The 107,372-nt window shown below is 38.2% G+C and overlaps 1 protein-coding gene across 5 annotated transcripts; it reads right to left on the reverse strand.

The window, feature by feature from the left end:
- Positions 1–27,422: 27,422 nt before the first annotated feature.
- Cemip2 (cell migration inducing hyaluronidase 2) lies at positions 27,423–106,524 on the reverse strand. 5 transcript variants are annotated; one of them, XM_074052035.1, is made up of 25 exons: positions 106,261–106,373; positions 102,592–102,700; positions 88,102–88,444; positions 83,165–83,305; positions 81,910–82,471; positions 77,885–78,054; positions 73,469–73,657; positions 70,651–70,820; positions 68,338–68,547; positions 67,804–68,009; positions 67,595–67,664; positions 64,745–64,873; positions 61,268–61,356; positions 57,547–57,678; positions 56,400–56,435; positions 55,166–55,321; positions 51,723–51,900; positions 48,915–49,130; positions 44,359–44,567; positions 43,221–43,403; positions 39,644–39,863; positions 36,076–36,174; positions 32,930–33,084; positions 29,742–29,845; positions 27,423–29,394 (listed from the first exon to the last, which is right to left on the reverse strand). In XM_074052035.1, exons 3-25 carry the CDS (start codon positions 88,430–88,432, stop codon positions 29,198–29,200), a joined length of 4,152 nt encoding a protein of 1,383 aa, XP_073908136.1. In that variant the 5' UTR covers positions 88,433–88,444; positions 102,592–102,700; positions 106,261–106,373; the 3' UTR covers positions 27,423–29,197. The 5 variants fall into 5 exon arrangements, with proteins under 5 accessions (XP_073908136.1, XP_073908137.1, XP_020036263.1 ...); XM_074052036.1 differs by lacking the exons at positions 102,592–102,700; positions 106,261–106,373 and adding an exon at positions 106,501–106,524; XM_020180674.2 differs by lacking the exon at positions 102,592–102,700 and having other exon boundaries at positions 106,261–106,369.
- Positions 106,525–107,372: the final 848 nt, after the last annotated feature.

Genomic DNA, 107,372 nt, shown 5'->3' on the forward strand with positions numbered 1-107,372 from the left:
AAAACTACACTAAGATTCCACCTCACCCCTGTTAGAATAGCCATCATCAGCAACACCACCAACAACAGGTGTTGGCGAGGATGCGGGGAAAAAGGAACCCTCTTACACTGTTGGTGGGAATGTAAACTAGTACAACAACTCTGGAAAAAAATTTGGAGGCTACTTAAAAAGCTAAACATCGATCTACCATTTGATCCAGCAATACCACTCTTGGGGATATATCCAAAAGACTGTGACACAGGTTACTCCAGAAGCACCTGCACACCCATGTTTATTGTGGCACTATTCACAATAGCCAAGTTATGGAAACAGCAAGATGCCCCACCACTGACGAATGGATTAAGAAAATGTAGTATCTATACACAATGGAATTCTATGCAGCCATGAAGAAGAACGAAATGTTATCATTTGCCGGTAAATGGATGGAATTGGAGAACATCATTCTGAGTGAGGTTAGCCTGGCCCAAAAGACCAAAAATCGTATGTTCTCCCTCATATGCGGACATTTAGATCAAGGGCAAACACAACAATGGGATTGGACTTTGAGCACATGATAAAAGCGAGAGCACACAAGGGAGGGGTGAGGATAGGTAAGACACCTAAAAAATTAGCTAGCATTTGTTGCTCTTAATGCAGAGAAACTAAAGCAGATACCTTAAAAGCAACTGAGGCCAATAGGAGAAAGGGACCAGGAACTAGAGAAAAGATTAGCTCAAAAAGAATTAACTTAGAAGGTAACACACATGCACAGGAAATTAATGTGAGTCAACTCCCTGTTTGGCTATCCTTATCTCAACCAGCAAAAACCCTTGTTCCTTCCTATTATTGTTTATATTCTCTCTTCAACAAAATTAAAGATAAGGGCAAAATAGTTTCTGCTGGGTATTGAGGGGGTGGAGGGGGAGTGGGTGGTAAGGGAGGGGGTGGGGGCAGTGGGGAGAAATGACCCAAGCCTTGTATGCACATATGAATAATAAAACAATTAAAAAAAAAAGAAAGAAGTGAAAGCTACAGTTGAGGAGCAATTAAAAAAAAAGATGAAAGATTATTCAATATAAGTATATGCCAAGGGAAATAAAAACATAAAAGCGAATGAAGACACAGAAGTCAGAGGTATCATTGATGAAATGATTTCCTGAGAAAATGTAAGAAAGGAGGTCAGGAACACAGATGGCTGGATTAAGGGGGAGTGAAGGTCCTTATTTTAATAGAAACTGAGGGGACTACAGATACGGATCAGTGAGTCAGGAAACAGAGTGTGTGATGACTAAATTTGTGAGTCAACTTGGCAATGCTGTGGTGCTCAGTTACTTGACAAATACCAGTATAGATGTTTGCATGAAGGTATTTTTCTTACATGTTATAAACACTTGAAGATGACTTTGAGTAAAGCAGATTACCCTCTATCTGTGGGTGGGCTTCGTCTAATTCATTGAAGACTTCAAGAGATAAAAACTGAGATGCTTGACAAGGAAAGAATTCTGCCTCCAGACTTCCTATAGACTCAAGCCTACAGTACCAATTCCTACAGAAAGCTCCACACTGCCAGCCTGCCCTGCAAAGTTTCGACTTGCCAGCCCCACACTGTATAATTCAATTCCTTAAAATAAAGCACTTGTTAGATAGATAAGCATTATATTACACACACGTACACACACACACACACTATTGGTTCTGTTTCTCTGGAGAACTTGAAGAAGATGCAGAGAAGAATGTTTCTTATGCTGTCATCCCCTGATGACATCCAGGATGGCATCCCCTGCAGAGAGTCGGGGTGCTGCTGAGAGGAGACTGGCGGAGATTTGTGTGATCATGGACAAGCAAGAGTTGCTAACTAGAAATGTGCAGAAAACCCCCGACCAATATAAGATGCTGCCAGTTCCCTGCTGCTGTCATAGCAGAAGTTTACCATGACCTGGAGTTTTGTATAGTTGCACAACATCTGGCTGAGTACATAAGACCTGATATTTGGTGGAAAATGAGGAAGAATTGGTTAATAAAAATTATATGTATATATATATATATATATATATATATATATATATGAGAATAAAGAATATATTATTCACATACTCATTCATTTTCTATAGCCCAAATAAGAATGCTTATCCTTTCTAAAGTGATGGCTTATCCTTTTAAAATCCAAAATACCCCAAAGTCAAAGTACCCACATATATATTTAACAAATATATATGTCAAAGAAAGTCAATTACACATTCCTAATTTATTATTTTAATTTTTATTAGCATATTATTATTGTACTGAGGACACATTGTGACATTTACAAAAGTGCTTACAGTATATCCAAGTTAGATTCACCCCCTCCATCATTCTCCTTTATCCCCACTCCCCACTTTCTTAGAACAGTTTCAACAGGTCTCATTGTTCTATTTTCATACACAAGTATGTAATATTCCCACTATATTCACCCTCCTGCACCCTTTCCTTATGTCCTCCTCATTCGCACAGGTACCAACGCTGAGACAGGACCCGTTTTATCTTCATGTCTTTCATTTAAAAAAAAAAAACATTTTGCTTAAGATGTCTACACAGGGAGTTTCATTATGACATTTCCATGTATATGCGTATTATATCTCAAATTGGTTCATCCCCATGAACAGTTTTAAAACAAATAAAGTAACCAATACCATTTATTTCTTTAGATGAAAGACACACATAATTATTACAAATATTTTAACAAATGTAGTTTCCTAAAACAAATATACATTGTCATAAGTTTTATGGTCAACAGTCTTGAGACAATAACCACTAAGACAGTTTTCTGCATATGATAGGAACGTTCTTTGTACTTTTAAGTAAACAGAGAGATACTTCTATGATAACAAAATACAAAAGAAGCATAGATTAATTTCTAAATAATAGTAATTGGAATGTAAATACTCTAATCTTCTGCATTATCTTTATAAACAAAGAATAACAGTTATCTCAGTGCTTTTGAGAATCTCTTACGTTTTGAGAATCAAAAGCACTTATGCCAATAATTTCATTAAAATTTCTTATTGAGTATCGTTGAAACATGTAGCTTACAGTTTCAACTGAGGTTGATTCAAAGTATTTGGAGTAAATAATCTTGCATGGTATAGAACCTATAAGTAGAATCTATAGTCACATAATACCAATTCATTTTACTTCTTTGTGGTATTCCATTGTAAGAAAAATCCCATGATTTCATCCCCTTCCTGGTGACAGTGTCAGTTTATTTCAAGTTTTCATTATCACAAGCAATGGTGCAAGAACAGTAATTGTTCATGTGCCTCTACATTGGCTTCTCTGGGTTCTGCAAAAGTTTCTGTTGGGACACTGAACATAGCCAGTGTGCATCTTTACCTACATGTGATAGTAAGGTCACATCTCTATTAGAGATTGCTAAATCGATCTCAAGGGAAATATATCAGTATATTCTCCGAGCATTTGTGTGCGGAACTTCTCCTTTGTTTCTTCACATCTCCACTCACACTTGGAATCATCAGACTTACAAATTTTTACCAACTTCTTAGGTATTAATCCATGTTAATTTATATTTCCCTGCTTAACTCATTGGACTAAACACTTTCATATGCTTTTAGGCCATACTGTCTTTTCTATGTGAGTTGCTTGATTGTATATCCTTTGCAAATTTTCTCAAGGATGTGTCTTTTCTTTAAAGGTTTCTAGGAATTCTTGATCTATTCTGAATACAAATTCTTTTTCAGTTTTGTGTGTTGCAAAGTCCCCTTTCCAGTCTGCAGATTTAGTTCTACCATCTGTCGTTCTCCTTCTCCTCCTCGCTCTCTTATGTTTTTTCTTTCTTGCCTCCTGTTATACTTAATAACATTCATGGACATGTGTATATATACCTATGTATAAATGTTTTTTATTTCCTCTCTGGGCTTCAAGTTATATATAGTTTCTATTTTTTAAATGGTCACCCTCAGTTTTTTTACCTAGGTACTTAGTTATAGCATTTTTCTAATAAAGGTTGAAGGCATAGACTCTAGGTCTACACCTATTTCCAGGTGGCAATAGTGTCACCTGGAAACTGTGCACAATGCAGCTTTTCAGGCCCCACCCCAAACCTAATGACTCAGACACCCCTGGAGTGGGGTCCACAGACTGTGCTAAATGATTCTGATGTATCCCAGTCTGAAAAGCATGCTAACTCTGGAATTACTTAACATCCCTATCTACCCAACCAAGCCTTCCTTTCCTACCCAATAAAAACTCTATAACCATCAACTTCTTTTATAGTCTTACCTACAAATTTTATTTGTGTATGTGTGTGGGTACATGTGTGTGTGAATAGTGTCAATGATTATTTAAATACGACAGCATTTAAAGAACACTAGCTTCTCTTGGTTGTTTTTTTCTGCATCTCAATACTTGGATATCTGGTAATGGTTATTTCATTAAAGATCCTAAGTGGTAAATATTCCTGGTGCACCTTTTTTATACGTTTTTGTTTTTATTGCAGTACTAGAGTTTGAATTCAGGACCTTGAGCTGGGTAGGGCAAGCACTTTCACCCTTGAGCCATGCCCCCTGGCCCTTTTTTCTTTAGTTTATTTTCAGGTAGGGTCTTGCTTTTGCAAGGCCTTCTGCCTAGCTGGGATTAAAAAGAAGGCACCACCTTGCCTTGCTTCTTTTGAGATGCGCTCTTGCTCACTTTTTTGCTTTAAGGATAGCCTTGAAACAAGATCTTTCCATCACCACCCCCCATGTAGCTGGGATTACAGGCATGCACTGCCATAACTGGCTGGTCTTTATTTTTGAGTCATACTTATTTGAGCTTGGGATTCATAGTTTGTTATTTTCTATCAGCACCTTAAAAATATGACTCTGTTGTGCTCTAGCACCTGTGGCAGATGAGGAGTCTGCTGTTCATCTAATGAGAACTTGTTAGCAGGAGTTCTGTCCTCTCTGGCTTTTCGCACTTCTCCCTCTGTGCCATTTGTATGTCCATATGCATTTCTGTTTCTCCTTATCATTTTGTTTGTGCTCTTTTAAATGTGAGGATTTATTAATTTATAAACTGAAAAGTTTCAGAACAATGGAAACTTTGTTCTCTCTTTGAATATTGCTTTAGCCATCTTTTTTCTTTTCTTCTGAGTTTCCTATTGAATGTGTGCTGCAGCCCCTTGTCTTTTGTGTCTATTTTCTGCTTTTCTGAATGCTTTCTTCTTCTCTCTATGCTCCTTTTAAGTGAATTCCAACACAATTATTCAGAACACTGTTTTCTTCTTTGACTGGGTCAAGAGTTGATCCAATCTTCTGTGGGTTTTATTTCTCTGTATGTCTCACGTACCAGATAACTACATAGTTCTATTTCATATGCATTACTTCCTTTCTGCCTATTTTTGGCTGGTTAATTCTCATTCTTTTTATGAAATTTATGTCTTATTCTCCACTCTGAGGATCCTAAACTCATGTGTTTAAAGCCTCTTCACCCTACTCTATAATTTTAATTATACCTAAAGTGAATTTGTCTTAAATTGTTGGCTGTCCCTCTTAAACTAGATTTCTTCATATTTTTTGGAATGAGTATTTCAAACTCAGACGAGGTGAAATGTATCTTCTCTTTTATCTTCTTTTCCAACCATTCTCTCAGGTTTGAGGTGCTTCTACCTGGCCTCCCTATGTCCTCAACTTTTGGTAATAACTTATAATTCTCTCTCCCTGGTCCCAAAACCCTTGGCAGCATTGTACATATTTGTGCTCTGCTATAGTATGAGTCTTGATTTAGTCTGTAGTTGGGAGTTTATTCAGTTGTTTTCCTTTCTTAGATACTGAACTTTCACAAGTCACAGCCCTAAAGGCTTCTTTCTTAAGTAGGTCAGAACTTAAGAAAGTTGAGTTCAGTTAATTACTTAATCCCCTGGTTTTGAGAAGCTCCTATCTGCTTTCAGACATATGGCCTAGCAGGGTCCAGAACCAACCCTCAGGTATTGGTTTGTGGTTTTGTTGTGTTCCTAATACATGGAGACATTATTCTTTTTATTAATATGCCTAGTTCTTTTAATTTTCTTTTTTAATACTGCGAAGTTTAGATCAAAAGTAGCACCTCAAAGAACAAAATTTTTTGGCCAGATATGGTGGTTCAATCTGTAATTCCAGCTACTCAGAGGTGGAGATTAGGAGGATTGTGATTCAAGCCTAACCCAGACAAAAATGCAAGACCCTATCTGAAAAATAACTAAGGCAAAAAGAGCTACCTCTTTTTGAGTGGCTCAAATTGTAGTGCAGGACTTCACTACATACTCCAGGCTGACCTCAAATTCACAATACTTTTACCTCAGTCACTGGAAGAGGGTCTGCCTGATAAATTCTTATGGCCAAGGAAGGTATAGAGAATGGTGAAGACTTTCAGTTTCCAGTCTCCACGTGAGGCATGGCAGTCATCACCCCATCCTAAAGTAAAAAGCTGAATGAAATGAAAATCAACCACTCTTCTTTTTTTATGATTTTATTAGTATGTAATAGTTGTACAAGGGGATACACTGTAATATTTACATATGTGATTAAAATACATCTTAGTTGGATTTACCCCTCCATCATTCTTTCTCCCTCTCCCACTTCTTAGAACAATTTCAACAGGTTTAATTCTTCTATTTTCATATATGGATGCAAAACACATCCACGATATATCCCTTTCCTTGGTCCCATCCCATCCCATGGGTATTCATCCTTGGAGAAGATTTATTTTTCCTTCCTGACCTTCATTTAAAAAAAAAATTAAGTGTATACTGATAATCCAAGGGGGTTTCAGCTTGGTACTTCCGGTCTATATATATCATGCTTTTATCAAATTAATCCCCTCCCCTCATTACTTACTCATTCTCTGTCACCACGTTCCCCTAATATTCAACAGCTTACCATACAGTGCATTATGTTATATTCGTAAACAATTCTTCCTAATTCAGCAAAATGATGCCTCAAAACTTGGAGAGACAGACAAGTAATTACAGAGAATAAAAACTTATCAGAGCAAAACTCCATGAGCAGAAACCTCTCAGGGAAAAGGGGTGGGAAAACCTAAAATGTAATTGATGAGTTTCTACAGTCTGTAGACAAGTCTGAGAGTTCAAAAGTCCACAAGGACCCATTCATAGGACAGAGCTCCTGCTTCTGTGAATTCTAACTCCAGGATCTCTACCATGTTCTCACAGTGAAGATTGGAGGAAAATCTGCAGAGACCTTTTGCAAGAAGAAGTTTCCTTGCAAAGAAGTCATTTTGACAAACACCAGGGCATTCTGTTCTTCTCAAGTTCTTCCTTCAAAAGAAACTATTTTATCACAGCCTAACTCAATGGCTTATTTAAAGCCTGGCCAACTAGGGGTAGGTAAAATACTTACATCCATACCCCTCTAGCCATCCCATAGCACCTAAGGTTGGGAGTTGGGGGAGACCTAAGAGATGCTTGTGTGGTTCACAGCCCAATAGCACAGGCTCACCAAAACACATAGACCTGCTCATAGGACTACAGAATGCTTTTCTTCCCTCATTCCTTACCACCCTGTCACTAAAGACCTGTTTACTGGAGTTCCTTTCACCCAGCACATCATATCAAGCTTTCAATAAAAAAATTATAAGACATACCAAAAGGCAAAGCCCACATTTGACAACACAGAGCGAGCATCAGAACCCAACCCAGATACAGGAGAGTGTTAGAATTAAGGGCTTAAAAGGAAAAAGTAGAAAACATTGCAAGGACTGATGGGTAATATAAGCATAAGCAGAGAGATCAAAATTCTAAGAAAGAATCAAAGGTAAGTGGTAGAAGTCAAGCTATAGCAGAAATAAAAAATGTGCTGGGTGCCTTTGGCTCAATTCTGCAATCCTAGCTACTTAGGTGGCAGAGATCAGGAGGATCATGGTTCAAAGCCAGTCCAAGCAAATAGTTCGTGAGACCCTATCTCAAAAATACCTAACACAAAAAGGGCTGATGGAGTGGCTCAAGGTGTAGGCACTGAGTTCAAGCCCAGTACCACAAAATAAAATAAAGAAATAAAAATAAAATAAAAATGCCTTTGATAGAAAGAACCTCAGAACTTCAGGATATGTCGAGAGAAATTTCCAAATCTGAAGAGCAAAGAGAAAAAAAGACTGGAAAAAAAAGTCTATTAGAATATTCAGGAACTATGGGAGAACTACAAAAGCTATAACATCTGTAATGGTAATATAAGAAGCAGAACGATACATAGTAATAATTTGTATAAGTTAGAAAAAATTAAATTTGATCTTTTAAGTAGATCTCTGGGAAGATAAGACAAAATGCCCTCTCTGTAATTCTTTGTGACATTTCCACACCAAACAGTGTCTAAGAAGTCACACTTTGTATGAGGCAATAAACATACCTTGTATACTAACTACCACTGTAAGGTACTTTGAATAAGGTTTAAACAAGTGTTAGCAAATTCTCAGCACATGGTTGATTGAGGTGACTAATGGCTGTCTTCTTTCCCAATGTACTTTGGCAAAGCCTCGTGACCTTTCTCAACATAGCGAACTTGCCAGTCTCTTTCAAATATCTGGAGATAGTATACAAAACAAATTCTTTTACCAATATTTCCTAAGGTGTTTCTGTGGCAAATTCCTTCCATACAACATGAATTGATGGGAAAATGAAAAAGGTCAAATAAATCTGAAACACTGGAGAATCAAAACTGATATTAGTTCTTTAACTGTCAGAGTTAATAATATCCATTATAAATTTATATTTTCTGTACTTCTTATCCCAGAAAGGAGCAGCTCATAGAAAAATACACTTTGAGAAATGTCCTAGAAATATTCATGGCTATATTGTTCACAGAAAGGTAAAGTAGTTTAGGGGTATCTGCCTCATGTTTTTAGGTTGCTGCTGTAAAGTAGGATCTGAAAATTTTCTCTATCAAAGCCAAATGGTAAATATTTGGGGCTTTGCAAGTATAAAGTCTCAGACAATTACTCATGTCTCCTGACACAGCACAAAAGCAACCGCAGTCAATTCCATATGTGGCTATGTTCCAATAAAACTTTATTTATAGCTGGGCATCAGTGGCTCACACCTGTAATCTTAGCTACTTGGAAAGATGAGATTGGGAGGATCAAAATTCCAAGTCAGACTGGAGAAAAGTTCTTGAGACCCCATCACAATGGAAAAAGCCAGATGTGGTTGTGTGTTTCTGCATTCTAGATGGACTGAGAAACATAAAATAGGAGAATCATGGTCCAAGCAGGCCAGAGCCTTAAGCAAGTGCTATCTCCAGAACGACCAGAGCAAAAAGAGCTGGGGGATGGCTTAAGCAGTAGAGCACCTGCCAAGCAAGTGTGAAGCCCTGAGTCAAAACTCCAATACCACCAAAAAATTGTTTTAATTATATTTACAGAAAAAAAAAAAAGAGGCCTGTCAGCTGTGGTTTGCCAACCCCTGCCATAAAGAATGATAATGATGCTTTGCCATAAAACATTTTCATTCAACAAACATTAATTGAATGACTACTATGCATTTTAGATTTCATCAACATTGTTGGATAAATGAATAGACAAATTACTATGTGCCATAGAGCTCAGGTGTTTACAAGGCACACTGTACAAAGTCCTAGAAATTTATAGCTTGCATTTACATATGATTTTTTGCATTAGCTTTTTATAAAATTAGTATTTTGACACCATTCCACAGAGGAGAAAAATGAGACTCAAACTTCTTTGGTGGTAGTGCCAAAGACGACATCTAGGATTGTAGGGTGTACAGCACAACTTCCCCCATACTGTAAGGCCCTTCTAAGTCACTGATGCTTTGTGTGTCAACTTGACATTAATGTATGGTGTGAGTCCTACAAATCTTAAACCCCAATGGAAACATCAGAAAAAGATTTAATTACCTTCAGCTAATGCAACTCTTCAGTGCTTACGTGTTCCATAATGGGATAGATTCTTGAGCTGTTTGAAGAGACTAATCACATCTTTTTCCACACCCAGCTCACCAGTCCTCTGGCTGAACTTAAAACCTGGCCAGTAGCAAGAAAAGAAAGAGATGCCCTCTGATATTTTTCAATGCTTTGTTTTGAAACCTCAATGGAAAAGCTTTATTTAGATCTGGCCAGCCTTTATCCTGCAAAACTTTCCAAACAAAGGCTTCATGGTTTGGGGTTTTTCCAGGTTCTGTTGATTCCTGTAAATTGAGTAACCCCAGGCATGTTTGGGCTTTGTTCAAATCACCACCAGCCTCCACTTCCATGGCTGTTCCCATGCCAGCTCTGGAGACTGCAGTAATCAGCTACCCACGGTTACTCAATGTCCTTCCCTAGGAAGAGGGAACCCCAAGAAGACAATCGTTTAGCATCTGACAGCAGCAGAAACAGGAAGGGGAAGTGATTCATCATGAAATAGGGATTGGTGGCTGTGTTTACTTTCTCAAGGTCCATTCCACCATCCTTTCTCACTGTCACCTTTTTTGAATAAGCACTAGGAGTTAGCTTTTTTGCTGACAAAAGAAGCCACTGAAGCCTCTACCACAATAAACCAAGCTGCTAATGTGAAACAATTAGCATTGTGGCCAGACATGGGGCTCCAACTCACAAAAGGGCTGTGTTCCTTGAAATTCCTTAAGCTCGGCTGCCCTGCTGGCCACAGACCCAGCCACTGTAATGTTTAATAGAACAAATGATGCTCTCTGCCTCAGCCATTTGTTTCTTTTCCTAGAATATCGATGGAATATTTCCTATAAAACAGACCTGAGAGTCAGGATGCACAAAGAGCTTCCTTTTGAGCAATTGTCATTCATTCCCTCCTCCCCAGCCAGGTCAGATGAAAGCAGAAAAAAAAAAATTGTTCTCAGACTGCACGAACAAAATTTGAGTCTCATAAGGGCTTTTCTTACAAGAGTTGGAAGAAGTGGGGGATGTTCTTCAGTTGGTTCAAATGTCTGATCTAAATGAAAGCAAATTCCTGAGATTCCCTTCAGCTAGCAACATGCAGTAAAGCCAGTCTTCAAACAAGCATATTTGCTACAGCATCAGCCAACAGGGATTGTCACACTCACAGACATCTGTAGATTTAACTCATCCCAGAGCTCTGGAGAGTGGGAAATCCAGGCACTTGTTATTTCCTCAGAACAAACCAACCTTGACCTGACAAGGGACAGAAAAAAAGCAAAGCATACTGAAATGACAAGAAATCGGTGTGACTGATGGAAGGCAGAATAGAGAGACAGGGAAAAGGGCTCATTCTTGGGAATGTGCAACACACAGTACAGAGCACCTGACTGGCACAATTTTGTACTCACTAAAAATTCCAGAGTGGGTGATTAATCTGGGTTTGTTTTTTCTCTTCACAACAAAGAATAACACTCTTGAGCATAGCTCATTTGGACACAAAATTTGCATTTAGTAGTTCTTCAATCTGTAAATATGATATCCTAGAGCTAGAGGTTTTCTGAGATCCTCCAGCACTCTATATAATTCTATGAATGATTTTGACCTTTAGACTTTCAGAAAGTCAGATCTTTTCCCTTCCTAAGATTTTAGGAGAACTCTTCAAAGTTACAACAGACCCAGATTTGCCTATGAGCAAAACTATACCTACCATCGTCCTATGAAACACAGCCAAGTATGCCTTATTTGGGGGCAAAATATACAAACCTTTTCTTTTCTACTTTCAAAAGAAGAGGCCTCTTTGGCATATCACACTCCCTTTGGGAGTAACAAGGAATAAAAGAATATAAGAGGAGTTAAGATTCAAATTCAAATATAGTATCTATTAGAAGCATTAAACAGAAGCTAGGTGGCTAGTGGCTAGGTACTTTGGGAGATCAGAAGGTGATGGTAATTAATATGATCAAAGTATGCTAGGTGCCAGTGGCTCACACCTATAATCCTAGCTACTCAGAAGGCAGAGATCAGAATAGCGGTTGGAAGCCAACACAGGCAAATACTGTCACAAGACCCTATCTCGAAAAACCCTTCACAAAAATAGGGGTGGTGGAGTGGCTCAAGTTGAAGGCCATGCATTCAAGCCTCAGTTCTGAAAAAAAAAATTAATACGATCAAAATATATCATACACATGTATGAAAATATGGTAAAACCCATTTAAGAGGTACAAAAATGGTAAGGTTTCTACTCTATATACATTTCTTTTTGGTTGTTGTCTTTGGGTTTTTTTTTTTCCGCTTGCTTTTAATTGATACATAATACTTGTACATATTTATAAGAAACAATATAACATTTTGATACATATAACCATTATGTGTTGATCAAATCATGATATGTAGCACATCCATCATATTTTCATCATTTCTTTGTGGTGAAAACATTCAGAATTTCTCTTCTAGTTATTTTGAAATATACAATATACAATTTGTAAGCTCTTTCTCTTGCCTAATCCCTCTAGCTAGAACTTACAGCTAGAATGAAAGAAGTAGAGGTGGGCATCCTTGTCTTGTTCCAGATCTTAGAGGAAAACTTTTCAGTTATATACTGTTCAATATATTAAGTGTGGGTTTGGTATACATAGTCTTGTGATGAGGGTATATTCTTTCTATACCTAATTTGTGGAGATTTTAACATGAAGGAATATTAAATTTTGTTAAATGCTTTTCTGCTTCTATTGAAATGATTATTTTTTCTTGATTGTGTTGATAAGCTATACCGCATTTATTGATTTGTATATGTTGAACATCCTAGCTTACTACTCCACAAGTTTTGTTTTTCGGTATTGTTTGTTTTGCATTACTTGAGACTGAACCCAGGACCTTGCACATGCTAGGCAAAGCAAGCCTCTATCACTTGACTTATGCTCCCAGCCCACATCCTTGCATCCCAAGAATTAATCTCCATATGGTCATGGTGAATGATCTTTAATGTGCTGTTAAATTCAGTTTGCTAGTATTTGGTTAAGGATTTTTGCATCCATGTTCAACTGGGAATTCAGAATGTAGTTTTGTTTTTGCATTTCGTCTTTTGTCTGGCTTTCTTATCAGATTACTGCTGGCTTTGTAAATTGAGTTTGGAAAAATTTACTCCTCTTCAACTCTTGGGAACAGTTTGAGAAGGGTTAGTATTAGTTCTGTAAATATTTGGTAGGATATACTGTGAATCTATCAGATCCTATTGCTGACTTAATCTCCTTATTCATATTGGTCTATTAAGATCCTCTATTTCTTCTTGGTTAAGTTTTGGCAGGTTGTATGTCTCCGTGAATTTACTCATACCTTCCTGGTTTACCAATTTGTTGGCATAGAGTTATTATACTCGTGCCTAGTGATCATTTGTGTTTTTGTAATTTCAGTTGCAATGTCTCATTTTTGTTCTCTGATTTTATTTATTTAAGTGTTTCATTTTGGTTTTTTAGCTAGAAGCTTGTTGAATTTATCTTTTCAAAAAAAAAAAAACAACTCCATGAAGCTTTTGTATTTTTTAAAGTCTGTATTTCATTTATTCTGCTCTGATTCTTTTCCTTCCCTTTACTAACTTGGAGTTCAGTTTATTCTTGTTTCTTCTGTTCATTGAGGTATAACATTAGGTAGTTTACTTGACATTTTTCTAGCTTTTGAATGTGATGTTTATTGCCGCAAACTTCCCTCTTAGATCTGCTTTTTCCATATCTCACAGGCTTTGGTATGTCCTGTTTTAGTTTTTATTTGTTTCAAGAAATTTAATTTCTTTTTCAATTTCTTCTTTGATCCAGTCATGGTTTAGGAGTATCTTATTTAATGTCCATGTATTTGTATAGTTTTCAAAGTTCCTCTTGTGATTCATTTCCAGCCTGATTCCATGTGGTCAGGAAAGATATTTGATATGATTTTAAATTTTTGGATTAGTTGAGATCGTTATGTGACCTAACATAGAATCCATCCTGGATAATGGTCCATACGCTGATGGCAGGAATGTATATTCTTCAACAGTTGGGTAGTCTGTTCCATCCAGTCTATAGTATGATTTTATGCTGATGTTTCTTTATTGATTTTCTGTCTGAGTACTCTGTCTACTGCTAAAAGTGAGATGTTAAAGTTTCCTGCTATTATTGTATTAGCTCCCATCTCTACCTTTAGAGTTAATATTTGCTTTATGTATTTGGGTGCTTCAATGTTGGGTGCATATATATTTAAAATTCATATATATAGTCTTGCTGATTTGGCACCTTTATCATTGTATAATGCCTTTTCTTACAGTTTTGACTTGAAATCTATTCCATATACATTTCATATTATCTTATCTCCAATCTACACTTCCATCTTTAGTCTGATGATGAAACATTTCAAATGATCTCCTGAAAATCCTCATCTGATGACTTACAAGAACCCCATTCTCCCACATCCCAAGCTCAAATAAATTTTTCTCTATTGTGACTCTTCTTCCTCACCTACAATACATACTCAGTCATGAGAACATCATCTTATACCTCAGCATCAGCTTTCACTTTTCCCTCCTCTTCAACTCTAAACATAAGATCATTTCATCCAAGATTCTTAACTAAATTATATATACAAAGACAATTTCCAAACAAGACCATATTTATAGGTACCAGTGATTAAGACTTGAGCATATATTTTGGGGAACACTAAAATAGTTCACTACAATTTCTTTTGAGAACAAGAATTCTCCCCTTCCCTCTCTTTTATTCCAGGAACTATGCCAGGCACTGAAAATGGAGAAGTCAGTAAAGCCAATGCACTCCCTGTCTTCATGCTCACAAGCTAGTCACTTTCCCTACCCCCAGTGCTCTTTTAGAGTGCTCCTAATTTTTCCTCCGGCCTCAAGTCTAATTAGTGCAATATCAGAGTTAAGAAACCCCTAGATTAATCAGAATAGTCATGGTTATGTTGTAAAATGAATAGCTATGCCATCTCCTTGACTTAAAACAACAAAGGCTTGTGTCATGTTCAGTCTATGAAAGAACAGCTGAGGGTCTTTTCTTTCCATGGCATGCTCTCTCAAAGGACCATGGCTCATGTTTCCATAATAACTAAGGCAAGGAAAGGGTCAATGACAAGTGATAGTGTTCCTTAGACTTTCTACCCAAATGAAGCATATGTCACTTTCACTCACCAGCAGTGATCAAAGTAAGTCATATGGCCATGACTAACTGCAAAGGCAGAAAGAGATGTATAATCTTAAAATAGGCTTAGGTGTAGAAAGAACTGAAAATACGCAGTAAAGAGTTCTAATTCAGCTAATGTTTAAATAGCTTTAGTGAATATCGCTTTCCTATTAAGTTTACACTCAGTGTAGTATCGTAGGACCTATACAGTGACACCAAATCTCTATTTTCAGCTTCATTTCTCCCTTCTTTGTTGCTACATATGCTCAAGCTATACAAAATTTGATGACTTAAAACTCCCTGCCATGCTGTTCCTTCTCTAGCTTTCTGACATTTGCTCACAGTGTTCCCTCTACTTGGAGCAAGGCCACCTTTGCCCATGCTTTTTTTTTAAGGGTCACTTCCTCTTTAAAGACTTTTCCTTAGATAGCATTAACCCTTCTGTCTGTGAGTGCATATCATTTTTACATAACTCATTCCTTCATGGATTTCTTCCTTCCAAAAACAAGAAAGTGCCAGGTGTGCTACCATAACAGTTGTGGATCTAGACCTGGAAAGTATATTGTCCAGTGGGGGAGAATGGAATGTAACAGAGTCACACACACCCCTGGGAGGGATCATGAGATGCTATGGGAGCCCATGGCACAGGAACAACTTCCCTGAGGATATAATATATAATACGGACATGAGAGAGAAAAAAATATCAGGCAAGAGCCAAGAAAAATGTCTGGGGAAGAGAAATATTTCAGTAGAGAAGCATATAGGAAGGCTCATAGATGAAAGAACTGTGATGAGTTTGGAGAACTGAAAATGTGGTTGAGTGAAAGGGAAATATGTGACATACACTGCAAAGAGAATTGATGACTGGACCACAGATCTTGAATGGGAGAACACTACTATTTTCTACTTTCATGATTCATCAAGCAACTGGTTCCTTAATTTGGCCTCTTGATCTAGCAAGTTCAGAGAAGGGTATTCCTCTTTGTCTTTAATGCCTATTATGAGTTTGTACTTTTTCCTCATGTACTTTTTGTGCTTGCTATTCTATTGGTATTCTCTTAAGATCAGTATTATTTAATATTGTTGTATCAACTTTTGTGGTTAATGTACCATTTATTCTTTCATATTTAATCATTCCATACCATTTTGTTTAAGCATGTCTAAACAGAACATAACAATATTTTACTTTATAATTCAGAGATTTTTATATCCAAAGTTAGAAGTGAGTTTAATGTTTATTCATTTTCATAATTATTGATATATTTGCAGTGGTATCTACCATCTTATGGTATATTTATTTTCTGCTATTCTTTATTCTTTTTTTTTGCCATCTTGCATTAAGTACATCGATTTCTTTAACTTCTTTCTTTTCGCTTTCCAATTTAGAAGTTATGCATTTGTTTTTTTTAGCATGTATGTCTACATTTATAATAAACCAATGATGTCAAAATTAATCAGTATCTCTTTTCTCTGCTGAAAAGACAAGGACTTTAGCACATGCAGATTCCTCCAAACTTCTTCTCCCTCATGACTTCCAAGCTATTGTATTTTATTTCTAGCTTCTTTTGAAATACAAACACAAATACTATTCTGAAGTTGTGTTCTTTACTTTACTACTTCTTTTACTTCATCACTTCTCTCTCCAATCATTTTTCTCCTATAAAGGTGAAGTCCCCATAGCAATGTAGAGTATTACCCTCAGACCTGGGCCTGTGAAGTCACTGATTTGTGATTCAGCACTTCACTAGTAATTATTCTTCTTCTCTTCTCCTTCTTTCCAGTGCTGAGGATCAAACCAGAAACTTATACACCTATCACTGAGTTACATCCCCAACATGTTACAGGATCCATTCACAGTTCTCATCTCCAAGAACCAAAGAATCCAAGAACCCAAGAAAACACACACACCTAAAAGCATGGGCTTTTTTGTCTTCTCGAACCATGTTCCAGAAGTTCAGGACCCTGGGAATTTCTTGCCCACATGGCAAATGTTACGGACAGACTTTCAGTACAGCTTTCTGGTCCCCATGGAACTTCATTTCTTCCTCATTGACACTATTTCCTTCCTAGTTTCCAACACATACAAATTTCCCTTTATTCACTTTAGCTCAGCACTGTGAGTGTGTGGGTGTATGTGCTAATATAATAATTATGGCATCTAATAATTCTAAATTTTAGAACTAACAATAGAAGGGTTGTTGAGAAGAAGGAAAGGAGTTTTTGCATTGCTTAATCCACTGCCTTAATTCAGCATGTAAATTAAATATACAAATTTAAGTGAAACAAAAGTAATTGAGTCTCACTGACTAATTATAAATTTAAGTTTAAATTTATTCAATTATGCATTAAGTATCTCCTCTGTGGCCCAAACTATACCTTGGACTAGGTACAATTAACTCTGTGACCAGGGCAAATCATGTTTTTGAGCTACAATTTCTCCTTTTAAAAAGAAGATTGGTATAGGTTGCACAAAGTGACTTCCTCCTAAAGAATACAGCATGGAAAAGGGTGTAGGGTAGCCAAAAGAGCAGGCTTGCAGTTGGTTTTGTTGGAATTGTTTTAAGAAGGGGAAGGGGCAATGACAGGAAGCTATTCACTGTTCTTCTCTTCATTCTTTACTTCTAGTGTTGTTATTCATTAAATCTCTAACTGGCAAGCTTTGTACTTTATATTAATTATTTGTCTTGTGTAAGCAGCTAACATAAAGCTAAGAAGGGTACAACAATACTTGTACTAAATGAGTAGCATAGAAGATGACAATTACACTTGCAAGTATAACTTTTAGATATTGTATTTTAAAATTATAGTTGAAATCAAATTCACTTTAAGGAATTTGCAACAAGAACTAGAAATTATAGATCGGAATTATAATAAAAACACCATCTCCCAAATAATTTTGGGTTGGAACTGATGCCTTCCTCAGGGTAAAAGTGCACAGGAAGCTCCTAATCCTTATGATTCTCCATTCTTGTTTATGTATCATCTATTCGCTGGGTCCTTACTTAGCCTTGCTGACATATGTTTTCAATATGGAGCTTCAACAAAGCAAAGCTGTAGTTACCAAATCTCCTCCTTTCATCTATTGAAATAAGGTGATTGTAGAAATGCAAAATTCTCCAAACAAAGGGAATTTTCCAGTGTTCCCTGAGTACACCTTCCAGGAAGACACTGGGTAAATATGCTTTCTTGTGGCCAAGTCCCTGGACTCTAATTTGAATGTATTATATGTTTTGGAGCCAGATAGTGTCAGTTTTCTAGTCTCTTGTTTTGGGACTAGAAAATGTTTAAGTAATGTTTGGGAACATTACTTAAAGCAGGAGAAAAACCCACAATCTTCCTGAAGATGAACAGAAGGGACTCCATTCAAACACAAGTACTGATATCCTGTAGATGATATCGACTCCATTACTTAGTTACTGGTTCTCTCATTTGTGGAATTTTCTAGGTTTATAGCTTCCTCTACACATTAATGGCTTCAGTCTCAGATTTAGGTCAGTATGTGGGAGGACAAAATTGCTTTTAAAACCAACCAAATCAGAGAAGTCCAGGTACACACTACTTTCAGCATTTATAGGTACTGCAGACAGTTATTAAAATGACATTACAACTTAAGAGAGAATTTGTATGGGGCATGAAATTTTTTTTGAATTAGGTTAGCAAGGGCTGAAACTCATGAGTGCTGAACAGGGAACTTGTAAGTAGTGTAGGGGTGTGAGTTACAAAAGCAACCTCCCAAACACACACACTGCAGTGGAGCCCGGGCAGAGGATAGGAGGTAGCAATTATGTGACTAGGAAGAAATGGGATGCAGAAACATGGGGAAGTTTGTTACCCAAAGGTGTTCATTCTCCAAGTCCTCTAACTTTAGCTTGTTATATAAACCTTAGCTTTGAACCATTTCACAGCATGTTAGCAGCTTTCCTCCTTGGTAGGAAGGGTGAAAGAGTGGGTGGTTGAGAAGCTGAGGGATAATTAGAAATGGGTTCTTTTTATTCCTTGTAAAAAGGAAAAGAGACTGGAAGAGACGAACTATTTGTTGAACTGAAATTTCCCCTCACAAGAACAGAGAGCAGAAAAATACACACACCAGCTGTAGAACAGGGTGTAGCTACATTTTCATTTCAGAAGGGTTGGGTTTTTTCCCATATTTCATAGCTCTAGTCGGTAACAGCTGGTTTGCTGAGTTACGGTACTAGAACAACTAAGGACATAAATGTAAACCTTCTGGATGCTCAAACCAATTTACTAAACAAGTATTGCCTGGCTTATGTCCTGTTTTCTAGATACAAACAGCTAAGTGCCAGAAGTGTGTTAAAACTAGTACAGAAGCTTTGTGTAAGATAGTCCAGTAGTTCCCAACCCTGACATTATCTTGGAAAGTTATTTTAAAAAATAGATTCCCTAATTCTTGACTACTTGCAGGTATCTGCAATTCTGACTTTTAAAAAAATAATAACATATTTCTGATCACCAGCTCTATTTGTGAGCCATGGCTGTTCTCATTTACTGCCCCTTTCATTTCACAAAAGTAATGGAAGTCCCATTTTATACATGAAAAGGAGTAGGAAGCTGCTCCAAGGAACACCACTAAGAGAACACCTTAGCTGGGATCAAACCCAAGTCAGTCACCCAAATATCCAGCTTATCTAGAACAAATAACTCCCAGGCACTTCACTGTCTCCAATCTATTATTCACTAAGAGCTATCTTCCTTAAGAGAAGACTAATTTTATGTGCACTTTTTTTTATTGTTCTGCTGGGTAGCAGTACACTGTGGCATTTACAAAAGTTCTTATAGTATTATCAAATATATCATACTTGAATTCACCCCCTCCACCATTCTCCTTTAACCCCACCTCCCCCCATTCCTGAAAGTTTCAACAGGTATCATTTTTCCATTTACAAACATGTGTACACATTATTTGCACCATATTCACCCTTTCCCCACCTCCTCCCCCCCTCCCAATGTTACCAACCCCCTCCAGGTAGACCCTCTTTTGTCCTCCTATTCTCCAATTTTATAAACAAAAAAAAATTTTTGTTTGTTTACTATAGCTACACAGGAAGTTTCCTTGTGACATTTCCACGTATATATGTATTAAAACTCAAATTTAGTTCATCTCCTCTATTGAAGGAAGCAACTCATTTTATCATTGGCCTTCTTTCCCATCAGAATGCTCTCTTCTTTCCAGCCCATAATGGGAGTTAATGATACTCCTTATCTTCTAAGACCTGCAAATCCCACATTCTCCCACATCAGAAGGCTTCTGGAGCTAGGCTCCTCCCTCAGAAACTGGGTACTATGGATCAATGTGGCCTGATGGGAGAAGGCAAACCTGTCTTCCCCTCCCAGAGTCCCACCTGACAAGGATCAGTTTCCTCATCCCCCAAGTCCATCCACTCATTGACCCTCCATGAGGATCCTGCTCAAGTAAAGTCATTCCACCTGTAGAAAACACATCTTCAATTACCAATTAGAGCTTTGATAAAAATGAATTAACTAGGGTTAGTGTCACCTGAAACCAAAACCTATTTTTATTATTCTGTGCAGTCTAACTTAGAGTAAATGTGTATTTTCTTTTCAACACATTAAACTACTAAAAACAGAATGGCAGAAAACAAATGATGGCTGAGATTTCACTGTAGTCAAAGCAATAATTTAAACAGTGAGAAATCCATACACCATGGAGGAGCTAATCATGAGCTTTCAAACCTTTGCCTCTGCAGCAGTCACACACCTTGCTTTGCATCAAATCTTTCCTGCATTAGTTTAAAAAAAAAAATTCTGAGGAAAACAATGAAATGGAACCAACAGAGTTTTAACAAAACACAGCTCTCCAAATTTGTTCAATGCATTCTTTATTGTGGGACATGAGGAAAAGAAATGCCAGGCTCACTCTGTGCTAAGGGTTTTCAAACTTCAGTTTTCATAAGAAACACCTGGAGAACTGGTGCTGCAATTTCATTCCCAGCTGCAGCTCCTGGTGATGAAGATTCTATGGTTTGAGCTGAGCTAGGGGCTCTGCATTTTCATCAATCACCTATTGCCGATATTTTTCCCTTGCCATTTTTTTAAATTCTCAAAATGTAGGCAAATTCCAAGAACAGGACAATGAACACAAATGTATCCCTCACTGAGATCAAGGGTCAGCAAATTTTTCCAGTAAAGGGCCTAACAATGTATTTTTGGCTTTATGGGCCACAGTCTGCTGCAACCACTGGGACTTGCCATGGCTGCTCAAAAGGACTAGTAGTCAACATGGAAGTGAAACAGCTGGACTGTGTTCCTATGGATAGAACCTTCTTTGTGGACACTGAAATTTAAATCGCATAGATTTCTTCTTTTTTTGGTGGTACTGGGGTTTGAATTCAGGGCCTCACCCTTGCTAGTCAAGTGCTCTACCACTTGAGTCACTTAACCAGTCCCAAATTGCAAAGAATTTTCACAACATAAAATGTAATTCTTCTTTCGACATTTTCCTACATTATATTTTAAAATGTACAAACCATTCTTAACTCCCTGTGCTGTTACAGAACATGAAAACTCATTATCCTGTCAAACAACAATAATGCATTATATATCTCAAAATAATTAGAGGAGAGGAAATTCAATGTATTTAACATGAAATGATAAAAGCTTAAAGTGATATGTAGGCTAATTTTCCTTAGTTGACCATTATCCAATGTGTATATGAATCACAACATCAAAATATACCTCATTTATAAATATTATCTCAAACAAAATTTTTAAATATAACATTGAAGGTAGTTCTAAAAGGGAAGTTTATAGCTATGAATACCTACATTTAAAAAAAATAATCAGCAAACTCTTGCTGGGCACCAGTGGCTTGTGCCTGTAATCCTAGCTACTCAGGAGATAGAGATCAGGACGATCTCGGTTCAAAGCCAGCCCGGGCAAATCATGAGATCTTGTCTTGAAAAAAAAAAAAGTAACAAAAAAAGTGCTGGTGGAGTGGTTCAAGTCATAGTCCCTGAGTTCAACCTTCAGTATCACAAAAAAAAAATCATAGAAATCTCAAATAACCTAATGATGCAACCAAGATCTTAGAAATCCCCAAACAAGCCAAACCCAAAATAGGCAGACAAAAATAAATAACAAAGATCAGGGCTGAAACTAATGAAATTAGAATAAAAGAATACAAAGGATCAGTGAAACAGAGTTGGTTCTCTGAAAAGATAAACAAGAGTGACAAACCCTTAGCCAAACTAACCAAAAGAAAATGACCTAAATTAATACAATTAGAAATAGAAAGTGAGATATTGCAACATATACCACTGAAATCCAGTGGATTTCATTAGGGAATATTTAAAAAATGTATACTCCAATAAACTGGAAAATCTAGAAGAAATGGATGCATTTTTAGACACATATGACATATCAAAATGAACCAAAAGGATAGAAACAAATTAAATAGATCTATAATAAGCAATGACACTGAGCCGTAATAAAGAGCCTTCCACCAAAGAAAAGCTCAGGACTAGATGAATTCATTGCCAAATTCTACCACACCTTTAAAGAGCTGACACTAATGCTCCTCAAACTATCCTATGAGACAGAGTGAGAAGGCACATTATCAAAACTTATTCTATTAAAATCAGTATAACCCTAATGCCAAAACTGGATAAGGACAAAACAAAAACCTATAGATCAATTTCCTTGATGAACATAAATGCAAAAATCTCAGTAACATACTTGCAAACCAAATTGAACACATTAAAAAGATCATACACCATGATCAAGTTGGTTTCATTCCTGGAATGTAAAGATGGCTCACACAGTTACAATCATCTGACTTTTCCACTAAGGTGCCAAAAAATGTACATTGGAGAAAAAATATACTCTTCAACAAATGGTGTTGGAAAAACTGAATAGCCACATGTAGAAGACTGAAACTAGATCCCTGTCTCTCACCCTGTACAAAAATCAATTCAAAATTGATCAAAGACCTTGTATAAGATTTGAAACTACTAAAGAAAAGCATAGGGAAAATGCTTCAAGATACAGGCATAGACAAGGACTTTCTGAATAGGACTCTAATCGCTCAAGATGTAATAGTCAGAATTGCCAAGTGTAATTGCATCAATTTAGAAGGCTTCTGCACAACAAAGGAAACAATTACCAGAGTGGAGACAGGTTCCAGAAAGGGAGAATATCTTTGCCAGCTATTCATCTGACAAGGAATTAATATTAAAAATATAGAGTTCAAAAAAATTAAACACCAGAGAACCAATAACCCAATCAGTAAATGGGCAAACTGAAAAAATGCTTCTCAAAAGAAATGCAAATGGCCAGTACATGCATGAAAAATGTTCAACATCTTCAGCCTTCAGGGAAATGAAATCAAATCTACTTTGAGACTCCACCTCACCCCAGTCAGAATGCCAATCATCAAGAAACAAAAACCAGCTCACATCTATAATCCTAGCTATTTGGGAGGCTGAAATTAGTAGAATAGCTGTTCAAGGCCAGCCCAAGCAAAACCCCATCTCAACCAATAGCTAGGTATGGGAGCATCCCCATATTATCCCAGGTGGGAAGCTTAAAATAGGACAGTGGTCCAAGCTAGCCTGGGCAAAAAGCAAGACTGTATCTCTAAAATAATCAGAGCAAAGAGGGCTGTAGGTGTGGCTCAAGCAGTAACCCACCTGCCTTCCCAGAAGGAAGCCCTGCTTTCAAACCCCACTACTACCAAAAAAAGAAAAGAAAATCAAAAACAAAGGCTGGCAGGCAAGGATTAGGGAGGAAATGAACCCTTATACACTGTTCATGGTAATGTAAAAGTAAATTAGCCCGGCCACAATGGGAATCAGTATGGAAGTTCCTTCAAAACTTAAAAACAGAACTACCAAATGATCTAGTGTACCCTCAAGGAATCAAAGTCAGCATGCAAAAGAAATACCTGTATGCTCATGTTTATTGTGGGACTATTCACAATCGTCAAGTAACAGAAACAGCCCAGGTACCCATCACTGGATGAATGAATAAAGAAAACGTGGTTATGTATATACTCAAGGAGTATTACTCAGTTATAAAGAACAAGTTACATCATTTGCAGGAAAGTGAATAGAACTGGAGATCATGTTAAGTGAAATAAGGAAGCCTCACAATGACAAACATACATGTGTTTTCTCATATGCAGAATCTGGATTTAAAAAAGAAAGCATGGGAGTAGAATGGGACTATTAGGGAAGAAGTAGGAAAAGAGAGGAAAAAGGGTGTGTGAATAGGATCAAAGTACGTTATGCTCACGTATGAAAATGTCATAATCAAACCCACTATTTTGTACAATATATGCAAATAAAGATTCAAAATAAATACAATAAAACCCCATCATTCCTAGCACAAAATTGTAGGGAGGAGACCTACAAGTCAGAGTTTGCCAATCCTGGTCAACCAATTGTGATCAGGATGCATATTTAGACTAATTATTTTGTCTAACTAAAGAAAATTACACAACTGTAATTGTACAGTTACAGTTATCTGTAATTGTACAGATGGTTTCTGACCCATCCTTTGTTGTGTTTTAAGATATAACCTTTTCATAGCTCCATATGGTTGGTATATTTGGATGACCTGTGGGGCATAGTTCATTTATAAATCATAGGTCAGCCAGTTGCTTTCTACATCTAAGAATAAGAAGTGTGTATGTCTTTATCCACAATGCCAGAACCTAATTTAGCATCCTTTTAGTCATATCAATCATGGGCTTTTTAATCATATTAACAGCTAAACAAGAGAAAATAAAATACATTTATCTTCCAATTTGCTCAAATTGTCCAACATATTGAGAAAAACATTTTGACAGTTGTGAATGAGAAACTGGGAATGGTTTTCCATCATTTTTTCCTCCCTGATTTTTCATGGAAAATTAGTTCTAGGCTAGGTAGACTCAGGAGGCAAAGATCAGTTCAGGGGAAGCTCAGTCGAAGCCCCAGCAAAAGGTAGTAGGACCCCTTCCCAACAAATAAGTTAGGTATGGGGGTGCACATCTGTAATTCTAGCTATGCAGGAAGCACAGATAGGAGAATTAAGGTGAAGGCCAGTCCCAGGCAAAAACACAAGACCCTACTCAAAAAAATCAACTAAAAGCAAAAATAAGGGGGCTGGGAGTGGGGGCAGGTATGGCTCAAGTGATGCCTGCCTAGCAAGTGCAGGCCCTAAATTCAACACCCACTACTGCAAAATAAAGGAATGAATCAATGAATCAATAAAAAAAGAAAGAAAAAGGAAGGAAGGGAGGGACAGAAGGAGGGAAAGAAAGAAAACTAGCTCTAACCCAAACTGCTAATTTCTAGCAGACTGTCATTACCAAGTCAGACTAACAATAATAATACAAATCTGTTAACTCCTACTAAATTCACAGGTTATTAAACATAGTTTAATATGTACCTAAAAGCTAAACATCTGTAAGGCCCTGGATTCAATTCCTAGAACCACAGAAAAAGATTCTGGAGGAAACTGAGTGTGGTGGTGCACAACTGCAATCCCACCACTTCATTCCAGAGATGAAGAGGATCCCAAGTTCAAGGCCAGCCTGGGCTACAAAGGGGAACCTGCAAGGAAATGCAGTGGGGGGGGGGGGGGTTACATTGACTTAACCACAATGCATGTACAGGTGTAATACCAAGGCAAAAATCCCACTGAACAACGGACAGACACCAAAACAACACAGGTCATGCTAAGGGGAGAGTATTACGAGAGGGTAAAAGAAGGAAGTAAAGAAGGTGCATATGGTTAATGTGCTTTCTATACAAGAATGAACACAGAAGTTTTAAACCTGCTGAAATCACCGTAAGGAGGAGACTAAGGTAGAAAGAGAAAAATGGAAGGGATGAACCAATTTGGGTTATAATAGCTATACACATGAAAATGTCATAATGAAACTCCCTATATAGATATCGTAAATAAAAATATCTTTTTTTTTCAAAAATGGAGAACAGTAGGGTAAAACAGTTCCTGTCTGGGGGGTTAATGCCAGTGGGAGGGGAAGGATATTACAAAAGGGTGTAGGAGGGTGAATATGTACTCAAGTATGCAAATGAAAAAATGAGACCTGTTGAAACTTCTCCAAGAATGGAGAGAGGAGGGATAAAGGAGAATGTGGAGGAGGTGAATTTAACTAAGATATAAGTACTTTTGTAAATGTCAAAATGTACCCCCAGTAAAACAATAACACAATGAAAAACAAAGGGAGACCTTGTCTGAAAAAAAAAAAGTTCTAAAGGATAATCCTGCAACAGAAAATCAACAAGCATTCTCAGAGGGATCAATGTACTTACCTACCAGGAACAAAAGAATAAACTGTGGATTAACTGAGTGCATTCCTTCCTATTGAAATGCCTTTCCACTGGGCTCCTCCACACATTACTTCATCCATTAAGGAATGAAAACCTAGTTATCTGAAGCATTAAGAGTCTATGCCTCACCTCATTACCCACTCTTCCTCAAAACAAAGTATCCCTCTTAACTGCACGAGGCCAGGTGATGAGTGTGATGAAGTTCTCCCCACCCCTCTCAACATGAGTTGCTGCTGTGGAGTTATCTTCCAGGAGGCTGTGAGCTTGCCTTTCGTCTTCTCATATGCACTCTCTTCCAGCCTCTGAAGATAATCTATGGCACGCTGGCTCAGGTGGACCTTCACTGGCAGCAAAGAAGTAAAATACCAGTATGTCACCATCTGAGAGCCCCTGTGTTTCTCATCAGCTGTCTGATTTGTGAACCCGCCACATTTCTGGAGCTATGCCAAGTGCCTCACCTGATGGAAAACACTTATGAACTTATGAATCACTTTGGAATACAATTTCTCAATAGAAAGGTAACAGATTGCTAGCTCCAATTGCCTGAAATGTATATATCAGGTTGTGTGGCCAATTTAATGATTGGATGGAATTAAAGACTGCAAGGTCTATTAAAAAGAGACAACAGTGAAATACCTTGTTTAGAATCAGTTCTGTGAGTGCTAAAGGGATCTTGAAGTAATAGATAAGTGCAATATAGTGTTTTACTCATAGAAAAGAAAGTACAGATGGAAACTAAACGTGGACTTACTGCATTAGGGTAGTGGTTCTGAAACTTGCCTAAATGTCAGAATCACCCAGAGTTTTAAAAGATACCAATGCCCAGCTGTACCCCCAAACTAATTAAATTCAAATCTGGGGGTGAGAGGGTCCAGGCCTCTGTGGTTTTTTAAAGCTCCCCAGAAGATGCCAATGTGCAACTGAGATGGAGAGCCCCTGCATTGGAGAATATGGTCCCCAGCTTTGTAATGCTCAGTCTTACAAAATCTACTGGTGGATTTTTCCTTATTTCTACCAAAACTTCTTTATAACTGGGATCTAGGATTTAAAAACTTATAGAAATAGAGATTCACATACACAACAACATAAAATACATGCACACATTTTTATTTAACTTAGGCCCTGATTATTAGCATACAAACCAGAAAATCTGAGTGCCTTGGAACTTACATATCCTCTCCAAATCTTTAAAGAACTTACCTCTAAAAAACACACATCAAAGATATTTAAGTCATATACACACACAAACACACACACTTTAATCACCTTCAGAACCATGATCTAATAACATATTTAAAAGGTAAGATCTCACTCATTACTATACAAAAAAAACACCCACATCCAAAAACAAATCACCAAACTTTGATTAAGACACGTGCCCTGAGCACAGGCACTTACAGTTACAATGGTTTATTGGTAGCACTTTGAGGTAGCGTATTTTGTAAAGTAACAGAAGTCACACAGCTGCTCTATAGATCCCCTTAGACATAAAGGCACAGGCCATCAGCCTTGACAGAGGAAAGTGAATTTGTCTGTATTCATTGACAATGTCAGTCCAAACACACTTGGCCATCCCTCCACCACATTTGGTGTCTTGTGGGCTTATAAAAACATAAGGACATCCTGATGCATCTTTCCTCCTGGTGTGGCAAAATCCCAGGCTGTGGAGCCAATACCCTTTTGCCACACGCAATCCTCCCTGGCAGGAGACATATGATACCAGTGGAAAAGGAAACTGGGCATCCTGGTACCCTTTTTAATTGTCTTTAACAACTTAATTAAGAATGACGCACTCCGTTAAGGCTATAAAGAGGTTCGTTTCTCAGTATTTCCTCCATGATTCTGGCCCTTAAAAGGCTCTTCCTTTCCCCTCCCTGGGTACAATCATTTTGGGGTATCATTAAGCTCTGGGATTTTCCTGGCAAAGGGAGAGTAGAGATACTTTTTAAAAATCCACATACAAAAACAACAACCAAAACCCAGATGCAAGAGCAACACCAAGAACAGACTTCCTTTGTGCAAGTTAAAATGACAGTCTTCAGTTCAGGAAAACAGCCTGCTTCTTAAAAAATTAATAATAATAATAAAATAAAATAAAAAACCAAAAATGTAAATATTCAGCTCAGCTCTGCATTTTAAAAACAAATATACACTCAAGGCAGGCTAAGGATTAAAGCTGCAAAAATGGTCCCAACAACCTCAGACCTTGGTGCAGGTCAAATGTTTTGCCCAAAGATCACAGATTAAATACAAGCCCTTTTGTCCCAATATACTTCCTATTTGAAAGTTGAATCCTTAGAAGTTGTCAATTTACAAATGAATAAAAATAGCACATGTCCAGACAAAAAAGGGCATGAGCTGGGCCTGAGTTGACAAGTAAAACTGTCATTCAGCATCATACAAAACCCTCAAAGGCTGCCCAGAAATGGGACCCCAGGCTTTGCTGCATATACCAGCCACCCAAGCCAACTGGCACACAACATAATGAGGGTTAGATGTCAAGTATCCAAGGTACTACAGTAGCTGGTCCTCTGAAGAGCTCAGGCAGTCTCTTGGGAGCACCCCAGCACACCCCATTATACAAAAAGTGAAAAGCTGCTGGTGGTCACTATCAAAACTGGGGTGCAAAGTAAGGAATAAAAGAACTGCCCTTCGGATACACCAGCTTTACAAAGACAAACTCTTTAACATTTTGTACAACTAGAAGTTATGTGAGCTGGTATTTAAGCAATCCTTTTGAACTCTTTTCTCCTCTTTTTGTATCAAACAGGTTCTGTTGGGTTAACAGTGTCATTTAAAATGCCATAAATTAAATAAGTTAGTTCACATTTTTTTTCTTTCTCAGCACTTAAGTTACAGTCAGTCACTAAAGTGCTTTTGAAGCCTGCTTTAACAGTTCCAGGTCTCTTCGGGGGACACTGCCAGTTTTGGGACACCCATAATCATGCAGCTGCAAGGGGATGAATTGTTCAAGCACCCCGAGACCCTGCTCAGCAGGACTGGTAAATAGCTTAGTCCATGATGGTTCAAAGTTTCCGCTGAATCCCAAAAATATGGTACTCCCTAAAAAACAAAACAACAAAAAAACTAGTTTAATTTTATACAGCTACTCATTCCAGTAGGCAACGTGGGAGATGAGTCAGAGTTGAACAAAACAAAGACAGATATATGTCATATTTTTTTTTTAAGTTGGAACTTCCTTACATAAGCAAATTAACTCTTTACCACCCAAATGACAAACCATATCCCCAACACAATTCCTCTAACACTGGCCCTTACTTAGAAATTGTTTTAGTGACACCCACTCCAGGCAAACAAGCTCATGAAAATGTTCTAGCAGCTAAGTTTCCCCATAAAAATGTTTATGCTGTTGACCCCTAAGAACTTCATAGGACATTACAAATACAAACCTTTGTTATAAAGATGAGCTGGCTTGGCTAATCCCAGAGGTATTAATGAATCTGAAATATTCAACTGCTTTATTTCTCCTCTTGTGCTTAACAGAACAATTGATCTGCGGGTAAAAGTTAGAAAATCAGAGCCAATTTCTGTCATTCAGCATGTATTTACTGAGTAATTTTCTGGATTAAATATGGTATAGAAATACTATACTGCACTCAGTATATATATACAGTATAGTATATTCAGTATAGTGCATACAGTATTGTAGGCAAAAGCTGAACTTATAAAGGAATACAGCCCAGAGGTTTCTTCATTCCTGCCAATAAAATTTCCAGCTCCCCTACCTGAGAAGGAACTTCTTGAGCTGCAATTAGGAAGGGTAATAATGCAGGGAAACCCAAAAGTACAAAAAAACAGAAGTCACTTAGGCAAACTGACCTAGCAAATGGTTTGGGACTCAGCTTTTTTAGGGAATAATCTATTATCCACAAGAGGATGGTTTGTTTTTATCTCAGGTGCCTATTTATGTATACATTATTATCTATTTATGAAATGAATGGATAAACCTAATCCTAAAAAATTAAAATATGGGCTTAGGGTATAGCTTAATGGTAGCACAAGAGACAGGGCCCTAGGTTTGATCGTTAGCACTGCAATAAATAAACAAATAATAACATGAGCTGTTCTCCATGATTTGAAAAACAGTTTGATTTTTTTGGATAGTGACCTTTATCATATAGTAAATCAATACAATACTCAGCTTGGTTTGTGGATTCTGGTTTCTCTTCCTGGCTTAGTTACTATGGCTTCATGGTTTATTTTAGAATACAGTAAACAAGCCCCTTGCATTAGTATAATTTGTTTAAAAAGAGTTTTCTACTCTGTCACATATTCTTCCAGGTAGACTTCAGTATCAATTGCCAAATTCAAAAGGAAAGTTGTCTATTTACTTCTACTAATGCAAGTGTGTTCATTTTATATTTTAATTTAGGTAGTGACATCTTTACAATATTAGCTTTCCACTCAGAAAAAGTCTCCCCTTTATTTTAACTCTTACTGAATATCCTTTAGTAATATATTTATTTTCTTAATGTGCACCTTAATGTTTCTTAAGACTAAGACTCTTGGGTGTTAGTGTGGGATCTTTGTTGTAGTTTTTTAAAGCAGTGGATATTCACTTCATAATCAGTGCAAAAGACTGACTACAGCAACCCTGCAGACCTGACCTTCTTTAATAAGTCAGAATCACCCAGGCCAGTGTCATGAGATGGTTAACAAGTCACTCCCTACACATGCACATGTCATCAGTCTCCCAAAAGTCACTACCAGTTGCCCCACTTCTCAATACTTTGTTAAAAAGCAACATACACAAAACTATTCATTACTAAGCATACAACACATTTAAGGTTTTACAAACTAACATACTTGTATAACCAGCAGCCAGATTTAGAAACAGCATTTCAGGTCTGTCAAAAGCCTTCCCTAGGTCCCCTTTCTAGACACCACCTTTTTAATGAGTTGGTTTTAACTCTTAAATCAATTGGTTATGTTGCAGAACTACTATATTGTCTTAACTATTTGTGGGGAGATTATATGCTGGATTGTTTTAGGTGAAGTGAATGCTTATGTTTTTAACATGAGGAAAAAACCTTTTGATCCTCAAAGAATATTGAAATCCCAGACAGGAATCTCTATAGGAGAGCAGGGCTGGTCTTGTCTAGGGTGATTGGTATCAGTGGGTAGGGAAAGAATGTGGGGAAAGGGAGTCAGAGAGTGAATATGGTGTGTGTACTGTGTACAAATGTATGCAAATGGAAAAATGAGGCCTGCTGAAATTATTCCAAGAATGGGGGGAAGAAAGGAGAATGATGGAGGGGGTGAATTCAAGTATGATATATTTGATATATCATAAGAACTTTTGTAAATGCCACAATGTAACCCTATCTAGCACAACAAAAAAAATTTAAAAATAAAGAAAGGAATTTCCTGTAATTGTCTTGAACCAGAAAGACAGAACTACTGTCAGCCCTCCTTACCCCTGGGTCTCACCTAGCCAAATTCAACCCATCATGGATTGAAAATATTTGGGAAAAAAAATTTATCAGTAGTAAATTAAAAACAAACTTTTCTTTATCACTTTTCCCTAAACAATACAGTATAACAACTATTTACATATTATTTACTTGGTATTAGGTATTAGAAATAATCTAATAGATATGATTTAAAGTATATAGGAAGACACATGTAGAATATATGCAAACATTACACCATTTTACATAAGGGACTTTAGTTTCTGTTGATTTGGCCATCTGCAGAGGGTCCTGGAACAAATCACCTGTGGACACTGAGAAAGACTGCTTATACATAGAATATTGCATCAAAATAAACCAATGGTTTCATGGGACTTATCAGGATATGATTCTGTAATCTGTAAAAGATAGAAGTCATCAGATCAACCAAAAATAACTTGAAAGCTAGACAGGACTTATTCCCTGGGGAGTGTATATTGTTCTCTTAATGGCTGTATTTAACATTCACAGCAAAGCTAAAGGGCAGACAGGACCTTGTATTTATCTCCTTTCTTCTGGCAGGGTCTGACCAACCCAGAAAAAGAAAGGTTTCTCTCTCCAGCATCTTTCAACAAGGAAAAAACAGCCAGACTAGTGCTCTTAAAAGAGAGATTGAGCCACTTCAAAATCAATTTAGTCTTTTCTTATCATTTCCAAGTGACCTAAGTGATGACTTCCTATATCACAATCATACCACAGTGCTGAGGGTTCATCAGTGGGACAGATGGCTGCAGAGGTAAAACTGCCTGGAAAATTACTTGAAAGTGGTAATAAGACTTCTGAGGGACAGGAGTACATAGTAGATCAACTTAATACTAAAAAGTGTCATAGTAATGTTACAAATAATGTGCTTTTCTCTTTCTAAAAGCCCTGAGCCTTCCTGCCATTTGGAAAATATTCTAGCATCTAAGTTCTGTCAATAATAAGTGATAGCTTGTCCACAGTACCTTGGGCCACACAGGCATCAATCTGAGGTGAGAAAGGAATGCTTTTACAGAAGCTCAAAGTCCAAGGAGAAGAAGATTGGGAAGAAAAATCAGAGTTCACAGGTAAACAGGTGTTATCTGTGGGAAAGACTCCACATCTTTAAGGCAACTTGTCCCTGGTACAAAGCAAACTTGCCTTACCTTGGAGGGATGCTGGTTTTTAAGTACTCTTCCATGCGACCGACATCAGCAAGAGGGAAAACTTGTTTTTCTGTCAACCGGAAGGGAATGCTGCATGCATCTATAACAAGGATGAGGACGCCTGCGCTTCGGAAGGTAAAGTCAGTGCCATTGACCTGAGAACACAAAAACATCTTCTGCTGTCATCACCATTTCAGGAAATGATGACTTGTCTTCTAGCTCCTTCTAAACCCAGGATCAAACTGTGTTTCGCTTTACTCTTTCCCTCCAATGTCTGAAATGGTGCCTGTGTTCTTCTAGCCTCTGCCCATAGACCCTGCATTGGTTAATCTTTGGTGATCAGATCAGATGTTCTGATCAAGGCATGGCAACCCCACTCAGATGAGCTGGGTGAATGCAGTACTCAAGCCTTGCACACACACCCTGTCACTGGAGTCAGAGCTCCAGTGTCAGAGATCAGGTCAGCAATCAGGTGGTAGCCTCTGTGCCACACTCATGCCCATCATGATTTGACCCACAAAGACCTGCCATCACAGCCTAGGTGTGGAATATCACAGCAGCCTGATTGCTTTATCTACTTTGTTCCAAATATAGCTCTCCTCTGATATTAAAATGGCAAAGTAGTACTTTACTAAGATTTAAGCTACAAGGTACTATTACTACAGTTTGCTTTGCAATAATTGTAAGCTGAATTTCCATAATTACCCTCTTTAAATTATGGTTTGTGAGCTTTTCAAGAAAGAGATATTCCAGACATGTTCAAATATGACTAATTTTTTCAGGCAAAAAGGGAAAATAAAACAAAACTGACATACCACCAACCTACAACCACTGTTTCTGTTTATAAGGTATAAAATTCTAAACGATACTAAGCCAAATAAAGTAGAAATGTTCTCTCATTGTCCTTGCTTGGGAAAATTATATTTAAATGTTATTTCTAACACTATTAATCCCACTTTTTTTTTAAAGCTATGTTTAATTTGCTCTAATACAGTGAGTAGTACTGGAAGTGCCTGAGGTAAATTGTATAGTGAAAAGGCAAAAAGTGATTCCCCTATTTTTAAAAATCTCTATATATAAAATTACAGCACACTTAAGAAAAAATATATACTGATCCTCAATACACTCACATTGTCCACCCTCCCCCAACCTGTTGGTGAAAGGAAACAAAACTTTCCATAAAACTCAAACATACTAAATCCAAGAATGTTCAGGTCATGTTTGTGACGGTTCTGGAAATAAATATGACAATATGTGGTATCCCATGACTTCTCTAGAGTCCTACATACCCAGTGTGTAGCAATGGAGTCAAATAAAGTCTTCAGACCTTGCAGCATAACCAGCTTGAGACTGTGGGGTTTTGGCTTGTTCTTGTTACTGTTTCCAAAACAGTATCTTCTTTAATTATCAAGGGGACCTCAGCACCCACCCACTTCCTTTACATCACCCCCACTAGACACCACAGTAGCAGGATCAATCAGCTTCTTTGTTTTTTTTTTTTTTTGTGTGTGTGGTACTGGGGCTTGAACTCTGGGCCTACACCTTGAGCCACTCCACCAGCCCTTTCTGTGATGGGTTTTTTCAAGATTCGGTCTCGCAAACTATTTGCCCAGGCTGGCTTTGAACCACAATCCTCCTGATCTCTGCCTCCTGAGTAGCTAGGATTACAGGCGTAAGCCATGGGCGCCCAGTTCAATTAGCTTTTTCATGCAGCTGAATGCATTGACAGGCTGCACTAAAAACAAATTCCATGCCCATCAAAGGACATCTTGACTGTGTCACAAAGTGTAGGATTGCAAACAAAGGGAACTAGATGTAAATATAGTCCTGAAGAATCTTCGTGCTCCATTTAAATAGAGATTTGTGACTCAGAGTTGTTAAGTAAAATCAAAATTCTAAAACTAGGTGGTGGTGATGGCTGCACAATATGAATTTGCTTCATACCACTGAACTCTACACTTAAAAATGGTTAAGATGGTAAATTTCATGTTATGTGTATCTTAACACAATAAGGAAACTGGGAAAGAAGAGTAAAATTTAATTTTGTCCAGACATGTATGGATTTGTATTATGTTGCTCATTACTGAAAACAATGAGCTCTTAAAGAGATCAAATGAAATGGGGCACAGGCCCTGCCTGGCTATAAATTGGATGGTTGAACGCTTGTTACTTTTCACATGGTAAGACCCAGGTCAACCTTATTTTGGATAAGCCACATCCTAACTATTATCTGTAAACCCAAATTCTAGCACTGACACTGAAACTCTTATCTATATTTCATTAACTCACTTAGAAAAGACAAGTCTTTGTATCTTCACTTTTCTCACCTCTTTTCCCAAAATAAGATAGATGATCTTAAAATTAAAAGCCAAAAAGGTTTTAAAAACCTTCACTTACTATATCTTAAGCAATCCAAGATCATTCTAAGACCCCAAAGAAGTTTTCTACTTAACAGTTGAATATGGCAATTGTTTTCTAACCAAAGATGCCTTTTTTCTTACAGAAATTAGAGTCACCTGTAATACTTAGTGAGTGAAAATAAGAATAAATTTTAACATTAGCCTAAAAGTAATCAGTAAACAATCCATTCAGGAAAAATTTTAATAAAAGTAATTTATTTTAAAACACAAATCAGTAGGAGGTATTCATACCTCGATCATATTCTTGCCACCAATAATCAAAATGTATTTACAAACCAGTGTCTATTTCCAGAGATAATTTACATCGCCAGGATGAAAGGTAACAGCAAGAAGCCACAGCAGCATAAATACTTGCTATGGTTTGATTATTAGTATCCGTCAAATTCATAGGTTGAAATCTTAATTACCAAAGTGATGATATTAGGAGGTGAGGACTTTTTAGACAGGAGGGTGAAGCTCTCATGAGTGGGACTAGTGCCCTTCAGACAAAGCCCAAGAGACAATCCTTGGCCCTTCTACTACAAGAGAACAAAGAGAAGGTTCCATCCATGAATGAGAAAATGGGCCTTCTCTGGACACCACATCTGCCAGTGCCTTGATCCTGCCCTTCCCAGTCTCTAAAACTGCAACCAAGTAAAAAGTTTCTATTGCTTATAAGCCACCAAGTCTATGGAATTTTATTTAGAACAGCCTCAACAGGCTAGGACAACACCAGACAGTACTTACAGAAATGACAGACGGGTCTCCACGCTGAATTTCTGCTTTACTGGGTGACAGGAATTGCACAGGGAGGTAGCTCTTGTGAGGATCACTAGTAAACACCAGCTGGATAGGAAAGAGTTTCATATTTAATACAACTATGTCCCTCCTCCCAAAGTATCCCTCAGAATAACCTCGATTACATCAATGCCACAGGATGTTTTTCTTTTTTTGAACTTTCTGTACATGCAATGTAGTTAATATAGAAAGTATATTTTTTTCATTTTCTAGAATGATCTCAGTTTCAAATAAGTATGGGCTTTTTAATGAAATCAGTTCAGGGACTGGGGGTGTAGCTCAGTGATACAGCATGTGTGCCGCATGCATGAAGCCCTGGATTCAATTGCCAGCAAGCCCCCCACCCCGCCATCAATCGATTCAATAAATGACTAAATAAAGGTGCTTTAAAATTAAACCTTTGTAAACATTTCATGCAAAAAATAGGTACACATCTTTTTTAATGGTCCTTTTCAGATCAATTATTCTGAATTGGGGCTCAGTTACTCTAGGACTGAGACAGGAAGTATATATAACACTGTATAAAAACTTCCAGAGCTTGTTCAGGGCCAGGTCTCAACTCCTGTGGATGACTTGCAAAATGCTTCAAGTCAGACATTATGCACAGGCCCCCATCTCCTTCTGTTGTCACATTCAAGAGGCAAAGCCATGCCCTCACCTGTCCATAAGCACTTTACCTTCTTTCCTGCCTCTCTGCCTTAGCTGATGCTTCTCCCTGCTCAAAAATGCCCTTTATTCTTCCCTTCCACTCCTCCAAATTACTCCCAGTCCCTACAGCCCACCCTCCCCCACAAACAGTTCTCTTCTCAATCAAAAGCACTTCCAACTGTCACACAATTGAACAGGTAAAAGTTACTCCAGAGGTGCAGGTAGGATGATCACAGTCCAAGGCAAAAGCATGAGACCCTATCTGAAAAACAAACTAAAAGGACTGGGAATGTGACTCAAGTGGTAGAGTGCTTGCCTAGCAAGTGTGAGGCCCTGAGTTCAATCCCTTGTATCACCAAAAGAAAAAAAAGTATATTGTTGTTATAAATCACTGCCAACAACTCCACTGCAATGAGAAATAATAATCACTCTACTTAGCAGCATTCAGAAGCTGGACATTTCTTTGAAGTCTTAGATTTCAGGGCAAAAAGTCGTGTGAATTTTCCCATTTATTCTAATATACATGTTTGTTCCTGAGTTCAAAACAAAAATTCCTCTCAAATTTCCAAGTAAAAGTGATGCTTCCAAAAGCTTCAAATACTCTGCAAACCACACAAAGTAGGTCATCAGTACTTTCCTTTTTTTTTTTTCTTTTGGGACAGGGTCTCGCTCTGTAGCCCAAACTCATAATCCTCTGTCTGAGCCTCACAAGTGCTAGGAAGTGTGCACCACCATGCCTGGCATCAACACATTTTTAAATAACAAATTTTGAACAGTGAAAGAATGTTAAACATTAGTATATAGAACCCATTTAACAAGATTGGCCTATGATGTTCCCAGTGATGATTAAATTGTTTTTATAAATTATATAAAGTCTCTTCAGAAATGAAGGGCTTTCTGAACAAATCCAGCTTGAGAATGAGACTAAAGAATTTAATTCCCCACAAAGATTATCTCAAAATGTCACTAACGGTCAAAACATTATATGGGGGCTGGAGGGTATCAGTGGTAGAGTCTGTGCATAGCATGTGCAAGGCCCTGGGTTCCACACAAAAGGCCACAAAAAAAATTACATGGGCCAGTGAAGGGCCCATGCCCATGCCCATGTATGTACACCCATATAATATGTAACAGGCACTTAGAAACTGCTTTTGCTAAAAGCACTGACTCCTCACTTGGGCCTGCAAATGTTTGAAGGGTAACTAAAAATGATTAAAATCTCAGAACTGCTACTCCATTTTTGCATCTGTCTCCTCTGCTTTGAGCCCTTCTTTCCTGCCGTCACCTTGGGTTCCCAGAACAATGGGACTGATGGATAAATATCTTGTGACGAGAGTCCAATCTACCACCACCAGGGCAGCAAAGACTTTCTTATCATGACAAGGCCTCACGTGACTAATCCTGAGCTAATGACCAACCACACCACACCTTTGCAACTCTGACCAAAACTGCTTAATTATGCTTATCTTTCACTCCCTGCCCCAATTCTTCCTCTACTTAAACCTAAAGCTCGTGTCAGTACTCAGAAGATGGCCTAAAGTGCTTACTCTCCCTCTTCCCTTGGAATACTGGGGACAAGTGGCTGAAACTGACATGCTGGAACCCCAAAAGTTCGGCTTCTAGCCTAGGACTCTGATTACACATATACATACACATATATATGAGGTCTGAGTTTGTTGGCTAGTTTTTGGTTTTACTTATATGGGAGAACAGAGATGATTCAAGAATATAGGAGACTCATATCATGACAGTATGTTGCCATTAGAAAAAAAATGAAAACTTCACAATATATACTAATGGGAAGCATAAATTCATCTTTCTCTTCCTGCTTGTACTGCCATCAGTAGTCAGAAACAAATGGGAAAACAATGACAAATAAAGAATTTATGCAGTGGAAGAAGGAATTTTATTTCTTCAAATAAAAAAAATCAAAATCTTTTGATTTCGATTAGAAATGGAAAGACTCAGGATTTTTCTCCATATTAACAGTCAGTATGCATTTTTGTGGCAATTTTGTAAAACTCCTCAGTAGAATTCAAATGAGAAGAGCATCAGCATCAGCTGTAGTATTGTTACAGCAGATTGCTGCCCAGCTGAGCTGCTGACTTAGTAGGACTGGGGCAGGGCCCAAGAATTTCTATTTCTCACAAGTTCACAAGGGATGCTGCTCCAGGGCCACACTTTAAGAACCACTTTCCTTATCCCAGTATTTGTTTCTGTGAAGAGTAAATATGAATTAAGGCATTATTATCTCTATTTCTTTTTCAATTAGATATGATCCATCTTCCTTTGAAATTCCATCTGCTGGCCATATTTTTTGAAGATCCATTAGGATATATTTAAGATTGTATCAAGAGAGGCATTTTTACTTCTAGTCAAAGTCAGTCTGTACTTTTAATTATAAGTAAATAAAAATATCACATGCTTCAAAATACTGACTTTCCACTTTAAAAAAAAAAAGGAAGCAATTTTCACATGAGCTACATTTTTTAAAAGAAATTTCACAGTGCTAGCAAAAAAAAAAGCATTTTAAATGTCACTTTTTGACACTTTTTGACACAGAAACCTGGTAGCAATACTGTAACAGATCACAAATCAGGTAAAGAAAAAACTGATAAGATAGCAACTTCTAATTTCAAACCGTACAAAATCCAGAGCCTATCAGGGTAAGCCTATGTTTCACAGGAGAAAAGTTCTTTTGTTATAAATTTCAATTCTTAGGAGCATTACATTCTAGAATTGGCCAATTCAGGAGATGCCATCAAGTGTTTACAAATTGGCGATACAGATTTTCAAAGAAAAATGTTCCTATGGCAAAGAAATCCCTTGACTTCCCTCTCAGGCTGTGGTCCCCTCCTCTCCCGTTTACCTGGCGGGTGCCACAGCCTTGACAGAGTCCAGTGACCATGGATGGCATGCGCTTGACCGCTGATGGCTTTCTGTAATACTGCGGATATGCTCTGGCCATGCAGTTACTGATGTCTTTTGAGTCTGTTGCTGCCTGGATCTTGACTCTTTCACATCCCTGAGAGGAACAGTAACTGTGGCCATCCCTGGGGCTTTTGGCTTTGAGATACAAAAACAGTAACCTGCACAAAATAGAAACCAACCCATTTGCTGTTAGACTTCCTCTCAAAGACATAAAATTCCTTAAATAGATTCATAGCCAAAGGGATATTCCTCCACAAAATAACTTTCCCTTAAAGTAAAAATAAATCACAAAAAAAAATTACTTAAAAAGCTAAACATTGATCTACCATATGATCCAGCAATACCACTCTTGGGGATATACCCAAAAGACTGTGACACAGGTTACTCTAGAGGCACCTGCACACCATGTTTATTGTAGCGCTATTCACAATAGCCAAGTTATGGAAACAGCCAAGATGCCCCACTACTGACGAATGGATTAAGAAAATGTGGTATCTATACACAAAGGAATTTTATGCAGCCATGAAGAAGAACGAAATGTTATCATTTGCCGGTAAATGGATGGAATTGGAGAACATCATTCTGAGTGAGGTTAGCCTGGCCCAAAAGACCAAAAATCCTATGTTCTCCCTCATATGCAGACATTAGATCAAGGGCAAACACAACAATGGGATTGGACTTTGAGCACATGATAAAAGCGAGAGCACACAAGGGACGGGTGAGGATAGGTAAGACACCTAAAAAATTAGCTAGCATTTGTTGCCCTTAATGCAGAGAAACTAATGCAGATACCTTAAAAGCAACTGAGGCCAATAGGAGAAGGGGACCAGGAACTAGAGAAAAGGTTAGATCAAAAAGAATGAACCTAGAAGGTAACACCCACGCACAGGAAATCAATGTGAGTCAACTCCCTGTATAGCTATCCTTATCTCAACCAGCAAAAACCCTTGTTCCTTCCTATTATTGCTTATACTCTCTCTCCAACAAAATTAGAGATAAGGGCAAAATAGTTTCTGCTGGACATTGAGGGGGTGGGGGGAAGAGGGAGGGGGCGGAGTGGGTGGTAAGGGAGGGGGTGGGGGCAGGGGGGAGAAATGACCCAAGCATTGTATGGACATATGAATAATAAAACAATAAAAAAAAAAGAAATGTTTAAAGTAAATTGTAATTGTGTTCTAAAACAAGGAAGGAAGGAAGGAAGGAAGGAAGTGAGGGAGGGGGAAGGAGGGAAGGTGGGAGGGAGGAAGATATAGTGTAAGAACTTTTGTAAATGTCACAATATACCCCCAGTACAGCAATAATAAGATAATAAAAAATAAATAAAAAAAAAAACCAAACTAGTAAAACTTTCTCCTTCGTCCTTTATCCTACTAGGGTCTTAAGTCAAACTCAGTACTGCTTTAGAAAATATTTTGATACCTGGATTCAGTCATTCTGGAAGATATCAAAGTTGATTTCTGGTTTAAATTACTTCGGTAGGTAATTTGAGAGGATGGAATTTGGCTTGGCTCAAAAACTCCTTATAAAACTATATACTGGAGTTGAGTTCAGGATTTAATAAATTAATGTGTGTTGTTCTGGGTTTTTTGTTGTTGTTGTTATTGTTCATAAATCATTTTGGCTTAAGGCACAAAATTGGAATGATAAAAAGCAATTCTAACTTGTTTGACTAAGGCCAAGACAATCAAATCAATTCATGTGATATTTTCCAAAAGTACATATGGGCTTGGGGTCCACCCATCTATAACTGGGCCAAAATCAGACTAAAGGAACAGTCTGAATTATCTTCCTACTGCCAAGATAAATGGGAAAAATAACAATCTAATTTCCAGGCAATATTCCAACATCTACAAACTTAGGCTTTCTAAACCATAGGAAGTCAAGGTTCTAAAGGACTTCATTTTATGAAGTGATTGATGACCAGAAACCAAAAAGTCACATTTTATGTCATAATGAAAGCCACTACTTTGTTCAATTAATTTTTAAAGGAATTCACATTTTAATATGAGGCCAATGAGCAATGCAAAGTTGTAATTCCAAATGGTAAAAAAACATATATAGCCATTGTCCCAACATCCAGTAATTTTAGCATATACACTTAAGGAATAAAAGGGACCTGATTGGGCATGTACCTTTTGATACATAATTAAGATAATCAAAATAAATTGAATAGAATTTGAATATCAGAGGTGGAGGGAGTCTTGAAAGAGCCAGATCAGAAAGTATTTCCCATCTTCATACACAGTTAATCATTAATTCGTGGTCACCAAACTGTCTTCACAAATTTGGGTATTCCATTTATTTTTGTGAAAAGTCAACTGGTAATGTGGAAGTCCTATTATCTATCTACAGAATAAATGTCCAGGTAAATTGTTTAAGTCTAATGAGACATCGAAAATCAGAAATGATCAGTGGAAATTTTTAAACCTTTTATCCTGGCTGCTGTGGGACCCAGATGGCAGATGAGCTGCATGTTATTCAAAGGCTAACCAGGCACTTAATGAATGAACTCCAACTTCCTCCCTCTAATCAATCTTGTCCCCATTCTTCCCACTCTGAACTTTTCCCAAACATGCTATGCCATGTTCTCCCATGCCTCCATGCATTTGTACACACTTTCCTTCTGCCTCTGACCCCTTATTCATCTTTTTCCATCTCCCAATTTCCCCTTAAATGTTAGCTCCAGTGTCTCCTTCTCAAGACATTACTCTAGGCTGAGCTGAGTTACCTGCAAAGGCAGTTTAATTTCCCTCTACACATCTTACAGTAGTTACACCTTTCACTCCCTAATTACTTGCTTTTGCATGCCACATCCTTCAATGGACTGTGAATCTGCATAAGAAATGAGTATCTTTAAAGTACCTAGACAATGGTATACAGTGGGAATGTCAGCTAAGGATGGAGACTAAAGGAGCATGCTACTTGGTGGAATAATACAGGAGATGGCGCCTACCCACGGCTGAGAGACTACAACTGGATAAAAGCAGACAAAGCCAACAGGTCCCCAGGAGAACAGGATTAGAATTAAAAAGTGGAAAGATGCAGGCTAGAGAAAGTTGAAAGCAAATATGCCACAGTTATACAGTGATTTTTGAAAACTCAAGGTCAACATGAGAGACAACCTTAAGTCAGTAGGAGGAGAAAAATGAGCTTTCACTGAAATATGAACTATGTATAAATAGCTATCTTCAGAGCTATTATGAAAAAAGAAACAAATTATTTTCATTTTCAAGTGGGCCTACTGGTTATTCTTGACAAGGATAATTTTACTCTCTAAATTGCCTTAATAGGTAAACAGCAAACATCTTCACTCGATTCCTACTGCCAACTGTAATTACGAGTCATTCTAGCTCTCTGCTAACCCCCTAATAGTGATGTACAGAGAAGTACCCACATCAGCTGCTTTTCCAAACAGCAATCACATCACAGCCTATTCTTAGCTGCACTGAAGAACTGGTAATTTCACCATTAAAGAAAAACACATTAATTCTCATTCCCTGATTCCACTGAATTACCCTGTGCTGGAGTCAAAATAGAATTTCCTCTGGGACTGCTGCCTTTGCAGTTCTTCCATTGAATCCACAGGCTCATACTCTTCAATTCTGGATAACGAGCCATTCTGCCGCTGCAAAAAGCCAAAGGTCACCTGAAAGCTTGTGTTTGAGGGATAGCAGAGGCCAACTCGAATCCAGTCATTCCTTCAAAGAGCAGACAACAAAATAATTAATTCACACTGGAGCTAATATTTTGAGTACTGCTGCACATATAAATTTCAACCATCATTTCCTCCTCCTTAGTCAGCACAATGCTCTAAGGCAGGATTGGGAAATGCGTCGGGCACTCCTCTTCCCTCTTCCACCTCTTGCTCTCAGCAGATACTACTAATCAGTTATACCACTTTCTTCTGTCAAGTCTAAACAGGACCTCAAAAATCTTTTAATTTATCAGATGGTCATTTGGAAAGCTCTATAAAACTTCTTCCCAGCCCAGCTACAGGAAATCAAAGTATTCAGCAGACTGTATTAAAAGCTACTGTTTGGTCTGGGGTGTAGCTCAGTGGCGGAGTGCTTGCCTGGCATGCATGAGGTCCTGCATTTGACCTCAGGCACCACAGGGAAAAAAACAAGTCCTGCTGGGGTGGGGGGACTAGGTGAAGGGGGAAGGAAGTGGGGACAGTGTGTGGGAGGGTGAATATAATGAAAATACTGTGTGCACATGTATGTAAATGGAAAAATGAGAGCTGATGAAATTATTCCAGGAATGGGGGAAGGAAGGATAAAGGAGAATGGTGGAGGGGATGAATTCAAGTATGATATATTTAATAAATTGTAAAAACTTTTGTAAGCCACAATGTACTCCCAGCACAAAATAAATAAGAAACAAATGAATAAAAAATTCCTTTAAAAAACAAAAACTCTATGGCTGAATAACTTTCTAAACAGAATACTTTGGCCATAGAGAAAAAAGCAATGCTTTTACAAATGACAGGCTCAATTTGCATAATCTCTTAGTTCCATCAACACAGAATAATATAGCCTCCTCACAAGAGGAACATGAAACTGGCATTCCTGCTAGGAAGGAGATATGTTATCCTTTTTCTCCACTGAGTCACTACTTACTCAACTGTTTGAACTAACAGTAATAGAAACATACTTGTTGAAGTTTACAAGGTATAGAAAAGTAGTCCGTGGCGCTGGCCCATTCCAGTGGATGGTATAGCCCTTCTCCAGCATGACAACAGGTTGGTACTGTGGAAATGTAGCCCTCTGGTTAATTCCCCGAAGTACCATAGGGTGGAATGGATATTCATCTCGAGTGATGGTCATACTAAGATTCGGAGTACTCCATGTCTGTACATAGATCTTAAAAAAAATAAAATCAGAATTAAAGGAGAATAAAAGTTTAATTAGCTAAACAAACTTTTCCAGTAGAAAGTCAAGAGTCTCTACTTTGAAAAGAGATTCCGTGATCTGTGCCAGACTAAATGAGCAGCAGCCTACTACATCCTAAGCTATACTTAACGATGCAGCCTGCTTAAAGCAGACATGGCAAAAACAGACCCTTCATTCTGCTAGCCAGGATCTTCATCATCAATTCCACCACCACAGGCCAGTGCATTCATCAGAATATAAAACTTCTGTGGCTTACAGAGCTTGTCAAAGAAATCCCTCAATCTGAAGAACACACATACAAAAAAATAATAATAGGCAACTAATGTGAAAATGGATATCCCTGTAGTCAAATCTAAGAGACTTTCCTCTAAACCAAAAGATTGGAAAATTTATATATCTTAGAGCTTTGGCTTTCAATTTTCCATGACCTACATTAGCCCAAGAAGTCATTTTTTACCCATTCAAAAAAAAAGTTATAAAGCACCCTCCAGCAACTGGAAAAACATATTAAACTGAAACAAACTTGAAAGTCCTGAATTTATTCCAGTGGCATTTGAGCCACATTCCATGTCAAAGCAAAACCATCCACAAATGCATCCTCCAAAACTGACCTCAGAACAATTTCCTAAGACAAGTAAGTACCCAGTAATTAAACTCTCTAGAATTAAAATATTTGCAGAATATTGACATTTAATCCATAATACTTCTGGATTTTTCTGATTGTTTCTATAATATTATTCATATTGGCTCCTCAATAATGTTCTTAGAGTCAGAAAGTCTTTTTTTTTAATTTTTTTTTTATTCATATGTGCATACAATGCTTGGGTCATTTCTCCCCCCTCCCCCCACCCCCTCCCTTACCACCCACCCCACCCCCACCCCACCCCTCCCTCTCCCCCCAACCCCCTCGATACCCAGCAGAAACTATTTTGCCCTTATCTCTAATTTTGTTGGAGAGAGAGTATAAGCAATAATAGGAAGGAACAAGGGTTTTTGCTGGTTGAGATAAGGATAGCTATACAGGGAGTTGACTCACATTGATTTCCTGTGCATGTGTGTTACCTTCTAGGTTCATTCTTTTTGATCTAACCTTTTCTCTAGTTCCTGTTGCCCTTCTCCTATTGGCCTCAGTTGCTTTTAAGGTATCTGCATTAGTTTCTCCGCGTTAAGGGCAACAAATGCTATCTAGTTTTTTAAGTGTCTTACCTATCCTCCTATCTCCCTTGTGTGCTCTCGCTTTTATCTTGTGATCAAAGTCCAATCACCTTGTTGTGTTTGCCCTTGATCTAATGTCTGCATATGAGGGAGAACATATGATTTTTGGTCTTTTGGGCCAGGCTAACCTCACTCAGAATGATGCTCTTGGAGTCAGAAAGTCTTAAACTTCATTCATGTTTGACACCAATTAAAAATTTAAACTGGAGATAGGGAACATACTTTTTAAGACTTCTGGTTGTCTTCATTTAACACACATTTAATGTATTACATATTATTTTCTTAAGTATTAACATTTAACATATATTTAATGCATGTGTGTGTGAGTATGTATCAGAGAAAGAGAGATTGACAAATATGGCCCCTCCCCCCACCCCTGCCCAAGGAGAGGTAGTACATGGAACCTTCATTCTCTTCCAGAGCACCTTTGTCCCTCAAGTCACTACTTGATCTTGAGAACCAGTTGCTTCCACCATTTGCCCTCAAACGTATACTGCATTATTTCTAAGTAACAGTAAATGAAACCAGATTTGGGCTTCTAGCCCAAATTCTAAATACTCAATTTCTGACCTGTGGTTCACCATCCCTCTGTTTCATGGGAAGTATTAAATCATTCCTTTCTTCATCTACAAATAAAATAAAATTACTACTCTGCTTTGTAAGGTAGAAAGATTAGGTTCACATCTCAAATAACATTAGAAATCCAATGGACTAAGTAATTTAGAGAAAATGTTGAATAAAAATATATGCATAACAATTATAATTAGTGATTATAATTTCTGGAAGTATGAGGTATCATAATGATATACTTTACAGATAGATTTATAATAATTTAAAAATATACAGAAGTTTCATTAGTGAACATCTACCATTGTTAAGACAGACAACAGACAGGTACACACACTCAAAAATAGCAAGAAATTTAATGAAAACCTCAGCTACAATAAGACTAAAGGCTTTTTAATTTGGTTTTTTGTTTCAGTTTTAATTCTAGAACATCTATAGAATCTATGTATTGAAGGGTAATCTTAATTTGATGAGGGGACAATTCCAATTAAGAATAAAATAAGCGGGGGGAAAAATCATATTTTAAACCACTTTCTTTTCTTCTTTATTATATTAATTCTTTATCCCCTCCTTGTCCCCCCAGGACTTCGTCACATATTAGTTGGTTTTTTTGTTGTTGTTGTTGTTCACAGGAATGTGAAATCCACAACAAAGAAGCTAATGCCCCATTATTAACATAAATAAGAAATACTATCAAGTTAATATCTCTTAAGCCCCTTCTTGTCTATAGATAAGAATCTGAACATCTTCAAAGTTTTTAGATTTTTTGTTCATTTGTTTGAACATCAAGTTGCATTTGGGGCAATTTAATATATTGTGACAGGGAGACCCCAGCTGACATCTGAAGAGGGGATGGCATGATTTTGGAGAAGGTGAACTCTGGAACCAAGCTCTTGTGATCTTGTCTTAACACCTAGAAACTGTGGCCTTTGGCCAGTGAACAATTCTCTACGAATGTCAATTTCTCCCTAGTGTGGTAGATGTGCCAATGATCCCCATTCCTTGAAACTTTCTGGACGGCTCACCAATGATCTTGCTGGTATGTGATGCCTGGGGAAGTCTCGAGTTAGAGAGACCAAACTAAGTCCTCCACCCAGTATTTCTAGGTTCTTGTCCCCATCAGAGGAAGAATTTGGGGATGTGACAAAGCAATGAATTGGGAGGTAGTCTTATCATAGGTTGAAAGCAAACACTCAAGAGGGAGTGCACATTCCTCAAGAGAAAGTTGTCAAAAGTTTTTTAGTTTAAGAGTATCATTCTTTTTAACAGTTATGATTTAAGTCAGAAGAGTAATGAAGAATTCTGCTCTAAAATATACCAACTAAATAAGGCCAAAGGAGTAAAAACCACATGATCAAACTCAGGGGCTCAGAGAAATAACAAGCAGGGCGCACAAACACATGCTTGATGGGCTAAATAAGCAGAGATCAATGGATGGGACTGATCACAGCACTGTTCTTCCTCATGAAGATGGGACAGGGTCTTGAACTCCTATCTTAGACTCCTGAGTGCTGAGATTACAGGCATGTACCATCATGCCCAAGTTTAACAGTCTCTTCTTAAATCCTACTTTTGCTAACTAAAATGTGGGGGAAAAAACCTGCCCCTTCAAAATTCTGGGCAATTGACATCTCCATTCTGTAATCAATTCCATCCACCCAAATCTCACTATCAAATCTTTGGGACGTAGATCCCTGCCTCTCAAATAGCAGTAAGCACTTTATCATGTGCCAGGCCACAAGATAAATGCATTGTATGAATGCATTCTGTCATCACAACAGCCTCAGAGGAGAAGAACTATCATTTATCCTTAATATACTCGGGCTCAGAGTACTTTTAACTTGTTCAACTCACATTTTAGGAAAATAACAAAACTAGGATTCAAATCCAGGCAGTCTGGCTCCAGAGTCTGTGCTCTTACCTATACAAACTACCTTGCAAATTAGCCTTTTATTCTGGGCATCTGGTTGAAATGCACACTATCTCAATGATTTCAAAGAGGTGTTTCCAAGTCTACACCATTCTTCATATCTTCACAGACATTATATCATAATATAATCAGAATTTCCTTGGATTCCTTACAAGTCTACTCATTTCCAGTTCCCAAATCCCTCCCTGAGAACACCTCAGTTTCCATATGACCTACTGAAACTCTGTCTGGGAAGTCATATTCTCTAATGAAATAGACATAATGATCTTGAAAGCAAAGGACAAAACTCCCTCTAAGTGGACACAGGTGCACTGTGGCAAGAAAATACAGGAATTAAGAAATGTGGGTTTTGATTCCAACTACATCCAAGCCAAATTTAACCAAGGGAAGATCATATCCCCACTCTGTGACTCACTTTTTCACCTGTTAAATTGGTTTGGGGGAAGAGTTTTCAGTAAAATTCTCAATTTCTTTCCTTTTTTTTTTTTTTTTTTTAAAGAAAAATCATGTTTAGGAAAGCACCCATCACCCTGAGAAGATAAAGAGTCCTCTTCATAGAAGTAAAGCTGTAGGGGCTCAGGTATCAGGCTGCCTGCTGGGCCTACCTGGGCATAGGTCCCACTGCAGACCACTGCATTCCACCTGGTAATGTTGACACAGTTTGGATGCCGGATAAGGTAGTTGTCCATCCTTCCCACATAAGAGTCCTTGTATCCTGTCACAGAGCCATCAACATCATGGAATATGGCATTCTTATCACCGTCCAACTCACAATCTTCAAACCAGGGACCAGGCTTTCCAAAGAATACATTCAGAGAGACCTAATAGTGGTAAAAACCAAGGATATCACAAAATGAAGGCTACTACCAACTTAGTCAACATTCCCTCTAAGAACTCAATCACACACCCATCACAACTACTTTACAGTTATATCAATTCATTGTTGTCAACTATGGTGCCCAGTCAATCAGAGTTTTCTACTCAATTAAGGACATGTTTGGGAAAAAATTTCTAAAACCTTATGAAGCTCAATTGGCAAATGTTAAGTCTCATCTTTATTTTTCTTTATATTTCACTTAAAAAATAATTTTTTTTTATTTTATTCTGACAAAACTAATCTATGGTAAGAGAAAACAGAATAGGTGGGGAAAGGCAAACTGTGCTCATGTATGTTTAAAAATTATAAACTGTACACATAAGATCTGAACATTTCCTTGTATGTAAATTATGCCTCAATTAAATAAAAATCTTTAGACGTATAGAGCTCATTACTTTATTCCACTCCAAACGTTTTGATTGCCTGTTCATATGACTCCCGCCAAAAAATAAGTACAGTTCAAAACTGATACACGATGTCAATGTTGGCTTAGTATGACTGATTACTGCTGAAATCACTAGAATTTGCTGAAAAGTATGTTGCTGTTTATAAAGGGGAGCTGTGTGTGGGGGCGGGGACTAGTGCATGAAAGATGGGGAAAGGAAGAGGGTGACAGACGAGTGAATATTGTAGAAGTATATTTTATTTTTATATATATGTATATGTATGTATGAAAATAGCACAATGACACCCACCAAAAATTGTTTAAAAGGAGGGGGAGAGGAAATGTTAGGTTAAGAAAGAGTAATATCGATGGTGTGAATTTGATCAAGACACATTATATGCATGTTGTAAATATCACAATGAAACCCCTTTATACAATTAATTTATGCTAATAAAAATATTTTAATTGAATTTAAAGCCTTCACTAAGAACTAGGGGTTAGCTTCGTGGCAGAATGCTTGCCTAGCATGTGCAAGACCCTGGGTTCAATCCCCAGCAATGCAAATAAATATATAAACAAATAAAAAGTAAAATAAAGCCTTTAGAAAACACATTATACCCAGCTATGGAAAAGACTGTAGGTGATACTGTTTACTTTTTAGCTATTTCTTACTAGTGGAAATAGGCCACCATAGACACAGCTCCAAAATGCTTCTATGTACTCATTACTCAGGGACATGTGTCAATCAACAGAACATCTAAATGTTAATCCACTCCATGAAAGCTGTGATGCTTAGAGCCAAGTGGCTCTAGGTTCTCAGTTCTACTGTTTTCTTTTCCCTTGTAGCTAAATCTACAAAAGTTGGGGGCATATTTCCTACCTTTTTAGGTAGAACAAATTTGGCATAGCGTTCCCATTACAAACTATTCCCACAGCCTCATCACCATAGAAAACTTCAGGCTGGATAAACCACTGGACTTAAAGCAGTATGGATTCCCTCATGCAGTTGTAACATTAGGACTCAAACAACAAATGCAGCATTTACCAAACTGCTTCTCAGTATGCCCATGTCAGTGGTCCCTAAACCCTATGCCCAGAGGACAATGGGAGGTCCTTGTGGAAGGAGTAAGATCACCCTGGAGAGGTGGTCTAACTCAGTCCTACAGGTCTAGGGATGTAGCTGATGTTGCATGTACCTAGGACATGCAAGGCCCTGAGTTCTATCCTAAGCTCCTCAAAAAAGAAAAATAACAAAATCCTGTCCAATTTATTTAGATGGGAAGCCATCTACTAATCCAGCCCTACCCCTCCCTTGGTGCCATGTGGCCTGAAAGAGAATGAGTAACCAAGCTGGCATCCTAATTTGTACCTGTGCCTTGGTTCCATACATTAGCTGTTCGAGAAAACATGATATCAACTTTAATAAACCTATATAAAGCTCTATTTTAAACTGGGTAACCACCAAGTTTGTATGAAGATACGAGTGAGCTAGAAAGCCTGTGGTGGGGGAGGGTCTCTCTCTCTCTCTCTCATGCCACTGCCAGCACAGAACTGGCAAGATGGAAAAAGTACAGGCTGCTAATCAGATTGTCTTCTGTATTATGGGTAAAGAAGGTAATGGTTAAACTGCTAGGAAACCTACTTTGGTTTGCTGTACTGCAAACAATAATTTTAAGTCTTCTTCATAAAAACCATCCAACAGTTTACGTCAGAACTCATTTTCTATCACACTACCCCAGCATTCCTCTTCATTCACAACTCCTTATCACCCAAGAACAACTTCAGACAAAATACCAGGAAGGAACCAAATCTCTTAGTGGAGATGGAGCTACCTTCCCCGCTTACTATACTGAACTTCCCAAAACCCTATGTCCTCTTGTTCCTGTGAGCCTGATCAGTGTCCCTGTATCATTCTTTTAAGTTATTTTCCTGCTCAAGACAACACTTGAATGTCAAAAACAGCCCAAATCACAGGGGACTTCACCTTTGAACCCAATGGAACAGAGGGCATGGGTTTGGGAATAGCTATTGTATGTTTTTCTCATCCATCACAGACAGTGCTAATCCTTTGGGCTTTTGCCTTTGTAAACATGCTATATCCCTCCTCCTCCCACCATAACCATTGCGTAGGAGTCATAAGAACACACTCACATGTGGGCCAAACTTCACAAGGGAAACATTGTTCCTGGGGGTCATCTGCCAGGAATTCTTCATGAGGAAGCCAATCGCACTGCTGTACCTTTCAGGAGTGGGCACATATTTTTTGAAAGTGCTTCTGGTGAGATGAATGGGTCCATCATAAATTTGAAAGCCTCTAATCGGGAATGTCCTGTTAAAATACATGATTTTGTTTAATGCTATGTGTCTGTCTCCTTAATAGCATTTACTTTTTTATAAACACTGCTAAATATCCAGGTAAGCAGTAAGCAAAATTCCAGGAAACATTGGTCACCAAGACAAGATTCCAGATGGAAGGAAACATACACTGTAGTGTGAAAGGCAAATTTTTTTAAAAAAAGATAGAATTCAGAGAATTGGTACTAGGGAGACAGTAAGTCATTGTAATACAATAGATTGAGTGGAGAAATAGATGGTTTTCTGTTTTGTTTTTTTTTTCTGATGGTACATGATCTTGAATTCAGGGACTCATGCTTGCTAGGAAGGCGCTCTGCCACTTGAGCCACTCAGCCAATGAGATGCTCTTTTGGATAGAACAGAATCCTCTCTAAAAAGATAGCTTTAGCTTTTTAAAATCAATTCAGTTAAGATGCTTTATTTGAGGTCGGGGTTGTAGCTTAGTTGTAGAGCAATTGCCTAGGACGCACAAGGCCCTGGGTTCTATCCCAGCACTGCCAAAACTAAAAATAAATGTTTTACTCAGTAACTCATTTACTTGAGTTTTAGTTCCAAAATCTCTAGCCCAGAGAACAAAAGGCAAATCTGTGTATAAGCAGAAAGAATATCCTCTCTACAGAGCACCTGCCTAGCAAGCATGAGGCCCTGAGTTCAAACCCCAGTACCACCAAAAGAAAAAAAATAAATAAATAAACCTTCCTTTTCAGCCATAGATGCACTAAAGGACAGTAAAAAGGTGAAATGACACACTTACAAGCATTAAAGCAGTCCTCAAGACTCACTCTGTCACAAGTGCTAGCTAGATTGAGAATTTCACTATATTCATTTTCCTTTCTTCTTAGCCATCATAAATTACTAATCAGAGTTACGTATAAATCCTGTAATATTCTGAATTTCCTAGGTTTCTTCACCTATTAATTTTTTAATGATATTGCAGAGGATTTCTATAGCAGCTACTTAGTTTGCAACTTAGCAGTGTTTTACAATAGAAGCATATAAATTAGCAAAAAAAAAAAACCAAATTGCCTGGTTGAAAAATCTATGCATTATGATATGTTTCTAAACATACAAATCAAAAAAGTTTAACTGGAGGCATGGCTCAAGTTTGCCTCACAAGTGCAAAGCCCTGAGTTCAAACTCCAGTACTGCCAAAAAAATAAAACAAAATAATGCATAGATCAAAATGTTTCGCCCTCATGAAAAAAAATTGCAAAGATATAGTAGAATAAGACTAGGTTCATTAATCAGTGAAAAAAATTACTGGAAAACCTTCCTTAATGAAGAAACAATAAGCATTTTGAAATAAAACTTGAAGTCAATATAAAATAAAAAGAATAGAATTGAATTGGCCATCCTCATACTGCAGCCCATGCTACAACCTGTACAGCTTCTTTTTTTGGGGGAAAGGGGGTCTGAAAAGATAGGGTTTTAGTACATAGCCCAAGTTGGACTCAATCTGGAGGGCTTCTTTCCTCTGCCTCCCAAGTGCTGGGATTATAAGCCTGTGCTGCCATTTTTGGCCTAGCTTTTTCTTTTTGAAAACCTACACCATTAGGAGAAAAAACTAAGTATAACTGTGAAGAGCACAGCATTTAACCTAAACTAACTGGATTGTTAAACAGAAGGATGGCAGTATGTATCTTATTGTGCTTTGTGAAGATTAAATGAATATAAAATACTTGGAACACGGCCTGATAAGCATTTAATAAATGTCAGCTATCCAAAGTTCTTGAAGTAGAGCTGGGGCATACCTCAGCGTTAAAGCACTTGCCTTGTATACATGAGGCCCTCCCCAAAATGCAAAAAAAAATTAAAAAGAAAGAAAAAATTCATGAGGTTCTTTTCCCAGTGGCTTCTATGGTCTAGCTGGAGTTCTAACCAGAGGTAGCAGTGTACACTGATGCTCAATATTCTGCAATGCCAAACACAGGGGCAAAGAAGCCAAGCTATGTAACCTTCTGCCAGAAACCAGTAACACTAACAGTCTGCTTCATCCCAGCCCACAGTCCAGAAAGGGCATCCCTTAAGGAGCTGATTCTCAATAAATTGTGGCATAGGCTCAGAAGTGAGGTCTTAGAACATGGTTTGGTTTTTCTCATATATAAAATGAGGACAACTCCAAACTGAGTCTTCCAACTGAGGTATGAACTGATGAATTAACACCTCCCTAAAATTTCTGAAGGATCTTTCTAGTATAAGTCCTGGTTTTCTTTTTTTTTTTTTTACTTTTTATTTATTAGCATTATAGTTGTACCAGGGATACATTGTGAAATTTACAAAATCGCTTACAGCATATTGTATTAGATTCACTCCCTCCATCTTTCTCCTTTAACCCCTCTTCCTCCTTTCTTAGAAAGTTTCAACAGGTCTCACTGTTCCATTTTCATACATGAAAACACAGTACTTTTGACATATTTGCCCTCCTTCACTCTTTCCTTATGCCCTCCCCCCTGCTCAACCCCCAGACAGGACCTGCATTACCTTCCTTTATTATTTTGTTTTGTTTTTTTAAAAACAAAAAGACAGTTTTGTTTTTTTACGATGGTAATACAGGGAGTTTCACTGTGACATTTCCTTATATATACATATGTATTATGCCCTGAATTAGTTCATCCCCTTTATTATTCTCCTTTCTAACTTGGTGATTTCAACAGGTTTGAATGTTCCATAAGTCCTGTTTTAAGGACTCTGATTTTGTTGATTAAAAAAACCATGCTGAAAGCCTTCCCCACCTCCTCCACCATCTAAAACCCTGCCAATGGCACAGCCCCGTCAGCTTTGGCACCAATCAACTCTCATTTTCTAGAACTCTTTTCAGTAGGTAATTTCCTTTTTCCAGTGGCTATTTCTGAAAACCAACATCACGAATTGAGGGAAAACTGACCTAATGTCATAGTTTATGGTTTGGCAACTTTCTATGTCTCAAGAAAGAAAAAAAGAAAAGAAAACAAAACAAAACAAAAAAATACCAGTTTATATAATAAAGGTCTTACTTACGGAATAAGAAGTAAGAACAGCTTCTTTGTTATAAAACTGAGGATGAAATCAATGGAATGGTTAACTATTAATGCTCCAAAGTTCCATGAGGATAATACACATAATAATAGTTGTAGTAGTCAGATAGGAAAAGAATCACAATAGGAGTCAATCTATCCAGGATTATTATAGAAACTTCCATGGAAGTTAGGTTTTCCTTTAATTTCTTAAGTTTAATATTCTAGTGCCAGAGTAACACTTACTTGTTCCTAGGTAACGTCCGAGGCTTTTGGTCTAGTCCTCCAATGCCTACATACTTGTTCTGACCACCCTGAGAGCCAAAATTCCTGCTCTCTCCAACAAAGAGAGACTCCGACACTTCCTGGCTAGAACCTTCATCACTCGGGAAGCTTCCATCACTGTTAAAATGAAGATGGTCATTAGACGCACTTCTTTAGGAAATTTAAATTTACTTCCCCAAAGATGGCAAGCTACAATTGAAAAAAAATCCAACAAACTTTAAAACCCACTGCCTTTTTCTAATATACAGTATCAAGTCCTCAGAAATTGCATTTAAATTGTGAAAATACATCTTACAAATTAATAAACACCTTGTAAAATATATGTGAACATACAAAACTTAATTTAGGAGCAATAGCTGATTAGTTTCAGCAATAATATTGCAAATGCTAATGAACGTCCCAGAACGAGCAATTAAATGACAAGCACATTTAACATAGCCCTTAGAATGATTATTATTCAGATAAAAATATGAGAAGAGTAGTTCTTAAAGATCATTGATAATCTAAGAAGAGTTTGTCTTGAATCTTCTCCCTATGACTGTCTTTTAACCCTTAGTTTTTAAGAACGTTAATCTAAAACTCAAGTGTCTTCTTCTAAGCAAAGTTTACAATAGGTCTACCCTTCTATGGAATTCCAGCTAAATTAACCTAGTACTTTGGTATGAATTCAGTCAATAAAAACATGGTTTCGGACCCCTAATGGTATCAAGGATGCTAATGTGGGGGGGTTGGTAACTGGAGTTTGAACTCAGTCAGGACTTCAGGCTTGCTAGGCAGACACTACCATTTGAACCATACTTCCAGCCATTTTTGTTCTGATTATTTTGGAGCTAGGGTCTCACTTTTTGCCCAAGCAAAAAGTGCTGGCCTTGACTGAGATCTTTCTGATTTACACTTCCTCCCATTGCTGGGATAAAAGGCGTGCCCCACCCTGCCAATCTATTGGTTAAGATAGGGGGGTCTTATGAACTTTTGGTTCCAAATCCCCCAAACCACAATCCTCCCCATCTCAGCCTCCCAAGTAGATAGGATTGCAGGCATGAACCACTGGCTTCAGGATGCTAATTTTTTAACACTAATAAAGTATTAAACATTCTAGTGGGTTACGCACCCTCCCCCCGCCAAAAAAAAAAAAGCAAGGGTAGTTTTACCTTATAGCTTTAAAATAATCAAATATTTTTAAGTCATTACAAACCTAGCAAAGGTCAATCCTATTCCATTATCTGCAAATCTGTAAGACAAAAGATAATGAGAAACATTTTAATCATCACATCATATAAAAGATAATTCTCTCTTAATATAAGAGTATGAAATCCCAGTGTTTACTCTTTCCAAACACACAAAAGTACAACTTCATGGTAACTAAAGCACAGACTCCACAGCAAAGGTAGCTGTTCAAATCCTGACTGTCCCAATTATTAGCTGTATGACTTTGGGTAAGTTATTCCTTCAGCTTTCTCCTTTATAACTCGACACAGTAATATAATCTTCCTCATGGGATTCTGGAAAGCATTATATGTCCTAAATAGTTTCAAGTACTCGGAACAGTGCAGTATACAGAATCCAGCACATACGTGCTAGTTAAAAATCATTATTTTTTATAATTTTTTTAAAGAAACAATTAGATCATGCTATTCACTTCAAAACTTCTCCAAAAGATACCTACACCACTTCTATAGATTCAACACAGCATCAGTTTTCTGGATGATAAAAGTCACAGATAATGGTGAAATGCCACAAAGCTAATGAGCAGTACCAGAAAAAAAGTCTAAGCCTTTCTTCTGGACTGCTAAACACCAAATCACAGCTCAACATGTGTCAAGTTTCTCTTAAAATCATACAAGTGGAAAAAAAATTGAAGTGAGATGCTTCCTGCCTCAAGTCATGGTAAGACACAAGTCAACAGACTTCCTAAGGTGGAATTATACAACTTTTGTTTTGAATGGCAGTGCAAGAAAATTAGCAAAACTTCAAGGAGTTTCCAAGAGGAAGAAAAAAAATCCAGGTAGTTTCAAAATCTTTATTTAGCTCTCTGACATAGATCGTGTGTGGTATTTAAAGTTAAATTCCCAGTTTCTATTCAGTCTCATCAAAAACTCTCATTTCACTAGACAAGTTCACTTCCAATAAAAGCACCAGAATGAGACAGTTCCAAACATTTGCAGTCTGGTAATTCTAGCATACTTCCTCAGAGCTCATCCTGTCTTATTAAAAATAATAATAATAATATGATTCCAGGAACCACCAATGTACTTTCACTCTACTTGGTTTTTTTTTAAAATCTTTAAAAAAATAAACACTTCAATGTCATCAGGTTATATAACTTTGTAGAAAATACTCACGCTGAATTCTGAACAATAATGTCACCTCCTCTGATCCAGGCTCCCTTATCGTTATTTTTAAAAGCAATGAGCCTGTCAATTATAGCAGCAACACGTGGCTTTTCAGGGTCTGCATCCTGATGAGGCCGAAACCTGGGTGGTTAGAAAAGGGTTTTTTTTCAATTAAAAAGTGATTTAAAAAAATTGAAATTGGCTATTTATAATTATAAGCTAAAGTGTCAAGAACCAAGATTTAAATTTGGCCAAAAAAACTTAAGGCACAACTTAATTATTCACATATCAAATATTCAAAGAAAAGGATACCAGTGGGAGGGGATAGGATATAAGGAAAGGGTGAAGGAGGCTGAATGTAATGAAAATATTATGTATAAAAATGGAAAAACGAGAACTACTGAAACTATTCTAGGAATAGGGAGAGGGGAATAAAGGAGAATGACAAAGGGGATGAATTCAACTATGATATATTTTAAGAACTTTTGTAAATGTCACAATGTATTCCCAGTACAACAATTTTTAAAAAAGGAAAGGATTACATTTATATACAAGCTTCCAGAGAAATGCTTTCATATCTTATTTTTTTAACAAAGTCAGCTTATAGAATGGATACTATAGAATATTATAAACTCAAAAAAAAATTCTTTAAAAAAATACTCACACCAGGAAATCTAGCACATCTTATATTACATGCTATTGACATAAACTTACTGCAAAAATTAATCATATATTTCAACATAACTGCATGTGATATATGGGTCTGAGTCGTATGCTATTAATTTTAACTTAACTATAGAGACAAAACTGAACCTGTAGCTTGAAAATGCCTACACTTAAAATAGGTTTTACTTAATTCTCTTACTTATTATGAAGACTGGATTTTGCCTTTTCTTTCTCTTTGTACTAAAACATTTACAAGGACCTTAAAGAAAATAAAAAATTGGGGGTCAAAAACTTAAACCAACTCAAATAATCTCCTTAGGCCACGCCCTCACTATCCTTTGCACAATGCTACTAGCATATTTGCTGATGGTAGATGCTCGCTAAGTAGCATGATGGGAGAAGCAGCTCAGGAGCAAGAACAGCCGGTACAAATGTCCTCAGGTATGAGTGGAGTTCAGCACTCCACTGCAAGCAAACTGGGTGAAAAGCAAAAGCAAGGCAGGTAAGAAAGAGAAGCAGCAAGCATGTGGTTCTTTATTCGAAATGCAATGGGAAGTCAACAGACACAGAGAATCAGGAAGTCTTTTCCCCAAAGCTCACTGGCTGCTATTTGGAGAATGGGTTCTAAGAGCATTCTGGAGGCTCTTTATGTACATGAGGCAGATGCTGGTGGTACAAAGTGGGGTGAGCAGTGGGGATAAAGGGTGTTACGCTCATCCTTAGAATACATGACCCAGGACCCTTATATAAGTAGGTCTGACGTAAGGGTAAAAAAGTCTAACTCTAAGCCAACACCTACTCTTCTGGCACTGTACTTACTGCCAAATAACTTTGCTGTCATTACACAGTATGTATCAGTCAGACAGAAAAGTTCTGGAAAGGAAACTACACAATGTTTTAAGTGAAGGCAAAAAGAAAAGAAAAAAAAAGTAACATAAAACAACACCCAACTCTGTGCTACAGCTAACTCATCTTTGCAGAGCTTGCTATCCATAAAATTCAACTACTGACCATTTGCCTTGACACCCTTTCTTTTCATCCTCTTTTTTAACTTGCTATATAGAAAATACGGTTAATTACCCTAGTTTTCCATCATCATCTGTATGATTTCAGTACACTTCCGAACCCTCGGGTAACTGTCCTCTGTTGCGTAGTACTAGTTTGTTATAATGCTTTTTTTCTTTTTAGATGAGCTTTTCCAACTTCAAACTAAGTGCTTCCCATCTGTGAATTCATCTAATTTCATATCTTAATGACCCAAGGAAAGGCTCATCTGATTAGCTGGTGAGTCACTTCCTCTTTGAAGAATAGACTAAATGTCTTCTGGATTCCATGAGTCGAGTTTAATTCATCAAGTGGTTTTATTACTCATTTGTTTTATCATTTTTACTCATGTCTGGACTGCATGAATAAATGGGGCATATTCTATACATCAATTTATGCAAAATTAAATGTATACACAGTTGCCAAATGTCTTGTTACTCTGCTTCTATAATTGTTTTTTTTTTAAAAACAACTTCCAACTCAACTTCAATTCCATACCCATATATATGTGCTTATAAACTGGTAAGAGAAATAATGGAGTGCAGAGGAAAGACTGCCATTTGCATGACATCACTTACATCCATTTGCAGATAAGGTGTTTTATCGCCAAGTCTAGTTAAAATAGGGATTTCTTAAATATATTTACTCATTCCATTCATATATCAGCACTTATAAACCAACGTATTACACAAATTATTTCAATAATTTTAAGGGAAAGGAGCCAATTGTGTCATGTTTAAGTTTTTCTGGAAATACTAACTTGGCAAAACACACGTTATTAGCTTTACAAATTCTAATAAACTTTTCAAAACAAAAAAAGCAGGGGTGACCCACTACCATAGACTTCTTCATTTTTGTCAACTCATATTCTCTTTTTGGTTCATAATTTGTTCTCATCCAAATGGTCCTTTTTCCTAAGTTTTTCTCCTCTATTTTTTATCTCATATGTTGATCAGCAATGAAGGATCTAGTACTTTCTGGCTTATCTAAACAACGCCTATGGTTTCTAGGCTATTCAAATGCAATCTGATCATTGCTCTAAAATAGTTCACGCTCAATTTAACCTTTGAGGGATCCTGATGCATAATTTACCAACCATACTTTCCCCAGTTTGCTCCTGACCTCATGCCTTAGTAATACATGGTGGCATCCTGCCTCACATGTACGTCAGATGCATCAACCTCCAGTGTAGGTCGTGCTTTGTTCCTTCAATAACAACTTGCTCTGGCATTCTTCTTTCAAATGTCTATCAAAAAAGTCTATTAAATCTAGCAAAACATCAACTCCATACACTGGTCAATCAACTTGGAGTAGAGAAAAATAACATGTACAAAGTTTCTACTGAATATTACTTTAAGTTGCCATCTTTACCAGAAAATTTTAGTTCCATCTGAGACATTTTATTTATTTTGGCTCACATACAGCATTTAAGAGGACTCTGCTGAAATGCTAATCCATATCCTGACCACATTTTGTGGTTATACAGAAGAGTAACATAAAGCCTGGCTGGGAGGTGAATTTGAGGTTACAAATAACTGAACCAGACCAGCTTGGTCATCAAATGTGGGTACTCCCCTTTTGAAATAGAGTCAATGCAATGTTCCATTTTGATCACTAAGTATAAATTCTATATGCTTTGGCTTTCAGGGATTAGACTAAAACATGTTAGCTTAACTTATTTTTCAGTGAGTCACACTCTTCTCCAAATCTGAAACCTTTTCCACTCTCTCTCTCTTTTCTTTCTCTCCCTTTAACATGAAGTTACCTCTGTGAAAAAGGAGAAAAGCATCACCTTCTTTGGCATTTCAGTAAGATAAATGCCCAGACTCAGGACCTGGGACAGCAGAACGTTTTTCCAAAACCTTTCTACAAGCTTTTAAAACTACACTCTGATAATAATTTAAAAAAAAAAAAACTACACTGTACATGTGTTACTGAAGAAAAGAGCACAGTGTGATTGAATCAGAAAGTTTTGCTTTGGCAAGATAAAGCTGAGTGTGATTTAAAGAGCTGGCTCTACCTGGCATTGTTGTCCAAACAGAGGTATTCCCTTGGGTCTGCAGCACTGGAGTTGGTCGTTTTGACACCTTTGTCAATAAATAAGCCAGCCTGAAATACATAATGATGGACTGAAATGCATATGATTCCCAAGTATATCTACATATAATGAGTCATAAAAATGTTTTAGCTCATCACTCTCACACAAAAATGAGGGGTAGAAGGGAAAGAGAAGCAGCAAAGCCAAAGTACTGTGAAAAAGCAACTACTGTCCTGGGTATTTTGTAATTTGACTCCTTCAGTCATTCAACAATATTTATTTGGTACCTACTTGAAGCCCTATACAATTAAAAAGTAAGATACATTTCCAGTTGTTACTGATAAGAAATCTATCAGAAAGACATACAATTTAATAAACAATTGCTATCCAACAGGTGAAGCATATGATAAAGAAACTAGAAAATGATCAGGCAGCAAAGAAAAAGGCACTTAGATGAGGCCTTTTTCATCAGTGGAGAGGATTCATGGAATGTCTGCTAAAAGAAGTGACCTCCTAACGCTGAAACCGTCAGAATAGGGAGAAAAGAACCACGCTTCGCTTTTGAATGCTCTGGAGGTGAATAGGAAACAGCTGAGGAGCCCAAAGGAAAGTACTGGAAGATATCGTGCGCATAAAAATGTGGAGACAAGAGAGAGCCTGGGACATCTAAGGAAACAAATCCTGGACGGACTAGCAGGAACTCACGGAAGGAGGAAAGGAAAGGAAGAAGGCTACGGACAAGTGAAAGTCAGATCATACAGGGTTGATATGCTGTGAGACACAAGACAACAGGACTTTAGTAATCAAGTATGTTTTAAGAAAAACACAGTGGGCTGGGGGATGTCACTAAGAAGTACAGCACTTGCCTAGCATGCATAAGACCCTGGGTTCAATCCCCAGCACTGAAAAAAATGCTGTAGCTAAAAACAGAAAATGGATTGAAAGAGGGCAAAAGGAGAGAGACAATAAATGAAGGAGAAGATTTTAGTCCTCCATGACAGAAATGGAATGGCCCAGATTTGTGGCAGCAGTAACAGGAAATTTGACAGTGAGAACACTTTATGAAGCAGAACTGTTATCATGTTATAACTGATAAAATGTCTGGTGGTGAAGGAAAGGCAGTGATAGCAGCTCCTATTTTTTTATTTGTGCAACTAGGAAACTAGTGATTGCATGCACTGAAACAGGCATACAGAAATAGGCCAGGCCTAAAAGTAAAGACTTTAGTTTTTGTATGTGTTCATGAGACATTAAAATGGAATTCAGCAGGCAGTCAGATAAACAGGACAAACTGGACTAGATGGTTTCCATAGGTATCCACAATTGAAATCAGGGGGCAGTGTGTGTGAGTGTGTCTGTGTGTGTGAGTGCGAGAATGAAAATGTGTGTGAGAGTGTGTGAGTGTGTCTGTGTGTGTGTTATAAGAGTGTGTGCATGAGTGTGTGTGTGTGTGTGTGTCTGTGTGTCTGTGTGGTATGTGTAAGAGAGACAGAGACACAGAAAGCGAGAGATTCCCAGACAGCTGGCTTCTTTTTGAGGATTCCATGGGTTCAATTTTCCTTATATATAAATTATTATCTGGCATAATCATTCCCAAATTCAGCAATTAAAACCTAATTATCCACTCATTTAGATTTAATATTCTTATAATTAAGAGAAGATCGTTACATGTCATCATGATATATGACACTAAAAATTAATTAGGAGGTGCTTTTTTATCATTTGTAATTTTTAAAAATTGAGTATTTTTCCCTTTGAAATGCTACTTCCAATAATTATTAGCTTTAATCACCTATTCTGCTCATAAAAATTATAGCATTTTTCCCTCTTTTAAGTGATTCCAAGCTTCTCAAATTATAAGACACACACTTAGTTTTTTAAAGTACCCTCTGAGTATTATAAATGCCTTGTGAGCACAAAATGAAACAAATATATTTATCGTCTGGGAGGGGCAGGAGTGAGTGCCAAAGACCATAGAAACTTGAGCTTCTGGATGGCCTTTAGGTTACTTGATCTGTATAGTTTTAAATTAGGTTAAATAATCTTGTGCAATACTTCACTATTTATACACTTAGTAATACTAAACACCCAAAAGAACACTCGACCAGCACTGTGAATGGAGAGAAGACAGGAAGTATGTTTTCTAATGTATACATCCTAGAAACACGTTATGGTAAGAAAGATTAGAAAGGTTAATGGAGGGAGAGAAGGAAGGGACAAAGGAGAGGAAGAGGACACACGGATGACATAATTAAATCAGATCATATATGCAAGTGCATTGTGCATATTCATCTGTGTATAAATGGAATGTATATACACCTGAACATGGAAGATAAGGTGTCTAATTTTTTAATCACAAGTCACTTCCTCTGATGACAAGTTATACCAAACACGGACACTTCGCGGTTGTAATCTACTATGGTTTGAATGTGTCTCTCCAAAAGCATGTGTTGGAAACTTTATCCCCAGTACAAAGTGTTAGGAGATAGGCCTAACGGGAGTGTTTTAATGAAGAGGACTCCATACTCAGGAATGGATTTAGGGCCAATTATAAAAGGGCTTAAGCAAATTATGGAATCACCCTAGGTACCCATTATTCTGGTATATATACACTATGGGAGTTTTACTCAGCTACTAAGAAGAACAAAGTTATGGCTGGAAAATGGATGGAACTGGAAATCATCACATTAAATGAAATAAGGCAGTTTGCAAAGACAAGTATCACACATTTTCCCTCATTTTGGGACCCTAGGAGGAAACAAAACAAAACAAATGAACAACAATAAAAAAATACAGAGTTATGAAAGTAAAAGGGAGACTACAAGGGAGGTGGAAGAGGAAGGAAAAAGGGAGAAGGAGGATGGAGGAATTTTTAAAAAGTAGTAAGCAGTAATAAGCGTAATATGATCCAAGTATATTCCATGCATGTATGGAAGCATCATGGTGAAACTCCTTGCACTCCTTACTATGTACACTCTGATATAGGCCAATAATTTTTTTTTTTTTTTTGCAGTCCTGGGGCTTGAACTCTGAGCTTTCACGTTTGGCCATCCCATAGCTCTTGTGTGATGGAATTTTTCAAGATAGGATCTTGTGAAGTATTTGCCTGGGTTTATCCTCGAACCACGATCCTCCTAATCTCTACCTCCTGACTAGCTAGGATTACAGACGTAAGCCACCAGCTGCCGGCTAATAAAAACTTTTTAAAAAATAAAAAGTAAAAGGACTTAGGGATTTGAGATCAATCTCTTGCTCTCTCTCTGCCTTTGTGCCATGGAATGATGCAGCAAGAGGCCTTCTCAGATGCTGACTCCTTAATCTTGACCAGTCACCAGAACATGAGCCAAAAAAAGTTCTATTCATTATAAATTACCCAGTTTGTAATATTCTATTAGAGCAGCACAAAAAGGACTTAGACATAATCACAGTTGTCCATCATACATACTGACTGTAACCTACCTTAAAACTTGAATGGACCCTGTTGTTATAAAATATACCCAGTGGAGTGAGTTCTGGTTTCTCTAGGAGCTGCAATCCACTGGACTCCCCAGTAGGTTCCTTATGGAATAAATACCATATTCCAGCATCCTATAAGTGAAAAAGAGCAAGATTATTAAAAGTCTTAGTTATGAAGCACCCTCATAAGCTGCTTTGCAAGCAAGGTTAATCTTTTTAACACAAATTTTTCATGGTCTTAAGTTTGGAATTGACTTCAAAAAAGCTGTACATCCTCAAAGCAGTTGTATAAGGCATTTTTTTCAAAAAGCAAATTTAATTTTGCTAACTGGACAAAAGAAATAATTATCTGACGGAAAATTTGTTTCCAAAACAACTCGCCAATCATTCTCTACTTTGAAACGTTGTGCAGAATTAGAGCCAAATAAACGTTCCATGTGACCAGGACAGCACAGCCTTTAAGCAATGTGGTTTTCTCTGTTTACCTCCAAACTTGATCAATAGATGAGTCATGCCTATTAAACAACTATCTGTCAACATGTAGAGCTCACTGGCTTCTTTCAAACAACTCCAATGCCCTTCCTGTCCTAAGGCAAATTTTTGCCAAAGGAGAAAAAAAAAAGAAAAAAAAACCACTGCATGCATGAATCAGGATGCTGTCTGAGTCTGGACGCGGTTCATTCAATTTCAGGACTACTGACCCTAACAGGAGAAGAACTTTTAAAATTTTTGGATATAAAATGAGACATGGAAATAGAAAGAAGTGTTCTTAATTTCCATGATGATTTTTTTTTTATTTTGAAACTCAATTAAAAATCAGCCTGATGTGATGGATAACTTCACATCATGGAACTTTGATGAAACAGGTTGTAAAAATTTAAACATACAGTGCAAAAGGATACTATCCACCCAAATTTAGCTTACATGTATTTAATATAATGGGTGAGGAGTAAGATTATTCTCAAACAATTCATAGTCTAGTGAGAAATACAGAGATAACTAAAATACTATGTTAGTAATTATTATATTAGGTATTAATAAATAAAATTCTTTGGGAGAAAAGGAGAGGTTAACTTTATGTGTAAGAATGCATATATCCCTACACACAAAAATGAATGTAATTTTAACATTTTCCAAGATAAAAGTTTATAAATGGGTCTTAATTAATCAAACTGCTTTGAAAAATATTTGCCGCCTCAATTATTTTCAATACGATACAGAGAACTCAACAGAAGAAGACTTAAGGACTGGTAAGAAGGCTAGACACCCAAGCTGAGAGCAGAGCAGACTGTCTTAGGATGCAATAGAGTTTGGGATTGATTGATGAGGGTATACAAGAGGGTAGCAGCTATTTCCTGTAAAATACTGTCTTGTCAAAACGGGTACAGAGAGCTTTGTAAAAGGCAATGGAAATACAATAAAGAAACAGTTTGATTTACTCTCAGAGGAAAATTCCTGCCAAACACTAGCTTTACTGGAGCAGTTTTTCTACAGAGAAAAGAAAGAATTCACAGAATATATATGAGATGCTTTCACTGTTCTCATCTGAGCCATAGTAAGGGCTTCTGACAACCTCACATTACATTTTCTAGAACTATTTATGCCTAACTTCTGAAAAGAAACGAGAGTAAGCTTGGCTCTGGGTGTTGACTTGCAGTGCAGCATAGATCAGAAGAAGATTGGAGCGGGCAAGGCTGCACATTACCTCTCAGCCATTGCTTTCCCATTAGAAACACAGCACAAATCCACATGAACTCAACAAATACTTTAAAGAAAATAAATGAATGAAAATCTCAAGTCTTCACATTTCCAAGTTCTATGCTGTTAATGAAGAATTTTCAAGTCACAGGGACCTTCAGATTAGGTTTTCTGTTTTTAAGGAAAATCACTGATGTGAATTCAGCCATCACCTGGTGATGGCTGTGTTCTTGTTATCTCAAAGAACTACTCCTTAGTCCTTGGAAATGATGTTAGGTATTTCTTTCCTTTTTTACAATTTTATACAGTTATGATGTACAAGCATGAATATTTACATATTACTTATTGTTCACAGCCTTGTGTTACAGTTTTCAACCAAGCTGCAATCTTAGTAGCATATTGTCTTAAAAGATTCATTTATATCATAAATTAGAAGTTGTGAAGCACACTCATTTATAAAGGTAAACTTCTCCAAGTTTATCCAGGGGACATCTCTACCAATTAAAAACATAAAATATTCCATTTGTTCTTTTAAAAAAAATTACTTTCATGTGTGTAGGTGTATGTGTGTGTCTGTCTGTCTGTCTTAAATGACTCAAGGCCCTTAGTCAATTCATGTTACGTAACTGAGCTTCTAGCTGGCATTATCAAGGAAATGAAATCCCTAAAGTACATAATCCTTGCATTTAACTAAAAATTGCACTCCCTGAACAGAGTGACAATTGTCACAGTGTTCTGCAGACTAAATCTACTCCCATAAAGAAAATGTAAGGCTTTCTGTGTTCAACATTGATACACTAGAAACTGAAATCAGTCACTTGGCCATAGGAGACTTAAAAATGAGAATCCAGAAAGATTTACGTAACACAGTAACAATACACTCTGGAGATGACTAACCTCAGAGGTCAGTTCACCTCTTTTTCCTTCATTTGTCATCTGTCCTTAAAACTCAAGACACTAATTGGCATAAAGGATTTAGAAGAAATGGAAGAACCACCTCAGCCATCTCCTACTCTCAGCTAGACAAACAGTACTAGAAAACAATGTCATGCTCAAGTTACACTGGCCCACATGACATCATACCCACATAAACCAGAACATTCAAAAATCATGAACCATACAAAAATAAGCTGAAAACACTCTGGTATTACTTACCTGTGAACCTGCGGCAGCATTGTTAATCAGATTGTTGTTGGGATGAGCAATCCAGAAAGTTGAAACAGCCCTGCAAGGCATTTTTGAAGATGATTTCAACAGTCTTCATAACAAATCCTACCTACTCAAAACATCCCTTAAAGTACCTTTCCCAAAAGCCAAAGGCCGTGGCCGTTACACCTGAGTTTCTCTCGTTGCTCATTACTCACATGCAGTCTGTGGCAGGGACAGGGATGTAGTTTCCAAACACTTTATCTCGAATGTTGGTGCACATGGAGTTGTTCCTATCAGTGGGAAGCACAGTGCCTGGCTTGGTGAGAAGCCCCAGATTGTGGAATAAAGTATTTCTCTGTTCAACACCATCTTCCAAAAAGAAACAATGTCCTAGTGTGTCAAATCCAATGGTATCTTTTATCTGCAGAAATAGAAGTGTAGAATATCATTGGTAAGAAGATTAATTGGGATTTAAGGGCCAAGTGCTACTCACTGTAGCATGCTCAGCACAAATGCAAAAAAGTATTTAATCTTAGCAGAATAGGCAAAGTCAAATATTAGATTTTTATTTCTCACCTAAGAGGACAGTTTGGTAAAAAGCAGTAGGCGTCCTTCAGACAGAAGAGTAGAATTCTCAGTAAGATCAGTTCAGAGTAGGCACATGGCAAACTTGTTTACTCATGAGAGTTAAGGAGTGTAAACATTTCGATGACAAATGACACGTGTCAACATCATATGATACTACTTACTAGCAAGCCGTTGGTTCCATGCACGGTGATGCACCTTGAGAAGCTGTGATGGACAGACAGGCCATCCACAAATGCTGGGTATCTGTACCCTCCTTTGTAATCCACATCTCCACACAGGTGAAAATGCACTGGATACTTGCCCAGATGCTGCTGACCCATGTGCTTCAATTCCACATAGGAAAGGTGGACGGAAGTAAAATTTTTCCTTATCTATAAGACAAGGTACACAAAGTCAAGCTGATACTTCTCAGAATTGGAAATAGCAAAAAATGTTGCTTAAATAGAAAAATGTCTAAAAGGGAATATTTTTTTACCCTCCCTTTCTTCCTTTTTTTTTGACAGGGTCCAGCTACATAGTCCAGCCTGGCCTCTAACTTGCAATTTCCCTGCCTTGGTCTCCTTAGTGCTGGTATTACAGTCATTATATCACCACCTGGCACAATATTTCTCTTCTTTTCCTCTATCCCCAGTTCATAATTTAGCAAATACTTCTTTATGTACCTGAATGCTTTGAAGAGCAATAAAAATAGTTTCTAGTTAGGAATAAAGGCAATAAAGCTATAAAAATTATTTCAGTGTATGTGGGTTTTTTTCAGTCATATATCTTATACAATATGCCTCTTATTTTTTATTAGCATATTATTATTGTACTGGGGATACATTGTGACATTTACAAAAGTTCTTACAACATATTTAAGTCAAATTCACCCCCTCCATCATTCTCTTTTATCCCTCTACCTTTCCCTTCTTAGAATAGTTTTAACAGGTCTCGTTCCATTTTCATGCATGAATACAGAATATTCCACCATATTCACCCTTCTATACCTTTTCCTTACATCCTCCCCCCTCGTACTGATACCAACCCCCAGACAGGACCTACTTTACCTTTCTGTCCTTCATTTTTGAGAAAACACTTTCTTTGTAGTGTATTTGTTTTGATTTGCTCAAATACAGGTATTCCTCAATGATTTACAATGGGATTATATCCTGATAAAGCCATTTTTAAATTGAAAATATCATAAGTCAAAAGTGCATTTAAGAAGGGAGTTGTGATAGTCTACCTATAATCCCAGCACCTGGCAAGAGATTTGCCAGTTCCAGGCCAGCATACGAAAGTGTCTCAAAATAAAAACAACAAAACTGAATTTTATTCCCCTAAACTACTAAACAAATAAGCTTAGCATCACTGTGTAGTGTTGAGTATGGGTTGTTTTTCCCCTGGCAGTGGAGTTACTGACTAGGAGCTCCAGCTGGCTGCTATCTCAAGACAGTGTCAGACTATATATCATTAGCCCATGAAAAGGTCAAATCCAAAATATGAAGTAAGGTGTCTAATGAATGCATTAGACTTCTGCAACATTGTAAAATTGAAAAAGTAGTAAGTCACATCGGGGACTATATGTATTTTGGTCATTCCTAGCCTCATCTTATTCTTTAACTTCCACAACCTTCACCACAGTTTGATAGGTAGGTATCAACTTCTAACTCCTCCCCCAAAGTTTTGTTAGCACATCATTTTATCTGCATAAGTTCTTTAAAAAATTCCTCTATGACTCAAGGTTTGAGCACCCTAAATATTTTTAAACATGGGATTTTTCAGTCGTGTAACTAAAAACAAAAAATATGCTGATCGACATTTCTCAAACCAGTGAAACAGAAATGTTGCTAAAGTTTGAGCACTCTCAATATTTTTACACACAGGATTTTTCAGTTTTGTAACTGAAACCAAAAAAAAATATGCTGATCAACATTTCTCAAACCAGTGAAACAGAAATGTTGCTAACAACCACAGCCCACTCAATGCAGAAAATGATTGAAAACACATGGAGCCAAAGCGCAGACGAGGGCTGAAAGCTTAGTGTACAGAATACCACCTACCATATAGTAACTGCTCGATATTTTTACAGAATAAAAATCTGCATACAAAACGTTTTTATAGAAACATATCTTGCATGTGCACACTACTACTGCTTAACCACTAGTAACATGTTCTTAAAAGAACCAACACATTCATTCAGAAATTGCAAGTATAGGTGGCAAGGTCATTGTGTTTTTGTCTCTATGTAATTGGGTTCTTCCCACTATATTGATTTAATTCTTCATGGAACAGTTCTTGACTGGTTGAAGTAAAGGTTCAGGTCAGCTAAATAAAGGTACAACTTTCTCTTCTAGTTTTTAAAAGAATCCTCATTATTTTAAAAAGGGAAATAAAGTGATTTTTTAATATGCATGAATTCCAAACTTAAAAATCTCTTCGATATAGGTACTTAGCACCTAGAATTTCAAAAAAAATCATTAAATCCTTTTGCCTACCATGACATGACCCCCAAAGGTGTCATAATCAAAGAACTGGCACTGATTATCTGAGTAACATGAGTCCTCCGTTTCTCCTTGGATCACAACATTGCGGGTGAGAATTCCAACCTCAGCTCTCATGTCTACCCCGTCTATGATCTCACCCATGTGCAGGAACTGAGGAGTTTCTGATTGATGTGGAAAAGGGAAAAAAGAGTATTAGAACAAAGAAAACATGAAACACTTCAAAAGACAGTCTTTATTCTATAAGCTCAAGACATTATCAACAACTTATCATCTCCCACTGTCTAATACAGAATCTCAGGAAGCAGGGATTTTAAAGATTACCTAGTCAAACACCCACCTGAACCCTCACAACCACCTATCCTGCCAATTCACAAGCCCAGGCACTAACAGAGAGCTTGCTCTGCCCTGGAGCATTTCAGTCCTCACTTGAACTGCACTAGAGATCTGGAATCTACCTAATAATCCCCAATGTTTCTCTCTGGTTCCTGTCCTTGTTCTACCCTGTCCCCTTTCCCCCAGGACATATACAGAACCAAATGCAAGTAAGGCCTTAGTAAGAAACGGTTTTGTAGACCTTGCTATCAGGTATCATATTTATGCTTCTACTTCAAAGCTAAACTAATCAGCATTTGGACACCAACCATACAGAAATTACTACCTTTTCTTTCACATTTCCTATGACAGTATTATTATGTATCCTTTTACATTTCTATCTTCCCCAGAAGTTTAGGAGCAACTTAATAATGCTTTACTCTCTGATGCTCTTACATAAACTCAGGAAAGAAAAATTCAAAGAAATCACGGGAGTGGAGCTTACAGAAACTCATTATCACATTGACTTATTAACAAGAGTGAAAATTTCCAAGAAATATTAATGCCAGACAGTATCATCATAACTTTTGGGCTTTTCCTTTTATATTTTTTTGGTTTTTGCTTATGCCTAGTATTATCAAAAGGAAAACTGTAAGACTGAATGAAGCACAGGAGGAAAAAAAAAAAAAACAAGCAAGCCAGTCATACTATTTTTTTATTTCAAAGTGGAAAAATTTCCCTTGAACTTCAAAGCTCCAGATCCTTATTACTTGTAACTACTAAAAAATAAAGTAAGCACTTCTTGAACAATTACTGTCAACTTCTGCTCTATATATCATTGTATAATCCTGAGAACATAAGCAAGGAAATTGATATGAATGAAATCTTGTAAGTGAAACAACGTACAAAGGGGCTTTGCCTAGTGCCTGCTCAGAATAAGTAAATGGCAGCCATTCTTTCTACACACAGCTTACATAAGAATCTCGTAAGAATCTATTTGTACATTGCTCTCCTTCAACAAATCTGCGAAACAAGATTATAGTAGGAAATATAGTCTAATGAAAGTATCTATTTGGTTCTACGTTAAATATTACTGATTTTTTTTTTAAACCAAGCAAGTAGGAACTCAAAAATCATGGAACTTTCTTTTAATTAAAAGTCTCCCAAAAAAGGAGGAGGAGCTTAGGGAGGAAGGAAAGCAGTAAGTAACATAGAAGATGAGATGACTAACATGGAAGATAAGGAGGCTGCCAGAGCTGGGAAGAGGTGGCAGACAGCAGTGGGAGTATCCAAATATCTCCAAAAAAATCTGCATTTCAAGCAGATAGCCTTGAGTTGAGGGAGAGGCCCTGCACAGAACCACATCCTCAAGAGGACTACCACCAAGGGTGGTCACCAGCCCCATGTCCACCACCAGGACAGCCCTTTGGGTCACAGCTGTAGCACATCAGGCTTAGAATGGAATCCTGGGCAGTGCCAGCTCTGAGGAGGAGCAGGAGAAAGAGGAGAAACAGAAGGAACCCAGCCTCCACTGACCAACCAGGATTTCCCTACCCAAAAACAGCAGGAAGACTAGTAATGTGATCAGCCAGCCTCTGGGTCCTATGAGTCACAAGGCTTCCAACAGTGCAGGTAAACGCAAGGAAGAAAAGAATGCCACTGCTGCCCCTTCCTGGGTCATCTTCCTAGGTCACTGCCTCCTGGATGGTCTGGCATGGGTCACTTTGCTGTGGCAGGCAAGCTAAACTTGCACAGAGAGAATGACCTGACTTACTTGCACAGTGATCTCCCTTACCCTGCCCTCTGCCCACTGTGACCTTGAACCCCATGCACTGTGACCTTCCTCATTCCCACACTTCCCAGGATGATGGGCATGTTAACAAGGGCTCTCTCGGGTCAACAGGAAGGCAAAGCATGAAGGGACAGAGAGTGTTGGAGGGAACCACCAAAAACTCAGAATAGAGAGTCAGACAGTGCCACTCAGCCCCTTGGGACAAAGCCAGTGCTAGCATTAACAATTTATCATTCTCCTTAATTTGGGATTTCAAAAAACAAATGAGAACTCCCGCCCGCCCACCCCCAAGTGCATGTCTTCATTATTTTAAAAAGTAAATTCCTTATTAAATTTTTTTTAAATATTTTATTAACAAGGGGTCTAGCTGATAACTGGGTTTTATCTGATAGTGGAAAATTAATAACAAATGGGAAAGATTTTGGAAAAAACTCAGTTCATCTAGTCCACTTTTTTTTTTCAAACAAAGAAACTGAGACACAAAAATACTGATTTACCTACTATGTGTCATTAATAGCAAGAATTCTGTTCAATAACCACTACCTAAAATACTCTGGGATCTGATATTAGATGCATTCCACTGCAAAGACCCTTAATATTGATGATGGTGGTGGTGGTGATGATGACTGGAGGGAAAAAAAGATTCCAGGAATCAAATCCCAAGAAAAGAGTATTTCCTAAAAAGTACTCTGAAGAGTCTGATACCTTTGACTTTAACCTGAAAACGGCTACACTCTGGACAGGGGAGAAGAGTGAACTCCTCTGCTTGGTACATGGAATAGTCGGTGCTTGCAACTACAATTTGGTCTCCAGGTTTCCAGCTACTAACATCATCCAGCAGATGAAGCTTCACTCCATCCACGATCTCCACCCGGAAACCCGAAAGAGAAATGCCTAAACAAACAAACAAAAAGTAATGTATTAACAGGAGTTTTACTTCTAAAATCAATTGTCTCCCTGAATCACAAATCAAAAGTGAAGATAAACATAATTCACCAAATTTTTACTAACCATGTGTCAGTCACTGCAGATATAAATGATAAAAATGTGAAAATCTGGATGCCCTCAAAGAAAGAGAACACCATGCACCACTAGCCATGATATAAGCTGTCATTTTAGTAAACTATTCTTTTAAATTTTTGAAGACTCTCCATCCCCAAATCTTTTGCTTTATTTCAATTCAGTGCTAAAATTATAATACCGCCCCCCAAATTTGTAACAAGAACATATCACACTTGGGTAGAAGCAGCCAAGCACAGAATATGTCTGTCATAAACTCTCCAGTGTTTAAATTTTATCTAAACACAGAAGAGCTAAGACATTAGTGCATAGGCAGTCCAAATATTAGCAATAAAGTTTATATCAGAAAATTTCACAATTCTGTGCCTTTGCTCATACTTTATTTTTGTTAAGCTTATAATAATGGAAATTTATTTATCACAGTCCTGAAGACTGGGAAGTCCAAGGTCAAGGTACCAGCAAGTCAGGGTCTGGTGAAGACTTGCTTTCTCATAGAGGGCTCCTTCTCTCTCGGTCCTTGCATGCTAGAAAACCAATGCACACTTTATTCTTTACCTAGAATGTCCTTCCACTCTTGCTCATCAAGATACTGTCCACCTTTTCAGAAACTGCAGGTGAATCATGCTTTCTGGAAAACTTTCCTTCCCATATTCTCAAACATTTTCTTTACTATTATTCATACCTTCACCACAGGAGTATGGCTCACCTCCTTGTAAGGTGCATAGTGAAGGCAGTGGAGTGTAGCCACTTATGTATTCACTACTCTATCTCTGCCATAGTACACATCCACCAGACGCCTACTGAACAGATGAGTATGACCAGTTTGATCTGCAATGTGACCTGAGATCCCATGATGGAACTCCTGTTCAACTCCTGTCTATCGTCTCGTAGGATGATGCAAAATTATGCAACCTAGTGAGTAATGGCTGATCTTTCCTAAAATCTCCTTTGAAATTTAATGCTGGTTCTCAATTGGGTAGTCAAGAATTGAAAAGCCAATCCACCTTCTCCATAACTTATACTTCTTCTACATTCCCTGCTTCTATAGTGTCCATGATATAATCTGTCATTAGCCAGAAGCTGATCTTATAGAAATGTGTATAGAATACAGGGCAGCTACTTCATAACATCAACAGGGAATGAAAAGCTCATTTCAGAAATATCTGTTTAACAAATATCTATACTTCTCTATCATCACTCTAATTAACAACATACTATTCTGGGGCCACATTAAGATGCTAACTCTAAGGAACAATAATATGGGCTGAAGAACACATTTACTGGGCTGGTAGAATTGCTCAAGTGGTAGAGTACCTGCTTAGCAATCATGGAGGCCCTGAGCTTAAACCCGAGTACCCAGTACCACCAAAAAAAAAAAAAAAAAAGAAAAAAAAAAACCCACAAGAACACACTTATTTAAATTAAGAGAATCAAAAGAAATGGGCAACAAACCAGGAATAATATAAATAGTATATAAATAGTCTTACTATCTTGTGCCAAATATCCAGATAAGTGCTATAGACAAGTCCTAGGTCTAGAATCTACCCTGTGGTTTTGCAAACACGCACACACACACACCTAACAGGCCTCATGTATTTTTGAAATGCTCCTTGCATCTGATACTAAAGGCTATTCTGGTATTTTATCCAAATAAATAGATTGTTATCTAACAATTATAATAATAGTTAATAGCTGGTGGAACTTCAAATGCATTATAATGTTTCACAGAAACAACTGTGAGAGATAGAAATTATTATATTCATAAGTGGTAAAGAAACCAAAGATCCAGGGTTTGAGCAGCTAAAATCACAGCAAAAAAAAAAAAAAAAAAAAAAATAGTGCCCACAACTCTGAATGCTAATTTAATTCCAGAACCCAATTTGTTAACCTCAAGTCTTTCCAAAAACAGAAATATGCAGCTTAAGAAAAAAGATAATCAAAAGTCCCATGACAGTAACAATGATTATTACCCAAAATTTGAAGTTTTACCAAAAATATATATATATATATATATATATTCCCTTAAAAAACAAAGGCAACTAGAAAACATTGTTTCACATAAAATTTCAATATTTTTTTAAAAGATGACTATGAGACATAAATAAGTTATGATTTGAAAGATCACTAGTATTTTCTTCTGTTAGTAGTTGCCTAGCAAGTGTGAGGCCCTGAGTTCAAACCCCAGTACTAAAAAAAAAAAGTTAGAAGGTTAGATGGGGAAGAGCGTACTAATTCTAGCTTTAGAAGAAAATCCTGCCTGTGATTATATCCTATTAGTACTACCAGATTGGCTTTGTGGAAAGAGATTTCTACCTCTTCCAGAAAGTAAGGGTCACTAAGAACACAGGGCACAAACAATAGCCCATGATAGATATCAAGAGTATCCCTCTTCCCGAATGAGCAGCACTGTAATGTGGAAAAGAAAACATTTCCTAAAAGGAGAAATTGACTCAGATCTGGCAACAGTCACCCCCTGCCTGGAACCTCCATGGAGGACAACCTCTAAACACAGAACCAAATTCCTGCTAGGAAATACTCCTCACCCACCTATGCTTTTTGCCAGAGACAACCATGGTGTGGTACAAAGAGCAATAATCCTGGAGACAGAGAGCCAGGGATCGATTCCAGCTTCTTCATCCATCACAGATACTATCTCCTCACCCGAACCCAGGTTGTTTGGAGGCAACATGTGAAAGTTCCTGTCTCTTACCAAGGACTCCATTTACTTGTTTTAAAGCAAAAAAATACCATTATCACCTGTCACGTTTGCATCACCATTAACATGTATTAAGTACTTACTATACACACTATGTTAACAACTTCAGGTTCTTCACATTTGACACTCATGGCAGCTCTAGGTGGTAGGTTCTACTATCCCCATTTTACAGATGAGGAAACTGAGGTTATGTACCCATAATCATATAATAAGTAAAAGAGCTAGGATGGGAGCCCAGGCCTTCTATCAACAGATATCCATATTAACAAATGCTTTGCTACACTGCTGCTCTCAGCAAAGTTATAATCCCAGTCTAAAAGTTTTCTAGGTAATGACACAGGTAACAGGCACCTCTTAATTTTACTCACTTCACATTAATTTTGGTATCATTTTTGGTTGGAAAAGAAAGTTGGTGGGTGAGAACAGACAGGAAGCTGTCATTCCATACCTGGAGCTAAAAAATTTGGCAGCAAGGTGGGTAAATTAAAAACTTCTACAGTAAACTAGCACCTAATTCTCTGTGTCTACAGTAAGGAGACTATCTGAAGAATATTGTCTGCTCTTAGTAACATTTGCAAGAAACTGGCTTAAAGGAAAGACTATTATTTCGTCAAGATAAAAAAAAAAAGAACTACAGTGAACATCCTTCAAAGAAAAAAAAACAGAAGCTACCTAAACACTCAGTGGTAGGCATTATTTAAACAAATTATAGTCCTGAAAGAAGAATCACAATTAAAAATTATGATATGCTGAAGAAAATTTGAAGACATAGAAGTATCTTAAGAATAAAGTTCAAAACAAAATGGAGGAAGGGGAACACAAAAAATTTTTAAATCCTAGAATATTGTACACTGAAATAAGCACTCTTGAATAATGGGGTTAAAGATTAATTTTTACTTTGTACTTCTCTGTATTTTCTATGGATCACTGAGGGGAGGACTGCTAAGTAAATGGAAAGTTTGCTTCCATAGCATGTGTTTAGACATAAGTTTTGCTAGCAGGTCTACATAAAGAAAAGATTGAAAGTGCAAAATTATGTTCACCGTCATGGTACCTAAACAAAGATGGCTCACCTGCCCGTTCAGATTGGTTCAGTTGGCACAAGTCCAGGAAAAATCCATTTTTACTACTTAATCATACTCCATGTCTTAGGAATTAAGAACAAAGTCCAAGTGGGAGTGCCCAAACTAGTATAAGTCATTATCTGTCCAGAAACAGTTCTCCAGTCCAAAAGATGTAAGTGCGATAGGGAAAAAAGTTTGAACTTCAACTGGTAGAGAAAACCAATCAGATAGAATAGACATCATTTGAATATAATTTCATACTTTTTAAAATGCTACAGTATTTACCAGTGTTTTAGAAGAATACAAACTACACTTGCCTACCTTCAATCCACTCACTGTAGGCTGTCACAGAGAACTTTTGACCATCCAGAGTATAAAATTCTCCTTGGGCAAGAGCCTTCCCACCACTGCTGTGGTTTTCATAGTTTCTCACAGATTCATTGCAAGAAGAGCTTCCACCATCAATGACACCAACTAAAGCCCACGCTTGCCTAGAAGGAAAATGGGAATGCACATGGATTATGTAGCATGGTAAGGATCCAATCCTCTGATACAGATATAATGGCAGCCTTGTTTAATTGTTGAGTTTCATGTTTTGAGGTGCCTAAGCCTCTTTTCCCATGAGAGTGCAAATGTAAACTATGAGGGAGGTAACCCTCATAGAAGCAAACACACGTGACTGTCAAAGACTTGTTTGTTCAGCTCTGTAAGAGGTGAAACACCCATGACTCTGACTTTCAATTAATCATGAACTTCCTTCTCAGTACACACCTATCTCACTCACATACCATTTTAGGCACAAATCCACTTCTTGTTTTTCTTTAAAATGACTATCACCTGCTCTCCTTTATTTAAGCTTCTGAGACACATTCATGCTATGTAGCCCAAGCTGGCCTTGAACTCCTAATCCTCCTGCCTCCTACTTGGGAGTGCTGGGATTATAGATGTGTACTGCCATGCCCAGCTTTTTGCTTTGTTTTGTTTTTGTTCACTTTGCTTGTTTGTTTGTTTTTTTAACAGTATGGAAGGGAGATGAATCCAGCTATGAGTACACTGCCACTCAGCATTCGTTGTGAAAGCTCATCGGTGATCTGAATGTGCAGCTAGACTTGAGAAGCAGTGGTTCTCAAACTTCAATCAGCATCACCTGCATGGAGAACTTGTTAAATCAACTGCTGGGCCCCACTTCTACTGTGGCATAGGCAGGACCACCGATCTATATTTCAATAATTCCCAAATGGTGCTAAAACCGTAGCTAGAGAACCAAACTTGGTGAACCCCTCAACTAGATTAGAATCTCCAGTAGTAATTATCAACCGTGACTGCACTGCAGTCACCTGGGGGTTCTACCCTTTGAGATCCTGATCTAAGACGCCCCTGGCATTGTAATTTTTTAAGTCTCCAGGTATGCAGACAAGGCTCACAACCCCTGACTTTGAGGTTTCGTAATATCCTTAAAGCTGCAGGGTCATTGTCCAACAAATTTTCAATTTTACACACCATTATCTATTGAAAGGAATGACTTTGAAAATGCCACTTTAATTCTATGATACTAGATATCAGAGGTACTTGCTCAAGGTTCTGGCTAAAATTAGTCAAAGAAAAAAGACAGCAACAAAGAGCCAAAAAATTTGCTGTAAGCTTCCTGGTTCAAAACATGAAAAGAAAAATGTGAACTTCCTACTTAAGAAAAAAAAAAAAAAACAAGTGTAACCTACGCCAAACAGATGGTTGGATATGCACAGATAAAAGTTAACCAAAGCATGCCTACACCCTTATAAATTCCACAGCCGTGCCTGTGTAGATTAGCTGCTTCTTGGCTGGCAATGCTTTATAGCTTTATTTATATCCCTTGATACAGCAGAAAGGATCAAATAAAGAATTTCTCAACTCCCTGTCCCCTATTTGAGAGGGAAGGAGAGGAAAAATGTCAGAGGCTTCCTTTATTTACCAGAACTGCCTCAGCAACTACAAAACAATGCTCTATTCTATTGGCATTATCTTCAAAACACTCCTACTTCCCTCCTCCACTTGAGAAAAATTGCCATGCACTAGAACATTCTCTTCAAAGGAGCATGTGTTCATGTACACTGGAGACCATGTCAATGCAATGGAAGCTGGTAAAAGGTCACCATTCTAGCCCTCCTTCAAAATCAGCAATATTTTAAAGGGAATTTAGAAATTAAGCCAAAAAAGAATGGAAGCAATCAAAATAGTCATAGCTAAGGATCACGCAAATGTAGGAACAATGACGGCAAGAAAAAAGAGAAGTTGTAATCCCTGATATTACTAAATGAGGAAAGTAGGTCTGTATCTTACATGTCCCCCACCGCTCATGCATGGAAGGCTTGGAGGTATATGAAACTTAAGAGGTGGGGCCTATGAGAAGGAAGCAAGTTACTGGAAGTGTGTGCCTGGAGGTTGATTATGTACTCTCTTGTTCTCTTGTTCTCTCTCTCTCTCCCCCCCCACCTTCCTCCTCCCTCCTCTTTCTGGCCACCATGAGGTGAGCAACTTTGTTTTACCACATGCTGTTCACCACAGGCCCAAAGTAATGGGGCCAAGTGACCATGGGCTGAAACTTCTGAAATCGTGAGCCAAAATAAATCTTTCCTCCTTGTAAGTTGATTGTTCAGAGTATTTTGAGATGGCTAATACATGTCTTAAATATATTAGTTTTGAGAAAACCAACTAACACAATAGGTATCTAACTTTGAAAAGCCATGTTTCTATGCCTAGGTCTATAAATTACAGAAAAATGTACATACACATGTACGTCAAGCGACGGGTAGAGGAATATTTACAGAAGCATTTCCTATAATAGGTCCAAACTGGATAGCCATTCAAATGTCCACCAGTAAACAAAGTGTGATAAATTCATACACCAGAAAATAAACAGCAATGAAAATGAGCTGGCACGATACACAATGACATTCAATAACATAATATTATGTAAAGATGACAGACACAAAGCGTTTTGTCTGCTACTATTTATGACATCCAAAAATGGGCAAATCTAAAATTTAGGGTAGCCCACAAATTCAGGAGAATGGTTACCTTTGTTGATGAGGAAGTGATCCGTGCACAGTAGTAACACTGGGAGTTTTCTGGGCTGCTGGCAATGTTTTATTTCTTGGCCTGAGTGGAGGCTATGGAGGTATGAAGTGGTGATAAAATCACCAAGCTTTACATTCTTGTTTTTGGCACTTCTCTTTATGTATATTATATTTAAACACAAATAAAAACCCTGAGATTTTGTACATGGTACTCCCCCATCTGGATAGCATTCCTTCTTTGCTGTCTACACACAATACTCCTAAAGTTCCCCCAGGCATCTTGCCTTTGGGAAGCCTGCACTAATTCCCCAGGACACCTTAGGGCCTCTATTTATGGCTCCATTACCACCTGCAAGTGCAGCAAACACTGTCTGCTCATCATCTATGTAGGTATCTGTTTACCCATTTCTGAGACAGAACATTTTCCTCAAAACATCGAAAGATGTCCAGCACTTGGCATCTCGTAATACAAGGTGTATGAAAGGCTCTTCTAAAATATTACAGGCAATTTTTCTTCACTAATTTTGGTTTCCTAGAATTTCTGTAGATAATGGAATATTTTCCATTCCACAACCGACCACCAAAGAAAAAGTAACTAGGTCATTTCAGCATGTGGGTTTTGAGGTCCTCTTCTCACTGCTGGTATTTCCCAATTTCAGTAAGAATATTCAGCAGAATTAAAACTTCTGGTTTTTGGGTTTGTTTTTATTTTTTTTTTAATCTTTCATTGAATGTTGAATCAGCTACTTCTCCTAGTTGTGGCACATGAAAGGAGCCAATCAAACAAGTGGTTTCAAATTAGCATGTAAAGGATTAGCATGTAACAAAGAAAGAAAAAGAGAACTGAGCTTGCCCCACCCCTTTGGGCTTTGGGGACAGGGTTTTAGCATGGTCGTACCCTAATCTTTAGACTCCTGGTTGCCTCAATTAGACTGAATTTCATTATCTTCAGGAGGTAAGGAAAGGAGAAAGTCTCTTCAGAGGCACATTGTCTTTCAGCCACCTGACTGTTTTGCAGTACCACATTTCTGCTCTTTTTACAGAGGGCATAAACCAAAGCCAAGACAAGAGGTTTTGTATACCAAATCCAGTTATCCAATCCCATCCATGTTTCAAAGCAGGAGGCAACCAGACCCACTACCACAGATGGGACCAGCCATTCTGGGAATGACCACTCCCACTGCTGAGCCAGGCTATGATGTGCTGTGCTTTCTTTCTCCACCTTCTCTCCTCTCAAACAGACAGGGACTCTAACAAAGAGCTAGGAAAAAAAGAACAAGGTATGCCCACCTATAGCCCAGTCCTTGGATCAGCTTACTTCCCAACCGGTCCTGGATCATCTGGATAGTTCCTTGTAAGAGGCTCTTGACTGCTGAATCTCCGACAGCTATAGCAACAATCCGACCTGGATCCTGGATTCTCAGAAATTCCTGAAGTCGCCTGCTCTCATTGTGGTATTCATGGGTATCAAACTTCTCACTTTCCAAAATTCTGGCTGTATCTTGGTCAATGACCCTCACATTGAGACCCCGGGAAAAGTCCTTTTCAAAGGTATAGGACCCAAAGGGCAAACCTGAGGAGTACAGAGTCCTTGCCAGCAATGTCCACGACGTCTTCTGTGTCCCATGTAACTCCAGTGTCCCCCCAGCTTCCACACCAATAAACTTTTTGCCAAATGTTGGCATACTTTCACCTTCATCTGACTTGCCATACAAGGTAATTGTCACTTTGGATTTATAGCGGCATTTTTCTGCTCCAATATGAAGCGCCCCACCATCCTGGATCAGGATGTAACGAGTCCTCAAAGTAATATTTCTGGATCCATCTTTATCATCCCCAAATACAAGCAGTCCTGCAAAGAACAGCACTCTTGTAAGCCAACTTCTAAAACACTGAGTCACAGAAAAATAGATTTCACCTTAAGGAGACAAAAAAAAAAAAATGCACTGCTACAATTAAGTTGGGAAAAGTTTACAAAGAATCTATACAGGAAACTAAGGTAGTTTTTCAAACAACATAAATTTAAAAACGAAGAGTTTATATTTCAATACATTGTAAGTGCCCAGAAGTATGAATTCCAATCCCTTCAGTTTAAAGGTAAATCATTTCTAGAAAAAATACTGAAGAGTATTTGCAAATCTGAATCTCCTGTTTATATTTGGTAATCTGTGTTAACTCTGATCATTTTCCATCAGTTGGAACAAATATTCAGCTATGACATACTTGTCTAGCAAGCATGAAGCCCTGAATTCAACCCCCAGCACAGCAAAATAAATAAAAAAATTAAAAAATTCAGCAGTGAGAAAGCTACTCTTGTTTTCCTGTAAGTTGAGAGTAGTGAGGTCAGTAATTTCTAAGGTCCTTATAAGCTCTTGAATCCATTCTGTAGTACAAACTTAGGAATTAAACACACCTCTATGGTTAAAGTGACACTACAGCCTACCCACTATTCAGTCTAAGCATGGTTTTCTACATGAGAAACGTCAAATAGTCCCCACACTAAAGAGCAAAATTATAGGTCTGATAGGCAGAAACTATTACCTACCTCCGTCCCGAATGACTATAGAATTCACTGTGACATCTGAAGTTAGACGGAACAGATCTCCCTCCTTGATAACAACTTGCTTTGCAGAATCTTGTCCGGGATCCCAGTTCCTGAGATGGGGGTTTTGATCTGGACAATTCTCTACAAAGCAACACAACACTGATGTGTCATCCAAAAACAAAACGCAACAGAACCATTAGCTAAATCCAAGCCTAATCATCATTGGGTAATGATCTGCCAGAAAGTTGCAGACACATTTTGATTTCCTGTCCAAAGTTAATCCTTTAATTCCTTGACACATTTAAAGACAAAAAATGTTATTATAAAATTAAGCTGCTAGCATCTAATTCATGCCAAACATCACAAGGTAAAAGTCAACTCTGAAAATAAAACCAACAGTAAGAAGCAAAATCATGAATTGCCCTTGGACCCACACTAGAACGCGGTTTTAGAAAAGAAAAGAAAGGGTTGGGCCTAGTGTTTTAGAACTAAAGGATTTGCCCAGCATGCCTGAAGCCCTGGGTTCAATCACCAGCCCTAAAAGAAAAAAAAGGCCAGGCAAGGTGGCTCACATTTGTAATGCTAGCTACTTGGGAGGTGGAGATGGAGAGGATCATTGTTTGAGGCCAGACCAGGCAAAAAGGTGCATAAGACCTCATCTCAACCAATAAACATCTGGGCATGGTGGCACATGGTGGCCCTATTCAAAAACTAACTAAACAAAAAGGACTGAGGGGCATGGCTCAAATGGGAAAGCACCTGGCTAGCAAGCACAAAGCCCTGAGTTTAAATCCGCTGCTACAAAAAAAAAAGAAAACATATATTCATACATATATATTCACAACATACTAGTAAATGAAAAACAGAAATTGCTAAATAATATGTATGCGAGTATCCTCAAGTTCCTATGCAGTGAATCACGAAGTAGGAAATAACAGCACCTCTTTGCAGCCATGTACACTTTTCTAACAAAACTGCAAGTGGCAAGTGGCCAAAACCACGACTTCTCATTTTCAGAGATGAGGAAATTACAGATCTGAGAAACCAAACTCAAGATTACTTAGCAAGTTGAGTGATATGGAAGCTCTGCCTTTTTAAGAACTGATGGACGGGGTGAATTCCACTACAATATATTGTAAGAACTCTTGTAACTATCATAATGTACCTCCAGTAAACAATAATATGATAATAAAAAAAAATTTTTAAAGAAAAACATCTCTTAAAGGAAAAAAATTAGTTTGCTAATTAATCGAAAAATATTAAAAGTATCTTAAATTTAACAAAAACAAAAAAAGAAAGGCAGTTTCTCAGGGAACAAAGACTCCTGACTATAATCTCAACAACCTGGGAGGCAAAGATCAGAAGAATTGGGCTGAAGGCTAGCCTGAGCAAAAATTTAGCAAGATCTCATCTCAATAAACCTGGAATGGTGGCATGAGTCGGTACTCCCAGCTATGCCAGTGGCCTTAGGCAAGAAGACTGTGGTCTGAGGCCATCCCCAGGCAAAAACTCAAGACCCTAGCTGAAAAACAATTAAAAGTAAAAACAAACAGGCTGGGGTGTGGCTCAAGTGCTAAAGTGCCTGCCTAGCAAGTGCAAGGGGCTCGAATCCCAGTACCACCCAAAAAAAATAGATGAGGTTTCTTTACTTGTAATGTTCCTTTACTAGAATTAGAATTTGCATCTTGAACAGGTTACAATAAATGCACAGCTGTTCATGCATGAAATCCTTAGCTTCTGCCATAATTAGTCAAAGGTGAGAGACCAAAAACTACACCTTCAATTTTGATCAACTAATGACCAAGTGCTTATTCAAGATGAATTTGTCCAGTCTGTAATAGATACTGTAAATTTTCTAAATCATAGAAAAAGGTCACATTCCCTCAGAGTTTATAAGCTAGCTTGGGAGAAAAAGCCATCATGTATGCAATGACTGAATGCTGAACAATGAGGTAGTTACTTTAGGTGCAAACAACCTCACACCAAGGAGGTTGTGGCTGGAGGTTATACTAGACCCAGACCCAAGAGGACAGACAGTGTTTAAATAAGAGACGCATGAAGAAGAGAAAAGAATAAGAGAAGTCCAGTATCCCCTGCCATCCAAGTCCACTTGGTTACTCGGTTAGAACAAGAAGACATCTGTATGCAAGTTAAGCAAATACAAAACTGAGGAAGATATGCTTGAGAACCACAAGAAGAAAAAGCTTTTGTTAAGGTGGAAGGCCCATGTTGGAGATCAACATGAGAGAAAAAGGAGAGGGTGGGTGTGGCACAAGCGTATTTTATATAGAAGATAAAATTCTGGTTCTCCATTTTGAACTTGCACACACCCAACACAATCGTCTTCCTATGTCTATGCCCTTAGGTTGCCTACACTTATGCTTTCACTTCAGTGTGAGAGGAACTACAGTTACAATTCATCTCACTAGCTAAGTCCTTGGCAGTTATTTTGTTTCATAATCAAATATTTAATTCTTCAGATTAATCCACGAGAGTTATGATGACACTAAAAACAATCCTTGGGTTGGGACAGTAGTAGAACGCTTGTTTAGCACTGAGTTCTACCATCAGCTCCACAAAATAATACAACAAAATAAAATATAAACAATCCTTAAACTTTTATTTCCATCAAAGAAACAACTGCAATGGATGGAACTGGAGAACATCATCTTAAGTGAAGTTAGCCAGGCTCATAAAGCCAAAAATCGTTCTCCCTCATATGCGGACTTTAGATCTAAAACAAATGCAGTAATATTATTGGACATGAGTCATATGCTAAGGGGAGAACACATACAGGAAGAATAGGGAAAGGTAGGAAACCCAAAACTTGAAAGTGTTTGATGTCCCCACTGAAGAGGAGCTAATATAGTAACCTTAAAATGACAGAGGTCACTATGGGAAGGTGACTGGGAAGCAGTGAAGAGATGTGCTAGAGATGAATCAATTTGGGTTGTAATATACATGTGCATGGAAGCAATGCTAGGAATCTCTCTGTATAGCTATCTTTATCTCAAACTAGCAAAAATGCTATGTCTTTCTTATTACTGCTTACGTCTTCTCTTCAACAAAACTGGAGAAGAGGGCAGAACAGGTTCTTCCTGGAAGTGAAGGGGGTGGGGGGAGAGACAGAGGGCACAGGGGGAAGGGGGTAGAAATGGCCCAAACAATGTATACACAGATGAATAAATGAATACAAAATAAAAGAGAAAAGAAAAAAAGAAACAAGAAAACTCTCAAATTTTTCCTGACTTCATACTGAGGATTTCTCGGAACTTTTCATTGACTTCTCTCTCTTCCCATAAAACATCTAGCTAGAATTCTCCATGGTGTTATATAAGAAGCAAATATATGTCTACTTCACAAGCACTGTACTGAGCTACTGAGAAGGAAATTCAGTCCTTTGCAATCTGGAGCCTAGTATGATTATTAAATAATTCCTCTTAACCATTTATAATTATTTCCCAGGAGAGGGTGCTTTATCAGAATCATCACCAAAAATTCCAGTCTGTTTCCTTCTAGTAAGATAGACTTAATGAGAAAATGTGTGATGTGCAGAAAGCACTGAAAAATAGCTCAGCCAGTCCCCCACCTTCCCAGCTACCCTCTTGTATAGTAGTGAATGCATCTGAACACCAAAAAAAACCATGAGGCTGACCCTGAAATATTTCAGCATACTAGATCTTTCCACTGACAATCTGCACTTACATTGCCAAAAAGTGAAACTAAAGAATGTTGATTCAAGGAACCACATCAGCAATTCAATGTCTTAGATGAAATATGAAAATACCAAGGAAAGCCACAGATTTCAGCTCTGGTTTCCCACTAGTCTAGCATCCCTTTACTGCAAATTACTTGGGAAGTATGAATCAGCAGCAGTGAACTTGGTTATTCTGCTGGGAAAAGGAGAAAGGAAGTCAATACTATGTGCAGTAGAAATCAACATTATGAATCTGAATGAAGTCTGACAACTTGGTCAACAAAGAAGTTGAGACAAACATCTCTCTTACTTCTAGTCTATTCTCTTAGAAGTGTTGATACTGCCTTTCCCATTGACTTTAAAATTTATAAGATGCCTAAAGCATCCATAAAAACTAAATAAAATAGTATTTGTAAGTATTGTAAGTGGTGAAGTGCCCCTGAACTGTTTAAGGAGGCATCTAGTCTTACAAAAATCTGCAGCAGACTTTGTTTTAAAAAATGTAGCCAAATATGGTGGCCAATGCAAGCTGTTCTCATTCCCTCCAGCATCGCCTGGAGCCCTCTGATTTTTACACACATACATGGGATTGCTTTATATGGCAATTCTTCGTTGGTATTCTATTAAAACTGCAACAAACTTCTTCTTCAAAACCACTTGATTATATTGCTGATAGAGTTCCTTGAAAGGCAAAGATCATGTAAGAAATTTAAATCTCCCTTCACAATATTTAACTATAAAGTAATGGGTGATTTTTTAGACAAATGTACCAGAACTTACACATCCAGATAAAAGCTTTCCTTCAAGGATAAACCTGAGAACACATTTAAAGCTCCTCTTTTGGAACTACCAAGCCTATTTCAAACCACAAAACACAAGTAGTATTTTTAGCCGTGATTTTTTGAAATCATATTTGACTTATTTGTGGGAAAAGAAGGATGAAATTGTTCTGCCACAAGAATTCCGTAAAGTATTTCTAAAAGAGATGCTCCAAAAACAATTTGAGCATCAGAACCAAGTGGAAAAGTGGAAAGGTAAAGTAATGCTTTAATTTACAATTTCCAATGGATTCCTTCAACAACTATTCTCACTTATAAGAAGTTAGACTTTTTATTACCTCACTGGATATTAGTTAGCAAGAGCCAATCTAAGGTAACAAAAGTTTTTAAAGACTGTTCTACCCTTTCCTTCCCTTCTCTCTTCTGGAATGCGTTGTGTGCACACACACACATATACTTACCATCTGGAGCATATTTTGAGGTTATTCCTAAAATGACTGCAAGTGCAACAAAAAATGAAAAACTAGTTATAGCAAAGCAAATGAAAGTGTTCTTGTGTCTCTTCTGCTTTCGGCTCTCCCTCTGGGTTTGCTGCTCTTCAGGAGAGAATGCAAAGCTTGCCCGTGCTTCTTGTCTGATGGAGGTAAATTTGGCTGAAGCTTGACTCTTTGGAGGAGGAGGAGGACGCAGTGGGACAACCTTCCCGGGAACGTAACCAGATGAGCGGTGGCTATTTCCATTCTGAGGTTGTAGGAAAGCAGGGGACTGTCCCCTGGAACCAGTGGCATACATGATACCCTGTCACTGTGAAAAGAAAATAAGATTTAGAATGTGCAAACCATAGTGATTTCAAAGCATTTTTTCATAAGGCTAAAAATCTTGTCATCTTATCCAATTTTTAAGTTCAGTAGCATAAAATGCATTTGCAAAGTCATGCAACCACTACCACCACTTATTCTTCTCCAGGATTTTTTCATCCTCTCTAACAGAAACCTTTACCTCACTCTGGTAACCACTGTACCAATTTCATGAAAATTATCAAGTCAGCTTGAATCCCTGACTTCATAAACCACTGACCATCACCTTCACTGATTGTTTTTAATTCTGCTGTTCTCCACCCCAAGGGCAGGTTATGACCACCTGTTAAGGCCAGGGCCATGCCCCAAAACAATTAAACGATGGGGGTGCCTGGGATCCAAGCAGTGCAGTTTTTAAATGCTCCCCAAGTAAATCTAAGGAGCATCCAGAGCCAATGTTCCCACCAACTGTTCTCAATTTTCATTATAGCTAAGAATCACCAAGGAAGTTTGTTAAAAGTATAGATTCCTGGGCTCTTTATCCCTGTCATTCTGGCCCAATTGGTACAAAGAGGACTTTGGATTTATACAAAAAAAAAAAAAAAAAAAAACCTTGGTGACACTGAAGCAGGTGGCCACACTTTGAGCATCACAGCACTAAACTCTTCAAATTAATATTAAAAGCCAATGTGTTACATGAGGACTCTAATGTGCCCCTGATAAGTTCCAGATAGAAGGGCATTCGTGTTTGAGTGCTGAATTTTCCCACTAGGTTTACCTTCTGGTTAAACAATTTAAGTACTTCTACCTGTGTTCTCACTTCATTATAAAATGACTGTATTCACAGTGAAAGTCTTTATATTCTGATATGTTGTTTAAAAACCAGCAGACATTCAACTATGTTTCAGATGGTTAAAAAAAAAAAAAAGCTAAAATGCACTTCTTGCCAGCACTGTTCTAAACACCTTATGTATTACTGACTCACTTAACATAACTAATCCAACAAATCTATATGCAAGTACCATTATCCCCATTTTGCCCAAGAATAAAAATACTGAGGCCTTGAAAGGATAATTAACTTCCTCACACATCACAGTTAGTACAGAGATCCAGGACTTAAAAACCAAGGTACTTTGACATTAAAGATCAAGCTCTGAACAATTACACTACTATGTCTTGCCAAATAATTGAGAGGACATAACTTCAAAGGCTGTGTTTTGCAAGGGTGCAATCAGAACTGCCCTGGGTCTGAAAAGGCAGGTTAATTTCCTCAGGAATCCTTCATGCATCCCTTTTTTCATTTTTTTTTAATATTCTTTATAGTGAGCAATTATAAGAGCAAGTTTTGAATGAAACTTTATTGGAAGGAAGGGAGGAAGAAAGGAAAGGAAGAAGGTAGGAAGGAGGGGAATGAGAGGGAGGGAGGGGGAAGGAGAGGAAGGAGGGGAAAGAAGGGAAAGGAGTGGGGAGGAAGGGAGGAAGGAGGAAGGAAGGGAGGGAAGGAGGGATAAAGGAAGGAAGGAAGGGAGAGACTGGAGAGGAAGGAGAGAAGATGAAGGGAAGGGAGGAAGGACCTAGCTAGCTATACCATATAATGTCTTATTGAAATAACTATAAATAAGATGTGCCCTATGGCTTCAGAAACATGATGTTCAACCTCTTCTATTACATCTCTTCCTAAAATATTGGAGCACCTCACAGTCATCTGACTTCATTCAATACCCTCACAATTAATCTCTCTGTCTGTCAGTAATGGCCAAACAATAAATGAGATTCTAGTCATATGGGTGCCTCCAAATTGTTCTAAATTATCAGCAAGCCCATTAAACCCAAAATGGTCATTAGAGAAGCCACAAAGAAGCATTTCCTGGACACAAAGGACCTGGAAATTAATGGGGACAGAAAATCTAATCAGGAATTGATGGTGAGTTTACAGGGAGCAAAGACCATTCTGCACAGAGTCAGTGTGTCTATCAAAAATGCTTGGTTTGTGGGGTTTCATTTGTGGATGAAAATAATTATTTAGATGAATCTTATACTTCATGACAAAGGAAAAACACCACCATTCAAGGTGCTATTGAAGAAACTGCTGCCTATGCCAAGCAACAGAGTAAAATAATGGGTAAATCCTACTGGAACAAATCATAGTATAACAAAGACTCCTTTATGATCCTCAATTAACAAAGAAAGAAGTAAACTAGGTTTTCTTGAGTGCCAAGCTCATGAGAAGGGGAGGGAAGAAGAGGGAGTCGAGACCATATTCTGCTTTGAAAGGAGTGGGAATCCTTTGTTCCTCAGCCTGCAATTCTCCAAATACCTCATTGTTTCAGGGTGAGAAAGGCTGTTATTACTTAGCAGGATGGAGGGCCCTTTTGTGGGAGACAATGTGTCACCAGATGTACCTCGCAAAAAAAAAAAAAAAACCTAAATAAAAGGCAGTGAGAGGCTCAATGGAGTTCTAGTCCACTGAAAATAACTGAGAATAATCTGTGTCCTCAAGGTCACAAAAATGGCAATCTAACATGAAAATTCAGATAGTGTTACCACACACTAAAAGGATATTCTGAGTCCATTAGTTCTCTGAAAACTCTGTGAATGCACAAGCATTCTTTTCCTAGCAAGTAACATACTGTTGTACCAATTATTTTAGACTAAAACAAAGCATAAAATCAAATTTAAACAGATATCTTTCTCAATGCATTAAGATCTTTAAAAACATAAGACACAATTATGTAAGAGTTCATTTCACATTTATGGGTTTACTTTAGAGATAGCATTATGAATCAATTACTTTCATATACAATGATTGCTAATTGTAGATTCAAATTGTTCATAAGGGAAAAAGACATTTCATTTATTCAGTAAGCAACTGTAAGCTCTTGCTGTTCATTAGAGGATTATGGTAGGCACAAAGGGGGACAGACAAAGATTGACAGCACCCCAATCTTTGAATCTAAATTCAGTTTTAAATCACTTGTTTGGAAGGTGGAGTGAAATTAGCCAATGAAATACTGTTAAAATGTGTTCAGGTTCCCAGGCTTAACCCATAAGGTTCTTAATACTACATGAAGCATCCTGAAAACAAAGGAGGGAACTACCAAAGGTTTCCTTTGGCTTTCAAGGCTTTAATGCAAACTTTAGGCACAATTTTAATTTTCTAGGAACCTAAATTTTGCTTGGTTACAATATGTGTGTTTGCATTACATGCCATTTTTAAAGGCTGCAGTTGTAGTGGAAAACACATACTACACAAAAGGAGCACATCAGTATCTTACAATACAATTTCAGGATTAAGAAAACAGATAATCCAAAAATGGGGGATAATTCAAGTCATTCATATTGAAACTGGAAATGCTTTCCATGGTTTTTAGATATAAATTGTGATATTTAGATAATACCTCAAAATTCCTTGAGAGAATTATTTTGGATGATAAAGAACAGTAGCCCAAAAGGCTTCATTATAAGTCAAACAAGCAAGTAAAAAAATTAATATTTTATACAGGCAATTTAGGCAAATATTTAAAGTAGATAACCAAAGAAATTACTACAACTATGAAAACATGAATGCACTTAAAAGATATAAATCTAAATATTAGGGAAAAGCATTCAAAGAAGTACCTAGTACTTTTATCTAATTTTCAGTTGCCTCCCAAAAAGGTACCTTAAAAACTCACTACTATTTTAAATAAAACTCTTCTCTTGGGGGAAAAGAAAAGTGTTTCACTTAAAACAAAACCTCAAGGTGGGAGAGATATAGTTGGCAAGGACATTCAATTAATTTAGTCAGAAATTATAGTTAAAAGATCACAGAAAGCAAACATTTTTAAATTTCAATAATGTTAAGGGAGATCATGAATTAACCTGTAAAAAGGAGTATGATTTTAAGAAAACAGATATTCTCATTCAAAAGCCTTCAAAGCCTTCTCAAGATTCCCTAACTTCCCATTCTGTTTGTTCTTCCCTGTATTTTGTTTAAAACTTTTATAGGATCATCTTGCATTTGTCTAATGTTGCAGTTAATTTATGTGCTTGTCCATCTCCTGCAATAGATTATAAACCTCTTGAGACCAGGGTCTTTCTCATCTTGATATTCTCATAGGACCTTACATACAGTAGGTACTCAATAAGTGGTTGTTGAACTTAGAACGCAAATTCCTAAAAAAGAATTCTACATAAATGCTAGGGGGTATGTATGTATATATACATAATACACACATATATAATATACATGTACACATATAATCCTTTTGTCTTATGTATACACTATACATTTATACACATTCATATAGATTTATATTTTTTATGCATGGGAGAAAAAAGATGGCTGAGGACTGACAATGTAGCTAAATAGTGAAGGCCTGAATTCAATCCTTAACACCACCAAAAAAAATGTTGAAAAAAATTTAAGTCCATTTTCATTTAGAAATCTGATTGACTTTGTGTACATATACTCCCAAAGAATCTGCTGAACTACAGATTATTTTCTCTTCCCTCTTCATTCTGCCCTCTCTCCCCTCAAAACACACACACACTGGAATTTCCCATTTAATCCTTCTTCTACAATCTTGAGGTTCTGGGGAATTTAACTAATCTCTTTCTCATGTCTCTGATTTGGGAGAAATTAAAAACTATTAACTCAAGCAAAAAAAAAAAAGTCAATGCATTAACTATAACAAAATGAAATTCTACTATGACATCTAGCTGGTAACTAAAGGTGTAATCAACCACTGCAAATAAGAATTCTAAAGATAGAGTGGCAAATGACCTGGACAAGTTCAACCTTTCACAATGTTTTGTTTATAGCTTTAGCCACACACTATGAAATGCAGTAGGCACATAGGAAAAAGGAAAACAGTCCACTATGCTGATGGTGAATAAAAGCTGTGACCAAAAGGAAAGTCCTCTCAATACAAAAACAGCAGCAGTAATTCAGAAGTAGTAGAGTTCTTTCAAAGGACCGGGTTCTAATAGTCTTTCTACTGCTGATACACCAACATGCAAGACAAATTCACTACCACAAATGTTTATCACATCAGTCCTTCAAATCATCAGTCCACGCCATATCATCAGTCCTTCAAATCATCCAGCCCTTCTGATCCAATGCAGAGGAGGCCCCAGTGTTAAGACATACACAGTGGCCCTACCATATTGAATGCCTAATGAAAGTGCAATCTCTTTGATTCATTTAAGCTTTATCAAAACCCACCTACACTTTTTCTGAAAATTTGTTTTTCAATGGAACACTCAGGCTTGTAGGAACATCCAAGAAATTAGCATAACCTAATCGAGTTCATTGTTTTTCATCAAGGGCCTAACTTTTTTTTTTAATGTTTTATTATTCATTTGTGCATACAAGGCTTGGGTCATTTCTCCCCCCTGCCTCCACCCCCTCCCTTACCACCCACTCCGCTCCCTCCCTCTTCCCCCCCCACCCCCTCAATACCCAGCAGAAACTATTTTGCTCTTATCTCTAATTTTGTTGAAGAGAGAGTATAAGCAATAATAGGAAGGAACAAGGGTTTTTGCTGGTTGAGATAAGGATAGCTATACAGGGCATTGACTCACATTGATTTCCTGTGCATGTGTGTTACCTTCTAGGTTATTCTTTTTGATCTCACCTTTTCTCTAGTTCCTGGTCCCCTTTTCCTATTGGCCTCAGTTGCTTTTAAGGTATCTGCTTTAGTTTCTCTGCGTTAAGGGCAACAAATGCTAGCTAATTTTTTAGGTGTCTTACCTATCCTCACCCCTCCCTTGTGTGCTCTCGCTTTTATCATGTGCTCAAAGTCCAATACCATTGTTGTGTTTGCCCTTGATCTAATGTCCACATATGAGGGAGAACATATGATTTTTGGTCTTTTGGGCCAGGCTAACCTCACTCAGAATGATGTTCTCCAATTCCATCCATTTACCAGTGAATGATAACATTTCGTTCTTCTTCATGGCTGCATAAAATTCCATTGTGTATAGATACCACATTTTCTTAATCCATTCGTCAGTGGTGGGGCATCTTGGCTGTTTCCATAACTTGGCTATTGTGAACAGTGAAGGGCCTAACTTTTGAAACAATTTCCAACCTAAAGGGCAATTCTACAAACGACAGTCTTTGCTTTCTGAAAGTTTCAGTGCAATTGATCAAAATTTGGCTAAAGAAATTCTTCCTTTTATTAAGATCTTAGAAAATCTTTATAACATATAACTGGCATGCTTAAAAAGCAAAAACATAGCAAAATATAAAAAAATCAGAAAGGACGTGTACAAGAATTATCATGAAACAAATAATATATTTTACTATAGTACTTCTGACCCAATAAAATATTTCACTCCAAACTGCCTTGAATTCCCCAACTCCTACTTATTAGAAAAAGTCACAACAGAGAAAAACATCAAGGTGACTTTCAAGTTTTTGGTTTTGTTTTGTTTAAGGGGTAGGTGTTAGGTGTTTCATTTAATGTTTTGTTTTACATTCAGATTATGTTGGTTGATAAACAATGGACTCAATATCTTGAGCACACAAAATTGTTCAATAAGAAATAAACTTAGCAACGTTAAATTTTAGGCCCTTTAATTTTGAAAATTTTCAAATAAATATTTAAGTGTGATCAATATTCTCATAAAGATTATGTGTACTTAAATACATATTATGTCGATTTTCTGAAACAAAGAGAGGCTGGGTTTTTTTTTTAACATAGAGTTTAGAATGATGTATTACATACTCTATTCTAAGAACGTACAGAATAAAATTCATTTTTCTAAAACAATACCTGTAAGGAATGCAGCGTAAATGCTATGTCTCTACTTACAGCTACTCGGGAGAAAACAGTTGAAAAAAATTAGTCTATTTTCACTCAGAAATCTCTATGACTTTGTATACACACACACCCCCTGCCAAAAAACTGAACAACCTGAGACTGGTACAAGACATCCTCTCCAACATGACCTTGCAATTATCATACCCTTCTGTCTTTTTCCATCAACTCTCAAAATCAGTATAAGTCACAACCTCCTTTAATTGTCTGGCTCTGACACATTAGCAAGAAATAAGAAACAGTTTACTTCTATTACTATCACTTTCCTTACACTGATCCTGGTTCACTTTTACCAAGGTGATTGTACCTAAAGCAGTATTCACAGGTGGAAATGGGATATATAAGCCCTTAATTATAAACCTCCCCCTCTAAAGTGAAAGGATAAGAGACTGAGAAACTTAAATTACTTTATATTCTCCTCCCTGCTTTCCCCACTTGATCAATGTATACACATATGATGAATGATGTTCCCAAAACTAGGTACCGTGTGTTATTCACATCATCTTCTTCAAAAGGAAAAACTCCTCCAAAATATACTAACTCTATTAAAATATAATACAGGGAAATTATAAGGAACATTTCAAACATATATAATCCTAAAAAGACTAAATTTACTTAAAAAAAAAAAGCTTTGCCATTAAGCATGCAAATTAGAGTATTTTTTAAAGCTAAAAAAGACATTTATTTTTCCTGCTCAGAAATTCACATTTTAGTTAAGCTAAACCCTTCTACAAAACTATAGTCAGGAAACAGTACGTTTTGTTTTTAGAAAACAAAAATTAGAAATAATAAACATTTACTTACCCTGAAAACAATAAATAAATGCTGATAATCTGTTTTTAAAGGAATTTGGGTTAGCAAATTAGTTACAATGTCACTTAAGAAGATACATCCTTCACCACCATCAGATGCAGTTCCCTATTTTGTTTAGTGAAGGGAAATATAAGCTTTCTAATGGTGTCTTCAGAAATTTATAAAATGTAAATACTGATTTGGTTGGTCTTTAAGATGTGTTTAACTGTGAGGCTATTTAACTAATAGTGTGGCTGTGATTTGTCATCCAGTATTAAGTTCTTAGTCATTGACTTTTGTGTTGAAAAAATAGGAAGGAGGGAAACTGCAGCTTTCATTACAGACTCCTTGACTGGTGAACTCTCCCCATGAGGAGTTCCATAAACTCCCATTTTGCCTCTGGGTAGTGGGTTTCCAGCATTTCTCTTGGGCTTTAATTTGCTAAAGCTGTGCACATATGTAAAGAAAAAAAAATAGATTATTTTAGGGGAGATGTAGGTGTAGAATTATTGCTTATGTCATTTCTTAAGCAGTTATGCTCTTAATGCTTAAAAGAAGGCTAGCATTGTTTGCACAAAAAGTTGGTGATTCCCTCCCCCAAATAGTAATGAAATTACTTCTGTTGAGTAAACTTTTTATGTCATCTTATAATAAAAGCTGAAAAAAACCCTTTGTTTCTATTTATAAAAAAAAAAAAATGCTTTTCTATATGTATCCCTGATAACAGATTTTGCAGAAATCATGTAAGATGATAAAGCATTTGAATGGTACAGTAGATGTAAAAAAAATTCAGTTTAAAAGAACATTTGTTTTTACATTAAATGTTTATTTGAAATAAAAAAAAAAAAAAAAAAAAAAAAGAAGATACATCCTTGGCAAATTATATTGGAATCTTCTGTTAAAATAACAATTCCTCAAACCAAAGAGCCTTTATTTATAATGTTTAATGCCAAAAGTAAACCAAGGAAATACTCTGCAATTGTAAAGTTAAATACGTGACCATTTAACATTTTTAATTCATTTTTAACATTCCTGTCTTTCTGCAAGGTACAGGGGACAGAGGTCTGACTTTATACTATTAATCAATTATTTATTAATAAATTATTTATATTAATCGATATATTAACCAAATATACTGATTAATCCTGCCCTCTTTTCAACTCTGCTAAACATATCAATGAGAAGCAATGCTTGACCCTAAAGCCCAGATGGCTGGCACAGCCAAAAGGCTAAAGAACCTTGTCATGTAGTGAGTGACTTGTCATGTCAGTGACAACAAAAGAAGCAGAAGGGGAAATAATGCAGATCTACAGATCAAGGGAGCTGAAAGGGTAGCAACGAGGAATAACTAACACCCCTTATGTAACCAGAAATAAAAATAAAAGGAAAGAAAGTACATAGGCCTTTGAGTAAAAGTAAAAAAACAAATAAATAAAATCTGTTAGAAACAACCAGGAGAGGCACTGTTTTGGACTGAGCTTCTGCACTAAGCCCCAACATACCAGACTGAACCAAAATGGAATTATTCATGCTAAATGACACATAAACTAAAATCTTAAAGAAGAGAGATCCCAAAGCAAGTCACTTTTCCCCCCTGAAAACAGGAGATTCCAGTCCACCTCAGTGTAGTAAATTAGTCCCTTCTGCTTTAACTCTTAGAAAAAAGTAACCTGCCTTAACCAGATGTTTAACCAGTCTGCTTTTCCTTTTGTTCTGTTTCTTTATCCACATCTTGCATTATAGGCACTCTCATTCTATTTTGTAGAATGAATCCCAAATAAAACCAAACAGGTCCATAACTAAATTTTCTGTAACACTGTCTTTTGACAGAACTAAAATGTAAACTGCAGGAAAATTGTTGTTCAACTTGGAAAATAAGACATAGAGGGGAAGGGAGTCATTTCCTCTTAGCCCTTCCCTCTTCTGTGTCTTTTTGTCCTATTATTATTCCTTAGATTTCCTTGTCTCCTTAGTTCTTTCTAGTGAAAAGCTGTTCCCCTCTTTTCTTCCCTCATTCCCAAGGCTCCTTAGACTTCCCCTTCACCCTTCTTTCCAATCAGGCTGGAAAGACATAAGAGAGGCTTCCAACCAAATGTCAGTGATGGATGGCTGTATGGAGGCATACAATGGCAATTCTGGCATGTCACAAATGACCTTCAAAAGAAAGAACCAAAGCCCAAGTCTGACCTGAGGGAGGCTGATTTAAATAAGGTTACAGCAAAGGGCAGAGCGGCCTGTGGGATGTCTTCTCTGCAGAGTGCCAGGAACAATGATTTTAAAAGCTTGTCAAGAAGAAAGAGCCTAGAAAGTCATGGTGGTAGACTGCTGAAGGGTAGGGGAAAGTCTGAAACAACAGAGACATAAATGATAAACAAGCATAGACACACTACCAAAAGTCATGATCTAGGGGAATGTTAGACTTGACATGTAAATGCAGTGACAATAGGAAATAGGTAATATATTTTGACATATTTTCAAAATAAGAAATATTCTAGGTGAATAAGATACCCAAACTGAAATGACACAGGGTTACTTAATCCAGAATCAAAGCAAAGTTTCTGTCAATGGAAGGACCAGGATCCAAGTGATTTCTTTTAACTGTCAGGGAACAAGTTCAGTTTTGAGCATCTCTTGAGACAAGGACTATGCTAAACAATGGAGATACAGTGGTGGGGAGAAAAAAAGATCTTTTATACTCAAGGGGCTCAAAGTCAGTGCTAAGGGGAGTAGAGAGATGGTACATGTAAACTAGGAATTAGAGTCATGCTAAGGAAAAGAAACAGGGCCGGGAGTCTGAGTTTGCTCAATCACTGAATAGGACAGAATTTATATTTTCTAAATGACGGCCCAATTTACTCACCCAATATGTACCATCAGTCCACTACTGATAACTCCCTTGTTTTATGAGTGTGCACTAAAATCTACCACTGACCTCTACCAATAAAATGACAACACACTGTCCAAGAATGACCAATATGGCAGGGAAAACTACAGACCCAAGAAGTCTTTCATATTCTTTGGAAGCCTAGTAGACAGGATGTCACCACCTCGTAAGTCCCAAGCCAAAACACAAGGCAATCACAGTCTGCATCCTCCTAGGGCATATGAAACCTAGGCCAAGCAAAGGAACCATATCCCCCTTCTCAGCAATTGTCTTGATGTTCACGAAGTCTCCGGAGTGCCAGAAGGTCAAAAGACAGGTCCTCCACCAGTCAAGCACTTACCCGGCACTAAAGTGGTGGTTGAACTTCGAGTAAAAAAACAAAAAGAGCAGACAGGCAAACAGGGCCTGTGTGATGAGTTCAAGTGTCACAGCACAAACGGGAAGCAAGAAGAAATACTTGAAGGTTAAAATCAAGTTAAGACCAGACAGCTAAACCTACCTTGGGGAGAGTGGCTGTATGGTATTGGTAGGCAGTGTCCAAATAAAGAGCACAGGCACTTGGGAAATTGTCATTAATCAAATGATGTCAGTGCCAGGCATGCCTGTAATTTCAGTTATTTGGGAGGCTGAAGCAGGAGACCTACAAGTTTGAGGCCAGTTTGTGAATTTAGCAAGACCCTGTCTTGAAATAAAAAGGGCTGGAGCTGGAGCTCAGTAGTAGAGAGCTTTCATAGCACGTACAAGGTCCCGGGATCGATCCCCAGTAAGAGGGGGAGGGGGTGCCATTTACCATACTGAAAAGAGTACTCATCCCTTATGTGGCCTTTTGAGCTAAACCTTCATGTCCATCCTATTTCCTATCTCACTGCTGCCTCTTGCCATTACCAGCAGCACTTACTTATACTTCAACATGTCACAGGGTAGCTGGGGAATAGCTATCAATGTACACCTATTGAGCAATTAAAGCCACATCTTTTTAATTTGGAAAGTATAACTTTTGAAAATCCTCTTCTAAGGCTGATTGTCTTTGCCAGGCATGATGGTACATACCTGTAATCCCAGCACTCAGGAGGCTGAGGCAGCAAGATCACTAGCTCTGGGCTAGCTACATAGAAAGACTATGCCTCAAAAAAAAAAAACCAACAAAAACATAATGTTGTTGGTTTCCCACCAAAAAAAAAGACTCATTTTTCTCATTCCTTCCAAATAGGCTTCTGGCATTTTTCCTAAAATGTTAATAATTTTAAATTTCATAGTATGTGAAAACTATTCATTCTGTAGGGAACTGAGTCACCATTGGCAGAGACCATTGGAACAACAGAAAGCTTGAGGCTCCAAAGTTACTAGGTAAAAGCCTAAAAAATCAATAAGAATCACTCTTAAAAGACTTAGTAACCAGTCCTGACCAAGACATCAACATGTAGTGGCTATTTGTATATTTTAAGAGACTTACATTAAACTCAAGAGTCAATAGGACAATTCTTTTCTCAGGATCCCAATGTGGATAGTCTTAATTTTAACTGTTTCAGGAAACAATGTCCCAAGAGCACTTCTAGGCAGTGTTAAAGCCACTCTTTAATATACTAAAACTACGTATGCCACAATCTCTCCTCAGCCAATTTTTCATAATATAAAATTCTCATCAAATACTGCCAACTTTTACTTACTGTACACCAAGATGGAGCACTAATACAACAAATGTAAAAGTTGTATCACTCATCACCATGTAACAAAAATGTGTGTCTTGTTACAAGGTTATAAAGTTAGTGTAGTACTAATTTCAAAACAGATTTGCCTCATAGATGAAAGGACTGACCTGTTGGGAGACAGTAATTAGTTCCCAAGTCTTTTTCACTTTTTTAAAGGAGATCTTTTAAATAAGACCCTATACCTCATTTATCTTGTATTGCTCACAGCAACCAACAGTGCCATGCATAGTGTAGAATGCAATAAAATATTGTGAAGAACCATGTTTTTCACAACCAACATTAAAAGCCTCCCAAAACAAGTACCAGGAAACAATAGAATATACAAAAAAACTACTTCTAGTATGCTTTTACCCTATGATTCACAACAAGTCTGAATAATATTTCCAGGAAATTGCTTCTTCAAAGACATGTACACTTCTTCAGTATTTTAAATTTGTGTCCTGCTTATAGAAAATGCAAGTAAAGCTAACATTATACACTGAGCTCCTTATTTCACAGAAATTTATTAAAAGTAGCATCACCCCACTATGTGCGCCATGTCATATTTAAGTGGTAGGAAATGAAGACAGATACCTCCATTTCTTAATATCAGCCTTAAATTTCGCATGCAGTGGGTTTCTATGCCCAAATGCACACTATTTGACCATTAAAACAATTAAATTGCTAACAAAGCCAAACTAGAATAAATGAGAAATATAGGGAAGGGAGAAAAAAGAAAGTACTGTCTGGAAATAAGGACAAAGGAGTTCTTGTGCCTGTTCACCCATTAATTTACTATATGACCTTCCCTAATTAGCTAGCCTCCCTGGGTCTCAACTTCCTTGTTTTATTATTATTTTTAAGATCCCTTGGAACGCTATGTAAGGATTCAACATATGCCATGCTTCCCAGAAAACTGATTTGCATTCCTATCACCCTCTCCAAAAAAGGTCGCATTTCACTTGATAGCTTTAAATAGCTAAGTTTGGATTTCTATTAAAGGTAATTCGTTAAAATGTCAGATGAGCTTAAATCCACTTCACATGGAGAATGAAAGTGAGTACTGCTTACAGATTCAAGTTTCATCTAGACAACAGCTGCTGTTATTAAGAGAACAGCCCTTAACAGTCTAGTTGAAAATTATACCTCCTCACAAATGGAGAAAACTAGGTAAGGGTGATTTTCATGGTCTCAAAACCCCAGATGGCTTTTCTTACTTTCTCTCTTCTTTGTCGCTGACTTCTCTGTCTTCTTCCCCCTCCTCTTCCCATTTCCCATAGTCATCTGGCTGGGATGGAGGAAAGTAACAGGGCCAACTTGGCTTGGGAGGCAGGGAGATGTGTTGGGATGTTATAACACAAACTCAGACAAGCCCCTCTCAATTGGTGCACCGTACAACTAAGCCCATCCTTCTAAATCCTGCTTACAACCCAAGCCAAATGAAAAGATTTCCTGTGGATGGATAGAAAGAAGCTTGGACAAGTGAGGAATACCAAGATAATTAATAGCTAGCCAGAAGTCCAAAGACTTGCTCCCAAGATATGGGGTCATTTCTGAAAGGGTCAATGAAAAGGAAATCTGGTACTGAGACCAGTTTGATTAAGATATGATTTGTATCTAACTATAGTCTATCTTAAAAAAAATCACAGTTTGATAACAGACAGCACTAGCATAGAGTACTTTATTTTACACATATGAAATTTGATTGAATTGAATCTTCAGAATAGTCTACAAATTTTTTTTCTTTTCTTTTGGCAGAATTTTAGTATCTAGCACAGGCTAGCCTTGAACTCATGACCTTCCTACATCAGTCTTCAGGGTGCTGGAATTACAATTGTGTATCACCATACCCTGCTTCCAAAAAGCATTTTTAAACTCATTTTTCAGATGAAGAAAATTAGGGGATTCACCCAGTAGCACAGGGTTATCAATTGTCAAAGCCTTCTTTGAAACCCAAGTCTGAGCAAGCACTTTAAATCCTTACATTTTTTAATGGTACTTCTGATTGTCTGATTGATGTGGTGAGATGCCTGTAATCCTAGCACTCAAGAGGCTGAAGCAGAAAGATCACCAGTTGGAGGCCAGAAGAGATCCTAAAGAAAACAAAAAAAAAAAGTTTTTTTGAGACAGGGTCTCACTAGGTAGCCCAGGCTTGGCCTCAAACTCTTGATCCACCTACATTAGCCTCCTTAGTAAGAAATGGTACTTCTAACACCAATTTTCCAATCCCTATTTTGCCTGATTTAATAAATTTTCTTTTTCAAAAACTGCTCCACCACCCCATCCCCCAATCAGTTCCTCCTCTGGCTTCTTGAATCAAGAATCAAATGCCTGTGGTCCTCCCAATCACTTAACACAACTTTCTGGACCTTCCAACAGTTGATTTCCTTGTCTCTCTAGCAAGACTTAATTACTTCAACAGCCCAATACATCTTATCCAACCCTGAAAATGGAAACCACCACATAGGTGTCTCCATGTCAATGGCTTCCCAGCTACAAAGACTCCATCCTATTCCCTCCCTACCAACAAAACCGCTCCACTAAGCAGGTGTTGAGATTTCTTGCAGAGGGTTTGGCTCTAATAGGTGATTTCTAAGTGTTAGGTGAATATAATACCGAAATATTTTGGAGAACTTTACAGCACAGATAATTACAACAGCATTCCAAATGCGAGTCTCAAATTGCAAATATGTAGTAATTAATTTCTTTCTGAAACTTGTCCCAAGACACATAGCTTTTAACAGGACCCTTTCAAAAGCTTCAGAAATGTAGCCCACAGGACTACTTGGCCCCTACTTTTTTCTTCTCATTTTCTAGGTAGCTTTGGAGGACAGGCTAGAATAGGTCTTACTAGAACATGATTAAGTATTACCCCATTCAAGTTTCCTGTTGTGCCTCTGACACTTCTGAAAACTTGCCAGCTACAGGCTAGATCAAGGAAGGAAACTATGCAAACAAACTTGACACAAAAAATTCATACAATCACCATGCTCAAATTTACACATTCTAATTCCCTGTACAGAGAGAGAGAGAGAGAGAGAGAGAGAGGGAGAGGGAGGGAGCACCAGCACCTGAGAGAGAAAGCCAGACCTCTCTCTCCCCTAGACCTCTGGTGACTCTCATCCACAGGCTGATAAAGCTAAACAAGTGTGGTGTGGCTCAGAACTCACCTCCAACCTTACTTTTCTAAGCTCGTAAGCACACAATTAGATAAAACAGCATCCAGTGGACTAATTAAAAGCCAGAAGACAGGCTTGCAATTCCAACCCATCCTGTCTGTTGCAGACACAGAAAGCTGAGGGGAGTCATTTCCATGACAGGATGAAGTACCATAAAGTGTTACCCAATGCTTACTAAGTACAGGACGGCCTACTGCACATTCTTCTACTGTTACCCAGAAATGCAAACTCAAAAGAACGGTCCAAATAGGTAATGAGGCCCAGAAACAGACCAATTCTGAAAAAGGCAAGCTTCCTTCATTGATCAAATAAACATTAAGGACTTTATTTCGGTCAACTAAAAAACTATTACGGCTATTTTATGTGTTTGTTTTGAGCAGCCATTTCCAACAGGTATGCCTGGCTGCCCTCGAATTTAGGGCTCCCTCAGCTCAGATGAATCCTCCGCCTTTCCCCCTCCGCCCACACCTCACCTCTAAATGCTTCTCTCTCTTTACAGTTCTCCGCACGCGTTGTCACACCAGCACACGGGGAGTGAATTCAAGGCAGTCAGCGGCTCATGAACCGAGTAAAATATTAGTCACTCTATCCTTAACCCCAGCTGCTGATGAAAGGCGACATACATCAAAGTCTGTTTTCCTAAGCTTGAGAGGAGAATTAAAGTGGGCTGTTTCCGCTCCAAGGCGAGGTCTGGTGACACATATCACCCCCCAGCGGAGAGCATCCAGGAGAGGCAGGACCTCGGTTTTACTGCTGAGAGGGGAGTGACGAGCATCATCTCTGGGTCCTCAGAGACAGGACCTCTCGACCTTGTAGAGAAGAGCTGGGAATGGGCTCCAGTGCTGCAACTTCCCTAGCTTTAAAGAACGCTAGCTGCACACGATTCTAAAGCCTCGCCTGACCCTAATTAACAGAAAGGTGGAGGGCGAAGGACTCATCGACCCAGAGAAACGGTGAGGAGACAAAGATCCCTCGAAACGCACGAAGCGCGCGCGCACCGAAGCCGAGACTCCACAATGGACAGTCTATGAACCTTTCCCTGTAATAGGCTTCCTGTGGGGTTTATTCCCCCAGCCCAGCCCTCTCCAGAAAGTTTAGGGCTGTTCACACCGACTTTCAAAGATCCATTGTTCCCGTCCCCATAAACGAAACGCAGAAGAGAGAGGAAGAGAAAGAAACCAAGACACGGGACCCTTTTTAATGAAGACCGATCCGAGGGAGTCTAGTAACTCCCAGCCAGAGAAGAGACCGCAAAAGGAGGCGCACGGGGGGAGGGAGCTGCGGGGACTTAAGGATGTTTTCCATTTCAGCAGAAATGCCCAACGCCAGAGCTGGCCAGGCCTCCAGAAACAGAGAAGGTGCGAGAGACCCTGATCGGTGGCCTTGGGACAGCCAAGGAGGCGGGGCCGGAGGCAAAGTATCCAGCCGAATCTTACCTTCCCCTCCCCCGCTTAGCGTCGGTGAATCCAGGTGCCTACGCAGTGGTCCAAAGAACCCCAGCTGAGCCCCTGGCGTCCGCGGGTCCGGATCTCCTCTCCATGGCCAGGGAGCTCCTGGAGTCCCGGCGCCCGAAGCCGCTGCTGTAGCTGCAGCTTTTACGCAACTGGTAGCCGCAGCCTCTGCCTGGAGGTGAAAACTCTCCACCGGGCAGTGACGCGCACTTCCCTCCGCCTCCGCCTCCTCCAGCCCCGAGCCCCGGTGGCCGGGGCCTCGGCTCGCACTCTCCCGGAGCAGCCGCTCGGCTTTCTTCGTTCCTTCCCCTCCGGGAGGAAGAGGAGGAGAATCGCGACCCGGGCGGCGCGGGCCCGAGCGTCCCCGACACAATAGGGGAAGAGGCGGCTGCGCGGGGAAGAGCCGCGTCCCAGGAGTCGCGCTTGTCGCTGGTCGGCGGGCGCCGCGGCTCGCTTGGGTCGCGCTCAGCCTCCGCCAGACAGACAAGCGACCCGGCTCTGTTGGGCCGCGGGCTGCGGATTGGGCGGGCGGCCGAGAGCGAGGAGGCGGGGGGAGAGGAGGAGCCTGCGCGCGGAGGAGGCGGTGGCTGCGCAGGGCTACTCCCGCCGCCGCGGCTGGTTGGTGAGCTGGGGACGCCGGCTCGGCGCCACGCGCTGCTGGGAGCAGGAACCGCGTCCCCGCGCACTGCCGAAGCGACACGGCCCCCAAGCAGGGCTGTGCAGGCTCCTGCCGGTGCAGGGCGCGCGTACCTGAACCTGAGCCTATAGTCATCATCACCCCTTGTCGAGCCTGATGCTGCCTGCCTGTCACCTCTCGCCGCCGAACCTCGTCTGCGCCCCCCTAACTGAGTCCCCATCACCTCCGGTTGAGTCTGACCCTCCTTCCTCATCGCCCCGAGGCTGAGCTGGTCAGTGCTCTTTCAGCGTTCCAGGCTGAGACTGACTCGGCCCTCCATCAAAGGAACTTCCACGGTCCCATGAAATTTTCTGTGCGTCAAGTCACCGCACCACGGCTGCCCCCACCTGGTCAGCCACCGGTTCTGGGTTCTTAGCTCTCTCCAAAGAACCAGCCTGCTCTCGCACTCAGGACAATTCTTCCCGTAGCCTGAAGCAGCCCCAGCATCCCGCTCTCAGGCCAGAATAAATACATCTATGTCGCCCCACGCCCCCTACCCGCGCCACTCTGGAGTGGCTGCAGCTAGCAGGGGGCGGTGGGTGGGGCGTTGAAAACCACTCCCCGGCCCACCCCAATGCCAAAAGTACCTCTGTGGACACTGTCGACCGCCCGGTCTGGAACTGCCCGGCCACCATCACCACCACCTCCTCTCTTCCCCCCGAAGATGCTCTTACGAGGAAAAGCCTTGGCTAGCTCTTAGGGCGTGGCTGGGCATGATCCGTCAGACCCACGAGGTCCGAACTAATGACAGCTGCAGAACGGCCAAATCCGGACAGTCGTCATCCTCTATTTAATTCGGAATTGGAAGTTTTCCCGCCAGCGAACTCTCAGTGAATACTGTACAGAGGCGATTGTTCACTTTTGAGGATTGCTCTTTTTGTTTGGTTTTCCCCACCCTTCCAATAAAAAGTCGGTCACATAACTATGACACACCCAGCAGGCAAGAAGGGGAATACCCTATTTGGACGATTTGAGTCCAGCACTTTGTACAGGGAATCAGTGTTTCCAAATCTTGGCTGATGGTAAGAATCCCTTGGGACACTTTGAAAAACTTGCATTCCCAAACATCATTCGGTCCACTGAATCAATGGTGTCTGGAAAATGTACACTTGAGAAACGGTGCTAGAATACATCCACAATGAATTAAAGCTTGGAAAGATGTCCCCAAAACAGCAACTTGATCTGCTGCTGAGAATCAACACTGGATGGAATGCCTTTCCAAGCCTTTGTCCCTTCTGGGAGAGGGAGGAAGGAAAGATGTCAAATACAGAACATGGTTTTTACTGACAAGCTGGAAGGGACAAAGGATTATGTTAGTGGTCCCAAAATGAAATGTTTAGGAATATACCTTGTGAAGACAGGATAGAAATTGTCACCCTGTGTGGTAGGCTGAAAAATGCCTCATCCCCCAAGATACCAAGTTCTAATCCTGGAATCTGTAAATGTGACCTGATATAGA

The sequence above is a fragment of the Castor canadensis genome, chromosome 13 (assembly GCF_047511655.1).
Source record: "Castor canadensis chromosome 13, mCasCan1.hap1v2, whole genome shotgun sequence".
Classification (NCBI taxonomy): Eukaryota; Metazoa; Chordata; class Mammalia; order Rodentia; family Castoridae; genus Castor; species Castor canadensis.

Coding starts and splice junctions, on each gene's coding strand:
- Cemip2 (XM_074052036.1), bottom strand. CDS start 88,432: ATGTATGCCACTGGTTCCAGGGGACAGTCCCCTGCTTTCCTACAACCT. Junction 57,679..61,267: donor TGTTTGGACAACAATGCCAG/GTAGAGCCAGCT, acceptor CTAACCACCCAG/GTTTCGGCCTCATCAGGATG. Junction 29,846..32,929: donor AAAACCAGCATCCCTCCAAG/GTAAGGCAAGTT, acceptor TTTTACCCGCAG/ATCAATTGTTCTGTTAAGCA.